This window comes from Pinus tabuliformis, chromosome 2_1 (genome assembly GCF_031772625.1).
Source record: "Pinus tabuliformis cultivar Carrire ecotype Pingquan chromosome 2_1, CPIR1, whole genome shotgun sequence".
Taxonomy (NCBI): domain Eukaryota; kingdom Viridiplantae; phylum Streptophyta; class Pinopsida; order Pinales; family Pinaceae; genus Pinus; species Pinus tabuliformis.
Genome location: NC_142299.1, coordinates 768860102 through 769004280, shown reverse-complemented (window position 1 = coordinate 769004280; position 144179 = coordinate 768860102).

Sequence of the window (144179 nt, the reverse complement as noted above, 5' to 3'; positions counted from 1 at the left end):
AACTAATCACACATCTTTTTCAGCAAAACCCTAGTTTATATATGCGCTTTCCTCAAAACGTTTCCGCGGATACGTGCTTTTCAAGAAAACAAACACACATACATATGTGAATATACATGTGACTTATCAGTATTAAACCTCGTGTGTATTCACATTTTAGGTTATCTAACCCGCGTATAGATCTGTAATCACTAGCGCAAACCTTCACTGCATCACATAACTTCAAACATACCTAGATCTCAACATACACAGAAAACAAATCACATGTCAAGACACTATAATCATTGATCAAATCAAACCAAAATCAAATCTGTCATCTTAGATCTATTGGATCTGATCCATCATCAAGTTCCTAGGTGCATACTTAGATTTAGATCAAACAAATTAGTAATACCCCATTACATACACACTTGCTTCATATCTAACTATTCATGAAATATTCATCACTTACACACATAAACACTTTATAGCTTAGCCCTTATCAAATACCATAGGTGAAAACCATACTAATGTCGATGGTATTCTTAGACTGAATCAAATATCTGTTGTTGGTCTCAATACCATGGGTCAATACTATGGTGAAGACCCTTCGTATTTATAATACCATGGTGCAGAATTTGTACGCGCCTCTCCTTCTTCATACCCACATGTGTACGCAACTTTACTTCACAAAACCCACGTATAGTTCTTCAAACTTCATCTTTATCATTCCTTTGTCTTTGAACTGCTATGCCTTTGAAGAAACTCTCTGTGACATGTGTACTAACTTGAATACTCATCATGTTTACATGTTTATTAAGTTAGTTTCCATAAAAAGACAAATCATTAAGTAGGTTTCCATCAAGGACAACACATTAGTCATAATGCCAACAAAGTCATTAACGTTAGTCATTTTTAGTTGTATTACTTATTATCTAGTCATACATTTTAATCTAGGATTAAGTTAGTCGTTTATCTTAGTTGTTTTTAGCTGCATCAATTAATATTTCTCATTTTTGGTATGATTTTACTTGCAAAAGTTGTGGTGACTAATGTTTTTAGTCACCTAGTCACTAATTTCTCATTTTGCACTAGTGTATAATATGGCTTTCTTGATTATGCAGATAAGGTTTTTGTTCATGGATTCATCAAACCATTTCCCTACGAATAATAATTAGAAGCATGATTTAATATAATATAATTTTACAATATGAATTCATAAATTTTTAACAATGAAAAATATGTCACATTATCAAAGAAAAGTAAAGTAGGAACACCAATCCTGGTTATAATATTATGTTGTCGAAAGTGGATGAATTCCTAATCATTTAATTCTCTAAGAGGAACTACTTCTAACCACTGAGTGAAGTACTTTGTTGATGTGAAAATATACCAGTGTTTCTTTGACGAATGAGGAAACATGTCTCCAATAACATCAAGTACCCACCATTGAAAAGGTTCTTCAACTATTACCGGTAGCAGTGGGCCAACTAGCCTCTAGTCACGACCGACGTATCTTTGACATGCTTGGCACTTGCAAACATAGGCGTGAGCATCCTTAAATAGAATTGGCCAATAATAACCAACCCTCATAACCTTATGTTCTGTAGTGTTGCCCGCATAGTGACTGCCTGTTGGTCCATTGTGTAAATATTGCAAGACCTTCTTTATATCCTAATTCTGAAAAACCACTCCATGAATTAATCAATACGATAGATATTTTTAAAAAAATTCCCTTGCATTCTTATTTGATAAGTGCGAGGGCATGCTCTATAAAATGTTGTATATCTGAAAGCCAAGGCATTGTAGACATGGACTTAGGAACATATTCAATATTATATATTTTGATCTCCTACTCCCACCTTTAAATATATTGTTCGAAAGAATCTCTTGCTTCAACAATTGGCTTACATAGATCATGAACCTTTATGGTATGAATTGGTTCAAACTCTAGATCATACTCTTGAAGGTAGGTCATCTAATTATTCCTCTTCTCACCCAGCTCTTGTTGCACTAGCAATGTTTTTACTGCTTGATGAGGTACACATACAATTATGTAAGCTTTCAATATGTAAGGACTGAAGTACTTATCTGCCTTCTATTAGACATGCATTTTTTGATCAATGATAGGATAAGTTAATTCGAGCCCTTATAGACTAGAGCTCATAAAAGAGATAGGTTGCTCATTTCTTTCATTATCTTGTTGAGTCAACATGACAACAATTGAAAAATCTGAAGCAAATGTATAGAGCAGGAAATCTTTTCCATAATTTGGACTGAAAAACATGGGTGTATCAAAAATAGCCTGCTTAATTTGAGAAAACATCTTATTTTATTGTTTATCCCATCTGTATATGACGTCTTTCTTGATCATTGCCTCTATGTGTTTGGCTATCTAAGTATAATGAGAGATGAATTTTCTTAGGAAATTATTTTTTCCTAAGAAAGATTACATGCCCTTTTTATTCACTGGGAACAAGATTTGCGTGATGGCTTTGACCCTCTCAGGATCATGCATGATTATGTTATGTTCTATGATGTTCCCTAGTAGAATGTGTTTGGACACACCAAAGACTCTCTTCTTCGGATTAATGGAAATTCCATACTTTCGACATTGCTTGAATATTTGTTTTAGATGATGTACACGGTCTAATATTTTCTTAGAGAAAACATTAATATCATCCAAATAAACAATAACGCTCTTACCTATCAGGCCATGAAATGCAATGTCCATTGCTCTTTGGAAAGGCACACCTTCATTTATAAGCCAAAATGACATCCTATTAAAAGTTAATGTGCCCCATTTGGTCTGAAAGTTAGTTTTTAGTGGGTCAGGCTTCGCTACTAGCACTTGATTATGACCTGAGAAACCATCTAGTAGCGAAAATTTTTTATACCTAGATACTATCTAGAGTATCTGCTCCATGGATGGCACTAGATAGTTATCTCTATCAGAAGCCCGATTAAGATTGCAAAAATATACACATAATCTTATCTCTCCAGACTTCTTTCTAAATGGGACTAGATTAGAAACCCTTGCGGAATGTGTGACTTTAAAGATGATCCGAGCAATGAACAACTTTCTCAACTCCTTTTGTTAAAGAGGTTTGAGTGTTGGATGAACTTTCTGTAGTTTCTGCTAGAATGATTTCGCCCCTTCTTTTATAGGGATGACGTGTTGGATAATAAGAGTGGCATAGGCCTTTAAATCATCATATGTGCATCCAAACACATCATGGTACATTTTGAATAAATGGATTAATGCCTATCGTTCCTGTAGGGAACAAGAAGTATGGAGGTTCACATACTTCATATCTTCAAGAATTCCCAAATTGACTTGTTCATATGCTAAATTTGAACTATGAGTCTTAGATTGGTTAGTCCTCTAAATCAGTTCTGCGGGCCATACAATTTATCTAGGGACACCACAACCTTAATTATAGTGATTCCTTTCACTAGATTAGATGCCTCTTGTAGATCTTGCTAGTGGTCATCCTCCTCTATGGAATCATCTTTGAATACATCAACGTTAGCCATAAAGTGTAGTATATGTTGGTCAGCATTGAAAACACATAAGTTAATGGCATTATATAAAACAAATGATTTATATACAATTTGAATAGAGAAACCATTTTTCAATGGCAACATCCTAGCAGCTACATTTTCTAATCCATGTATTGCGACATTTTTCACTCTTGGAACAAAAATAATATTGAAAGATTTGTAATGATTAATGAAACCTCATAGCTCCTGCTGGTATTTTTTAAGATGCGGTGAAACACAATTTATAGTATCTCATATCTAACGAGACATGACCTCTGAGTCACTAATTACCTTTATAATTTCCACCTTTAAGTCAATATATTTCTTTAATTCGAGTAGGGGTACTTCACATTCAGTAGTGTTATTGGTGCACTCGAACTGTAAATGACATGAGAGGATATGCTTCTTATTGCATGGGTTTGTAAGAACACAACTCACTCTGGAACTGTCCTGTGCCTTTGAACCATCAAAATATAAAGTCCAAATATTATGATCCACTAAGCTAATTCCTATACGATTATTACTATTATCACCATTATTGTGTACATTTGTATTACATGTTTCATTTGCACTAGTTAGACAACAAGGAAGGAGTTGCAATTGTGTATATGGTGGAATGGGTGATGATTGCACCTAATAACACTTGAGGTCAATTTCAAGAAAGAAATTCCAAAAAATCAAATCAATAAAAGAAAGAGGCTTGTTGTGCGCTTCAAGTAGTGTCATGGTGTATTTAATGTGCAACTCACTTTCCACTCGAATATGATTATTCTTACCCTTATATGGAATCCAAAATGCAACCAATATATTGTAAAATATCCTTGTGATTTTCTAGACTAGTCCCTGCTAAGCAGTACACCATAGGCTTCTAATATGTCGACAATTACAATATTTATATATTGATGAAGTCGAGCATGTTTTGATAATCTGATAAGAACATTCTTAACCTCACCAACAACCTAGACAAGAGATTTGTCTAGCTAAACAATTTGTGCATCATTTTTCTCCCATTTTGCATTTATTTTCTTTGCTATGGATAATGGCATGACATTCACATATGCAGTAGAGTCTCCTAAAAAATTATGGACATTACAATTAAAAATTTCAAATGTTAATAAAAATGGTGGGCAAAGAGTGTTAGATTCTAGTATTAAAGCATTTAGTACAGATTCAAGAGGACTAGAAGAGTTACCTGACACCTTTTGAGAGGAGGAATCTCTGTCACCTGTCAAAGGTTGTGAACAAGTATGGATAATGACTTCACGTTGGCCCGCGATATTTGTGAGCCCATAAATAGAAATATTAGCTCGCATCTTTTTCATATTTTCCACAATGTTATAATAAATTGTTTCACCTATTGCAGGAAATGTTGAAGTGTCTGGAGGAGTGGCTTTGTTTGATGATTCTGTAGTGCTAGAATTACACTTTTTAGTAGAGGAAGAATCATTGGACTTGGTTGCGTCTCCAAACATACTCTGTGTATTTTGAGCAAGATTGAAAGGTGGTGATATTCTTCCTAGCGATTGCTCTTTTAGTTTATATCTTGTCAATTCCTATTCAGAGATGGGTCCTTTACTCCTTAGACTGTATCAACCATTTTTATTATGAGGAGGTGGCCCATTCTGTGGTGGTTCTTTCACATCCTTCTTATCAACGTTGAAGATATAGTGATATGCATTCACTGCATGTACAATACATTTTCTTCCCTCAGCTGCCGCAGGTTCTTCTGATTCTCCTACCTATTTTATCTGCTCATCTTCTAATATAATATCTATAATGTGTGCATTTAGAGAGTTCATGTTGTGATTTCACTAAGGGAATGTTTTTTCAGAGTCATATTCCTGGTGGAATGAACAATAATTATGCATGTCAATTCTTTCTATGTTCATCACCACATTCGATCTATGTGAAAATTTGGTGGGATGATTGTTGTTGTTACTACTATTCCTTTAAAAATGGAAGGACTTGGTAGGATTGACGTTGGTGGAAGTCTCACTTGATATTTTCTTTAGTTCTGAAATATCATCGATGAGTGCCTTCACCATCCTGGTCAAGCTTTCGATCTCTGATGATTCCTTCTCTTTAGCCTTACTAGAAGAAGGTTGTGACTTCTTACTAATCTCTTTGGAGTCTTTTGATTCTTCATCATTCATAATGACCCCAATAGCATGCAATTCCTTCTTGGCGGTGATCAATTCTGCAAACTTTAATGCCAATATCGCCTTTGCTCCTCTCTTTATGAACTGATAAATAATTGTGGGCAATGCATCTGTGTAGTAATCGATAGTAATCAAATTGTGTGGTTTCATGTTTGGGGAAAATGTAATCAATATACAATTGAATTTTTCATTAAAATCTTTCAATTGATTCTTTTCCCCCATTTTCATGCTTCTGAGCTCTTTGAGAAGCATGGCGAGACATTTGTCATCAACAAACTTCTCAAGAAATAGATTTTTGAACTCCCTCAAGGTGTGGATTGAATTGATGGGCATACTATGGTACCATGATGTTACTCTACATTCTAGTTTGTAAGGGAAATGCTTGCAGGAAACATTGTCATTCCCCACCTCCATCATTCATAAATGTAGGTAAAAATCATCGAGTTAATCTTCTGCGTTCGTCTTTTTATCTGGAACATACTTTGAGAGAAAATTTTCCAAATGTCTCGACATCCTATGAAAGTTATCCAGAAGAGCAAGAAGCCGTTGGTCCATCCAATCCAAATCCTAGTCTGCCATGTTCTCGTCTCTATGTTTTTCCTCATAAAAATATGAGGAATATTCACCATCTAATCCATTGAGGAGGTCATTATAAAGAAAAATTGTATCATCTTCATATCCTTCGTTAAGAGGTGGAAGTTGTTCTTGATGTTTAATATTGTTTGTAGATTTTTCCAACCTTTCAAGAGTGGAAAAAACCAAATATTCCATTATAGACAGCAAGATACCAGTACCAATTCTCTCTTTCTTCTTCGGAAAATGTTGAATATTTTTCGCTCTAGGAATTAATCTGATAGCCTTTGTGAACTGACGAGTTATAGGTAAAATTTCATAGATCTTCTCATAAATAACTTCACAAGTTGTTTCCAGGGTAGGCTAAGATAAACCTCCTTATTCTTTCTCGGAATGTTGCTACCTTAACTGGAAGAAAAAATGATGAGGGTGTGTGGAGTGATCAACCATAAAACACGGGCGACCCTCCTTCTAGCGCCATAATGTTGACAGTACTGGATACGTCCAACATATAGGGGATCCCCCAAATATAAGGTACCAACTAGACTTCACAATGTTTAGTGTAGGAGTCCCATCCAGAATACAACCCAACTACCCTTTTCTTAAAGATATCCCTTGGATTTAGCTGTCAAAATGAGAGAGAAGAACAATTGTCATTGTGAATGAGAAAGCCAGTATGCCTTGTGAATGTTCAATTGTCGATATGTGAATGTTCTTCTCTCATAGTGAGGAAATTATGTGAGCATCTAAGAGAGAAGTAATAATACTATGCTAATGGAGACACATGTGTAAGAGAAAGGTTCTTCTAACAGTAAGAGAAATAGTTCCAAAGGATGTGACAATCATAAACATAACATGAACACATTTCCAACAAGAACCAATGGAATAACTGAAATAGTTCAATTAATCCAGTACTAATGAAAGAAAAACATGAACCATAAACATTCAAAGAATAGTCTTAGAAATATTCACAATCCATGTGTGAAAACATGTTGGCCTAGAAGGCTTCAATATTAAGCAAATGTCCCAAGGTACATAAATGTAATGAACACCACTAGCTCCGATAGTGGAGCGTTAGAGCCATTACTTTCTCCCAAAAAGTAATAACTTTGTCTCTGTAATTCCTTGTTGGAGAAGGCAAGGTTAAAAGTCCTTTACATGAGAAATGGGGATTTATTTATAACTTGAGGAGTGACCTTTCACATCCTCATGACTCTTGACTTTCTAACTTCTAGTGACCTTTGGAATTCCAGAACCTTTGGAATTCCAAATGACTTTCAGAATTACATATGAGTTTTGGTATTACATTCCTTTTAGAGTTTCATGACTCTTTTATTCATACTAGATTCTTAGTCTTCCACTTTGAAACCAAAATTTGTGTAAGTCTGCATGATAGGGCAAGGGGTGACCAGGATGATCTCAGACATAGAATCACGTGTGACACATATCAACTCATCAAGGAAACTTAGAAAAATTTGAACAATAGTGAATATACGTCAAAATGCCACTTTATACATACTCCCCAACTGCAACGAGTGTGGTGTGTGTGACTATGACCACAAAGTGTCATTTTATGATAACAAAGATGTTACGAGCATGAGATGCATCAAAATATATTCTCATCAATGTGATGACACTTGAGACCATTGAAAAACATTTGAAACACATAGAATAGTGTGAAACGACATTTAATGAACAAAGTGATTCTAGAGATGACAATGATAGTAATATTCGAAATTCAAATGTAGCAAAATTTTAAAGAGTATTATAGCACTGACAACACACTCCCAATGAAATATTTATTCCTTTACCAACGCTTCTTTGCAATCCAATTTGTATTAAAAAATATAATAAAATAACTTTCTAAATTATTGAAACATTGGAAAAATCTCATTAAGTTATGAATCTAATCCTTAATAGAATCAAGGAAATATATTTATATTTCTATGCTTCTAGTAAAAATAAATTTGGAATTAAATAAAAAGAGCACTTTTAATACTCACTTTGTTATCTAAGAAAAATATGGAGAAGAATATAATACTTTAAAAGCTTAAAATATAATAATTACAAAATTAGAAATAATTACTTTCAACAAAAGGTTATGATTCAAAATATAATGAATTAAGTTTTCATGACTGAAAACATTGCAAACTATTTAATATGATGCATTTTCGTTTATGTTGGGCATTGGAAAAGATGGCCCTCAAGAAGAAAAGATTCATTTGCATGAGTTTTTTTTTCTTCATATTTATAAATAGGGATTTTACCATGTTTATGATATGTGCGGGTATGCTATGTATATAACTTTAGGCGAATCTTCATTAGACGCGAAAATCCAATGTATAGAATCCTCATTACCTCCCTCTCTATTTGAGTGAATCCAATGTATAGAATCCTCATTTATGATTGGGCAATTTTTCCTTTGGCAATGCTTGTGACATGTTGAGGCGTACCGTATATAAGGGTTTAGGTGAGTGAATCCAGTGCATGAAATACTCATTCAAAATATATAAAAGATTCCTCATTTGGAAAATATTCGTATCCGTATTAAATATGGAATAATCTCCAATTAAATAATTAAATTGAAAATTTATTTATTATTATAAATAAATTTCTATTAAATTAATAAGATATGTAGTTTTTTTTCTCTAGAAAGCAATAGTTATGCAAAATACAAATAAAATAGAATATTTTAAAACAAATAAAATTTAAAACATTCTCTTACAATATTTATATAGTAATATTATTACTATATAAACATATATATTTTAAAAATAATTTAAATTATATTTTTATATCAATATGGTAAAAATTGTAAAGGCTGACCTTTATTCAGCTATGGACCATCTTATTACTCTTAACATAATTGCATAAGTGTTATCACCAAAAAATTGATCATCTAGCTTAATTTACTAGATGGATCGATGTACACCATGTAAAGCCAATTTTTCCACAATAAAATTGCTTTTACTATGAAAAATTACTTAATAAACCACCTTTGTTAAGTAATTTATAGTTAAACCCATGAAGAATAATTAAATAAATCATTATTTATTTGGTTTTCTTCTAAGAATAATTAATTAAACCATTGTTAAATTATTATTCCTTGTCATATTTGACCCAATCATGAAAAATAAACAAATAAATCATTAATTATCTTATTTTTCTCCAATAATAATTAATTAATCACTAATTAATTATTATTCTTTATCAAATTTGACTAAATCCCTTAGAAATAATTAAATAAATCCTTATTTATTTATTATTCCTTAACTAATTCTTTGAGATGATAAATAAATCATTTATTTATTTATTATTTCTAAATAAAAGTTTAAATATTTTCTCCCTCCTAAACAAATATAATAAAATATTCCAAGTGGTTATTCCAAGAATGGGATCAATAATATTTTATTATTGCTCATTATTCGAGGATAACTCAATATTTTGTTATAAATAGAAGGACTTTCCATTCATTATTCACTTTTGATTATTTTCATTGTTACAGTGACTGTTGTAACTCTGATTATTTTCATTGTCACACACCATATGTTTTCTAGGTTTACACATTATAAAGGAGAGAGACTCTATACAAGCTAAAGACGTTTAAGGATAGCCAAGAACCCATCCCATAAAGGGGGACTCGTAACATCTATTTGTTCCCTTCACAGGTGTTATAATAAAATTCTTCTTTGTATATTTGGCTTCCATTGGATGATTGGAGTTATTACTCTTTCTTTTTGCTGTTTAACTATGATTGTGGCATAGATCTGGACTCTGGCATGTTTTGTTTCTATCAGCTACTGCAGATCTACAATATTTAGCAACGATTTATATTGTTGAGATTGTTTGTCATCCACAATATTAAGTGGTTTATTTTCGTTCATCTTTGAGAATAAAACACTACAAAAAAGTTGGAGACTCCCCTTGGGATTTTCTGATTGTTGCCAATAAAGAATTGGCGACTCCACTCGGGATTTTTTGATTGTTTCCAATCATAAAATTCACAACTCCACTAGGTTTTATACTTCAGATCCGGAAGCCTGGGTGACCTTCGATTTTCAGCTTAGGGTTTCTTCTTTTTTCAATTCTCTTAGTTTTTCCTAGTTTTTCAACCCTAGATCTATTAAATTTCTGACTTCCACAAGATTTCTGGTCGTTTCCGCAGGTCATAGGAACCAACTGTGACAAAGGTGACACATTTTTCCTAGATTTGCCAACCGGGATACACGGAGTAGAAATCACACTTTTTGGCCCAAAAAGTGTGATCTGGAGGCCAAAGCGCACTTATCAGCCCAAAAAGTGTGATCCCTACAGGAAAATAGGTCACTACCTGCGATTTCTGGGTTTTAGGGTTTTTCTCAGATCTATTTCTGGGTTTTTCAGAGAGCTGTCTACTGGGTTGTCTAACCTTTGTCTCATCCTGCTTAGGGCTTCATCCACTCTGATTTACTCATCGCAATCGAATTTAGCCTCCTCTAGGGCTTCTAGCATGCTTCCACCTTTCTAGGAGGAGTTTAGCTCAGTGAGTAGTCTGCTTTTCTACAACACTTTCAACTACATTTTCCGAATCTGCAACCTTTTGTTTCATATATGTAAAGATAGGTTGTTACCCTCCATAGTTTCACATTTAAACTTGTTTGGTTATTGGCCTTAGGGTCCCATCGATTTCCCTAGGTGTTACGCCCATCCCCTTATCTTTTTGCGACGATATTCCCCTTTGGTTTTTTGTTGTGGTTGCACCACTTTCCAATAGCTTAGTGTCACTCAATCCCAGTCACACCGAAATTTAGATCTCTTAACCATTTTAGTGTATTTTCTGTCGATTTAGCCACCAACCAACACAGTGTTTGCAAACCCAGTTTGGGTGGGGTTTAGTTAATTGTTTTGTTGTTAATTTTCTGTTATTAATTTCAGTTCCTTTTCAACAATATTTTTTCTTTTTTACAAACATTATTTGGGCACATGCAAGAACACCTTAAGTGAAGGGCGCTTAGTTTAAACCACCAAGCCAAGACTTAAGATAAAACATTTATCTCCCCAATTCGAGACAAAGATATATATTTTTATCTCCCTTCACCATTTCCGTGTCACGTGTGTCCTACCACCATGGTACCACCAAGGCATTTGTCGGGAAGTCAATTAGGCCTTCACCCCAAGTTTCCACTTGGGCATATTACCCCTCCCTGCAGGATCCAAGTTCATAGCCCTCTGAGTCCCCACACTGACTCTTCTACTGGTTCACTCAATTCCTCATCTGAGTCCTAGCCTCCTTCACCATATATCGTCACCATGTCCAGACCCAAAACTAGTGCAAGAACCCAACCTGGTGTTGGTTCCTATTCTAGCTCGGTTGTCACATCAAGTGGAACAGTCTCGAGAAGCATTTTGACAGCCCCCATGCTCCCCTTTATGGTTGGGTTAAGTCTACCGGATTTTAACTGGTTAATAAACGACCCCATACACCATGATGTTGGTTGGCCTTCTATGCCAACTAAGCTTCCCTCAGACATCCCGAAGTTTGAGGATAATGCTGGAGAGGATCCTACTAACCATGTCTGATCCTTCCACATGTGGTGTTCGTCCAACTCCATAACTGATGAATCCATTCATCTTCGGCTATTCCAATGCACGCTCACTGGAGACGCTGCAAAATGGTATGTAGACCAGCCCTCTGCATCTCATTCCTATTTCGTGATGCTTGCTAAAGTGTTCCTTTCATACTTCCAGTTACCTCTCCTGTAAGACACTGGCACAAAGCTATTCACCTCATTCTGTCAGTCCTCTGCCACTCGCATATCTGAACATGTTCAAGAGTGGCATCAAAGGAGGAGCACATGTCGTGTCCTACCTTTCGAATACGTGTCTATCTAGATTGGTTTCTTAGGATCCTTTTAGCACCCATTGGAAAGGATGTCATGTCCCATTTTCCTCAGACTGAGGAAGAAGCTCTCCAAACCGCTTTGAGATTTGACCTGATTTAGCGCAATCTCGTTATGTTTATACCATCATTCTAGACCTCCCTCATCCTAGAAGTGTCAATGACCTAGGGGAATCTCACACCGCTGACGTTATTGTTGGAACCTTTTCACACCCTTCGTCATATACTCTTCAAAGTTATGGCTATCTGCAAGGGGGCACCATTTCCTCCAAAACTTATGCCCCTCCTTCTAGCAACATGTTTTCAGGACACCAACCTGCCAACCAAACTATTGCTCCTCCTTATGCACAACCTAGTGCTCCATCCCCTCAAGCATTAGCATCGCAGCCTTCCATGCATCCTCAACCCTAGTAGCCACCACCCCCTCAGGGCCAGGTGTTTGCACAGCAGAGTTCTACCAATCCCCAAAATTTCAAGAAAAATAATAAGGGGAAGGGTAACAAGGGTAATCAAGGTAATCAACCTAGGGAACCTTAGGGGAACCAACCTAACACTAACAACTAGCAACAGGGAAGCTAACCTAAGAAGAACAAGGATATTCATATGAACAAGCCTTGTGCATGTTGTGGTGTACATGGCCATTATACACATGAGTGTCCTCTCTTACCCCAGATGCATGAAATGTTGGAAGCTCAAGTAGCTTCTAGAGGTCAACAATCGCCTCAGAATCTTGCACCATCTCAACCGACGGTGCTAAAAAATCCTTTCCCTCAGCAAGGATATTTTGCTGCTCAACCTCATCCAGGTTAAGTGGCTCATCTCCTGCACCCTTCTAGTCATAGTGACTACTAGATCCTTATGATGAACTCTGATGAGATTAACCCCTCCAATATCAACCTGCAAACTTTTTCGCGTCAATATGGCAAGCCCTTGACTTCATCTGCCACTGAGTCAAAAACCAAAGCATTTGTTGAGCCTCTTACACCACCAAATGGTTCGTTACAGATCCGTCAACCTAACGTTGAGATCATTCCTAAGATTCCAAAGTGACCATTATGTCATAATGCGGCTTCTAACCTAGTTTCCCATACATACAGTAGAGTAGACGACTTGGTGCAATCACCTGGTCCCATGTCGACACTGGAAGTCCTCCAGTCATGCCCATCTCAAAATAAATCTCTACCAACTACCTTGGGCGCAGTAGATCCTTCTGACGATCGTCTAATTGTCTTCTTGGTTGATACATCAGAACATCCCCCATTTCCTTCATCCGTTGCTTTCCAGATACCAGTCCGAGTCCATAATTCCATCATCTCTCGATGCATTATTGACGAAGGGACATCCACCTGCGTGATGTCCGCTGTTTTTTGGAAACAACTTAAGTCACCTAAGTTCTCCCCCTCCACCATCACTTTACGTGCTTCAGATAGACACTCCTCCCAGCCCCTTGGCATGTACCACAACTGTCAAGTGACCCTTGCAAGAAAGACTGTCCATGTTCACATTGAAGTCATTGATGCCCCTTTGGATTACAACATTCTCTTAGGTTGTAGTTACACATATGCGATGTCAGCCATTGCATCTGCGGTGTTCCACAAGAGGTACTTTCCCCATGAAGGGAAGATTGTTTCCATCGATTAGTTGACTTACTACAAGCAGACATCCGTGACCTCCTCCGAGTCCATTATCTCGTTAATGTTAGATAAACAATCTTCAACTCCTCTCACCAATGTTTCACATGGAGTCTATAAATATTTCAATTTGTTGGGTACTTTCCCTAGTCCTCGCCCTCCCATCTCAGAGCCTAAATCTATGAGTGTTTTCATGTTACGAGCATCATGGACTAACCTCAAGTAGTCTGGTACACCTGATCAACAGACAACTCCTTAGCACCCTGCTATTTCCATCCCAGTCGATCCCTCTGGATCCACCTCCCTACGACCTCCTCCATTTGTGGGTGCCTCTCATATGTTTCCACTAGGAACTGTTCCTCCAGGTCTCAAACATCTAGGAGCTATTCCATCGGGACATTATCCTACAGACCAGATACCTTTCTTATTCCCCCCTTCGGGAGTATTTTTTGTCCCTATCATGGCTTTGTTGGTCCTCCCTAACATGGCTTTGGGGATCCCAGTATGGTACATCGATCCCCCTTCAAACATGATGCTTGGTTAGCTAAGACCTTATCATTCTTTGAACTCGGTTCAACCGGTCCCTATGGTCCCTGTCACTACTTCAATTCCATCACAACCTCAACACGGACCCACTCCTGTTGCAAAAGCATCGAGACAGGGGGGCAAAGCTAAGTGGAAAGAACCTAAGGACAAGGCTTTACAAGCTCCTCCATCCCGTAGGGCTCCATAGCCCTGTGCGCTTTCTGTAAAGTTATTGGACATGCCACGAATAATTGTCCCAAACTTTTTCAACTCAAACCTTTGGTTCATGAAGCGTTCCCTGAGTCAAACATCTAGGAAGTCCATGTTAACTTGTCGGTCCCACCCAAGAAACTCAAAACGTTGTGCACAAATTACCCTTGTGTCTTATGTGATCATCATGGTCATTATTCCTACTATTGCCCTTGTCTCGATGAATTTCGTGATTGCCTTTGGTCACCTCGCGAATACGAGGCCACTCACAGTGGATCAAATACTCGTCTACCTGTGGATTTTGGTACCACTAGTCAACCATAACAAGGGGACTCTGGTACCACCATTGTCATCCCTCCCCGTGATGTCAAGATGATGGACACCAGAGGCCACATCCTTTACGTGTCGTCATCCTTGAGTTCCTCATAGTCAAAACTTTCTGAGGTTTCTGCATGCACTTCTATTGAACATTTTTTGACAGATTCCTAAGTCTCAACATCCGTAGGTCCTCCATCTACTAGCTTGTCATCTACCATTCAAGATGACGCGTATGTGAACCTTATTTCTAAGGTTGATGAATTAGGTAACACCGCCGCATCATGTAGTCAATATTCTTCCTGTCTGCCCATCTCCCAGCCTGATGAGGACACCATGGAAGCTATGTCTACCCCTAATTACCCTTGCACTTAAGAAAGGGGGCATTTCTATGGAGGATTTTGAAGGCCATTTCCTTCCTAATTCTCCCCATGTGCTCTACCTCAAGAAATTTCACTCATAGCACATCCCTTTGATTTGCGTGTATTTATTTCTGCCATGAAGTTGGGTAGATTGCATCATCTCATTTGTTGCCTTTTGTACCTTTAAGATGGATCCATCATCCACACCGTATATCGGTCATGCCAACTGTGCGAGTCACTTCTCCTAGAATCTAGCCTTGGTAGCCTGGGCCATTTTTACCCCCTTGCATATGTTAGTCCTTTCAAATGTTGTATGCATTGGATTTTCCACCAATAATCAGGTTGAATATGATGTAGCGATAGGTTTATTAGTCGATTCCCTTGCTCATCGCATCCTTCGTCTTCATGTTCATTTAGATTCCTTGCTACATGTCATGCAATTGAATGGTGTGTATCATGTGCATAACCAAGTCTTATTTAAAAAATATCTACGAGTTAAGCTCTTGGTACGTGAATTTGAAACCATTACATTTAGTCATGTGCCTAGAGCCAAAAATCACTCTATAGATACCATTGCAAACAACATTTTAGATTGGCATTTATCACATGTATACCACAATAGATAACCATAAACAAACAAATGGCGAGCCATGATCGTCATATAAAATGCATAATTGTAAGAGCCCTATCCTAGGGTCTTCTAACAGATCTATTTTCTCTGGAAATTAAATACAATAAGAGGCAATAACTTACTTTCTTACAAGACATTTAAACAATGAAAATTTACCATTTACATTCTAATCCTTACAAATTATAATGAACATTTCATTTCAATAATTTACATGAGTAATCTAGGCATAGAGGAATACATGTACTTGTGGCTGGAGATGCCCTTGAGCTGTTTCTCCTATTGAAACACTGCTCTTGACTACCAACTAGATTTACCTCCCAGCCAACTCGGAAATAATTCCTAGCCCAGGAAACCTCCACAGGTTCCCTAGCCCTCCGAGCCCAAGTCCAAAAAGATGTAGTGTGTCCAAAATGAATAATCCAGACCAAGATAAACAATATTTCCCTGCTCTCAACTAACCCAAGAAACCTCCACAAGTTCCTTAGGCCTCAATAATCACAACAATCCTAAAATCACATCCAACCCCAAAGACCCAAGCAAGACCCAACATCCCCTTTTCTCTCTTACTCCTTCCCCTTTTATGCCCTTCCTCTTTTCTCCACCTTAACCACCTCTCATTAATGTCAATAATTTCCCCTTCATTCTTACAGTTGACTTCTCTTCTCCCAAGTAAATCTGAGGATACATTTGAAAATGTGATATGAATATAAAATTGGGTAATTAATGGGAGAGTACATTTGGTAATGTGAGATGAATATATATATATATATATATATATATATTGATAATTAGTTGGACAGGATCATGTCTTCTCCCAAATAAATGTGAAAGTACATGGGGGAATGTGAGATGAATATATATAAAATTTGGAATAATGGAAGGAGGCCATATCCTACAGAAGATTCAATCTGAGAAGATAAGTTGGGAATTTGAATAATAGAAATAATAAATTTTATACTAGAAAATAAATTCATAGTTTCCCAAATGAAGGTATTCACCAATATTCCTCAATATTTTCATGTAATGTAAACATTAATAAAATTTGCATGATAAGATTAAGTGGGGCATTACAATAATCACATTACGTATCATAAAATTGTTTGGAGCCATAGCTCTAAATACATCCGACATTCCCATAGCATTTTCCAAAAATCAAAATCAAAGGGACCCATATGTCCTTATATCTAGTCAATTTCTGGTGGATCTCTCACCAAAGGCTCTACTCCGCCTGCATGTAAATCATGTACTACCTGACCAGCCTTCGCCACGAGCCGCACAATGCCTCGTGACTCTGAGCGAAGACCGATGTACTCATCTCTGTACTGATCCTCTATGTCATGCCATCCACGCTCTGAAATTCCGGTCAAGAGTACATCAAACCTACGTCGAATATCAGTGAGCAGCATAGTATCCTCTGGACCCTAATGTGACGACAATGTACATTGATTTGTAGCCCTAACCCCTGTGGCTCGGCCTGCATATCCTGTTGGATTTACCAATGCTATGTATGCATATAACATATTTTACACTCAGTACCATATACATGTGATAAACATATGAAATTCACCATGAGAAATTAGTCAGTTACGACTACCTCTCATGGAAATGGTCATACGTTAATGACTTACTTAACGCAGTTGAATCCCAAAAACGATATCTAATATAATGCACTACGTAAACCCCTAATACTTAAACTTAACACTTACCATTTCATCTCCATATTCACCGAGGCAGAAGTGGCAAGTCAGGATCCCCCTGATAGTTCATCCTGCTATAAGGGTAATCATCAATGTAAAGGGAAATTTGATCCCAATGTGTCAAAAACTTGGGTCATAACACTATCTGACTCCCCCTCCTCCTCCTTTCCGCAATAGCTACCCCCAATAGCGCATTCGGTGCTCCTGTGGGCCCTCATCTTGGATCTGCAAATGAGGATGGATAGTGAGTATCTTCTCAAAGAAGAACGCACATAATACTATACCAAAAGGGAAGTCACAATTCAGCCCCCTCCTGCAAAGACTCAACTGCCATTTCATCGACAACAACATCATCTTGGCCCACCCATAGTAGGTCCTAGCCAAAACACTCTCAACCAACATCATCTACCCACCAATGATGTGGTGGAATGCTTGGCTGCCCAGGACCCGTAGCACAACGCAATAGCCTATTTCTTTTGCCTCTCTAGATCAACAAGTAGGATAGTCATTCCCTTGACAAGAACACCCCATCAATAATGGCACTCCAAAAAATCAGTAATGTTCCTCCCGTGAGGTAACACCAGATGAATACCACCGACCACTCTGAGGGGAGGCAGTCCGGTCAAGAAGTAAATATCCTATAATGTGAGCTCGATCTTCTATCCCTGCATGACAAATACCTCCTTGTGTGGATCCCAATAACTCACAATTCTCGATAGCAAGGGCTCACCTTCCCTCATCAATGGGTTCTCTACCAGCTTGAGAACCCCATAACGAGCCAATGCCCCTCAAACCACCTGATCCCCCTGGATCTCGGATCAAAAAGTATCCAAGTCTCATTCACGCTAGTTGATTTTCACCTCTTCCATGTTTGCAAAACACCACATGTCTTATTAGCTCAAAAAAGAAACCAATCGTCTACACTAGTCAGCCTACAACCCCCACTGGGCTAGCAAACCAACCCTCTTTCCAACCCCAAATTGCAGTTTTCAGCCCAGAAAGTGTGAGCTCATAGGTTTCCAATTGTTTCCTATGAGCCAGCTCGGAATTTTGGACCCAGAAAGTGTGATTCAATCATGAGCAAGACCAGGGGTTTCTCAGGGAGCTACTAGGTGCCAAAAATTAGGAAATAAACCACTGAAATTGAAGAAATGAGTAAGGCCACCTACCTAAAACTCGTAGATCTTGATTCTGATGGTCAATTTGTCTGCTATGATCTCCACAAGATTTAGGGCCTTTTCCTCCTCTCCAAATTCACCACAGCTCACTTAGCAAATGAATCCAAATTGGAGGGAAAACGTCCTTTCATAGAAAAATCCCCAATTTTTCTATTGCCCATTGCGACTAGACTGTAGCTCAGTTTGATGAACCGTCAGCACTGTTGGAAATCTCTCATTGAGCTCTATAACGGACCTTCCTTTTTTTTTAATGATTTTACACTTATCCATGAATCCATTTTTCCAAGAAAGGTCACTTCGTCGCCTTTCAATATTGAATTTCATCATAAAGCGACACTTGTACTTTGAGGTCCACCTCCTCTTAATACTTGTCATACCATATGTCAACTTTCGTCATGAGTAACCATCATTTACTCTTGTTTTGATGGTCCCCACTGGGCCTAGTCTGTGTGGCAACATCATCGAGTCACCCTTGTTCAGAGCATCCGCGATGAGTCACCCTTGCATTCTTGGAGTATATTTCATATCCCATTATATCATGTCACAACATTCCATCCATATTTTCATACCGTTCGTCCTGTGTTTCCCATTTTGGCTTCTAGTCATATTGTCCCCATCCCCTCCAAAGTTGATTCAGTGGCTTCCAAGTCAACCGTGCACTTTATGCTCTGACAAGGGTAGTCGTCTGTTTGTCCCTTAGTCCCACTTTTTCCCCATTATCGTTTGTGTGAGTCCATTAGTCACATTACTATTTTTCCTCGTGCTTTAGTTGAGGATTCTCATTGCCTCATCTATCGCGGTCCCTATTATGTTGACATTAGCTCATTTATTCCATAAGAATGGCCTAGAGGGTGATGTATCTTGGTTCCAGCTTCCATTTTTTTTCGGTGCCTTAGATAGAGTAGAGGGAATATTTATTGCCCTTTGACTTGGTTGTTTCATGTTCGTGATTCATACACTTGATGGTCTAGTGATGCAGCAAATTGTACTAGTGATTCCCGGGTGTGTATGAGATGTTTCATACCTCATGAGGAGTTGGCCCTTCAGGTAGCCCTCCACATGCCTGGATGCATCCCTACTATGCTACAGCCTCAGATGAATTTCTGCAGATTTGATGGGTTCAGTTCCTATCGATCGTAGTGTTCATAGTATGCATTTTTCCTTTAGATGATCCATTAAGTTTTGCAGAGCCCTTGCTTGTTCAGCAGGGCTTCTCCAGTTGTTCTACTCCTGGCTCATGTTTTTCTAGGTGCATTATGTACATGGGACACATTGTATAATTTTCTGGCTCTGTTATGCCATCATGTCATGTACCATTCAGCATGTACATCATTGCTCAATTTTGTATTTCTGGGCTAACCATTATTTTTGTACTAAGTTATCTCGGCGGGTATGGGTATGCCTCCCTCGCTTCATTGATGTCTGGTACCACAACATAATAGGAAACCTGCATTATTCCCGCCCTCTCTATCCATATCCTCTTTTAGTTTAGCTTCATTGGTCTCTCTCTCTCTCTCTCTCTCTCTCTCTTTGACTCCCCTGCGTTGTCTAGTGATTGTGTCTTTACAACGTACTTCGGTCATAGATTTTTCTCCTAACACTCATACATTGAGGAGAAATTTGTTATCACCAAAAAATTGATCATCTAGCCTAATTTACTAGATGGATCGAGGTACACCATGTAAAGCCAATTTTACCATAGTAAAATTGCTTTCACTGTGAAAAATTACTTAATAAACCACCTTTGTTAAGTAATTTATAGTTAAACCCATGAAAAATAATTAAATAAATCATTATTTATTTGGTTTTCTTCTAGGAATAATTAATTAAGCCATTGTTAAATTATTATTCCTTGTCATATTTGACCCAATCATGAAAAATAAACAGATAAATCATTAATTATCTTATTTTTCTCCAATAATAATTAATTAATAACTAATTAATTATTATTCTTTGTCAAATTTGACTAAATCCCTTAGAAGTAATTAAATAAATCCTTATTTATTTATTATTCCTTAACTAATTCCTTGAGATGATAAATAAATCATTTATTTATTTATTATTTCTAAATAAATGTTTAAATAGTTTTTCCTTGCTAAACAAATATAATAAAATACTCCAAGTGGTTATTCCAAGAATGGGATCCATAATATTTTATTACTGCTCATTATTGGATGATAACTCTATATTTTGTTATAAATAGAAGGGCTTTCCATTCATTATTCACTTTTGATTATTCTCATCGTTACAATCACTATTGCAACTGTGATTATTTTCATTGTTGCACACCATATTTTTCCTGGGTTTACACATTATAGAGGAGAGAGACTCTACACAAGCTGAAGACGTTTGAGGATGACGAAGAACCCATCCCATAAAGGGGGACTCGTAACATCTATTTGTTCCCTTCACAGGTGTTATAATAAAATTATTCTTTGTATATTTGGTTTCCATTGGATGATTGGAGTTATTACTCTTTCTTTTTGCTATTTGACTTTTGCAGGTTTTTTTTCTATGAGTTGCTGCAGATCTACAATGTTTAGAAGCCATGTATATTGTTGAGATTGTTTGTCATCCATAATCTTAAGTGGGTTCTTTTCGTACATCTTTGAGAAGAAAACAATACAACAATAAAAATGGCACAATAATAAAATTGATCTTGTTTCTCTTTTTTTTCATTGATTTTAGAAATGCCCTTAACATCATTCTTAGAAAAAGGCTATGGAAGGGGTTAGAAGATATGGTTCTTATTGACAGGTTTGTCTTGACAAGGTTGTATAAGAAAGTTATCGCCAACATTAGGACTATTAAAGGTTGGTCAAAGGAAATCAAATGAAATATTGGGTTGAAGTAATTATGTCCCTTATTCCCTACCCTTTTTGACATATACATTAATAAGTTATAACCATTGAAAGATATAAATATTGGGTTCAAGCAATCATGTCCCTTATCCCCTACCCTTTTGGACATATACATTGATAAGCTGCATTGGCCCCACACTCACCAATATGGTCAAAACTCTTCTCCTTTATGTTGACAATATTGTTCTTTTGGAAAGCAACCATTATGATCTTGGCAAGCAACTCATAAGCCTCCAAGATTTTTTCTCGAAGATGGATATCACCATATATACTAGCAAAACTAAAGTCACGATTATTAAATCCTAAAAGATCAACTATGAAACTTTTGTTTATGAATACAGTCCATTGGAGGATGTTCCTTCATACAAATATATGGGAATGAACATCCATCATAAGCTCATTAGAATTATAACATTGAATAAAGGACAAATGGAGGTTGGAAAGATTACTATGAGCTTGAAAATAATTTCAAATCAACATCTTTGGATTTTAGATAAAATAAAGGTCCTCCTTGAGACACTCATCACTCCTATTATTTTATAAGGATGTGAGGTTTGCAGTTGTAGTATATTTAGATAGTCATGGAGGAAGATTGAACAAATATAGAAAAATTTTATAACCTACAACCTCAATATTAAAGGAAATATTCCCTATCATATTCTCCTAATTGAAGCAAACCTTCACCCCATTGAAAGAATGGATATGAATATGTATGTATAAGAAGTTATACAACATGGATCCCAAAAGGTTTCCTAACGTTTCTTCTAACTCTGTGTAAACCATCACCCCCATCTCCTCCTCCCCTGCAACCCCATTTGTTTAGTCAAGTGAGAGTGACATAAGGATTCCCAATCATCGCTACAACATTGGGAAACAAAGAGCAGATCATTTTGCACAACTTAGATAATATTAAAATTATTAATACTTCCAAATTGAAGGAGAAATTGTGGGAAAATAAAGACCTAGTGAGGAATAGGATACTACAGTATTATAAGGAGGAGATCAACCCTATAACAAATCTTGATTGATTTAATATGTAAACAAAATAAGACTAAGGTCAAGCGACACATTCCAAGATGAATGTTGGGAAAAAAACTTTAGTTGGCATCACTTGTGATTAATTAATGGCTATGGAAATTGGAAAAGGCATTGGAAAATGCAAAGATGAAATTATTGATATTCAATAAAGGAATATAGGAGAAAAGGAAGGTGAAGAGACATAAATTTGCATGCTAAGGAAATTAGAGGAAAAATCAAGGAAAATAAAGAAAATAGAGACCTCAATGATAAAAAGGAGTCTCAGGATCAGTTCATAGATTTTGTCAGTTTGAGATTTTATCGGTTTTGTTTTGACTCTCTCATTCTTTCTCTCATTCTCCCATACTCTTTCACACTTAGAAAAATATTGGAGCATTCTTGGAGTACTTTGGAATTCACTTGGATTTAGAGAAAGAAGGAAAATGAGAGAAGGGAAGCGTAAGGAAACAATGGGATCAACAACTACATCTAGATTTATTTGTAATTAATAGATTGCATGTGTGATTTCCTTGCTGATTTCTGGATGCATGGTATAATCATGTAAGTCTTTGGTTATGTGTTGTCATTGACATGGATAATTTCCTAGATTGATAGTGGGATTTAGCCTTGCCTTGTTGTTTAGTGGATAGCGATGGTGTTGTGGCTTTCTTCCACTTGTTTTTCTTATTGGTGCTTAGGTTCCTTATGGTTTTGGTTTTGAAAAAATGCTCTGGAAGCCCTGGAACAACATGGGTTGAATTACTAGTCCCTGGAACCATAGGTTGGGACAAACACTCTAGAGCGCATAGCGGGTGGTGCTACTATTTCCTAGAGCCATGGCAGGAACAAACATTATGGATACTTGGAAGGTTGTGCATTGAGTTACTAGTTCCTGGAGCCCTAAACATCTTGGATAGAGACTGATCTAGTGGATGTTAGTGATTTCTATACCATAGATGTGTAGTCACTTTGGTTGAGGGTTGAGGCGGTTTTGCCTCTAGAAGACCTGGGTTGGTTATGTTTTGGTTTATCCCATGAGGTTCTACATTCATGCTTGAAATATGACATGGGGTTGATTGCCTGAAAGACAGATTTGGTTCAGCCCAATATATAGTGTGGTGGTACATGGAAATCTCTTACTTGGTTGGCATTTTCACATGTTAATATGGGATATTTTCCTATTGTGATCTATGGGCATTGTTTTGATTAGGAGGGTTATGTTATTGTTTATTTCCCATGGTTTCTATGGTGGTTATGTTTTGGTTATATGATGTATTCTACCTATAGCTCTTCACATGTTTTAATAAGTTATTTAATGGTTAATGAATGCATAAAATAACAAGTGTTATTACAGCTAGCTAGGGAGGGCTTAGAACCTTCTTGGTGATTCTAAGATGAAGACCATCAATTTATGATCAAATATGTATTCATGACTTATAACTTACATGTTTTCTATATGCTTGACGAAATGTCTAGCATGTTCTATGAAGACTGGGTCAATTTTATCATTCAAGTTTGAATGTTTAGCATTTCCATCATGTTAAGTATGATTTTGGAAAGTTAAAGGAAGTTTTGGGATGTGTTTTAGAGGCCAACGGAGAAAAGTGGCTTAGATCGCGGGACCAGAGGCACTAAACTGGGGGAACTAGGCTATAACCACATGGAAGTAGGCCTATGCGTGCGGTTCGAAGCCTATAGTTTCACCCTTTCGTAGTTGTGCATGCAGTTTTCGAGTTTTGGTGTTCACTCGGTGAAAAATTGTGTTAGCTGAGAGATTGATCACCTCCGGTGGTTGTTAAGCTCTTGAGTGGTCTATAGTCCCTGAAGGATGTTAGTATGTGTTGATTTTGTAGGCACCATTCCATAATTGGAATTTAGAGGTCGGGTCATGTCATAGTGACACTCATCTCATGCTTACCCTCGCAAGCTTGTGAATTTGGGTAAATATCTATCGGGTGGTTACAGATTGGTATCAAAGCTTCCAGGTTCAAATAGTTAGACTCGATGGGCAGGATGTGATTATTATGAGTGAATTTCATTCATATGCATGCATTGTAGTGGCTATGGTTGTCATGTATATAATCAGTGTTATAGTTTGTGGCATCATGCATGATGATTGAGATGATGTCGATAGGTTGATATGTTGGTGTCATTATGAGTCTATGTACATGTATATTGTGCTAATCTAGACTTCTTTATCAAAATGAGATAACCTTCCCTAAACTTCACTAGCGTATGTTTGATTATGTTTATATTTGGTGTATGTATCATGGTATGTTTGTAGGAAGAATAAGATTAGAGATAAACAGAAGAATGGTGGACTAGAGTTCACATGACTCTCCTTACAAATAAACTAAGTAATATGGGGAAGAGTACTCTCCTAACATAGTATATACCTTGAGATGTTTGAAGGTAGAAATCATAAGTTGAAAGGAATATAATGATAAGATAATTTAGTCATGAGAAAGGCTTTCGAGAGCCTAAGAAGAGAAAGAAAAGGTCAATGCAGTTATTCTTCATAGATTATCATATTTATAAAGACATGGATAACCAGGAATCAGTTATGGAAAAGAGGAAAGGACAAGTGGGGCACATGGTAGTAGGTTTCATGGAGGACAAAACTTAGACAAAGATGACATGGTTAGAGGTGGCAGATGGATGGATACACCTAACAAGGGAGGTAGTGGTTATGTGTTATAATATAGTTCTAGTTAAGATTGATATCATGGTCATCACTGCTATCATACTTATAGGAGGAGTGAGAAGAAGTACTTATCGGACGAGTTCAAGAAAGCCAAGAATCATACATTTGATGGAGAGCTAAAGAAATTGGAAAATTCAAAAGTGTGGCTACGTGGGATGAATAATTTCTTTGAGATATGTGATTATTCAGAGAATATGAAATCTAGGATAGTTATTTTCAGTCTCAAGGGAAAAGCATATATTTTCTGGGAAGATGTGAAGCATTTCATAGGCATTAGGATAGAGGAATTGAGCTGGAATGAGCTCAAAAGACTCTTTAGGAAGAAGTATTTGCCAAAAAGATATTATGTTGGAAAGGCCAAGGAGTTCTATGAGCTGAATATGAGATCTATAAAAAATGAAGAGTATACGACTAAGTTTCTGGAGATTTTGAGGTATGTGCCATATCTTAAGGATAAGAAGATGATGGTTAAAACATTAATTAGTGGGTTTCCTTTAGCATTCATGGATCAGATTAATTATGATGAGCCTCGTTCATTGGAGGATTCATTAGGAAATTGAAGAATCTTTATGAGTAGTCTAAGTGTAAGTCTGAGCATATGTGTTATTGGAAAGGGAATGACAAGACTAAAGGAAAGTGGGATAAGAAGTGAGAAATACCTCAAGATGGAGATAGAAAGGAGAATGAAATTTCGTACAAGAAGCTCAATGTAGTTGACAGAGGACATTGGTCTCAGCCTAAGGAGCAGAATAAAGGCGATGATAGGAAGCATTTGTGGTGTTGGACTTGTGGTCGAGAACATCGTAGGAAAGACTATCCATAACATCATGATGGAAGAACTCAGATTTATAGTGCTCAAGAGGCATAGATAGTTGGGGATTTTTATTAAATCATTCCTCAAATTTATGCAATTGTGGATCATAGGCAGGCTAATCATCAAGCATCTATTATCAATATGGAAGGTAAGATTTATGATCAAGTTGTTTCTATTTTGATTGATCTTGGATATAATTATAGCTATATCAGTCCTGACCTAGTGGATAATTGTGGATTGAATAAATAAGTGCATGCATAATCATGGTTGGTGCAGTTGGCTATAAGGAGAAAGAAATGAGTTCATCATTGGGTAAGAGATTGTGCATTTGAGCTGAATGGTATGTCAACTTCATTACATTTAAATTTTATTCCTTTGGGTTCATACAACATGCTTTTGGGCATGGATTGGTTGTACATTCACAAGTCTAAGGTAGATTGATATGAAAAGGCTATTGAGTCCCTGGATGAATATGGAGAGAGGATAATATTACAGGGAAAGAAGAATCCTACATCAATGAGAATGGTTACAACTAAGTAGGAAAATCGCAATTGTAGGAAAGGATGTTTATTAAACTTGCAGTTCATATTTTAAGTGACAAAGGAAAGGATTTTGAGGATGTTGAAGTCATGAAGAAGTATCTGATTTTGTAGAAGTTTCAAGATGTGTTTCCAATAAAAAGTTTAGAGTTACCAGCTCATAGGGAAGTCGATTTCTCTATTGAATTGATACCAAGATGAACACCAACATCAAAGGAACCTTAGAAAATGGGTACGTCAGACATGGTGGAACTGAAGCTGGAGCTTAAGGAAATGCTTGATAAGGGATACATTAGGACAAGTGTGTCACCCTGGGGTGAACTAATGTTATTTGTGAAGAAGAAGGATGGTATGCTCAGGTTATGCATTTATTATAGGAATTTGAACAAGGTGATGATAAAAGATAGGTACCCTTTGTCAATGATTGATGACTTGTTTGATCAGTTGAAGGGAGCAACAATGTTCCCAAAGATTGATTTAAGATCAAGATATCATTAGGTATGCATAAAAATAGAGGACATAATAGAGATCACATTCTTTACCAAGTATGGGAATTATGATTTTGTGGTGGTTCATTATGGTCTTACTAATGCCTCAACTACTTTCATGTGTTTGATGAATAGTGTGTTACATCATTATTTGAACAAATTTGTGACAATGTTCATTGATGGCATATTGATACATTATAAGAATGAGTAAGAGCATGTAAAGCACCTAGCAAGAATGTTATATTATTGAGAGAGCATCAATTGTATGCCAAGCTTAGCAAGTGCAGGTTATTTCATACTAAAGTTCATTACCTGGGGCATGTTGTCTCCAAGGAAGGTATAGCAATGGACCTGAAAAAGGTTAGAGTCATCATGGAGTTTCCAATTGTTAAGAATGTGGATGAGGTCAGATCATTCATGGGACTAGTAGGTTACTACGGGAGGTTCATTTGGAAATTCTCATGAATTCCCTATCCTATTACAGCCTTGCAGGGAAAAGGAACTAATTTTGAATGGAATGATGAGTATGCAGCTAGCTTTGAGCAGTTCAAGAAATTAGATACAAATCCTCTAGCTTTGAAGATTGAAAATCTAAGAAAAGAGTTATGGTATGTACATATGCTTGCAAGAGAGGAATTGGTGGGGTCCTAATGCATGATAGATAGGTGGTATTCTATGATTCAAGGAAGTTGAATGAGCACGAGTAGAACTATGTGACTCATGATCTTAAGTTTGAAACTATCATTCATGCCTTGATGATGTGGGGGCATTAACTTCTTAGAAGGTGGTTTGTCTTAATGAGTGATCATAGTGGAATGAGGTACTTATTTGACCAACCCAGTCTGAATGCCAGACAAGGTAGATGGTTGGCTACTCTCGGCGAGTTTTAATTTGAGATAAGATAAATCAAGGGTAAGGAGAACATGTTTTATATGCTCTCAGTGAGAGAGACCATGGGAATCACATTGAAGTACAGAGTCCTTATGGGACAAATTTGCAAGAGAAAATATTATGTCTAGTGTTATGCGGAATTTATGATTGTAGGCAAAGTACAATTCCCGAGACCTAGTAGACTGGTCTAGAACAACAAAAGAAAAAATGCAGAGAGTTTTCCTTAGAGAAAGCAAAAGAGGCCTACCTCGAATCTATAGAAATATTTATTTTCCTCCTTACTTGTAAGCTCGAATTGTAGCTCCAAGTGCTATAATTAAAACCTTCACACACGACTAAAACAAGAAAAATATCCACACCATCTATGTAGCATAATATAACATATCTATTCAATGAATTAACATGGAATTGAAATATATGAGTGAAAACATTGCACAAAAAATATAGGAAAACAAGATACTCTTTGTATTAATAGAAATAGGAGAGAGTTTCCATACATAGCAGTTTATATTTTATATGTCTCCCCAAGTTCACTTATACTTCCTTATCACAATGCACACGTCAATATCAACCATAATGCATAAAGATGATGACTCCTTTAGGCTCAAGGAAAAAACATAAGGGAAGAATCAATATCCAAAAGCCAACCTTGATGGTATGGATGGCAGTGAATTTATAGGAGAATGATGGGAGTTTAGGCTTTACCATTATGGGTTTGAGAGCCATAGTTGATGGGAGGATGAGCTCAAGGGATAAGAGGTGAGGTCTCCAAGGTAGGATCAAATAGGATTCAAGCTTATTATTCATGGTAAATAGTTAACAACCCTTAGAAGATACTAGAAGAGGAAGATTTGGACTTATTTTTAATTTTCCCAAGTTTCTAGAATCAACGAACCTACAGAAGGGAGTAATAAGTGCTAACCATTACTAGTGCAAAAGGGAGAAACCAACGATGAACTTAGGTGGCTAAAGGAGCAGGGTGCGTTGGGGCTAAAACATTGATTTTGAGCAATTAATCCTAGAAACTCAGACTTTTTGGAAAGTTCATCCTTAGGGCTTTGTGAAGTGATGACAACAATATGTTTATAGATGTTGATTGATCCAGTTTGTATGCCTATTGACCATATGTGACAAAATGGCCTATAACAGATTCCCCCTAAAGTACAAACTCTGAAATAAAAACTTTTGACTGAAGTGCTTTACCTTGTGACAAGTCTGAATAAAAAACAATTGGTCGATATCACCATCTATTACAATACATTTTCATCATGATATCAGTGTTGAGAGAGGCATACCCATGCTAAACCCATAAGCTAACATTACATGTACAATGATCAAGAAGTCTCATCCACTAATGACAAAGAGTGGACACCTTCTTGGATAACTATCTATATGATCATGCCCATCATGATTTGTAATCTTACATTAATCCTAAAAGAGAAACTGAATGGATGAAACTGGATTCAATGTCTTTCTATCTCGTTCACTCGATCGTCCAAAGTATGACTCTAGCCATGCGAATAAATGAGTTGGAGTCAAACATGTTAGATGCCATCTAATTACTAGCTAATGATGTAAGTCGTTAACATACGCGAGAGAAACCACCAATGATCTTATTGGAATTCAAGGTACTATAGTACAATCTATATGGTGTGAATGAATTGTTGAAGTTGAACACCACACATAATCTTTCAGTTGAAGGCCAATGATGGATACCTGTCACCGAGAGAGAGGAAACTTGTCGTTGATGTATGCAAGCCCCAAGGTACAGAAGGGGGTTTCTAATTCAACTTCCTAGATAATGATATGGTATCGATAGGAAGTAACCCATCACAAGAGGGCCTTGATGTATCCCCCATCAAGGACATGAAATTGGTATCATGATTTGAGATAGAATGATTTTTATGTGGAACTAATTTAGGAATGATAGACATGAAAAAAGGTTTATGAGTATCATAACATATATCAACTTAAGGAATTCTCTTGAACATATTAGCGTCACTTCATGCAAATTCAAAGGCTTTGATATGGTGTGATGAACCAAAAAGACAAGTAGATTTCCCAACCTACGAGTGACGGAGATGAAGTGAAAGAGTTTCATAATCAAGAGTGAGTCATTTCCAATAATATGTAAAGTATCCCACTTCCCCATTTCCCAGTCATTTATGATGAGAACCTATTTATTTTTTAACAAGCTTGATGATGATAACATATGCTTGATTTGTAAGTTCATCATTCAAATGAATCCCTCTAAGTTTTTAATGAACCTGTTACAACCGCCCTTTTTCGACATGCTGTTTTAACAATAAATGCATATCCTTCATTTATTGAATCCCTTCTTTACTATCATTTTGTGAATTATGACTTTTTTTATCTTTGTTGCTTGGCTCGGGGGGTTTCGATCATGTTGGTTCTGATCATAGTTTTGCACACCCTTGGTTTTGGCCATTACTATTGATGCTTTTAAATTGTTGTCACCTCTTCACTATCTTTTGTGTTCATGGAAAAATTTTCATATTAGTCACAAGAAGGAGATGTGACACCTTTTCTTGCCACATCACCTCATTTTTGGCATTTGATTTAACTAGTTGGCATTCCTTCCTAATAACTTAGTACATCATACACATGATTTGAAACACTGATTACTTTTATTGTTGTGGCACCTTGATTCAATACCTCCCTCCTTTGAGTTGGTTGATGAGTTGTGGTTTACTCTTAAACTTATGTGGCATTTCTATTAGCTAAAGACATGTGAAATAATTTGTAAATATTATGTATAAATATATACCAATAATTATAAAAAAAATAAAAAATATATTTCCCCATATATTATATATGTCATTTTATTATAAAATATATAAAAGATAACAAAAACAATTTTGTACATATTATATATATATATATATATATATATATATATATATTCATTTATCTTTGTAAACATAATACCATTATCACCCACCATTTTGTATCTTACCTCACCCTTTCAAAATAATGAATAAAACTCATATATGAAACATAGGTATATATATATATATATATATATAAACTGAAATGTGACCACCGTTTTCTTGAATGACACAAATTACAAAAAACGGTGGAAGCTATTCATTTATTAAGGATATGAAATATGGGTGATTCTTTATGAAAATTTGAGGAGAGTATTAATACATAGAAACAGAAACATAAAATATATAATATAATCATGCAATCATGATGTTCATTAATGCCATGAGCATTTAGAAACTGCAACATTATACACATTCCTCCATTACATTCTACAGTAATACTTGTGATATAAACCACAAATAATCTTAAAAAAAAAAAATCATTCTCAGAATGTCTTCGCGTTACCCAAATCCTCGATTTTTAAAATTTATTATTGCAGTGTTATGAAGCTTTTATGATACAAAGAAATATTTTTATTGTCGGTTGTTGTTTATTGTTGATAGGAAGTTCATGGCTCTCTTTAGGCAGTTGTTTAGACTCCGAGAATATCCACTTGGCGGTTATCCATAACAAATGTTTATTCCAAACTCATATTTCAAAAAACAAAGTCCATGCCGTGATCAAATCACATAAACTTAGAGTTATACACATCTATCGAAACATAGTATGAGTGAGAAGCTTGAAATTAGTAACAAAATAGAAAATATTCTAAATTTGGATCAAATTGTATACTCATTCTGGATTATGTTGGCGCCCTTTGCATTACAATATCAGTTTTGAACAAAATATTTGAGAGAGAATAGGACCCTCAGACGCTCTTTAAATTATAAAAAGAAAGATGTTTAATACTAGAAGGAATGGGGGTAGGGGGACCACATCATTTTGGTGTAGAGGTTTAGAATTCCGGGGGCTGGGGGGAGAGGGGCAGATAGGAGCTACACTAATGTGACTCTCTATTTTCTTATTTGAATACTTGACAATCAATTCAATTCCTGGTGAATGGGAGCAAGTTTTCCTCTGATATGGTTATCCTATTCATTAGTATTTTAAGAAATCGATTTTGTTTCTTCATACTATGCTGCAAGTAATTGTTTACCAGTTGTTATCAATGAGTTTTGAATGTTATTTGTAACCTGGTGTGCAAGAATGTATGTTAGGTTATGAATATGAAACTAGTGAATGATGAATAGTTTTTGACAACTTTTTGCAGTTACAGATTTTGTCATTTATAATTATATTTTTTTTAAATGAATCGTTGTTGGAGATAACTCTACATATTTTCATTTACTTATATATATATATATATTTGCTAACGTGTTTGTGAAAGCTACAAGTTTATGCGAATATTTTAATTATTTGACTTATTTTTCATTAACTCTAGAATGTGTTTATAATGATTATTTGATGGATCTTTATCTTCAAATTCTCATTTACCTTTCCTATTTTATGCACATGTTCAATTTTACAATAGATCCTTTAGCTTGCATTTAGATCCTTTGAGTTTTAGAGTTGTTTTCAATTATTTGAATAACTTCTTTTTAGTAACTCATAGTTTTGGGTTCATAGTATGCTTTTGTTTAATCTATATTGGCAAGAGTTTATTTACCTCTCTTTATCCAAATACACGGAAATATGATGCTTATTATTGTTAATTAGTTAAGGTAGTTATAATTACATTTGTTTTAGTTTTAAAGAATTGTGTTCATCTCTTTTAGTAGTTGTAGTTCCCTTTTAATTTGTTAAAGTCTCCTTTCATAGGAGCATGTTACGTTGTGGCTAGACTGTGCCTTTGTTTCAGTCACATCATAAAGGATTATCTCTCCTAAAAAGATATCATACTGATGAATCATTTTCCCCTTTAGTTTGTTAATCTTGATAATCACCACTCATAAACAAATTGAAGGTTATCGTTGTGCATATTGAGCATATTAGGATAGTGTAAGTTATATTAACTTTAGGCTAGTCGTAAGGTAACTGGAAACCCATTTTAACCAGTCAGGGTTGCCATCAAAACGAGAAGGATTCTAATAAGGACTTTAATTGGGAAATTCCTCACGTCTTGAGCCAAGACATTTCTAGGCATCAACATAATTGGCGCTAGAAGGAGGGCCACATATATCTATCTGTGTGGAATTTCATATTTTTATTATGGCTCATCCTTTGGGTCATGTATTTAGTACACCTGAGCCTACCATATGATTTCTCAAGAAACCTATCTGGTTGTTAATAAGACCAATATATGACTGTGAGAATGGTGTTACTATTGTAGATCATGCTTCACATTTTTGGTCAGATGCATATAATTTAATATCACTAGTGATAATGAGATCTACAAGTTATTTTCTTTCACATTTAAAGGATGGATTAGAGGACAATATACCAAACTTCCAGACAAATCTATACATTCTTGGAAACACTTTGTTGAAACTTTTCTTTCAGCACATCAGTTTTATGAATATGACAAGTTATGTTTAGATATAGGAACTCTTACGATGCAATAAAATGAATCAATTACTGAATTTTATGATAGATATAAATCAATTTTCTTTAGATTTCCCCTCAAAGACCTTCCTTCTGAAGATGACTTACTACAATGTTATCAATTTCTTATTTCTTCCAGTAAATATACTAGAAGTAAAACAAAATAACAAGACGCTCTTGATTTTTTGTTTAATCATGTTGAACATTCTGATCCATGTCATAGAGTTTCAATAGGAATTATGACACCTCAAGAACTAAATAATCAACATTGTAATAATCTTCCTTTCAAGACATACTTAATTTTAACAAAAGATATAACTTCACTCCACACTTCTCACCACAACCATGATAAGGAAAATCATATGGATGTACATAATATTATATACTCTGGAGTTCATTATTTTTTGTACCTAAACATTTTCACAGATCAGAGTACACACCATAGTGATATTAAAGATGCTTCTAACGAAAAGTTGTCGTCAACGGGTTCAATTTTCTTTGAGGACCATAATTCTTCTAAGGACTCTTTATCCATCCTTGATAATTTTAAATCACCTTTCTTTCCTTATGTTGATTATTCTTCATCACAAAATGACTCAAATTTAGATCTGTTAATAGATTTATCTTCTGATTTTTCAGCTTCTCCTATAGATAAAAACAACATTATATCTTCTGATGTACTTGGTCATGAAGTTTCCAATGATTTTCATATTAATAATCCAATGGAATCTTGGGATGATAAAATATCTTTTTCTTGTCTTTCTAGTGTTAGGTATTCTAGTTCTCCTTCTAATTTTAGTGACATTAGACTAGATAATCATGTATATACTACTCACATCTGTCAACAAGATTCAACATCTAAAGCTATACCAATAGAAATAAGCTTGTCGGTTTCTTCTCCTTGGAATGATCTTCAAGAGGTATCAAGTATTAACCCTTACTTTTATGATCATTTTGAAATTTTCTTAGTGGAATTGTTTCGAGGGAAGACTATTATACATAAACCATTTTTTTGTAAGTTCTTAAGGTTAGATGCACATAGTTATGTTTTTATTTCTTATAGTTTTTTTCTACTACCTACACTAATGCATGTCATATCCCTTATTATAGGAACAAAATTTATGTAATGGCTACATTGGAAATATAAGTATGCTTGATCGGTTTTACTCATGCAAATTTATATATAGGGTATATATATATAATAAGAATAAAATTAGTTTAGATTGGTCTAGATTAATTTTATTTTTCAAAGCAGTTATATTTTTCTTACTAAGCAATCATAATGGAAACAATTTCTTGCTTATGTTGGTTATCAATACACACCCGTAAGCCTTTTTCATTACTTGTCTATAAACTTGTAATCTTACGAATAATTTACACTATCAATCCCTTAGGCAAGGATACTCATCTTGATAAAAATTCTTAAACATAGCTTCCTTAGTTTTTTTTTCAATAATAATCCAAATCAATTAATATTCCATAGGACAAATAGAATTTGATCCTAACATAAACATTATTTCCCATAAAATCTCTTAATCTCTTATTTCATCTTGTCTTATGATAATTTTAAATTCTTTTTGCTCATTATTTTGCTTTATTTGTCTTTTTGTTTGGTGTGGTTTGATTGCCTCATTTTACTTTGCGTAGGGATATTTTCATTTTCAAACCCTTTATAGGAAAAGTTGGTTTAGTTCTAACTCAATGAATTCCACCCATCCCACCACTTCAAAGTGCACAAGCTATGTACATTAATTGATGCCTTGGTTGTTTCAGTTACAATATGGGTGATATGCTGATCTTTTATATCTCGTTTATATTGATAATAGAGAATATTTAAAACTTGTAGATAGGTTGAAGGATTTAACTCATTTTTATCATGACAAACTAGTTTTGATTCATTCGCCATTAACAATAAGAGGCTTCTTCAACATTCCTTTTTAGTCTTTCATTTTCTGGAATTGTAGTGTTAAAATATAGAAAGATAAATAAATAAGGCAAATAATAAGATGAAAAACAAACTAAATCTATGATATGTAGTGTTTTCTACATAAATTTCTGTATCAACTGACTCTCTTCACTTAATTGCAAAATTATATGCTAAAAGAATTCATCTATGTTGATAATCAAAAGGGTGGTAAAGGAGAGTTGTGGGAAGGGTATGTAAACCTGCCGGGGCTATAGATGCTCGCTAACAACAGGTCAATTCATGCATGACACTGAGGCAATTTCATTGGGGCTATGGATGCTCATTGGCAGCGAAGCGATGTCGGGTTAAGGAAGTCAAATATTAATGAAGCATGCATTTGATTGGTATTTGATGTTGCTAAGTAGTGAAACCTTAAATCCTTCTCCTCACTTATTTTGTTTTATTTCGGATGAAGGTATATTGTAAAGTATTCTTAAAGATATATTTTCCAATCATTTAATGATAATAATTTGTTTTGACTTGAAAATTTTTAAGTTATAAGTTTCTCTTATTTACAAGCTAATCACTAATCTCTTCCTTTTGATATGAACATAGATAACTAGTTCACCCAGTTTGTCTCCAGTTGTTGTAACTACATCAACCCCCCATTTTTGACTTGGTATTTTAACAATAAATGGGGACCCTTCATTTATTGACTCCCTTCTTTACTGGCATTTTGGTGAATTATGAATTTTATGATCCTTATTGCTTGGCTCGGGGGATTTCAATCATGTTTTTTTTATCATATTTTTGCACACTCTTGGTTTTGGCCATTATGATTGATGCTTTGGAATTGTTGTCACCTCTTCGCTACCTTTTGTGTTCATGGAAACATTTTCATATTAGTCACGAGAAGGTGATGTGGAACCTTTGGTTGCCACATCGCCTCACTTTTGGCATTTTATTTCACTATTTGGCAATCCTTCCTAATAACTGACCACATTATACTTGCAATTTGAAATATTGATTACTTTTATCATTGTGGGACCTTCATTCCATACCTCCCTCCTTTGAGTTGGTTGATGAGTTTTGGTTTTGTCTAGACGTCATGTACCATTTCCATAAGCTAAAGACATGTGAAATAATTTGTAAATATTATGTATAAATATAATATCAATAAATATAAATAAAATAATAAATATTTCGTCATGTATTATATATCTCATTTTATTGTAAAATATATAAAATATAACAAAAAAAATTGTGTGCATAATTAATATATATAATATATTCATTTATGTTGGTAAAACATCATACCATTATAACACACCATTATGTTTCTTACCTCACCTTTTCAAAATTATGAATAAAGCTCATAGATGGAACATATTATATATATGAAATAAAATGTCACCACCATTTTCATGAATGACATAAATTAAAAAAATGGTGGAAGCTGTTCATTTATGAAGGATATGAAATATGGGTCATGCATTATGAAAAATTAAGGAGAGTGTTAATACATAGAGACAAAAACATAAAATCTATAATATAACAAGGATGGCTGCGAAGCAGCTAGTCCCTGCACATAGTTCTATGTAGCCGCCTTTGAATTCGTATACTATGTTTTGACGTTCAGAGATTGACCAGCAGCACTATATGCCGACAGTTTCCCAACTAGATCAGGAGATTCAGAGTTGATGTTTGAACGCAAATAAGCAGCTTGGCTTTCAATCAGGTTTTCTTCCCGGAAATCTCAAGCCTAACATTTCTTTAGGCTTCTATAACACTCTACTTATCAGATATTTTCTCATATCATACAAAATCATGGTTTTGTTATTGCCAATTTCATGTTGTTCAAGGAAGCATGTGGAACCATGAGTAGCTTAATTTCTCTGCCTTATTTGAAGAACATAATGTAATGGAGTTTGACTTATCAAGTTTCACTTTCAGAAAACATAATGAATAATAAATACGTTGATAAATGTTTACAAAACCAAGTACATGGGCTGTCGTAGGCTTCAATTTTTAAGAAGTGCTAGCAAGAGCTAAGAGCAAAATGCAGCTTCTGTATACCAGAAGTTTTAAACAGGAAAGAAAAGACAATCTGAGGATAAAAAGGCATGTTTGCAAGGCAGAAGAAATGTATTCCTGCAAATAGGCTCGTTTCAATTTAATTTAAACTTGCTAACATTTCACAATTAGAAATCATAATAAGACAATTCATTAGCCTGGACAGCTACAGGAAACTAATTTCACTATTTACAAGATTTCTCCCCAGTAAGAAACTCTTCATGCTATAGGAGGAGATATAGTGGAGTAAGTTACTCCCCGCAGATTTGAAGTAGTTCTCAGAAAAAGAGAGTAGACTAGTTCACCAGTTTCAGTAATACATAAATCACACAATTGCAATATATATAGTCACATGAACAAGTTTCAGTAATACATAAATCACGATTCAAGATACACCAGTTTATGTTGCTAGCCCAAAATGACACAACTGCAATAGAAATAGTGACATGAGTATACAAGACAAGCACGAATGCTAACAATTAGGACATTAGTGCCGCAGTCGAGCAGAGACGATAGAAGCATAAAAAATGCGAGTTGCAGCACCATGGCGGACCCAAATGCATATTTGAAGCATCCGTCGTACACCTGTAACAGAGAAGGAAGCGGGGAAATAAGACATGTGAAGAATACAAGACAAGCACGAATGCTAACAATTAGGACATTAGTGCCGCAGTCGAGCAGAGACGATAGAAGCATAAAAAATGCGAGTTGCAGCACGATGGCGGACCCAAATGCATATTTGAAGCATCCGTCATACACCTGTAACAGAGAAGGAAGCGGGGAAATAAGACAATGCGTAAGATGATGCAAAAGAGATGTTATTGTTTTTTTGGTTTCTTTTTTCTTTGTCTTTCGACTTTTACGATGTCAATAATCAGAAGAGTCATGAGAATAAGTGCTAAGAGAAACAATGCTGTGAGTTCAGTAAGTTGGCTTATGCTAATGGATTCCATGTTATGTGAAGCGGGGAGGTGTATGTGAATATCCAGGTGCAGAAGAGGCCAATTTATACAAAAGTTCAACGTGTTTGTAAGGTGGTTTTAAGTGTGAATGGAGCTAAAATACTTGAGGCTCGGATGGAGCAGGGCAGAATTTAATGGTCGGCATAAAATGAAAAGCTTACGTTAAGTGAGCAATCGGTGCAATTAAGTAGTCGATATGACATGGGGAGCAAATGGCATATGGAATGATGTATGTGGCGGCAGAAGTAAATGCGAAATTAGGTGATGTATCTGACGTCGGGCAATCTTGGTGATAGATCGGGTCCGACAGGAAATCTATGTCAATATCTAGGTGTAGAAATCTTGAAGATCAGATTGGAGCAGGCCAGTATTTAATGATGGGCATAAAACGAAGACCTTACGTTAAGTGAGCGATCGGTGCAATTAGGTGATCGATCTGACATGGGGAGCAAATGGCATATGGAATGATGGATGTGGCGACAGTAGTAAATGCAAAATTAGGTGCCCCTTTGAGTCTGTGAAGACAAGAGCCAAGATTACAAAACAAAGGCAGAGTACATCAGCTGAACTTAGGGATACAAACTGTCAGAAACCTAGTCTTTATCATACCTGTATAGCTCGTATGTTAAGTATGCGTATGCTATCCACCCACCTTCAGATCAGGTTTTGATCATGCAAGTTGAAAGTATGAGTATGGCATGCCCTTAACAGGATTGGGGAAGCTGCAACTACACATTGCAAGAGCACCTGAAGATGGAGATGGGCCTTACAATTGGGAAAAGAAGTGTGTCATGTGAAGAGGCATCGATCTAATGACCCTTCTTACAAAAGTTTGTCAAGCCACTATGTCAAATTCAACTCAACACAGAAAGCAACCTGAACTGATTCATTCACACGTGAAACTCCTACCAGTCAGTAAGTTTGAATACCCAACAAGTTTGACTTGCCACTACTCATTGGCAGTACAACACATGTAATAGAGATTCACAATATGGATTAAGGATAATGCTAATGTTTACAGTTCAACAGCCTAAACGATTTTATAGGGTGGCTTAAAATCAGTTTATATTGAGAATTAAATGAAAATTTAATTATATAACCAGTGGGGTAGTGGTTCAATATGGTGGGAGGTGTGCCTTCTCAAGCTTCCCACCATGGATCCAATCTGCCTACAGGCATGTGCTTTGTGTCAACCCCCATGCATGTAAGGCCATGGAAACCTGAACTGATTCATTCACACGTGAAACTCCTACCAGTCAGTAAGTTTGAATACCCAACAAGTTTGACTTGCCACTACTCATTGGCAGTACAACACATGTAATAGAGATTCACAATATGGATAAAGGATAATGCTAATGTTTACAGTTCAACAGCCTAAACGATCTTATAGGGTGGCTTAAAATCAGTTTATATTGAGAATTAAATGAAAATTTAATTATATAACCAGTGGGGTAGTGGTTCAATATGGTGGGAGGTGTGCCTTCTCAAGCTTCCCACCATGGATCCGATCTGCCTACAGGCATGTGCTTTGTGTCAACCCCCATGCATGTAAGGCCATGGAAACTCTTCCACAATCGAACTTGTTGAGGGATCATTCTCAAGCGAAAAATGCAAGTATGTTGTTGCCTCTTGGTCCAATTGACTATTTTTGTTCATGTGAGGAGATTAATAAAGTTTTGATTTCAATTTCAAAGGATTACAACAATCCATGTACAACAGAGCTTACAAAAATTCTATGATAAAGTGTTAAAAGAAGATTTACAAACACTATTTTGTCCCTAGCTACAGATCTCATCTATGGATAATGAACTCAGAATATAAGATATATTGCAAGTTTGAACTCCTAAGATGGTGGTTTCACTTAAAAAGTCTACCCTGTCCCCATAGGTGTACAACATGCTGTGGTATATATAGAAGAAATAAAGAACGCAACGAATAGGCATATGCTTATGCACAAAGAAGAATACATACATCCATTTGCGTATATACCAATCAGCATACAAAGATACACACAAACACAACAAACACTATTTTGTCCCTAGCTACAGATCTCATCTATGGATAATGAACTCAGAATATAAGATATTTTGGAAGTTTGAAGGACATTTCCCAGCCTACGCTTGCATTGACACTTCTTAAGACTTCGCCAAAGAGAGAAACCATATCATTAGAAATCACTTAGAAATTAAAACCACAGTTTCACACACTAAGGTACATCCTGTATGGCAGTGGGCCTTATGAACTCGCATGTGCAAGGAATGTGACTATGTTTATTGAAGCTATGGATAACAATAAAGCTGCTCATAACCACTCAACCAAGGGCTTTGGGCAATGAAGAAAACAAGGCAGCTCTTTCGATTCGAAGATATATTCTGAACTCTCCAAACTGATTGATTTTGACATCCACCTTAATCTGTAATATAGAGATCTGTAGCTATATGCCCACAATTTATGACTTGATTTGCAGGCAGGCAATCGGAACATCAAATTCCAGGCTCAAATTAACATAGTAAATCTACCTCACTATGAAATTGAGAACTCGTTTCAGGGAACTGAGTTCATATGCCTATAATGCAGAACGAAAGCAATGTTTATCAACAAATAACAACCTGATTGCAAAAACCGAGATGGTGGTTTCACTTAAAAGGTCTACCCTGTCCCCATAGGTGTACAGCATGCAACCACTTTCTTCAAAAAAGTTGAGATTAGAGCATCCATTTACTGTACATTCAGGGATTTTAGATTGACATGACCCCCATCAGGCTATTGAATGTGCACACAGCCAGTTGCACTGATCACATATCTACGAACTGGGTTCGAATCCAGCTATGGATAAAAAAGCAGTCATGCCTGCAGGGTGATGCGTTCCATACACCAAAGGAGGTATGTCAAGCCACTGTGTCAAATTCAACTCAACACAGAAAACTGAAAACTGAAAACACTTTCTATTTCGCTCAATAGGAAAGTTTGAAGTTACAGCTGCACATCTTCCTAGTTTAAATTTAAAAGTATCTTTCCATACCATAAATAGCAAGATTAAGAGTATAACCATGCCCAAAATGCTTAGTGACAACAGTATTTATAGTAAAGCCATTGTGGATGAAATTCTGGATAGATAATACATCTAGATATGGATACATTTTCCTATCATAAATAGGAGTGTCTGATGCAAAGGAGAAGAAAAAGTGAGGATCTATAGTTAAGAAGAAATTCTTCGAGATTTTCTCTAACAAACAAGAACAGGCACAATATAGATAGGGTAACACTTATCAGTAATGTGGAAAAGCATTAATTTTCATACACCATGCCAGCTCTGATTCTCAATGTATGAGATACATAGTTTTCCTAAAAGCATTTGAAATATGTGTACACAGCAACTATAAGCATTTGAAATATGTGATGTACACAGTTTGTCTCTGGCTTATATAATGTAATGGTAAATATAATGCAACACAGAGAAAATAACAATATAGGTTCTGAACCAGATAAAAAAACAAAGATATCTCACGAACTTATGATATGCATCACAACACGGCTTAATAAAAATAGATAAACGGAACATAGATCTCACCACAACAGCTAAGAGCAAAAGGTAGGCAAAGCCTTAATGACAAAACTAAGACGGACAGGAAACAAATACAGCCTTCCTCCATCAAATTGAAAACTGAAAACACACCAAAATGGAGCATCACAACACGGCTTAATAAAAACAGATAATTCTCAAGCAATGATCCATTGCTGCAAACTATGTAAAGGAGTGCCCTAGCCTCACATAAAAGCAGCAAAAACATTCCATAATGGATTGTTAAGCAAGCTAATGGTTAAAATTAAATTCATTGAAGAAAAGCATAATGGCTAACCCTGGTAAAGATAGGGGAGTTGCTGCTGCTCATGGAGAGCCACAGGCATTCAAGGATGAGTACAGATGGGCAAGTCTGTTCTTATCTAACTTATAAAGTTATTAAATTCATTGAAGAAAAGTGTAATTATTCATCTGTGCGAAAGAAGGCACTGAAGTTGGGGGAAACGGTGGAGGCTTTGCATAGTTATTAGTACTCTGGGAATTCGACCTGTAAAGAGGCCGGGATTGAGCATTATTACCTCCTGTCTGAGAATTACTCATCTGCTGCTGCTGCTTGATTCGATGACTGACCTCCGCCCTGCAATAACAGATCCGTAAAGCTGCTACTGTTATCGCCGACTCCTTCCATTCTGTTCCGTGGATCAGCAGAGAAACAAGCGCACCATTCTACATGGACCCTGTAAACCTTCGGCAACTTTTGTAAAATGCTCAAACAAAGGGTGTCGAGGCTCTGAGAGAAAACCCTTCAACGAAAAAACATTTAAAAAATGGAGAGCCCTGCAATCCATCTAACGCCCGAGCACGCGTGGTCTCCCGGATTGTAATACAGTAAAGACATACCAGCGGAAAAAACGATTGGGACACTTGAGACTAAACAATCTGGATAGTGACCGAACTGTCGCCTCTCCAATGTAGTCCATTGTAGTTCCCAAACAGCAAAATGATTTTCAGACTAGCTGAACTCATCGAGCCCGCCGATAGAACCTCATTACCCACCCGTCAATGCCAGCCGAGAGACAGCGATGCAGCTGTTAATACCCTGCAACAACACCTGGACAACACCTGTTAATACCCTGCAACCTTAGCATATACTTTACGAAATAACGAAACCTGTTTACCAAATAACGAATTAATGCTAGCATTAACGCTAACGGTTGACGGTCAGGGATAATGAAACTGGCCATAATTTCCAACTTAACCTATGTTCGGGCCTCTTCCGCCTCGGGAAGAGGCCAAATAAGATGAGAAAGGTTAAGGCCGAATCCGACTTTGGTTATGTGCACAGAACACCTCACACGACTTTAGTATAAGCGCCGTATAACAGACGGGGAAAGCACTCAACTAATGCTAAGTCGGCATTGAACGATTACAATAGTCCCTGCCGGATGCCAGATGGCAGGGACTAATAACACAATCATGATGTTCATTAACGCCACAAGCATTTAGAAACTGCAATATTATAAACACTCCTCCATTACATTCTCTAGTAATACTTATGATATAAACCACAAATAATTTAAAACAAAAAAACTTTCTTAGATTGTCTTCGTATTAGCCAAATCCTTCATTTTCAAATTTTATTATTGCAATTTTTTTAAGTTTGTATGATACAAAGAAATATTTTTAATGTCGGTTATTGTTTATTGTGGATAGGCGGTTCATGGCTCTCTTCAAGTAGTTGTTTAGACTCTAAGAATTTCGACTTGGCGGTTATTCATAACAAATGTTTACTCCAAACTCATCTTTGAAAAAAGTAAGATCATGACGTGATCGGCTCAAACCAACTTAGAGTTATACACACCTATCAAACAATGTATCAGTTAGAAGCTTGAAATTAGTAACAAAACTCAAAATTCTCTAAATTTGTCTCCAACTATATACTTATTCTGGATTATGTTGGTGTGACTTCCATAAAAATATCAGTTTTGAACATAAGCTTTGAGAGAAAATAGGACCCTCATGCGTTCCGTAAATTATAAAAGAAAATATGTTTAATGCCAGAGGGAAATGGGGAGGAGCAATGGATCCTTTTAGTGCAGAGGTTCAGAATTCGCGGGGGGCGGACAGGAGGTGAACTATTGTAACTCTGTTTTCCTATTTGAATACTGGACATTCAATTTAATTTCTAGTGAATTGGAGCAAGTTTTCCTCTATTATGAGTATCTTGTTCCTTACTATTTTAAGAAATCGATTTCGTTTCTTCATACTATGCTGCCAGCAATTATCTACCAGTTGTTATTGATGAGTTTTGAATGTTATTTTTAACATGGTATGCAAGAATGTATGTTAGGTTAGGAGTATGAAGCTATTGAATGATGAAAAATCTTTGACAACTTTTTGCCAAAAAAAGAAAAAGATGTTTAAGGCCAAAGGGAATGGGGGAGCGGATCCTTTTGGTGCATAGGTTCAGAATTAGAGGGGGCACAAGAGCTACACGATTGTAACTCTATTTTCCTATTTGAATACTCGACATTCAATTCGATTTCTGGTGAATGGGAGCACATTTTTCTCTATTATGGGTGTCATGTTCCTTATTATTTTAAGAAATCGATTGTGTTTCTCTATAATTTGCTGCAAGTAATTGTCTACCAGTCGTTATCGATGAGTTTTGAATGTTATTTGTAATGTGGTGTGTAGGAATGTATGTTAGGTTATGAATATAAAGCTAGCGAGTGATGAACAGATTTTATAACTTTTTGCAATTACACATTTTGTTATTCATAATTATGTTTTTTTTTTTAAACGATTTGTTGTTGGAGATAACTCTGCATCTTTTCATTTACTTTTTTCTCTCTATATATATCTAGTTTTTCTAACCTGTGTGTGAATGCTATACGTTTATGAGAATATTTTAATTATTTGATTTATTTTTCATTAAGTGTAGAATGTGTTTATAATGATTATTTGATAGATCTTTATCTTATAATTCTTATTTGTCTTTCCTATTTTATACACATGTTTAGTCTTACAATAGATCCTTTAGCTTGTATTTGGATTCTTTGAGTTTTAGAGTTGTTTTTAACTATTTGAATATCTTCTCTTTACTCATAGTGTGGGGTTCGTAGTAGGATTTTGTTTAATATATATTGGCAAGAGTTTATTTATCCCTCTTTATCCAAATACACTCAAATATGATGTGTAGGCTTGTTAATTAGATAAGGCAGTTATAACTAGATTAATTTAATTTTTAAATATTTGTTTTCACCTCTTTCAATGGTTGTGGTTCTATTTTAAGTTATTAAAGTCTTGTTTCATAGGATCATGTTCCGTTGTGGATAGACTGAGCATTGGTTTTAGTCCCATCATAAAAGATCATCTCACATAAAACGATATTATACAGATGACTCCTTTACCCCTTCAGTTTGTTAATCTCGGTAATCACCACTCATAAACATATTGAAGGCCATCATTGTGCATATTGTACATATTAGGATAACGTAGGTTATATTAACTTTAGGCTAGTATTAGGGTAATTGAAAACCAAATTGAACCAGTCAGGGTTGCCATCATAATGAAAAGGAGTCTAATCGGGACTCTTACTGGGAAATTTCTCATGTGTTGAGCAAGGACATTTCCAGGGATCAACAGAACCCTTAGAAGGAGTTGTTTGGTCCCATCATGTTCAAAAAGTCCATCGTTTTTTGATTATTTTAAGAGTCCAACGATGGTGTAACTCAACTTATTTTTCATGTTTAGAGCGTTTGAAAAGGAGGTGAAAAAGAAAAATCCAAAGGTTCCTTTTCGTACGTAGTCTCTTGTGTTCAAAAAGGCAAAAAATGATATTTAGGAGAACCTGTTAGCTATGTTTGACTAAGGTATTCCTTTTTCGTAAGAAGTCTATCTCAATTTAGAAAATGGTTAAACTTATACTGAGTAGACATTTTTTCATTTACTTTAACAAGTTCAAAAGTACAAGTGCCTGATGATCTTTTCATGCTTAGGAAGTCTAAAAAGAGTTTCAATGTAACTCTACCTAGAGGAATGAGTGGTATAAAGGGTAGCAATTGGTTCAATAGGTTGTCTAATAGGACTACTCATCACAGTGGTTCCTCAGGAAAGGGTGAAACAACCAATTGAAAGTGTATGATCAACCAAGAAGATGGTGACAATGGAAAGAGGAAACCAAGGCTAATATGCCATAAATAGGATGATGAAAATGGAATTCATGCGGGATAAAATGACAATGGTTTCATTTTTACACAATTTTGAAACATGGGAAACTATGCTTGAAATTGGTTTCATTTTTACACAATCTTGAAACAAAGGAAAACTATGCTTGATATAAGTTTTCACACCCTAAACATAATGGCACAATTATAGGAAAATGCCCCCCAAGCTTCATTTCATTGACCAGAGTAGACTATTTGTTACTAACAGGTGGATGGAATGAAGGTTCATTTACGAGATCAACTGATATACTTAACTAGGAATTTTAAAGATCCAATGAAAGATTCAAATTGGAAGGGGATGTGTTTCATTTTTTAATAAGCTTGACACAAGAAAAGAACTATGCTCATAGACCTTGTTTTATTTTTTAACAAGCTTGACCCAAGGAAATGAACTCTTCTCTGGGAACATTTTTTCATATTTTAAGGATCTTGACACAAGAAAATGATTTTTTCTCTGGGAACCTTGATCATGGCCACCTAGAAGAAATGGTTTCCAAGAGCTTCTCATAAAATAGAAGAACAATTCTCTAGGTGGTTTACATATAAAAGGATCCAATGGAAAGACCAAGTTCCAATGCCCATAGTAAATGATTCACCATATCACCAACAAGGTCATCAGTAGACGCGGACATGGAATAGGTTGCCACATAATTAATATGTGGTGGGGGAGATACCACTTGCATATATGTATCATTTATGGGAAATGGTTTATTAGGATTCTAACAAGGACCAACAAATGAAATCTAATCAACGGTTATGACTTTTCCTTCATGCGGGAAACACATCACATGAAAGAGTGAAGAGACAAGAGGTCCCATGTCATAAACACATTCACGCCCAAGGAGTAAATTAATATCCAAACGGCCTTGAACTACCATCAAATTGATATAGACAGTCCTTCCTCGTAAATTACTAGGAAACTGAGGAATGATCCCTAACGGTTGACTGTTTCCTCTATTAAAAGGAAACAAATTATGCATAATAGGCACAAGTTCTAGAGAACCAAAAGCTTTTAAAGTAGTTGAGGACAAAATACTAATAGACACATCTTCGTTTATAACTGTGCTAGGTACTGTTAGCACTATGTAATTTTATGAGGCTGCAAAAGACAACCACAAAGGTAACCACAAAACCTCTTTGGAGCTTCGGATATAGCCTTCTTAAGATCAGAGAGGGATCTTTCTATCAGATTTAACTTTGTTGTATTTAGATATTAGGCTAGTTATGAGAGTTTGGAGTTTTATTTTAAAATTGATTTGGTTGATCAAATTCCTGAAACTTCCATTGGTCTATGGAGTCTACAAACTTAACATGCATATATCTCAAATTTTCAAAGGAGTTTCAGAGCAAAAGGTAGATGAACTAACGTGATCTTTTAGAATTAAATTAAATGTAATGAACGAAAAGATATAGGTTCAATTGAAGTTAAATAGAAGTTAAGAATTCTTTAACGTGATATCAAAATAAAACATTTAAATTATCGACATCCAGAATCAGAGTGTATTTCTCAACAAATTTTGTTCATTAACTTTCCGTAAAATAATTCAGATTTGAGAAAACATAAGCATGGAAACAAAGAAATAAACACATAGACAGTGAGAGAAGAACTTCACCAAATAGTCCAACACATGAATCCTTTGAAGAATCTTCTTTTTATTGCTGATCATCCCATTAAATGGAAATAGTACAATAGCATTATGGAATGCAAAAATCAACACTTCATACTTCAAAATGAGAAGTATTTATAAGTTATTTACAAAATATCCAGTAAAAACCAACTAGGATATATTTTAGGAATTCCTAAACAGAACCTATCTAACTGTTATAATAATTTATGAAAATTGAAACTGCTTGAGTTGGTGGTTCTAGATTTGTGGGGTTGTTGAATATTTGGCCCTTCGAGTCCTATCGTGTTGTACAACCAAGTCATCTGCTTACTCTAGTAACTTGCACAATTAATACCAATGTTGTTCACTGGGGATAGATCTCTTGAGTAACTTCCTGTAGACCTCATCCACTTTAGTATATTTAGAAAAAGTTGGTTTGAAAATGAAGATGTACTTGATCTCATACTAGATTTCTAAATCTTATGTCAATGCTTCCAAAAATGCTTTCCCTGTTATGTTTCCTTTCACTCCTTCAAACTTAGAACCATCTTTAGAAATGATCATTACTTTCTGATTGTAATCTAACCATGTGTTGAGCTTGTCATTTATCACTAATAAAATGCAAGGCACTTTTTGTAGAGGACTTCCAATTTGCTGAAGAACCTTTGTACACCTATGTCCAGAACTTGACCTTTTTCTTCCAACTCGCTGATCAAATTCCTTTTGGTCAGCACCTTTTTTACCTCCAGTATGGTCTCAATTTTGTTCTCAATTTCCAGTTCTTCTAGTTCCTACTTGTTTTTGGAATTGAGGAACTTAATGAGTTCTATAGCCTCACTAGGTTTATCACCCAACTAATCTCTAATTTCTTGAATCGCTTCATTAGATTTCTCAATTAGTTCCTTCTGCTCAAATATGATATGTATAGATGGCCAAATTTCTATCATGGCTTCATCTATTCTTTTCGAAATGTTCTCTTTAACCTTGGCTAGGGTATTACCCATGGCATTTTCATTTTCTATTTGTTTCATTCTCTAGGTAAGCCTCTAAAATTTATGTAGCTCTCTTAGGAGAGAATTCTCATATCTGGTGTTCTTCTCCTGTAGGATCTTTACATTCCCTCACAACCTTTTTATCTCTCCTCCTTGTATCGATATATTGTCCATTGATTGGGCTAGTTTGATTGAATCATGTGTAGTTGAAGTTGATCTTTTTTTTATGATTAGTTTTTTTCTGCTAATAAAAATTACAGATTTATAAATATGTGCATGCTTATTTCTCCTCGTGTTGAGGTTTCATTAGCTATTTGTGCATACAATCAGGTAAATTTCTTTAAGTTTTAAAAGAAATTCATGAGGAAAATAGCTTCAGAAACAAATACTAGACATCAAACATATACAGTGCAATAAACCATCAAAGAGACACATTAACACAATGTTTTGATGAAGGAGTTCACCCCTCCTAGGCTACATCTCCTTGGTCCAACTTCCATGGCTTGGGCCTCTGTATTAGCTCAATGTGGAAAAAATGTTGTTTACAAAGCTATATGGCTCCTGATACCCACACCAATGTGTTCAAAATGTTCAAATTATCCAAGAACACCTCTTTCTCAGCTAAATTTCGTAAAACATTTCTCAAGAGATGCTTCATTCAATGTTTCCTGAGGAAACTCCGCTAAAACTGGAGAAGAATCAAGTTAGCACCACCAAAATTGGCATTTTCACCGAATTTGGCGCACCTCCAAAAATGTTGCCAACCTTAAAAATGGATTAATTAAATTTAAACCTAGATTAGTGGCACTAAGGATGCTTATCCATTAGCGTTAGCCCTTGGGTATGTTGAGTGGTCGTATGGTGAGGGAGCTAGCCCGTGGGGTTGGCTTCCTCTACTCCATTGTCGATCATTCTTGTAGGAATAAATAACGTATGGAGAGCACTGTTTAATAAGTTCACGATTGGTTCATTGGTAATACAATTGATTTTGGGAGGGGAAGGTCACAGGTTCAACCCACCCTTCGCCCATTCCTTCATATATTTTTCCACCTATTAAAACATTACCATATGATTTAAATGCGCCATTTAAATATTTTTTATTATGCAGATTTGTATAAAGTTTGAAGTTATGATATATATATATATATATATATATTTCAACATAATATTCACCATGAACCCATAATTCCACCTTGGAGGACATTGGGCAATTTCACCTTCACACAACCAAACTGGTGAATCCTGAAGTGACACTTGTCATAGCCTCATTGGGAAAAAACTGAAGAAGATTCCCATAATGCTGATTGTATGACCAAGTCATCTTTCTCTCTTGTTCTGCAATTTTTTTTAGTTGTTTAAGAAAACGAACAACATGCCTTTTCTCCTTCATCTGGACTTGGTTTTCAGTGAAATGAATCACGTTGTGATCATCTTGATGAGACAGACGTGGTGGTATAGGTTTTGAGCCAATCTCTTAACTTTTATTTTTGAGCTAAATAATGAGCACTTGATTGTTCCTCCCTACTAGAAACCTTTTGGACCCCAAAAGATACTATCATTTGACAATTAGATGAGGGTAAAACCTCCCTACCCTTTCCAAGCTCAATCTAATTGGATTTTGATGAATTTGTTACCTTGAGCTCCTCTCTAAGGAAATCAATATTGACTTGCCTTGAGGAGACCCCGTTCTTCTGTCATGGATGGTGTCTTGTTGAAACTGGTTCATAAATTCTGTAAGAATGAATTTAGAACGTGAAATCTAAACATTCTCTCCTTGTTGAACAGCTTGAAGCCTATTTTTGCAAAACTGATACCAGCTTGCACCGTGTTACCGGGAAAAGTGTTTATTTAGAACTGCTCTATCCCACTAAGGTGTGACAGCTGCCTTAGAAACAAACAGAGAAAAACTAGTTTTGTATTTCCTTTATGAACTATAAATAGAGAGGAATAGAAAGAACCAACCTGTGTCTTGGGCTAATCCTTTGATTAAATCCCTCTCTTCTTTGACAGCTTCCAGCTACCTGCTCCCTTACTTGCCCAGCTTCACCAAGTACCTGTAAGATCATAGAAGAAGAAAACTATACAAAGACATGGATCTATATTCATAAACAACTTAGGATCAGATTTAAGTTAACCATACAAATGTAACAAGCATCAATGATACAAAAGCATGGAGGAGAAACTCAAATAGTTTTTATTGATAAACAAGAAGATCCAGGAGGAGTTACAACCGATGATTCCTGACCCAGCATCAACCTCCCAGCAAAGAAGCCCCTCTTCACCTCCAACAAAGCATAGATCACCCAATTCTCTAATGTTTGTCTCAAAACCAACAGCAATTCCTTACAATGTGCAAAATTCCAGCCTCTCGATCTCTGGGATGAGGGATCCATATATAGATGTGTGTAAGGAGGATGAGTCAGCTTGTGATTTTATTTATGTCTTCTCTCTGTCAGTTCTTGTTTCCACTTGGAGACCGAAGGCCTCTTACTCATCCTTGGTCGAATTCAGTGAGGCAAGTGTCATAGGAGAAGGTTCTGGAAGCTTCCATTGTCTCTCCACCTCGCGGAATGACACTGCCATTTGTCATTTCTCGCCCAACGCACCCTCATAGTGCATTTAGGTGCGTTGCAACGCACATAGCCAGTGGATTTCGGTGCTATGCAACGCACTTAGCTAGTAGAGCAGCTGAAATGATCCTGTTTTGACTTATTCTGAGCAGTTTCTGGTGGAGAACTTCTGGGAGAAGCTGTAATTTGTTGACCTTGTTCCTTTAGGGGTTAGAACAACACTTTTAGGGACTTAGGAGCCCTTGGTTTATGGACATTTCATGCTTGGAGCTGTAAGGCACAAAAATGTCTATAACAGTTGCCCCCTAAAGTATGAGGTCGTTAATCAGGTGAAATGCTTTATTATGAGGATCTGAAGTTCTTTCAATGCTGGGAGGAGACCTGTAATAGGATACAATACAATACATTATCTTCATATTGTTTTCATGATCTAGCTGAGGCGGGCGTTCCCATGTTCAGCTTTATAAATTCATTTTCATGTACATAGGACAGACAATCGTCTAATTGTAGACTGATGACTCTAATAGAGCCATCATCCTTTTGGTAGGATGATTATCTGTGCTGCAATGCTGTACATTTTAATGTCTTTATTTCCCTGAATATATATCGCAGTCCGGATGGATGAAACTAGATCCGGGGTCTTCAATCTCATTCGATCTTCACTCAAGTACAAGTCGATCCATGTGAGAAATGTTTTGAAGTCGAACATGGAAAGACATCGCTTGATTACCAGTCAATGATGTAAACTGTTAACAAGCGTGAGAGGAATCACCGATAATGATAATGATCCTCAAGGTACTGCAGTACAATTCACGTTGTGTGAATAAAGGACTTGGCGTCGAACACCACGCAAAATTTTTCGGTCAAAGGTCATTGATGTAAACCTGTCGCCGGAAGTGAGAAACTTGCCATTGAGGCATGCAAGCTTCAAAGCACTGAATGGGGTGTTCCTAGGCCAACTTCTTGGATAATGAGCTGATGTCAACAAGAAGTGATCTGTTACAGGAGGGCCTTAATGAATCCCATATCAATGACACGGAACGGAGCAAATGATTTTGATGGAGGTGAAAACGATCTGATGATATACGGTTCAGGGTGGCGGTCATGAAAGTATGGAGTATAATGTATGGTAGTGGGTGGGACACGGGTGGCCTCTCTGGATGACTTCTCTTGAACATGTCGGCGACACTGATGTGATGGATTGGTAGCATTAACCCCAAATTTGGATGGTATGGTGTGACCATGGCGATGTGGCCGGTGAATGAAACAACCCAACCCAACTCGGGCACGGAGTGGAAGTGTCATGTTCAAGAGCGACTTCCTACCAATAAAGATTCTTTGAGTTTTCTTCCCAATTTTTCCCCAGTCATTGCTGACCAGTACCTCTTTATTTTTGTCAAGCTTGAGGAGGATAACATATGCTTGTTCTATAATTTGCCCTTTGGGCAAACCCATCGCTATGTTTTAACAAGCCTAGTGATAGTGAAACTCGTTCTCGTCTAAAGACAAGTTTGTCGCTATTAATCTTTTTAATGAGTTTAATGACAAAGATAACTCGGTCCTTTTCATTTTTAGAGAGTCTGAAAAGGTACGTAAAGGTAACTCCAAAATTCCTTTTTCGTCATCTAATCCCTTAAGTCCGAAAAAGTATAAAACAATACAGAAGGGATGAATTTTCGATAGTTTTAATGAGCCGAACAAAAACAAGCGCTCGATCTTTTTGTGCAATAATCCCTCAGGTCCAAAAATATTAAAATCTAGATGAGGGATAGCACTTCCTGTCCCTTTAACGAGCTGGAAGGCCAAGGACTCGGCAATCTTTTCATATTTTACGAGTCAGTTGAAAAGAGCTTAAAGAAGACTCGTCTTTTAAGGAATGAGTGATAAAATGGGTAGCAGCTGATTCCAGGTAAGGTTTGGAATTTTCCAATCACGGCAGTGTCACAAGGATGGCTAGTGAAATCACTCTTCGCAGCTGTTCCTCAAAATGGGTAAACAATCAAATGGAGGTCAATGATCGGCCAATGAAAAAGTGGAGGTGACGGTGCAAACATGACCAAGGCTTTAATGGCTGAAGTACTACATTCACGGTGGTTATTTACCAGGGAATAGTTCATTTTTTAACGAGCTTAAATGCGGATGGAAACATTTGCTTGGTGCGGGTTTATTTTTTAACAAGCTTGAACCTTGCGGTAACACTGCTCGATTAGATGGTCTTGTTTTGATTTTACCATGAATAGCTTTGTCCTTCCAAAGATCGTACTGTATTTTCAACTGCTTCATCAAACTAGTCAGAAATGAACAATATTTGCTTGAAAACAAGTTTAAAATGCTAATATTTTACTTTGAACTACGTAAAAGTAATTAAAAAGTGTTTTTTACCTCTCATTTTACCATTTCATTTGAACTTGGTTTGTTGGAGCTTTGGAGGTGCTTTTCCCCCTCGATTTTCATCAGTTGATTTTGAGAGATTCTGTGGACGATTCTCGGCGCCGTCTGGACTAGGTAGGAGCTAAACCTGAGCTCTTTCATTTCATGGTTTCCATTTTGCATTTTGAGCTTGATTCCTAGCTTTTCTGAGCCCCTGGGGTTTAAGGAACTCTGATCAATGAAAAAGTGGAGGTGACGGTGCAAACACGACCAAGGCTTTAATGGCTGAAGTACTACATTCACGGTGGTTATTGACCAGGGAATAGTTCATTTTTTAACGAGCTTAAACATGGGTGGAAACATTTGCTCGGTGCGGGTTTATTTTTTAACGAGCTTGAACCTTGTGGTAACACTGCTCGATTAGATGGTCTTGTTTTGATTTTACCATGAATAGCTTTGTCCTTCCAAAGATCGTACTGTATTTTCAACTGCTTCATCAAACTAGTCAGAAATGAACAATATTTGCTTGAAAACGAGTTTAAAACGCTAATATTTTACTTTGAACTACGTAAAAGTAATTAAAAAGTGTTTTTTACCTCTCATTTTACCATTTCATTTGAACTTGGTTTGTTGGAGCTTTGGAGGTGCTTTTCCCCCTCGATTTTCATCAGTTGATTTTGGGAGATTCTGTGGATGATTCTCGGCGCCGTCTGGACCAGGTAGGAGCTAAACCTAAGCTCTTTCATTTCATGGTTTCCATTTTTCATTTTGAGCTTGATTCCTAGCTTTTCTAAGCCCCTGGGGTTTAAGGAACTCGTTCTGCCATCAACGCACCCTCAGTGTATCGAAACCTGCGTTGAATGCTGGCTTGTCTAAAGGCTATCTGACATTCAACGCACCTAGAACACTGCTGCAGGTGCGTTGGGCGCAAAAATGGAATTTGATGCACAATTTTTTATGGAATTTTTGCCTGTTTCTTACCAAAATCAGGATCTAACTCCTCTCTTGTTTGTTTTTCAGAGATATTTGGGGTAATATGACCCTTACATGGCGAGAATGTGAGCATGAAGAAGAGGACATGCTTGCCCTACATGATCCAGTTACAGTGAACGTGCTGCGGAATTGTGGCTTGCTGAGGTTCTTCCGCATTTCTAGCATGAGACAACAGATCAACTTACTGCAGTATTTGCTCGATGCTTGGGATCCTACCAATAAGGTTTTCCAGATTAGGGGCAAATCTATCCCCTTGACTGCAGTAGACATCTATTTCTTGACCGGCTTGTCGAGGCAGGGTGCCCCCATCTCTTTGTCAGGTTCGGCCCGAGGAGGCGATTCTGTGAGAGATTATGTCTGCCGGTATTGCAGAGAAGGATCTGAGCCAAGTAAAGATGGCAAGATCATCATCCGTGATGTCACTGATAGGTCCCTTAGGACTATTCTGTTTACTTTTGGTAGGATGGCTGGTAGTGCGTCTCTTCATGTAGCCAATCGATCTTATATGCAGCATGCCTTGGAATGCCTCCAACCGAAGGTGTTCAACTGGTGCGACGTAGTACTTCTTGTAATGAAAGAACAGTTGACCAAGATAAAGAACGGGAGGTTGAAGAACTTTGGGTACGGTTCTATTTTGACCGCCTTTGCCTTGGAGAAGATACCACTGATGCAGCCGCAGTACATTGCACTCGATTTACCTTCTCCTACTGAACCACGTATGCAGAGATGGGTTGACCATATGTCTAGGCATGCTGGCCAGTCTCAGATTTCATTTTCTGATACCTTCTTCAGGTGGTTTGATCGTCAGGAGATGGTTTATTCTGAGTATCCATACGCTGGCATGGACTTCCGGGGTGATCCATATTTAGTACTGCCGGATGGCGAGCAGTGGGGCGCCATTGGTAAAATCTCTGACCATATTGTTGTTTACCGTTTTTGTTTATAATGTCCTTGTGCTTTATTCTATCAAGACTTTAATCAAACTCATGTGTACATGCAGATGTTGGTCCCGTTCGTCCAGTAGTTAGCCTGAGAGCACCAGCTATTGCCCCAGCAGGAGAGGCCATCGGAAGGGCTATTCTTCGTGACCTCGATGTGGCCGAGACTCTCACAGATTTGCAGGAGCAGGTTGAGGGCCTCACTCTCGGTATTCCAGATGTGAGGACCGATGAGCTACCTTTGCGGTTATAGCGACATACTACTGGTGTGCCCAGACGATGGACTCGTCTCCTACGCATGATCGCACAGGCCGTGACTTGCTATCACGAGCATCATTAGACTAGGGTGCCCCCTAGCATTTTGAGTTTTTGGGTCATTTGACCGATTTTGTCTTGGTTACAGAACATTATGTGTAAACCATAAACAGTTATATATATTTTTGATTTTCGGAGTTTTATTTTGGTTGAGCTACATGATCCACATGCAAAACATTGATGATGTGTTTCTTCTTATAAATGTTGCAAATGTCTATCTAACACATAGTTTGCTAATGAGTCAGTTAATGTGTTTAAGTTTCTGGAAATATGTTGATATTGAATAAGATTAAATTGTCTTTCCAAAATCTTAACCTTTAGGAACATGCGATAAATAGCTGGGTTTCGGACGGAATATATACCATTGAGTTGTAGTATTACGAGTTGTGAGTCTAGCCTGACAATTATTCAGCGTATACCTTGAGTGATGGCATCAGAGAGAAGCTCTATCAACGCGCTATACTCAACGATGTTATTCGTTGATCGACCAATACATACACCTCTGAAACTTACTAACTCGCCGCTTGGATAAAAAATGGCCCAGGCTGCGGAGGATAGGTTCCGCGAACTACGACTCGCTCCGTCAGCATATCCAACACATGGCTCCAATAGGTTTGACATCTGCAATAAATGTAAAAAGTGGATTACTCGACCAAAACAAACACTTTAGCGAAAACAAAAATATAACAAAAGCATACTGGTTACCATTACGCATAGTAACGCTTGAGGTACAACCCATTACGAGGTTGCGCCAGTGGAATTCCGTCATAATCCATTAACTCGTAGGCTCCCTTTGCTAACACTCGTTTAACAATATAGGGGCCCATCCATAAAGACTTAAATTTACCTGCTCCCAATTTATCGGATTCTTGGTCATAAAGCAAGACCAAGTCACCTTCTGAGAAGACACGGGGTTTGACATTTTTGTCGAACTGCGCCTTGACTCATTTCTTATGGGCTTCATTAGCCAAAGCGGCGTCACGACGGGTTTCATCCAATTGGATTAATTCCAAGAAACGAGCCTCTTCTTCTGAAGTTCCGGGGAGGAGATCAATTGCGAGTTTGAGAGACGAGATTTCACACTGGATTGGTAAGACTGCTTCCAGGCCATATACCAGTTGGAAGGGTGTGAACCCAGTTGCATTCCTTACCGATGTTTGGTAAGCCCACAAAGCTGAGTACAGGATTAGGTGCCATCTTCTTTTGTGAACTCCGATCATCCTTTGCAGCATGCGTTTCAGGACCTTGTTGATCGCTTAAACTTGTCCGTTGGCTTGCGGATAATATGGAGTAGAGCTATCGTGAGACAACCCTAGTTTGGCAGCTAATTCAACCATCATGTGATTGCGAAAATGTGATCCATGATCTGTGACTATAGCCCATGGTACGCCGAATCTGGCGACTACATGATTGAAAAAGAAGAGGGCAGCTGTTTCACCAGTATTATCTAATGTAGGCATTGCCTCGGCCCATTTGGTAAAATAGTCAACTGCGACTATGATATACCCATGCCCCCCGGTCGAGGTGGGGTTACATGTCATGAAATCGATGCCCCATTTGGCGAATGGCCCAACAACAACTATTGGCTATAGAGGTGCGGGTGGTCTTCTGGTTTTGCTATTAAAAGTTTGACAAGCATGGCAAATTCTGACTGCGGTTATGCAATCTTTGAACATTGTTGGCCAGAAGTATCCTGCTCGTAAATTTTTTTGTGCTGTAGCATATCCAGATTGATGCCCCCCACACGCACCTGAATGACACTCATTCAGGACTTTTTCGGCCTCCTCAATGGTGAGACACCTTCTTAGAACTGTATCGATACCATGACGGTAAAGTGTATCATCGACGATCATGTAGTCTTTTGCTTGGTATCGAATACGTTTTTGTTCAAAGTGGGAGGTGTTTGGCCTAAATTTTTGGGTTTGGAGATAAATGATTATATCCCCATACCACTCATTGCTTGTAGATATCAGAAACAAGCTTTCATCCACGATTGATTCTTCGGATGTTTCATTGTTGGACGACGATGGGAGATCGCATAATAATTCTGTGAAAACTAGAGCTTTCTTTGACTTGGATTTTACAAATTCCAGATCAAACGCTTGTAGGATTGCTATCCATTTCGAATATTTTCCCCCCAGTAACTGTTGCGACAATATATAAGTCATGGGGTTGCAATCTGACAGAATGGTAGTTTTCCGAAAGAGGACATAGTGTCGAAATCTTTGTATCGCTTGAACAGCCGCAAGTGCTAGTTTTTCAACGTAAGAGTATTTGCTTTTTGTATCATTTAAGTTTTTACTTAAATAATATATAGGATGCTCAATTCCATCGACTTCTTGAACTAAAACCATTGCGATGGTCGTATCTGCTGTAGCCAGATACAGGTTAAAATCCCTTTGATAATCAGGGGCGTACATTAATGATTCTTTCATTAGGGAATCTTTTAAAGCATCAAAGGAAGCTTGCGCAACCTGATCCTAGACAAAGGGTACCTCCTTTTTCAAGAGACGTGTATAACCTTTAGCAAGTTCAGCGTAATTTGGAATGAATCTCCTCAGAAAGTTTGCTTTCCCTTGGAGTTTCTGAATCTGAAGCAAATTCGAAGGTGGAGGCAAATTTATGATTGCTTGGACCTTACACGGGTCGAGACGAATCCCATCCTTGGAGACTACAAAGCCAAGTAAATGACCAGAACTGACGCAAAATACACGTTTGTGCGGATTGAGTCGTATCTTGTAGTGTCGGCAACGTAGAAATATCACTCTTAAATGCTCTGGATGATCAGTCCGCATTCGCGAATGAGCCAGAAGGTCGTCGAGGTATGGTTGAACGATGTTTTTGATGTCATGGAAGGCATAATTCATTGCCCCTGCGTTCTTTAAACCAAAGGGTTGTTTTCGATATGCGAATGTGCCCCACGAACAAATAAATGCAGTCTTTGACTGGTCCTGTGGGCGGATATTTATTTGATTATACCCGGAGAATCCATCCATGAATGAAAAGATTTCGCATCCGGGGCATTCATCAATTATCTGGTCAATGAAGGGTGTAGGGTAGTTATCTTTTGGACAAGCTTGATTTACATCCCTATAATCGACGCACACTCTAATTGTTCGATACACAATCGGTTAGAGGAACTGGGTAGATGAAACCAACATGGAGAAGTTTTTCAACTTCTGCCTTAATGGCAGCGGCTTTCTTGGGGTGCACCTGCCGTAGCCGTTGTCTTACTGGTTTGACATCTGGATACATCTTAATTTCGTGTTCAACGATACTCGAGTCAATGCCTGGCATTTCACTGTATGACCAAGCAAAGACATCTCTGAATTCGCAAAAAAGAGCGTTATATATTTCTGGTTCTGATAGAGAACAACATTTGCCAACATAAATATTCTCTACAACATCTGTTTTGGTCGAGATATTTATGGCTATAGTCTCTTCAATGTTGGACAAGTTTAACACAGAATCCACTGTGTTTACAGTATTTGACAGAAAGTCAAAGACTGAAGGATGATAAAGGTCGTTTTGAGTATCTTCTCCACAATCCGGAAGAAGAGAACGATGGTGGGAATCATTCCATGGTGCTCCTTCAATTACCATACATTGGATAATTCCTTCGTTGGTGACATGCACTCGCGACCAAGGATCTGAAGGAGTACCATATTCTCTAGACCTATCTATCCAAACGCTTGATGAGCGTTGATTTGGGTTTGCCTCCCATGCTAGGAACATTGATTGCTATAATATTTCCATTGGGCTTGGGGGCAAAACCACTGCATGATCCATGTTTATATCGTTTTCTGAGATCTTTATAGAAGATATCATGTTGCAGGTTCCTATTGACGCTACTTCCGCCAGATTGATTGGAGGTGGAAGAGCGAAAGTTCCCATTAGTATAGGATCTTTTAGTAGGCCTACTCCGATATTCTGAAGCAAATGGGGGCTTCCATGGATCATGGGAATGCTTCCAGTAACTTGAGAACCATTGGGGAGGAAGTTTTGTTGATCGACGATTGTAATCCCTCCTTGAAAGGGAAATGCAATCTTTCTAAAATAGGTCGACACAACAGCTGCCATGGCATATATCCATGGTCGTCCTAGTAGGATGTTGTAATCAAGATTCCCATCGATGACTTCAACATCTATTTCTACCATTTTCCCTCCTAGTTCAACTTTCAAGTTATTTAGGATACCATATGGGGTATATGTCCTTCCGTCGAATGCTTTTAATGTCATCGAAGATTGTGACAAGGTTGGAGATCCTAAAGTTTTCCAGCAACTCATCGACATAATGCATGTAGATGCCCCCTCAGCAATAATTGTTCGATGAACAGTTTTGTTGAGGGCTTTCACTTGAGCAAGGAAAGCTAGTTGAGCTGGTAACTAAGGATTGTATCCTTTATGATCGAAGGGTACAAGATTGGAATCCTTTGGGTCAATCCCACCAATGGCTGATAATAAAGCCTGCCTTTGGGATGGGCAATTTTGTAGTACTTCAAGAGTCGACATAGCGGATGGTGATTGGGCCAAATCTTCCACTATGTTATAATGTTGTGCCACTCTCGCGCGGGGATTAAATGTCGACTTGTGTACTACTCCCTTTGGTGCTTTTATCGTCAATTCAGGGACGGTGGGTGGCACAACTTCTGTCGAAGTTGTTGTCGACCTACTTGGTTGATCTTTATCCTTGTTTTTCGACAGCTACGGATTCCCATAATCTTTGTTCCTTGTCGATATCAAAGCATCATTTTGCTGTTTTGAAACCGACAACATTAGCACTTGAGACGGGGAAGCATTTCCACTTTCAACCAGATTTGTTCCTGGATTTGGAAACGGATTACTTAACACTGCGGAGGTTTTTGAATTCTTGAAGAATTTCTTAAGCTCAGCTCTGTGTGGACAATCTGCGATCCAATGATCCTCATCACATATAAAGCATGGATTTTTTGGTTTCCTATTTCCAGGAGGGTTTGAAGAAGATTTTTCAGGCGATGATTCTTCCTGTTTCTTCTTCTTCCCTTTGCCTTTCTTCTTGCTTCCTGGTTGTTTGGTTTCTTTGCCTTTGTCTGTTGATACGGCATTTACTTCCGAAGCAAGAAGCTCATCTTTTGCATTTTGACCTGAAATCTTACGGGCCTTTTTGGATGTAGCCTTTGTCGATTTCGTGTCTGTCGTGCCAATCACGCCATCGCTGGCATGAGAGTCATTGTTTGATTTAGGAGGAGGAGGAATTGAGAATTCCGGTCTAGGGGCGTCAGGTATTTTGTCGTAGAGCGTACCAGACTGAGTGTAAATCAAGTCCAGATATTGTGCACGAGTGATAACTTGCTCTTCTGTTACGACTCCCCCCTTTGCCACATCTTCCATGATGGAAGGCAGTAATGACTTGATAAACCATTTAGCTAAGAGCTGATCGGGGACGTACATTTTTACCATCCTACGACGACGTCGCCACTCATGTATATGATCAGATATGTGAGTGGCCGTTTTCTGTTTGAAGTTGGTAAGAAGTTCTGTTCCCGTTTCGTACCTTATTGGTAATTGAAAATGGGTTAAAAAGGTTGTGGCTAAGGTACTGAAGTTGTCGAACGAAACTCTAGGCAATTCAATGTACCATTTTGCCGCTGGACCCGTTAACGTCCCCTGAAAGAGGCGAAGTCTTATCGAATCATCATTTAGGGCGTTTGATGAACACCATAGATGAAAGGTCATCACGTGATTCGATGGATCTTCACCCAGATTTCCATTAAATTTAGGAATATCTGATGGAAGTTTATGTGGAATCGCTGGCCACCAAGGGGCGTAAGCAATTGGATCGTTTGTTAACCGGTTTAAATCAGGTAACTCTAAGGTTGCCACGAAGGGTAACTGTTGATTCAGGTTAGGTGAAGCATACCCAGGATAAGATGGAATTGCCTGAGCAGTTGGTCTTTGCATACCGGCATAATGCATTTGATGCTGGTATGTTTGGTAAGGTTGGTGGACTTGACCATTGTAAAATGGTTGATTTTGACCGTTTTGAATGTACGGCTATCCACTGTTCACAAAGATTTGCTGCTCAGAACCTTGGTATACTTGTTGGAATTGCAGTTGTTGGTATTGCACCAGCCATGGTTGTGAAGCCATGTGCTGTTGCGCGATACTAACCATTTGACCAAGGTGAGGGGTAATTGTACCCGTCTGGACCTGTGTCGCCCCACTAGTCGGCGATTGTGGTTGAGTCGCAGGGTCAAGGGGCTGTTGCATTACAACCTGAGAAACTTGAGGTTGGCATACAACAGACAGCATTTGAACTTGCGACACCGTCACAATAGCTGGCATAGTCGGGATGTTCGACATAGGTACGAATTGTTGCATCGAATACACAACTCTTGGTTGTTGAGGTAGTATAGGTACCCAACCACTTGAGGTAATTCCAGTATAACCTGAATGTTGTTGTGAACTCCCGTATGGATATCCTCCCAGAGGGGATAATGAAAGGGTATACTGCCCCCCATACGGTGGTAATCCAGAACTCAAGGGAATTGTTTGCCCTTGGGGACCGGACTGCCCAAATTGACCTCCAAATCGATCAATTTTTTGAGACTCAACATAAGAGTTTCTGGATATTATTCCGGATGAACAAACAGGAATGGACCATACTGTCGAAGTAGCCCCTGAGTGAGCTCCTTCTAGCGGTTGAGAGCTAGTCGGGACAGATGGTATGCCGACGAACATTATCAGAGTGATAGCAGGGAGTTCTGTCGTCGCTGTGTCAGATGACACAGTCCTAGATGTTGACGGATGTTCAGACATTTGTAGTCTATCCAAAAGATTACCTAGCGATTCTATAGCAGCTTCCACTGGTGGTAGACTAACTTCTGATGAAGAAGGATATAGAGTGATCCCGACTCCAAAGTGCGTTGGAGTACTTGTTTAAGGATCTTCTACAATTTCTTCTATTGCAATCAGACCAGGTGGAAGGGGAAGATCGTCAGGTCCGTAAAATATTTCTGGTGTCGAAGAAGGTGTGAAATCGGCAGCGACAGATGTTTGAAGAGTAAGACTCTCCGAACCGGTTGTAGATGGAACTGGTTCGGTAACACAAGTGTTTATTCTCAAACTAGGATCAGTATCACTGTCCTTCTGTGGCCGTTGAACTTCTTCTGTAGAGGTAGGGATTCCAGAAATGTTTGGAGTAACCGGAGTCTCTGATGTCGTTGGAACACTTGTTCTAACTTTGATAGGAGATTTCGAACCGGTTAAACGAGTTTGCTTTGTCCATACTGGCTTCGATTCCGGAGAAAAAGACGGTTGACTCGTAAGCCTCCACGAACGACGGGGTTTCAATTGACTTTCTTCCACAATTGCGGATTACTCGATCAACTAAAATAAAGGGAAGGTATGTTTCCAAATTAAATGAATTTTAGACGCTTTTGACACAACTTGTTTTTTCAGTTTTTAAGAGTCGAGAAAAAACAAAAGATGACTCTAGTCTCCTTCGATTTTTAATGAGCCTGAAGTGACAAGTGCTCAGATGGACCTTTTCCGTTAAGGAGTCTGAAAAGGAATGAAAGGGACTGCTCTGGAAATCTAGGTAGAGGGAGTACCAAACCAATCGCAAAACTGCGGAATACTTTTTACGGTACGGCAGTCAATCTTCCCGAATGTTGTGTTCAGTGCATTGCGATCGATAGGGCGTCCGACACGGCTTCCTATGGATAAAGGATTTAAGCCTATAGGGGTCTCCCAATATATACTCGACGATACGTGGGAGCACAAGTCCGTACTGGCACTTATCGTCTCAAATTGGAGGAATCACCCAACCATCAGTGAGGACAATAGTTACCAGGCTTTACGACGCCGGAATACATCTCTAGCCTAGACCTCTAAATGTTGTGCGTTAAGTTCCAAAGCGTTGTTAGATTCATTGAATTTATTTTAAGTTGATCTTGCTTATGAAGTTTGCCTTTTGGGTTCACCACGAGATGTAGATGTAATTCCTAAAATGCAATCCAAAGATGATAAACAAACTTTTATCTCTTTTCTACAATGAAAATCCTAGCTACTAGGGGAAAAGAAAGACACAATCTTTTCACAAAGAGCAAAGAGCACACTGTAAATGCACTTTCCTAAATTGAGCCAAACAGACTGCCTATATGCAAATGCACATGCATGTATTTGTTTTTCACTTTCTTACTATTGATGCTAAAAAGAAAGTTGATGTACAAATCTAAATTTGCTTTCAAGTGACAAACACAAACAAGCTTCTTTTCGAAATCAAAAGATAGAGATGATTACGACACTTTACGATTTTGAAATGAACACTCGTTTTTTATACTAGAAAATCACAGATTCAGACCAAAGACAATAGTAAAAGTATAATCGACCATCTATAGCAATTAAACTTTCTCCTATGATCAAAATCGACACTTGTGACAAATCTAAATCAAAGGACGACAGTACGACTATTGTACTTTTGCAATGGAAAACTGTAAACGACTCAACAAACACACAAAAACATCTACAGTTCTTTTGTACAAATGAGGCGGAATATCAGTAAGGAAAAGGGGTTTTAAACAGTCATATACTGATCACAGGCTGCAAAATTCAGAGACAAAACTGGAAAGAATGAAGCATAAGAACCTCAGTTGTACAGGGCTAGGCTGATCAGTGCACCTGTAACACAGAGAAACTGCATTGCAGCACAGGTTGCCCTTTCGGGAAGTGCATTGAAATGCAGGATCTCTTCACAGTACCCGCGCTGGGCCAGAAACGACAATCTGTCTGGGTTCTGGGTCAGAGTTTGAAGTTTAGTCTTTGGTTTTTGGCCGAGTAAAAGCAATCAGTAATGCACAATCAGGGGTAGATCTAAGGAGGGTCTAAGAGCTATCACAAGGGCAATCAGATAGTCTGTGAATCAGTTGTTCAAATCATAAACAGATCCAGTGAATGGATTGAAGCAGCAGATGTCTACTTTGCATTTGTTATTGAAAATGCAGTTCGAATGCTACTTATAAGTTTATGAAACAAACAACAAGAGATACACAAACAAACTAATTAGACATTCTCCCCAGTGGAGTGTTGTGGTCTACAACAACCCCCCATTTCATATCATTTTTATTCACAAAAATATCATATGAAATGGGTCCCTTTATATTTTGATTGATATCAATATTGTATTATTTAAAAAGGTCCGAAAATCAAATGAAAACATTATAAAAAACCTTTTGAAAAACCTATTTTGATCATAATTATGCAAATAAATCAATCTTTTATCATTGCGATAAAGCGATCGCAAGATCGCATATCGCAATGACATAAGGAACATAAGAAAATGGCACATTGGTTTCCACTGACGCGATATCGCTATCGGCAATGTTCCATGCACATTCTTAAAGCGCCCCCAGGCCATTCACCCCGATGCGATGCGATATCGCTATCGGAAATCGGCGATATACTATCCATGTCTCATATAATGGCAATACTCCCGATGCGATGCGATATCGCTATCAGCGATCGGGGTTTCAAAAGGTGTCAATATAAGAGGTTAAGCTTTCCCCGATGGGCGATTGCGATAAAGCGCAGATTTCAAAAAAGCCATTAAAATGAAGGGATATTACGATCAATTCATATTAAAAGCTTGATCTGTCCAACAATGATTCACCTGCGCTCAACCGCCAAAACATCTACAGCACGCTTAAACGAATCATTCGGCCACTTAATGATATAATGGGCATTTAAGGATTGGCGGGTTTTAAACGGTCATTTAATGTAATTGTAAGTCCTAAAATCTTCCCATGGATTGTATCCACGGCCATTTTAAAAGTTAATCTCTCACCATGCATTGATCAATATATCTTCCCATATTGGAGTTTTCATTGCCAATTCTCTGTGTTACGTTTATTTTCACTTCTGTGCAGAATTCATCCAAAGAAGAAAACTAAAGCAAAATGGGGAAGAAATCTAAGAAAACCACAGTCGCTTCTGTTGCGTCAGCCACAGGACAAGCTGTCGCTGATCCCTCAAACGAAAAGAAAGGATTGATTTCGGATACTACATGTTCTGGTCTCGGCAAAACTACTTGGCAAAGTACCTACCTACAACTTGATTAAAGCCGAAGAACCTGAAGTGACAATAGTACAAGCTCCTGTAGATTCAACTCGGAAATCTGATGGTACTCTAAAGGACTTAGCTGACTCCTTCGTTCATCGGATAGCATCTAGGGAACAAATTCTCCCATATACAAATGTAGTGAGGTGGGCAATTGAGGAAATCCCAATCATGGATAGAACCTTCAGCACCAGAGACAGGAGAATTTTTGGGTCATTCAAGGCTGATGATTTAAGGCAAATGTATCATTTGCCTGAGCCAGAGAAGAAATACAATAAGGCATTCCTAGAGAAATTCCGAAAAGAGAATGAAGTTGAATCCGAACCCATCCAGGATTGGAGACAAAATCCGGCAAAGCACAAACATGAATCTTCCGGTAAGTACTCGGTTGATTCCCCGGCTTCTCCTTATTGCTACGCTGGAATAATGATGTGTAGATTGTGGGGATTGCACGACTCTTCTAATTTCACTATAGAAATGGTTCCCTTAATGGAAGCGGCATGCAACAGTATAATAATGGATTGGGCCACTATTCTCTCAGATAAACTAGCCACAGCTGTTCTTGAGTTTAGGAATAAGACCCGCATTACTGAAAGTCTAATTCCCCCATTCTATTACAGTGCCTATATTTTAGATACCTTGTGTTTTAATTCTGAATTTCCCATGCTCGGCTGGAGGTGGATGCCACAAGACCCCATGCCTATTCACATATACCATCAGAAATTATGGAAATCCTCTTATAAGCACCATTTGTACAAAGTCTGCAATGGCTTTATGTTGCCTATTTATTATTCTATTTTTGATAAACCTGTTCCCAAGATTTCCTACCAAGCTGGGATTGATTTAACAGCAGTAGGGAGATGGTTCGGGGAGGAGAAGTTCACTTATATCAGAATTTTCGGTAGCCAAGCCGAACCTCATGTCCTCCCGTTATACATACCTGATAAACTGCTGGCAAGGGAAATCGCTTACTAGATCATTGCTGAGAGTGTTACACAGCCTCTCAAGAAAAATAAGAAGCAGGGCTGGCCCTCTTTTCCTTTGAGATGCGGTGTCTATACCTTGCATGATCTCAAACATGCAGAAAAAGAAGCTACAAAGATTAAATCATTAACTCTAGCAACTCTCCCTAATAGGCAATTTGATCCAAGCAAAGTTGCCTATAATGCACTAGAACAGGCCAAATTGTCAAAATTTGATCATAAAGAAGATATGTTTGATGACCTGTTCTCTTCAGCTGAGTCAATAATGCAGGTTAAAGCATTTTCCAGAATGAAATATCAAGATGAAGGGTTGATTGAATTTAACAGACTTAGAGAACAGAGGTTGCAAACTCTGCCTCTAGATCTATTAGCAACAACCCCAGCAACGTTGTCAAGCGAGCCTGAACGGCAAAAGTCAAAGGAACCTCCAGTTACAACAAAAGAACAAGAGAAGCCACAGGAGGAAAATCAGAAGAAAGATCATGAGAATCAGCAGAAGAAAGAGCAGGAAAAAGTGCGGGAGGAGACCCAGACTGAAGAGAAAAAACAGACCAACATTGAAATAAATGTGGATACTCATATCAATCCTAAATTTCTCCAGGAATGGCAGAAATTTGATTCTATTATCAGTGGTCTGAAGTGTTCCAAGAACACTGAAACTTCAAAAACGGCAGATACACAAGAAACCACTTCACAACAGGTTCAAAGTGGAACCAGCGGCCCACCCATTTCAAAAGAAGTAGAAGTAATACCAAAGGATCCCTCCGATCAAATCATTTTCTAGGTAGAAGAGATTCCTACCTTGGATGTCTTCTATAGTCCAAGACATAAAGCTGTAGTAAAACGACAGAGGAAGAGAAGAAGGACCGATCAACCTTCCCTTTTCCCAGAACAGACGGTCACGGGCAATGTGGTTTGGAAGGACGAATTTGACCCCTCCGATGACCTGACAAAACTGTCACAATATGCTGGAGCCTATTTGGCAGCAACAATAGATAAGGCATCGAAGGTGAGTCTTTTACTGAAAACAAAGGATCAGGAAATTTTCTTGTTACAGGCACAGCTGACTGAAGCAAAGCAGAAAGCGGAGCAGGCAGAGTAGTAATTGTTGACGCAACAGCAATTAAACAGTCAACTAACTCAACAATTGCAGGCAGAAAAACAAAGGATTGACCACAGCGCAATCCAAAAGCAGAAAGAATTGTCAGAGGCCTTGGCGCAATTGAAGGCAACGAATGAGAAAACACTGAAATCAAAAGATGAGCAAATCGCTCAACTATCATCACAGATTGAAAAGACAAAGGGCGTTCCACAAGTAGCTGAATTTAGAGTAGAAGCACTACAGATAAATACTGCATTGATAGCCCAAATTAAGCTTCTATGTCAACAAATCGCCCAGGCAGAGCCACTATGTGAATTAACGGCATCCATAAGTAATAAAGTAGACAAGGCTAGGACTGAATTAGATCAAGCTAAAGAAACGATAGCTGCATTTCTCGACTGACAAGATACTGATCAAGGACAAGCAGCGAATTTACCAAGAATCTTAGAGTCACATAAAGATATACTCTTTACAGAATGGAAGTGTCAGTTAATGAAAGCAGAGAGGGCAGTTTCAAGATGCAAATCAACTTCAAGAAATTTAGTTGAATTAATCAATAACACTCTCTACTTATCAAACATGATTTCCCAATGCACACCAGGAAAATTGACAACGATGAAAACATTGGGGCAATCATGTTATCCAGATCTAGAGGAAAAGGGGAGATTAATTGCTCGGATTAACAGTTTAACCTGGGACACCTATTGGTTCTTCTTGGTAAAACCACACACACACAGAGCCGCCCTCAAGTGCCTTACGGATGCAATCGGGTATATTATCCCCGATATTCAGGATGCCACCTATGCCGCCCAGCTCAGCTCTCGCCTCAACAGACCACCCGAAGTGGAGCCGATGCTTACGATAAGTCAGCTCAGATTTAAAGGCAAATAGCCTACTTGATGATTCATGCCGCCGACTGCCAGATTTCTGAAGAAAATAGGATCAAAATCAATTGATACCAATTAAGTAGGATTTCAGTTTCGTAGATAGTTAGATTAATTAAGTATTTATAGACCCTTTCATTGTTTTGGAAAGGGTCGTAAAGTTTTGTACTTGACTGAAAGACTGAAGTTGCACTATTGTGCTTCAGCCATATTCTTTTATAAAACTGGACCAGTTATTCTAATTTCAACAAGGCGGCTTTTATGCAAATGTGCATTATTGTCTTTGTTTGAAAGCATTTCTGCGTTGAAGGAAGAATCAAAGATAGTGATTGATATTGGGAGTGTTTATCAGCTCATATGGTACTATTATCTATGTCTGAATCCATTCTTTTCATATGAATTGTTATTTGATTTCCTTTGCTATTATCGAATATATGTATGTATTTTAATAGCAGTTCTGTATTCCTTCCACTATTGGATGTTTATGGTATGCTTTTCTTTTAATCGTATATGTGTCGATGATATAAATGATAAGTGTAGTAATATTGATTTAATCGCTTTTTTTAACTATTTAAGAAAATTAATCCTTGAATGAATTAATGTCCATGTCTATTAGATGGAGTCATCTATATGCCTGTCCATAGACATAGATCATCAAGCGCTACACTTCAAAGTACAATAGTTCCCGGGATAAGTCATAGCTCTTTGATTTTGCTGATAGATTTAGTTATTCGCCTATCATTAGGTTAGTCAATAAATTATCCATTCATCCCGTTTATTCATTGCTGGGAAATTGGTCCCATTATCCCCAGTCGGAGCCACCATTCCAAATGGAAAAGGAGCTGTACTAAGGTCCCGACCAGGTAGTTATCCCCCAATGTTGCTGCAGCGATTTTCGAGGCATCAACATTTTTGGCGCTAGAAGGAGGGCCAACTGTGAATGGCAAGCAAACCCAAATCTGCAAGCCATTCTAAGAGTAATTCTCCCTCCATATCCCCTCGTACTTCTCAATTGCATGCTGGTTCTCCAGTATCCAAACAAGAAGAAGAGGAATCAACTACCACTGCTCAAATCCATCATACTCCAGAACAATTAAGTCTTGAATCCCCTGAAGTTCAGTCCCTTATCCACAAACTTCAGAGCTTCTCGATTTCACCACAGAAGTCTGAGGTATCACAAAGCAGTGCGACTTCGCAGTTTGATCTACCTCATCCCCTCACCAGACTTCAGAGCGAAAAGCTCGGTATTGAACCTACTGAGTTCCCTTTACCCAAAAGGAAAAAGGCGAAGAAATATACTGAAGGATCTGATAGTGAGGAGCTATCATCGACGTCCTCCATCCCACCTTCCCCTGTGCGAAGTCAACCATCCACTCCCCCATTACATATTGTTGTCCATCAGGGATTAGGAGCTTTAACATCCCAACCTGCTCACTCCTCAACATTATTTCCTTCCCAGACATTTCGAATTCCAACAGTAGTATCATCTACTACTGCTGTTATAATGGCAGATCCATGGACCAGGCCTAGTGCAGTCAACATGCCTGCACCATTGCATGCATTACCAGATGCTCCTGAAAAATGGCTACCCAAGTTTAACCCAGATGATGGGACCCAGGCTGAGGAACATATTAATAATTTCATGTTGGCAGTCAACTTGAAAGGAGTAACAGAACAAGATGTTGTTGTTAGACTTTTCCCTTACACCTTGCAAGGACCAGTAGGGTCCTGGTATTTTTCTTTACCCTCTGGTTCCATTACCAGTTGGAACACTTGCCAAGAGCAGTTTCTTACCAAATATGGAGATGATAGGTCTTTGGCTACGCTAATAAACGATCTCTCCAATCTTAGGATAGAGCATAGGGAACCAATTAAGGAATTTAATGCTCGATTCAATAAACTCCTGAATAAAATCCCGACGGCCTCCAAACCAAGTGAACAAATTCGAAGCGAATGGTATATAACCACCCTACCTACCAATATAGCCATTTTTGTAGATAGGGCTAGGAAACCTACCTTAGCCGAAAACATGAAAGAAGCACTTGCTGTGGAGAAACGTATTAATGCTCTAGAAAAGAAAGCTGCTCTGGAAGACAGAAAAGCCAAAAAAGTCTCTTTTAAAGATGACTCAAGGAAGAAAACCCCAAAAGACCCATATGACATGGAGGGTTTGCAAAAAGTCCTAAAAACTTTGTCAAATGAAATGGTTGAAATAAAAAAACAGGTAGCCGAAACCTCAACCAAAAGACCCTTTAGGACTTATAAGAAAACCGAATCAAAGCCACCGAATGTCATATCTAATGCAGATTCAGAGCAAGAAGAAGAGGAAGAGGAAACAATCTCACCAACTGATGCTGAAGAAGAAGTAGTTGAATGTCATGGAATGTGGGATTTTATACTCCCCAACTCCGATACCAATAATGAAGAAGAAGCGTTCTCGGTCACTACTAGGAGTAAAAGTACTTCTGAACCTGTTCAGGCAATGTCAAAGAAAAGGAGTGCAGGTGCTGCTACAAGAAAGGAAAAAATACCTGCAAAGAAATCACCTGCAGCAGTTCCCCAAGACCAACCTTCAACTTCTAATACTCCTTCAACATATAAAACGTTAGTGGTATCCGATTCAATGGATTACAATATTGTTGATGACATGAAGAAAACTAAAGCAAACATTACTATGTTTGAACTTAGTAAATTAAAACATCAGCAGAAATTTCTTCTCAAAGAATTGAATGTTGTTCCTTCTTCACCTCTTCCCAGTGCTAAAGCTGTTAATGATTCAGGGCAACCTCCTCCTATTATGGTTGAAGCTACTGATGCGGTTCTGATTGGAGATAGATCAAACTCTCATACTCCACCTTTCCTTATAACCTATGAGATCTACAACAGAAACCTGCACAACTATTTGATTGATTCAGGGGCATCTTCTAACATAATGCCAGCTTCAGTTTGTTCCAAACTGAACATTGAACCCTAGAAGTCTGCTATTCATATTGTACAGTTGGACAGGACCAAAGTACATGTTGTGGGAGAGATTAATTCCGTAACTATCAGGTTATCTACTAATCCCAGAGTAGTACAAAGGATTGATATCCTAATAGCCAATATACATGAATTTTATGGTTTAATCTTGAGTAGGGATTGGTCTGAAAAACTACATGGGTATATTTCTACTGATTGGTCACATATGTGGCTTCCCTATAAGGGTAAGCCAAATCAAATAAGGATTGATCGAGAAAAACATATGACCCATACAGTTACTGAGTTTGAGCAAGAAAACCAACCTGTAGCATTTAATAACAACATTTTGGGGAATTATTCATTCAAGTCATTCTTTGGCAACTTTACTGCCCAGCGATCCCCTTTCTCAGTGAACCATTTTACATCTCAGATTGAGAATTTTTCACAAACAGATAGGTCTAGATGTTTCAATGATACTGAGAAAACTGTAAATAAAATTGTTAATACTTCTTTATTTTGGTCGTTATATTTCGATGGGTCCAAATCTAGTGAGGGCTCAGGAGCAGGATGTATTTTGGTTAATCCACAAGGAGAAAAAACAATGCTGTCCTGTAGGCTAGAATTTGAATGCACTAACAATACAGCCGAGTACGAAGCCTTAGTCCAAGGACTGTATAAAGCAATCGGTCTTAAAGTGCAATATTTAAAAGTATTCGGCGATTCTGAAATTATTATCAAACAGGTGAGAAATACAATTCATTGTCTTTCAAACCATCTTAAACATTATCAGTCGCTAGTACAAGAACTCACCTCACACTTTTCAGCATTCAATATTTCCTCCTTCCCTAGGTCTCAAAACTCAGCAGCCGATCTGCTAGCCAATGTAGCTTCCAAGCTCCTACCTTCTGAAGACTATAGCCCAGATAGATTTTCAGTAGAATTGCATTTTAGGCCATCAATTCCTGACAATGTCACTAATTGGAGAGTATTCAACCATGATGAGGATATTTTACAATTCTTAACTTCTGAAAAGTCCTATGATAATCAAATTATTGAGGAAAATGAGCATGACTTTCAAATGAGAGAAACACCTTAGGAAAATTTAATCCCTAAGGCTATGGTAAAGCTGGAGGATCTTTATGATATTAAAGACAAGTTTAAACCTATGACTAATACAAAGCAAACTCCTCAAAACATTAATTTAGGATTAGGACTTTCCTTGGAAGAGAAAGAGGCATTCATTAAACAGTTAAGGAAAAATAAACAGGTTTTTGCTTGGAAATATGATGATTTGAAGACATATGATACATCCATTATCCAGCATACCATTCCAGTGCTTCCCGATCAGAAACCAATTCAGCAAAAGTTAAGAAAAATACATCCGAGCCTAGAGGGTCAGATAAAAACTGAACTTAACAAACTCTTGAAAGCCAAGATTATTTTTCCAGTCCGACACTCAAACTGGGTCTCCAATATGGTGCCAGCCAAAAAGAAAAATGGCGACATTCGAATTTGTATTGATTTCAGAAATTTGAACAAAGCGAGCTTAAAAGACAATTTCCCGTTACCTACCATGGAGCAAATACTCCAATCAGTAGCAGGCTCTGAATTAATGTCCTTTCTAGACGGTTTCTCAGGATATAACCAAGTTTTGGTCCATCCTGATGACCAGCTTAAAACCACATTCAGAACAAAATGGGGAACATATGCATATCAGAAAATGCCTTTCGGACTTATTAACGCAGGAGCAACATTCCAAAGAGCGATGGATATAGCTTTTAAAGGGATGATTAATAGAACAGTAGTCGTCTATCTAGATGATATTACTGTATTCTCTAAAGAGAGGTCCAATCATTTGCATGATCTAAATCAAATCTTTCAACGCTGCAAAAGATATGGTATTTCTCTTAACCCTAAAAAATATTTCTTTGCTCTTGACCAAGGAAAGCTCTTAGGCTTTATTGTGTCTAAAGATGGCATTTATATTGATCCTGATCGGATCAAAGAAATCTCTGAAATCCCTTTCCCACATAATAAGAAATCCATGTAGTCATTTTTAGGCCAAATCAATTTTGTTAAAAGATTTGTTCCAGATTTTTCTCAAATTATTTTGCCACTTCAAACTATGATCAAGAAAAATTTAGTCTTTAAGTGGGGATCAGCAGAAAAAGAAGCATTTGATTTAATCAAGCAATCAATAATCAATGCCCCAGCCTTCTAATCATTTTACATTATACACTATCACATCCACCTCTTCTTATGCAGCAGTACTCGCGCAGCTCAACGATCACAATTTGGAAGCACCCATTTGATTTTTTAGTTCAAATCTTCAGGGTGATGAATTGAATTACTACGAAGTAGATAAACAAGCCTTTGCTGTATTTAAAGTGGTCAAACATTATAGACCCTTCCTTTTGAAAACCCACACAAAAGTTATAGTTCCTTTCCTTGCAGTTAGGCAACTATTAATCCAAAGAGAACTGGGTGAAAAAAGGGCAAACTAGGTCACAGTGCTTCAAGAATATGACTTAGAAATTAAGCCAGCAAAGATTGTCAGGGGCCAAGGTTTTTGCAGGTTATTGGCAGGAGCATCCAATATTCCAGAACCAGGAGATACAGATCAAACCAAAGAAATCAACCAGATAAGTATTACTGATTCCGAATTAGAATATACAGATTTAATATTTTATTTGAAAAATGGTTATGCACCTCCTAACCTGTCTTACAAAAACAAAAGGGCCATTAGGTTAAAAGCGAAAAATTTTACGATTATTGATGATGTGCTTTTTAGGCAGAATTATGATTCAATCTTATTAAGATGCCTTGAGAAACCTGAAGCACAAAAGGTTTTGCAGGAGTTACATGATGGACCAACAGGAGGACATTTTGGAGCTGACACAACAACTCACAAAATTATTCATGCTGGATACTATTGGCTCACTCTGTTTAGAGATGCCCACGAGTATGTAAGGAAATGCCGCAATTGTCAAACTTCTAGTGGAAGACAACGAAAACCAGCTTTCCCTCTGCAACCAGTCAACATTAAACAACCATTTGAGCAATGGGGATTGGACATCATTGGGGAAATTACTCCACCTTCTTCCAAACATCATAAGTATATCCTTACTGCTACCGATTATTTTACTAAGTGGGTTGAGGCAATTCCTTTGAAGACAACAAATTCTGAAACAATCATTGAACTCATAGATCAATTCATCATTACCAGGTTTGGTGTCCCAAATGCTCTTGTTTTTGATAATGCATCTTACTTCTCAGCCAATGCTATGTTTGATTTCGCCATTAAAAGAGGATTTATATTGAAATATTCTGCTAATTACTATCCCCAGGGTAATGGTTTAGCAGAGTCTACCAATAAAAATCTGATCAAAATCATTAAGCGAACTATCGAACAGAATCATAAAAACTAGCACAAATCCTTAATGTTTGCATTATGGGCTAATAGGATAACACAGAAAGCTTCTATAGGATCTTCTCCGTTCAACCTTGTGTATGGAAAAGAAGCAGTACTACCCACAAATCTTGTTCTTCCTTCTCTAGCCCTAGTTCAGTTCATTGAGGAAAGTCCTTATTCTTCTATTCAACTTAGACATGATCAAATTCTAAAACTAGAAGAGGAAAGAGAAAAAGTCAGGGTTATTCATGCCAAACATCAGCAAATCATCAAGGCAGCTTTTGATTCAGTCTCATCCGGTTCAAAACAATTTCAAGTCGGTGATTTAGTTCTGAAATGGGACAAAGCCCATGAGGACAAGGGAAAACACACCAAGTTCCAGAAGATGTGGCTTGGACCATTTCAGATCTATGAGAAGATAAGCCATTCAACCTTCATATTGCAAGATTTATCAGGTTTGAGAGATTCTCTCCCTGTTAATGGCCTTATCTTGAAGAAATTCTTTAATTGAGGAGGTAACCCCTTCTCCTTTTTAGTTTAATAGAGTTTTGTAGTTTGTAGGATATTTAGAAAATAAAGTTGTAAGGTATCCTCCATTGACCTTTGCTGTTTTTAAAAACTTGATCCACAGAAGTAGTATGATATTTGCTTTTAAAATAATAGAAGTCTTAACCAAAAGGGATAATTCCTAGGAAACTAGGTATCATTGTATTCTGAAACCACACTTCAAGTTTTGTGAACTCCTCTCAAAGTTCAGAAGTATTGTAAATCATTTTCTGTTTTCAAATTGGTCACAAAAGGTTATCAATATCAAGATAGAAGCTAATCCAACTTCAGCATCTTCAACTCTTACCCTGTCATCCATCTACTCTTCAGGAGAAAATTGTCCATCCCATTCACCAAAGTTTATGATTACTCAAAGTGTAATTCCAAAAAATTTGGTATAAAAGATAAGAGGTCTTATTACAAGCCTTCTTACCATGATCATAGGGAAATAGTTTAACCGACATTACCAATACTGCATACCATAACAGGGTAATGGCTTAAGAATTATAAGACAAGGGGTCTCATCACGAGCCAGCTTGTTTGGTTAGATTACTACCAGTGAATGGCATTGTCAATAGCTGGCTACCAAACCAGGACAATGGCTTTTTATCTTATCAATAACAGAAAAAGGAAAAGAAATACAAAATATGAAAACATGTTTTGAATTCATTCTGTTAATCACACTCTTAATTGGATGGGACAATGGACAATAACATGGTTAAAAGGTATCCCTATTGAAACTATGAACGTTTGCTGGCAACAGAGGCTCTACCTATGACAGACGAGTTCACTATAAAAGCTGATTTGGAAAGGTTTTCTGTTTTATCATTATAAACCAATAGAGGCCTATTTAAAACTTAGAATGTATCTATTTTCTTAAAAAGAGAGGAAATTAGCAAAAATAGTTTCATTTTACTCGGAATGCATATATACCTAGTTATATTAGAATTTTCCCCTTTGATTAGAACTCTATTTTGAAAAAGTTTAAGTATTTCTATACTTTTCAGAGATAACTGTTTCTTCCAGCGAATCGCCAATTGTTGTGCTCTACAACAACCCCCCATTTCATATCATTTTTATTCACAAAAATATCATATGAAATGGGTCCCTTTAGATTTTGATTGATATCAATATTGTATTATTTAAAAAGGTTCGAAAATCAAATGAAAACATTATAAAAAACCTTTTGAAAAACCCATTTTGATCATAATTATGCAAATAAATCAATCGTTTATCATTGCGATAAAGCGATCGCAAGATCGCATATCGCAATGACATAAGGAACATAACAAAATGGCACATTGGTTTCCGCCGATGCAATATCGCTATTGGCTATTGGCAATGTTCCATGCACATTCTTAAAGCGCCCCCAGGCCATTCACCCCAATGCGATGCGATATCGATATCGGCAATCGGCGATATACTATCCATGTCTCATATAATGTCAATACTCCCGATGCGATGCGATATCACTATCGGCGATCGAGGTTTCAGAAGGTGTCAATATAAGAGGTTAAGCTTTCCCCGATGGCCGATTGCAATAAAGCGCAGATTTCAAAAAAGCCGTTAAAATGAAGGGATATTACGATCAATTCATATTAAAAGCTTGATCTGTCCAACAATGATTCACCTCCGCTCAACCGCCAAAACATCTACAACACACTTAAACGAATCATTCAGCCGATTAATGATATAATGGGCATTTAAGGATTGGCGGGTTTTAAACGGCCATTTAATGTAAATGTAAGTCCTAAAATCTTCCCATGGATTGTATCCGCGGCCATTTTAAAAGTTAATCTCTCACCACGCATTGATCAATATATCTCATATTGGAGTTTTCATTGCCAATTCTCTGTGTTACGTTTATTTTCACTTCTGTGCAGAATTCATCCAAAGAAGAAAACTCAAGCAAAATGGGGAAGAAATCTAAGAAAACCACAGCCGCTTCCGTTGCGTCAGCCACAGGACAAGCTGTCGCTGATCCCACAAACAAAAAGAAAGGATTGATTTTGGATACTACATGTTCTGGTCTCGGCAAAACTACTTGGCAAAGTACCTACAACTTGATTGAAGCCGAAGAACATGAAGTGACAACAGTACAAGCTACTGCAGATTCAACTCGGAAATCTGATGGTACTCTAATGGACTTAGCTGACTCCTTCCTTCATCGGATAGCAGCTAGGGAACAAATTCTCCCATATACAGATGTAGTGAGGTGGGCAATTGAGGAAATCCCAATCATGGATAGAACCTTCAGCACCAGAGACGGGAGAATTTTCGGGTCATTCAAGGCTGATGATTTAAGGCAAATGTATCATTTGCCTGAGCTGGAGAAGAAATACAATAAGGCATTCCTGGAGAGATTTTGAAAAGAGAACGAAGTTGAATCCGAACCCATCCAGGATTGGAGACAAAATCCGGCAAAGCACAAACATGAATCTTCCGGTAAGTACTCGGTTGATTCCCTAGCTTCTCCTTATTGCTACGCTAGAATAATGATGTGTAGATTGTGGGGATTGCACGACTCTTCTAATTTCACTATGGAAATGGTTCCCTTAATGGAAGCGGCATGCAACAGTATAATAATGGATTGGGCCACTATTCTCTCAGATAAACTAGCGACAACTGTTCTTGAGTTTAGGAATAAGACCCGCATTACTGAAAGGCTAATTCCCCCATTCTATTACAGTGCCTATATTTTAGATACCTTGTGTTTTAATTCTGAATTTCCCGTGCTTGGCTGGAGGTGGACACCACAAGACCCCATGCCTATTCACATATACCATCAGAAATTATGGAAATCCTCTTATAAGCACCATTTGTACCAAGTCGGCGATGGCTTTATGTTGCCTATTTATTATTCTATTTTTGATAAACCTGTTCCCAAGATTTCCTACCAAGCTGGGATTGATTTAACAACAGTAGGGAGATGGTTCGGGGAGGAGAAGTTCACTTATATCAGAATTTTCGGTAGCCAAGCCGAACCTCATGTCCTCCCGTTATACATACCTGATAAACTGCTGGTAAGGGAAATGGCTTACCAGATCATTGCTGAGAGTGTTACACAGACTCTCAAGAAAAATAAGAAGCAGGGCTGGCCCTCTTTTCCTTTGAGATGCGGTGTCTATACCTTGCATGATCTCAAACATGCAGAAAAAGAAGCTACAAAGATTAAATCATTAACTCTAGCAACTCTCCCTAATAGGCAATTTGATCCAAGCAAAGTTGCCTATAATGCACTAGAACAGGCCAAATTGTCAAAATTTGATCATAAAGAAGATATGTTTGATGACCTGTTCTCTTCAGCTAAGTCAATAATGCAGGTTAAAGCATTTGCTAGAATGAAATATCAAGATGAAGGGTTGATTGAATTTAACAGACTTAAAGAACAGAGGTTGCAAACTCTGCCTCTAGATCTATTAGCAACAACCCCAGCAACATCGTCAAGCAAGCCTGAACAGCAACAGTCAAAGGAACCTCCAGTTACAACAAAAGAACAAGAGAAGCCACAGGAGGAAAATCAGAAGAAAGAGCATGAGAATTAGCAGAAGAAAGAGCAGGAAAAAGTGCGGGAGGAGACCTAGACTGAAGAGAAAAAACAGACCAACATTGAAATAAATGTGGATACTCATATCGATTCTAAATTGCTCCAGGAATGGCAGCAATTTGATTCTATTATCAGTGGTCTGAAGTGTTCCAAGAACACTGAAACTTCAAAAATGGCAGATACACAGGAAACCACTTCACAATAGGTTCAAAGTGGAACCAGCTACCCACCCATTTCAAAAGAAGTAGAAGTAATACCAAAGGATCCCTCTGATCAAATCATTTTGCAGGTAGAAGAGATTCCTCCCTTGGATGTCTTCTACAACCCAAGACATAAAGCTGTAGTAAAATGACAGAGGAAGAGAAGAAGGACAGATCAACCTTCCCTTTTCCCAGAACAGGCGGTCACGGGCAATGTGGTTTGGAAGGAGGAATTTGACCCCTCCGATGACCTGACAAAACTGTCACAATATGCTGGAGCCTATTCGGCAGCAACAATAGATAAGGCATCGGAGGTGAGTCTTTTACTGAAAACAAAGGATCAGGAAATTTTCTTGTTACAGGCACAGCTGACTGAAGCAAAGCAGAAAGCGGAGCAGGCAGAGCAGCAACTTTTGACGCAACAGCAATTAAACAGTCAACTAACTCAACAATTGCAGGCAAAAAAACAAAGAATTGACCACAGCGCAATCCAAAAGTAGAAAGAATTGTCAGAGGCCTTGGCGCAATTGAAGGCAGCGAATGAGAAAATGCTGAAATCAAAAGATGAGCAAATCGCTCAACTATCAGCACAGATTGAAAAGACAAAGGGCGTTCCACAAGTAGCTGAATTCAGAGTAGAAGCACTACAAATAAATATTGCATTGATAGCCCAAATTAAGCTTCTATGTCAACAAATTGCCCAGGCAGAGCCACTATGCGAATTAACGGCATCCATAAGTAATAAAGTAGACAAGGCTAGGACTGAATTGGATCAAGCTGAAGAAACGATAGCTGCATTTCTCGACTGGCAAGATACTGATCAAGGACAAGCGGTGAATTTACCAAGAATCTTAGAGTCTCATAAAGATATACTCTTTACAGAATGGCAGTCCCAATTAATGAAAGCAGAGAGGGCAGTTTCAAGATGCAAATCAACTTCAAGCAATTTAGTTGAATTAGTCAATAACACTCTCTACTTATCAAACATGATTTCCCAATGCATACCAGGAAAATTGGCAACGATGAAAACATTGGAGCAATCATGTTATCCAGATCTAGAGGAAAAGGGGAGATTAATTGCTAGGATTAACAGTTTAACCTAGGACACCTATTGGTTCTTCTTGGTAAAACCACACACACAGAGAGCCACCCTCAAGTGCCTTACGGATGCAATCGGGTATATTATCCCCAATATTCAGGATGCCACCTATGCCGCCCAGCTCAGCTCTCGCCTCAACAGACCACCCGAAGTGGAGCTGATGCTTGCGATAAGTCAGATCAGATTTAAAGGCAAACAACCTGCTTGATGATTCATGCCACCGACTGCTAGATTGCTGAAGAAAATAGGATCAAAATCAATTGATACCAATTAAGTAGGATTTCAGTTTCGTAGATAGTTAGATTAATTAAGTATTTATAGACCCTTTCATTGTTTTGGAAAGGGTCGTAAAGTTTTGTACTTGACTGAAAGACTGAAGTTGCACTATTGTGCTTCAGCCATATTCTTTTATAAAACTGGACCAGTTATTCTAATTTCAACAAGGCGGCTTTTATGCAAATGTGCACTATTGTCTTTGTTTGAAAGCATTTCTGCGTTGAAGGAAGAATCACAGATAGCGATTGATATTGGGCGTGTTTATCAGCTCATATGGTACTAGTATCTATGTCTGAATCCATTCTTTTCATATGAATTGTTATTTGATTTCCTTTGCTATTATCGAATATATGTATGTATTTTAATAGCAGTTCTGTATTCCTTCCACTATTGGATGTTTATGGTATGCTTTTTTTTTAATCGTATATGTGTCGATGATATAAATGATAAGTTTAGTAATATTGCTTTAATCGCTTTGTTTAACTATTTAAGCAAAGTAATCCTTGAATGAATTAATGTCCATGTCTATTAGATGGAGTCATCTATATGCCTATCCATAGACATAGATCATCAAGCGCTACACTTCAAAGTACAATAGTTCCCGGGATAAGTCATAGCTCTTTGATTTTGCTGATAGATTTAGTTATTCGCCTATCATTAGGTTAGTCAATAAATTATCCATTCATCCCGTTTATTCATTGCTGGGAAACTGGTCCCATTATCCCCAGTCGGAGCCACCATTCCAAACGGAAAAGGAGCTGTACTAAGGTCCGGACTGGGTGGTTATCCCCCAATGTTGCTGCAGCGATTTTCGAGGCATCAACATGGAGTCACCATTTTGTTACTGGGAAAAGTGTCTATTTAGAACTGCTCTATCCCACTAAGGTGTGACAACTACCTTAGAAACAAACAGAGAAAAACTACTTTTGTATTTCCTTTATTAACTATAAATAGAGAGGAATAAAAAGAACCAACCTGTGTCTTGCGCTAATCCTTTGATTAAATCGCTCTCTTCTTTGACAGCTTCCAGCTACCTGCTCCCTTACTTGTCCAGCTTCACCAAGTACCTGTAAGATCACAGAAGAAGAAAACTATACAAAGACATGGATCTATATTCATAAACAACTTAGGATCAGATTTAAGTTAACCATACAAATGTAACAAGCATCAATCATACAAAAGCATGGAGGAGAAACTCAAATAGTTTTTATTGATAAACAAGAAGATCCAGGAGGAGTTACAACCGATGATTCCTGACCCAGCATCAACCTCCCAGCAAAGAAGCCCCTCTTCACCTCCAACAAAGCATAGATCACCCAATTCTCTGATGTTTGTCTCAAAACCAACAGTAATTCCTTACAATGTGCAAAATTCTAGCCTCTGGATCTCTGGGATGAGGGATCCATATATAGATGTGTGTAAGGAGGATGAGTCAGCTTGTGATTTGATTAGTGTCTTCTCTCTGTCAGTTCTTGCTTCCACTTGGAGACCGAAGGCCTCTTACTCATCCTTGGTCGAATTCAGTGAGGCAAGTGTCATAGGAGAAGATTCTGGAAGCTTCCATTGTCTCTCCACCTCGCGGAATGACACTGCCATTTATCATTTCTCACCCAACGCACCCTCATAGTGCATTTAGGTGCATTGCAATGCACCTAGCCAGTGGATTTAGGTGCTATGCAACGCACTTAGCTAGTAGAGCAGCTGAAATGATCCTGTTTTGACTTATTCTGAGCAGTTTTTGGTGGAGAACTTCTGGGAGAAGCTGTAATTTGTTGACCTTGTTCCTTTAGGGGTTAGAACAACACTTTTAGGGACTTAGGAGCCCTTGGTTTATGGACATTTCATGCTTGGAGCTGTAAGGCACAAAAATGTCTATAACACACCGTCGACTTGAAATCTATGATTAACATAATACCTGTACTTGTCTTTGCCCTTTTCAAGCTAATCTTGTACTGTTTGTTGCACCATTTTCAGTCGTTCATAGAAACTCATGGTTTTGTCCATATCGCCATCCAAAGAAACATCCTTCTTACCAATATGGCATAACAAAACACTGCATTTTACTCATTCAAGTAAGCTTTCATCGACTTGAGCTAAATTTGGTCTTCTTCATGTTTTCTTCATGAGTTTTGCTTCTTGATATCAAACCCTAGCTTGTCTTCATATATGTTCATCTCATTGCAAAAAATCTCACTACATTACAAAACCAACATCTTTTTCCCCTTTTCCACACTTCGTTGCCCTAAATCTACCCATTAATTCCATTTCCCCTTTCCCATTACCCTAAGAAAACTAACTCCCTTTTGAGTTTTGTGAAATGGTTGAGAGGGTGAAATATCACCATGAGTTGGCAAGGCAGTTTGTCATAAACATGGAAAATAATGTGGTACGTCGTGTTGGGTCCAATTTCACTCTTTCACCAGCTGTCATTGTAGAAGCTACAAGAATGCCAGATGTAGGGGAAAAGTGGAACAAAAAGAAGAATATTTCTAGCAACATTATGAACCTTATATCAAGGCCAAATACCATGGTAAACTTAACAGTGTGTTTCCTTTCAAATTCTTGGAGGACTGGTATGTTCCACTCATGAAGCCTATCATCGAATACTTTACATGTGAGGGTAGGTTCTCCAGACTTTATGCCTACCACATTAGATTACTTATGCACTTCACCAGGGTCAGAATGATGAGCATTCCTTATTTCATATGTAAAAACATAGAGAGGATGATAGTGATTGCAAAAAGAAAACCATTTCCATAGCAGCTCAATAGTATTTATCATTTTTCTGTCATTAAAATTGTGGTTTTGCATCAGCTCACTCAGTTGGGACTGTCATGGGAAACTTTCATTGCCCATGAATGCTTCAAGGGGCCTCAAATATTTTCAGATCCTCAAGAGGAAGGTGAACCTTCCGGGCAACAAAAAGAGCCTGAAAGTAAAATAGAAGAGGCTCATGTTCCTGTGTTTGTTACTTATGAAAGAGGCACTAGGATGCTTTTTGCAGCTGCCAAACGAGTACTATCTCCACCAAGGGTGGAAGGGGTCTCGTTTTCTTCACCGGATCACAGGAAAATGCTATCTTCACCAGGGGTGAAAGGGGCTTTGCCTTCTTCTCCAGCTAAACAGGTATAGGGCAGAGACAAAGGAAAGCAACAGATTCATGAAGAGGGCCCTACTGAAGGGCAAGATAGGGATTTTGTTTTGGTTGAGGAGGATGTCACTGATTTGGGCTCTCAAAGCTCAAGACTCAAGGATATGATTATCAAGGAGAAGGAGGCTAAAATAAAAGCCTTATCACTTGACCTTGAGAGGGCCAAATGGATCATCAAATTTCTTGAGTAGGAGAACAAGAAACTGGAAGATAAGCAAGCTATTATGGAGCTGCAAACAATTAGAGAAAATAGGCAAGTGGCAAAGAGAAGAAAAGTCAAGATGACATCCCTTGAGCAAGAAATTGAGGCTGATCGAGAATCATGGTTGGAAAGGGTGAACATCTACCTTGAGAAGGTGCTTGAGAAAGCTAACAAAGAAAAGAAAATGTTGCACCATATGGCTTATCATTACTTAGCTCGGAATAAAATTTGCAAGACAAGGATAAACAACCTAAAAGCTAAATTAAAGAGAGCCTTGAGGGCCAAAAAGGAACAAGATAAACTTAAAATTTTGGCTGAAGCTTCATTAGCTTAGCAAAGTAGTTAGTAAGCTTGCCTCTTGCCAAATTTGGAGAAATTTTGGGAAATTTTTGTCATTTCACAATTTTGTAATTAAAAACACAGGAATTTTCAACTAATGCGCAGCGCCGCCGGCATTGCGCATTGATTTGGCTCAATATTTTGCAAATTGTCTTGCATTTTTGGATTCCTCATGGAAAAACAATGAAACCTAGAAAGTTTCATAAAATTTGGAGGAGATTTGTGTCACCGAAAGGGAAAAAACACCTAAAAAATGCCCTCTCTGCCACATTTTGGACCCACAGGAACCAGTCTTGGGAAAAATGATTTTTGGAGGGTCAAATCAACTCAAAATCAGAAAATTAAAAGTGTTATAGAAACTAGACAAGTAGAGCTTTCCAACAAGCTATCTTGGGCCTGATTTGGTGAAGTGGAAGGCCTCCAAAAGTAGCCTTGAAGTGGCACTGCGCATCAAGCTCAAGGCGCTGCACATCAGGCAAATTTTTGCCAATTTTGCATAAAAACTCAGAATTTCACCCAGTTTGACTAGCAGTGGACTTTTTTTCTTCTTCTTAGTAAATTTGTAATGCTTAATGATGTAATATGATGTAAATATTATGAAAAATGACTTGAAGGGGTAGATACATCAGTTAGAGGTGGTTTGAGGTTGAATGAATCAGTTTCCATAGTTTTAGAGGCAAGTTGTTCCACTTCCTATTTTCTAGTTCCTAGTTTAGATGTTGTTGAAATAGCTCCTTGACGCGTGGATTTGACCCTTGATGGCTAGCATAGGTGGTTTGATGCCTATATTATGTACTTTCTTAGTCATTTGTCAAGGTTGGACTCTTGTGGATGCTTTGAGCTTTATTGTAAATCACTTCTGCAGTTTCACAAGGAAATGAACTAGGGTTTTGCAGCATTTTGTGGGATTCTTGTGGTAATGTGTCTTGGCATTGTTTCTTCCTCTATTATTTAGTTTCTCTTATGTGTATATGTTCTGGCATATGTTTCTTTCTTCATAACTAAATGAATCAAGATAAATAGGTGGAATCTATTGATATTTAGTGCTCTGCCTTGAGGATACATTTAGTTTTTAATGTTTTCTACTATTTGAAGAGGACTCATGAACCTTCCATGCCCTCTCCAACTCCTCACTGGTCTTAGACTTACCATCACATCCAATTCAATGTGCCAAAACATTTACCTACCTCGCCCCACAGAACCTCCTGCAAATGTGAGTTGATTTCCTGGACCCAAAGCTACCTTCTTCATTTGATCCAGCAACCAATCATCAAAATGAAATAGAATCCTCAGACCTAATATACCTAACCCAAAATCAACATTTATTTTCAGTCATCTCAAGCCCTAGTTGCCATATTTTAATTGAGATTGACAAAGAGAGAGCCCTCTCCCAACTTGGTAGGGCTAGCTACCAAGTTAAGTGTGGTTTGATGTTACCCTAGACCTACCTTCTTTCAGCCTGAGGTAGATTTAGGCACTAACATAGTGGCGACCATACTGGGGAAGAGGTGACAGATCTTCTCCAGGAAAGATCATTCAAGTTGCAGATCTGATTGCTGATGGTGGACAACAGTCAAACACATATTAAGGCTGAAATCATCTACCTGATGACTCCAATGTTCAAGATCCTGAGCTTCGACTTCACTGCCAAAGAATCTAGTTTTCAGAACGTTGATGGTAATCACCGATGACAGGGTATGTGGAAAATCCATTATCTAGTGAAATGTTATTGATTTTAAGGGATGAGATAGCAAAATTTTAGATTGATCAGAGTTTTTTAACATCATTGTTTCTTAGCTTGAAATCCAGCTGACTCACACCTGAGAATAAATATTGTTTTCTTGGCTTAGTGGTTGAAAGATTGGAAAATGAAATTGAATTATTAGATGTTAAAATTAAATCACATGAATTCGAAGACCCTAAAAAATTCTTGGAAACTCTCCCTCCTCCCAAAGAAGAAAAGATAAGGCTGCCCTTGGATGGTTAGATTGAAGGATGTTATGATTTACAGCGAGGATGCGACAATCTCCAGCCAAAATCATATGTTATTGAGCCGGGGCAGCAGATAGAATTTGGTTTCTATGATCCCATAACAGCATATATGGAATATATTTTTATGTTGAAAGAAAAGCCGAGTTGCCTTTTACAGAGCCAGAAGTACTATGGGTATATATTGCTGGTAGAATTTCCAGTTGTGTCCTGGTTCAAGCATTTCCAAGCAACATCTTTGTCACGGTTACTTGAATGCTTGATATGGCATTATAACATCACTTGATCCATTGATTTTGTAGCAAAGTAGGGTAGGTTTGTCTAAATAAGTAAGCTGTCAAAGGCAGCATTTCAGTTTCCGGTATTTGTTATGTACAGGTTGGAGTGTGTGTATGTTTGTATTGGTGTGAGTTGTTTTGAGTTTGCAGTTGTTTGTCTCCATATCTCCCAATGGATGAAGGCACTTATCTGCTTTTCCAAAGATTCGTGGTTCTTGGCACCTCCCACGAGCTACCATCCCCATTGGAGCCAATGTTAGTGTTAGTGTCTTCACATTTCCATCAGTGATCAAATTGTTCTTTTGCATGCATATTAGGTGTCTCATCCTATCAGCTGCATTCCATTAGGTCATGGATCAATTGATGGTAGTGGCTTCATGTCAATTTCCCTCATGACATTCACCTGTTGACCTGTTTTCACATTTTTTAGGTCATTTACTGTTATCCTGTTTCATTTCATTTACAAAAATCAGTTCTAGGGTTTTAGTCCCACTAGGTCTAGGGTTTGTCATCATGGTCATCCAAAACTGAATAAAAGGTCAGCAGGCACATGAGGAGGATTAATAAGTTCATAGAATCATAAATTTACTGTTGATATGCTCAATAAATCTTTTTTACCTCAAAACTCTATTTTGAGGTGAAAACAGAGTTTTTTTCATTTTATGTACAAATTTCATGTAATTTAAGTGTTTCTATATATAATAAGTTCAGCAGCTAATTTTTATCACCTTTCCAACTCCAGCCACTGCAAAAACAAAAGCACCAATGCATCAGTCCATCAAATGGTCAAGAAAAAGTCAAACTTCAAATGAAAAACAAAGTTTTTGAGAAAAAGTGACTAAGACTTTATAAAAGTGGGTTTGCAATGAGGAAAAATTAAAGTGCATCCATTTATAAAGTGAATTCATGCTAGCCATCCATTTCATTGTGCAAAACATCAAGTGAAGAAGCAAAATCATGATTTGGAGGGAAATCAAGCAAATGAGGAAGAAAACCCTATTTTTGCAGCAAGTTTGCCTAGCGCTGCACATCAGACTAGCACTGTGCATCAGACAGTTTCTGTCAGAGTAAAATTACACAGGCATTGTGCATCAGGCAGGTGTTGCGCATTGAGCCCAGTGCGTTGCGCATTGAGCCCAGTGCATTGCGCATTGAGCCCAGTGTGCTGTGCATTGGCCAGGGACGTTCCAAAATCACTCAACTTCATCCTAAACTCTCACAAATGCTGCATTTTACTCATTCAAGTAATTTTTCGTCGATCTTGAGCTAAATTTAGTCGATCGATCTCACTGCAAAAACCCTCACTACATTACAAAACCAACCTCTTTTTCCCCTTTTCCACACTTCATTGCCCCAAATCTACCCATTAATTCCATTTTCCCGTTTCCATTCCCCTAAGAAATATAACTCCCTTCATCAAACCCTAAGTCCCTCATAAGTCAAAACCCTAATTTCCTAAATCTCTCTCTCCATTCCCCTACTCCACTTTAGATTTGTAAAATCTCTTCATACTCATCTTCTTTGCCCCACCCATTGTCATTATTCACCATACCATCACCACATCACATCCCTAAGACAAGCATCGTGGCAAGAAGCAGTGAATCAAGTTTTGAAGAAGAAACACTTAGTGATAGCTCAAGGGGAAGAAATGTGCAGCCCAAGAGATCTCACAAGGGTGGAAAAATTATTAGAGAGGAACCTATTAGCATGACTGAACTCCTTGCTTGCCCTCTAGCCACCACATGTTTCAGATATCAATCCTGCTTTGAGTTTTGTAAAATGGTTGAGAGGGTCAAATATCACCATGAGTTGGCAAGGAAGTTTGTCATAAACATGGAAAATAATGTGGTACATCTTGCTGGGGTTGATTTCACTCTTTCACCAGCTATCGTTGCAGAAGCTACAAGAATGCCAGATGTAGGGGAAATGTGGAACAGAAGGCAGAATATTAGTAAGCAGCATTATGAACCTTATAACAAGGCCAAATACCATGGTAAACTTAGCAGGGTGTTTCCTTTCAAATTCTTGGAGGACCGGTATGTTCCACTCATCAATCTTATCATCAAATACTTTATATGTGAGGGTAGGTTCTCCAGACTTTATGCCTACCACATCAGATTTCTTGTGCACCTCAATAGGGTCAGAATGATGAGCATTCCTTATTTCATATGTAAAAACATAGAGAGGATGACAGTGATTGCAAAAAGAAAACCATTTCCACAGCAGCTCAATAGTATTTATCATTTTTCTACCATTAAAATTGTGGTTTTGCATCATCTCACTAATTTGGGACTGTCATGGGAAACTTTCATTGCCCATGAGTGCTTCAAGGGGCCTCAAATATTTTCAAATCCTCAAGAGGAAGGTGAACCTTCCGGGCAACAAAAAGAGCCTGAAAGTAAAACAGCAGAGGCTCATGTTCCTGTGTTTATTACTTATGAAAGAGGCACTAGGATGCTTTTTGCAGCTGGCAAACGAGTACTATCTCTATCAAGGGTGGAAGGGGTCTCATTTTCTTCACTAGATAATAGGCAAATGCTATCTTCACGAGGGCTGAAAGGGGCTTTTCCTTCTTCTCCAACTAAACAGGTACAGGGCAGAGACAAAAAAAAGCAATAGATGCATGAAGAGAGCCCTACTGAAGGGCAAGACAGGGATTTTGTTTTGGTTGAGGAGGATTTCACTGGTTTGGGCTCTCAAAGCTCAAGACTCAAGGTTATGATTATCAAGGAGAAGGAGGCTGAAATACAAGCCTGATCACTTAACCTTGAGAGGGCAAAATGGATCATCAACTTTCTTGAGTAGGAGAACAAGCAACTCGAAGATAATCAAGCTATTATGGAGCTGCAAACAATTAGAGAAAATAAGCAAGTGGCAAAGAGAAGAAAAGTCAAGATGACATCCCTTGAGCAAGAAATTGAGGCTGACCAAGAATCATGGTTGGAAAGGGTGAACATCCACCTTGAGAGGGTGCTTGAGAAAGCATAACAAAGAAAACAGCCTAAAAGCTAAATTAAAGAGAGCCTTGAGGGCTAGAAAGGAACAAGATAAACTTAAAGTTTTGGCTGAATATTTATTAGCTCAGAAAAGTAGTTAGTAAGCTTGCCTCTTGCCAAATTTGCAGAAATTTTGGGAAATTTTTTTCATTTCACAATTTTGTTATTAAAAACACAGGAATTTTCAGTTGATACGAACTGCACATTGAGTTGGCTTAATATTTTGCAAAATTCTTTTCATTTTTGCATTCCTCATGGAAAAGCAATGAAACCTAGAAAGTTTCATAAAATTTGGAGGAGATCTGGGTCACCTAAAGGGCAAAAAACACCTAAAAAATGCCCTCTCTGCCACTTTTTGGATCCACAGGAACCAGTCTTGGGAAAATTGATTTTCGGAGGGTCACATCAACTCCAAATCAAAAAATTCAAAGTGTTCTAGAAACTAGACAGGTAGAGATTTCCAACAAGCTACCTTGGGCCTTATTTGGTGAAGTGGAAGGACTCCAAAGGTAGCCTTGAAGTGGCGCTGCGCATCAGGCTCAAGGCACTGCGCATCAGGAAATTTTTTGCCAATTTTGCATAAAAACTCAGAATTTCATCTAGTTTGACTAGCAGTTGAATTTTTCTCTTCTTCTTAGTAAATTTGTAATGGTTAATGATATAATATGTTGTAAATATGATGAAAAATTACTTGAGGGGGTAAATACATCAGTTAGAGGTGTTTTGAGCTTGAATGAATCAGTTTCCATAAATTTAGAGGCAAGCTGTTCCACTGCCTATTTTCTAGTTCCTAGTTTAGATGTTGTTGAAACAGCTCCTTCACTCATGGATTCGACCGCTGATGGCTATAATATGTGGTTTTATGCCTATATTATGTACTTTCTTAGTCATTTGTCAAGGTTGGACTCTTGTGGATGTTTTGAGCTTTATTGTAAATCACTTCTACAGTTTGGCAAGGAAATTAACCAAGGTTTTGTAGCATTTTGTGGGATTCTTATGGTAATGTGTCTTGGCATTGTTTCTTCCTCTGTTATTTAGTTTCTCTTATGTGTATATGTGCTAGCATCTATTTCTTTCTTCATAACTAAATGAATCAAGATAAATAGGTGGAATCCATCGATATTCAGTGCTCTGCCTTGAGGATACATTTAGTTTTTAATGTCTTTTGATGTTTGAAGAGGAGTCATGAAACTTACATGCCCACTCCATCTCCTCACTAGTCTTAGACTTATCATAAAATCCAATTCAAAGTGCCAAAACACTTACCTACCTCGCCCCACAGAACCTCCTACAAATCTGAGTTGATTTCCCGGACCCAAAGCTGCCTTCTTCATTTGATCCAGCAACCAATCTTCAAAATCAAACAAAATCCTCAGACATAATATACCTAGCCTAAAATTAGCGTTTATTTTTAGCCATCTCAAGCCCTAGTTGCCATATTTTAATTGAGATTGACAAGGAGAGAGCCCTCTCCTGACCTAGTAGGGCTAGCTACCAGGTTAAGCGTGGTTTGATGTTACCCTAGACCTGCCTTCTTTCAGCCTGAGGTAGATTTAGGCACTAACATGTCGAATCCAATTATCCAACTTTTCTACATTCAGCTCTCCATTGTACATGCAAAGTTCGAATTTTATGTCCAATTTGAGTAATGGAGTTTTTTCATTTGGGGTTTTAGAATGAGCACGGACATCTTTAGTGGTGGTAGTGGAAGATGATGTTGTGTGAGATGATGGAGATGATGAGGAAGATGATTAGGATGGTGGAGATGGAGGTGGCTTTCCACCATTCCCTTTGGAATCCTTCTTCTCATCTTTTTTGTCCTCTAAGCTTCCTTATCCATGTGGAGGTTTAGAACTCTCCCCAACCATTTCTAGTGTTACTCTCTTCATAGAGGACTGTAACCATCTCACTCAAAGTATAGAAAGATTTCTTGATTTATTCCTCTTCTGAAGAGGGACCTTCAGGCTCTCTTTCTCTAGACATAATGGCTACGGATTCAGGCTCAGGAATTGGTATTGCTTATGCCTCTTCAATCTCAGTTGAAGTCAAAACTTGAGGGGTTTCAAGTGCAGCTGGAATTGGAACCTTGGGTGGTGGAGATTGTGGCCTTCTGGTTCTCCTTCTTCTGGGCATTACCTAAGGAGTTGAAACCAATAGGTTCCCTTCTCCTTTCTAGAACTTCAACATTGTAAGCATCACAACTTTGCAAACATTAAAACCCAAATTGTACAAACTCAAGCAATCAAGCAATTCATCCTTTGCTCCAATACCGACTTGATATGTTTTTATTTTTTTGTGCTAATAACAATTACAGATTTATAAATATGTGCATGCTTATTGCTCCTTGTGCTGAGGTTTCATTCGCTGTTTGTGCATACAACCAGGTAAATTTCGTTAAGTTTTAAAAGAAATTCATGAGAAAAATAACTTCAGAAACAAATATTGAAGAACAAACATATACAGTGCAACAAACCATCAAAGAGACACATCAACACAGTGCTTTGATCAAGGAGTTTAGCCCTCCTAGACTACATCTCCTTGGTCAAGCTTCCATGGATTGGGCCTCTATATTAGCTCAATGTGGCAAAAATTTTGTTTACAAAGCTCTCTGGCTCCTGATACCTACACCAATGTGTTCAGAATGTCCAAATTAGCCAAGAACAACTCTTTCTCAACTCAATTTGGTAAACAATTGTTCAAGATATGCTTCATTCAATGATTCACTAGGAAACTCTACTAAAACTGGAGAAGACTCCAGTTAGCACCGCAAAAATTGGCAATTCCTCAGAATTTGGCACGCCTCAAAACTATTGAGAACCTTAAAAACAAATTAATTATTTGTTAGTGCTGGCCCTAGGGTATGTTGAGTGGTTCTATGGTGAGGGAGTTGGCCCGTGGGGTTGGCTCCTTCCGCCCCATCGTTGATCATTCTTGTAGGCATAAACAACTTATGGAGAGGACCGTTTAACAAGTTCGTGCTTGGTTCATTGGTAATACAATGGAGTTTGGGGGAGGGGCTCACAGGTTCAACCCGCCCTCTGCCCATCCCTTCATATATTTTTCTGTCTATTAAAACATTACCATATGATTTAAATGTGCCTTTGAAATATCTCATATTATGCGGATTTGTATAAAGTTTGAAGCTATAAAATATTTATATATAATATCATATATATATATATATATATATATATATATATATATTATATTAATAATTATAATATAATATCTGATATTTAAATCATATAAAATAAAATAAAATTGTATATATATATATATATATATATATATATATATATATAGTTCAAAAAAAATAAAAAATTCACAAAATATTCATCATGAACCCATAATTTGATCTTGGAGGACATTGGGCAATTTCACCTTTACACGACCAAACTGGCGAATCCTAAAGTGACACTTGTCACAGCCTCATTGGGCAAAAAATGAAGAAGATTCCCATCATGCTGACTGTACTGCCATGTCATCACTCTATCATGTTTTGCAATTTCTTTTAGCTGTTTAGGAAATCAAACAACATGCCTCTTTTCCTTCATCCAGACTTGGTTTTTAGTGAAACAAATTGCGTTATGATCGTATTGATGAGACTAATGCAATTGTACAGGTTTTGAGCCAATAGGAGAAATTGATTTTTGATCTAAATACAGAGCACCTGATCAGAAGTTGTGGGTGTTATAGAGGAGGATGCTCCTACTGTTGTAGCTAGTGTAGGAATGCCTATTTGAGGTAGTGATGCAATACGCACTCCATCAATAGGAACCATAAGAAGTTGAGAATTTTGTTCTTTCTCTTTGATCAATTTACCCATCTCTGCCTCCATTTCCTTAATCTGTGCACTCTGTTCCACCAGTAACTTCAGCATTTCCACTTTGTGTATATATGTTTCTCCTAATTACTTTGCTCGAGGATCCTCAGTAGCTGGCAATTTTCATTGCTTCCTTAGGGATGCTATATCATCATTATTCTTCTTAATAATCTCTTCCATGGCCTTTGAATTAATTGTATCAAAGCATGCTTTAATCACCATCTCCACTAAATATTTAATTCTATTGTCTTTGGCTAGAGAGGAAATTTTCTCCAGTTTGAGTTGTGATTGAACATTTTTCAAAGATAGTTGTAGCTTGGAAGCAGTAATAGTAGTTTGTGCAAAAGTTGAATAGACCGTCTCTCATATTTTCCTGTGCATGTCCATTTGGTCCAAAGGATGGACATCTTTTGCCTCAAACTCAAATGTAGTCTGCTTGAAATCAATTGTTGATTTAGGTTGAGGTACTTGGGCCTGCAAGAATTCCATATGCATTCTTTCTTTCTTTGTATCATAGGCTGAAATGAGCTTGTGTTGAATTGAGGAAGATTGTTTCCTAAATTGAGTGTAAATATTGTCATGGAGGGCTTCATTCCTCTGTTTGATTTCCTTGTACCTTTGAAATATGTCCAATTGCCTCTATTCTATAAATGACTCTAGTGTATGAGGTGTTGTGGCTAGATTCTCTTTAGTGGTTGAGGATGATGGAGAATCAGTTGTGCTGCTACCAAAATTTAAAGTATGAAGGCTAGAGAGTACAATAGTACCTTGTGTTTCCTCCACTGGTGGGAAATCTACCTTAGAGCTTGTTTTTGTTTTCTTGGAATAAATCTTGAATTCCTTGGCTGAGACTTCTGTAACGGAAGGTGAGTCCTCTTCTCTCAGTCTTTTCTCAGTTTTCTCTCTAGGGGTAGGAGTCTTTGAAGTGGTTTTGGACAACACCTGCTCCTCGGCCTCCTGCAATGTGTTCTCTACCCAATCCTGTTGATTCATATATTTCTCAATATCTGGTATTTAGGTATGTACATAAGGAGTTGTCTTCTGTTCCATCCTCAACTTAGAAATTACCCCAAAGGGGTCATAAGACCATGTGAAGCTGAGGGGAAAATTCATCTATTTTAGAAGGAGGTATGCTTCCTCTGCTGCTCCTCTTGTATTACATATAAATTGCCTTATTTGCGTTTTTATTCTAAACTGGGACTTCTTCTTGGCTCCCACAAAGTGAATGTTATCTGATTGGATTATTTTCCTAATGTATTTTAAGGAAAATATAGTCATAGGAAGATATCTCAGAAGTTTATAAGGTGGTACCTCGGAGCCATAAACCCTAATCTCTATATAGTTTAGGTATAAACATTGATCTCCTGTCTTCACCTGTTTACTGAGATGAGACACCTTTTGAATATCCTCACTGATCTTGGGAATTTCTTGGCCACTTAGCAAATAATTTACTGTATATATGAACTGATCTATAAAATATTTGAACCTGTACTCCTGTGAATGTTTTCTAATAATTGAGGTCCAAAAGATTATGGACTGAGGCTCTTCCTTTTGATTTAGTTTCTAAACTGCAAAAGGAAACCTGTCTATCTGGAATAAAATAAACATATCTATGAGAATAGAAGATTATATGAACATTCCTTCAATTAGAAATTTTCTATGCATTACTTCTTCAAGAAAGTGACCATAGTAAAAAATGACTAAATGTCCTTCTGTTGAAAGGGTGGATATAAATCCTAAAATAGGCTCATCTACCCATTCATCCAAGAAATACCCAAGTATGCAAGACAAGATAGAGATTATCTATTTGGTTCTTTAGGGGACAATAAAAGAGGGATAACAAAGGTTTTTCTTGGGCAATTTAGAATCCTCTCGAAGGAAGACTTCAAAAATCTTGGCTCTCTGGGGAAAAGTGAGTTTTTGGTAAATTTATTTGAGAGCATCAATTGAGAAGGGAGTCAGGGATTCACTCTATGGGATCTGCAACATCTTGTTTATATTCTCATGGGTAATGGTGAAAAGGTTTTCACCATTAAGGCATATGGTAAATCATAACTGTTTTTCTGTAGAGATAGGAGGCCTGGAATTTGAGGAAAAATTCTGGGAGATAATAGGATTGAGGGAAAATGAATAGGGGTAGTCTCGATTGCCACAGTCCAATTTCATCTAATTGGTCCAGATAAGTGTCTTGAAACCAACAATGTAATTCAAAGAGGTCAAATTCACACTGTGTTTCAGCAATTTTGTAGTCTCTGTCAGCTAAGGGAATGTGGTCTAAATACACAGAGGGAAAAAGCATTGGGTTTACCACAGTGGCATCAGTTTTGGTTTTGGGGACCATTGTGATAACATGGTAGAATTGGAGAGGATGAAAATTCTCATTGCATGAGAAAAGAATTCATAGGTAATTCCTCTATCAGCAATTGATGATAGACAAGGAAAATAGAGATCGCATTGATACCGCAGTGAGAGTATGAGGGTGAGGAAAGAAATTGATCGAGGTGAGTATATGGATTTATAATTTCACAATAGAGTGGGACCATTGGCTAAAATGGTTATTAAGGGGAGCATTTACTCTACAACAAGAAAATCGTAATGGGAAGAAGTGGCATCGGATGTGTGTAATGGTCAGTTGATGTGGCGATGAATGATAGGAAGAAAAAGGTGTGGGATCATTGGTGGGAATAGGCGTGGGCTTAACGGTTTTTGGAGGGGGTATGAGTAAGTACGGGGGGTGTGAAATGGTGTGAGAGGGACATGTAGCAGTGGGGTCAAGTAGGGAAACCACTTTTCTAGACCCCCCCACCAGCCAATAAAGGGAAACATGGCAGGGAGGCCGAAAAGCCCTAGGAGTCGTCGGATGAAAAGGGGATCGTGATCTGGAGTGGGGAGATGTGTGCAGTTTAAGCACCAATGATAAATTATCCCATCCCACATGTATTTTTATAATAAGGTCCAGACTTTGGACTAATAATATCAAATTTTAACATTTTTTATAATAAGTTCAATTTTCCCCTAAACTAACTCAACTAAAAGTGATTAGGGTGCCTTTAGGAGTGAAAACCCTTATTTATTTTGCAATTTAAAGGACTAAACACCTATTCAAAAACTAATCTAACAATTGCATTAATCCAGATTACATTGTTGGATTAATTTATTCACCTAATCTACTTAATATAATCTTAGCCAAGATTACACTGTTAAATTCTAATCTAATTGACATAAATTGAAAATTTCTTAAACATGATTAAACAATATGTTTCAAACAAGAAAAAGGATTGTGGCATGTTGAAAAAACTGGACATAACCTTATGAATTTATTCTTCAAAAAATATTGTACTATGAGTGGAAATTCAAGTGGCATCACTTTCACATTTTTTCCTTTCCTGTGGAGTTCTTTTATCATTTTTTTTATTTTTCTATTCCATTTTTTATATACATACACTCTTTTAATTTTTTTATTTTTATTTATATATGTTTTTGGAAATCATTTCCAATATACAATATTATTTACAATTGGAAATACTGAAAGAAAACATTCAATCATCATTTGATTGTATGAATCATAGGACACTAGTAGTGGCTCCAGCTTGAGACGACACTCTCCTTGTGAGGTGTCAAGAATAGTAGACTATTAGCCTTGAATCCTTCTCTTCAGTGTTTTCCTACATATGACATTTTTACAGTTGTTGTAATTATGGTAGCAAATATGACTAAAAGCTCAGGGTCTTCTCCACGGGCTTCAACTTTCAGACATAAACTACCCCAATCATAACAGTACAAATAAAATGGTATCTACAATGAATGTGATGAGAAATGCTTATATTCCTTAAAAACATAATGTTTCAACATCTTGTCGTTGGTAGGTCCTCTAGGTAGCTCTATCCAATCCATGTCCTTAAGAAAAAATACATTATTTCCCTTGCAAGCATGGATTATGTAAGGTCCCTGATCCAGGTGGCTCTAAACACATGTAGAAGTCCAAGAGGGCTTAGAAATGGTCAAAAATAAAAGTGTTCAAATTTCAAAAAACTCAACATGAGATCGAATTTCTCATCATCTTGATTCCAACGGTGTGAACGACACTCGAATTTGAGCTTGTATGGAGGAGATATGGTCAGTCAAATTTCAAGCTTGACTTAGCTGAGTTGTAGGGTTAATGGACATACAAATTGTACCAATAGCGGTCATCGGAAACCGGCCACTAGGCAGTGGCAAAATTGTGGCCTTCTTTATTTTTCTAATTACCCTTAGTTTAGACAAATTCGAAAATATTTATATGGTCTTTAAAAACTGAAAAAATATTAAAAAAAATGGGGGTGAGTTTTGACCTTGGCCACCCCCGCATATTGTTATAACAAAGTAGTAAAAAGTGGTGGTATGCAGTGAAATATCAACACCCTGCAACCATTATACACCATGTATGGGTCGGCAAGAATTGAACTCGCCTGGCCACGCGGCTGACCTACTCCATGGGCAGCCCAACCAACCATACCATATTTATACACAAAAAAAAGGAACCACACACACACCAATTTTGGAAGGGGCGTGATTTGATCCTCCAACCCCATCATTGTTATTGCCAATGTTTGTCACTAGGCCAAACTACCTTCTTGTTAAATCCACCCTAAGATATTGCTTATAAACCTTCACACTCATTCGACCGAGGGGGAGGCAGATGAAAGGAGCGAGAATGTGGGTAGCAGATTGAAGGAGAATGCCAAGCAAGTAGAGGGTGGAACCATGCATTACAGTAATGATGGAACCTTGATGTAGTGACGGAGGTGGAACCTTTCTTGGCACAAATTTCAAGACAAAATATTACCTGATGCAAAAGGAAATCTAAAAGATTCCTTACGAGGTAAAAATTTACTTTGTCAGAATGATATCAAGTTTATAGTCATTTTAACCAAAATTTTGTAGGGAACGTGATGGTGAAATCAGAATAACCATCTGAGTAGTAGATTTGCATATTTCTAGTGCATCAGAACCTTTGAAGAATCTTGAGGGAATATTCTAGATTCCTTGGAGGCTGAAATTCGCCAGAGTCAGAATGCAGCCAGTGTTATACTCAAAAGTCTCAGAATCTCACAAGGATCATGATAGCGAGATCAGATTTGTAATCTGATTTTTCGATCTCCAGTCAGTCCAGAGGACAAAATCTTTGGAGAATCACGGGGAATCTAAAAGATTCCTACAGGCCCAGTTTTTGATAGTGTCGGAATTCGACAAATGGATTGTCGATTTTACATCTCTCGACAATAGGAATTCAGTGGTGTAGTCAGATTTTTCCTCTGAGCCATCCATTTTTCCACCAACTTCAGAGGTGAAGGTACATGAATAAGTGATGTCATGTTTTCCTTCATAATTGTTGAGATGATGTATTATGTTTTGAGATCCCTATTTGATGTGATGTTGTGGGATCAATTTTTCCACATTATGAGAGATGTATTTCGCTTGTATTCATATGTATTATTGTTGAGATCCTTGTGTAACTATTTTGAAGGGATACTTATTGCCACATTGTGTGAGATTATGTTAAGTTGTCATGCTAAGAGGAAGCCTTCTTGAGTGAGAATTCCTGTAAGTGAAATGTCTCATAGAGATAAAAACCACTCTTGTTTGAGGGCATATGAACTTGCTATGACAAAGTGTTGTCCATGTACATCATCATCATTTCCAGCATTATATGAAGCGGCAACACCACCTTGACACTAGGCCCAGAGACGTAGTCCTCAATGGACGAACTCTATTATCAAATGTCTCATGTTTTGATTTTCTGATCATTGTCATGATTCCTCTTGTTTAAGCATGCACATATGTTCTATTATGCTCTTTAAAATGCAATTCTAACAACATCAAGAATTCAAAGCTCTTCGATAATTCCAGTAACTGAAGAAACCCGGATCAAGTTTGGTATTAGAGTGGTCTTCTCTCTGATGTGAATTGTGAACGTGACCAATTGAACATTCAACAATAGAGGATGACAAAGACATGTATAAGGCCATTCTTAGGATGTCCAAAATGGTGGACATGTTGTATGAAGCTTATGAGAGACATGATAAAGAAGAAGCATAAAGCAATGCTTCCTCCACATCTTCCAGTGTACACTCATTGCCTTCATTGTCTTCTTATCATTCAAATGAGAAGATCAACTAGAGTCTTCAATCAGATAACGCTGAATTGAAGATGCTTCTACAAGAAGAGAGAGAGGAGAAGCCGTGGAGGAATCCTTGGAATAATTGAAAAGAAATGACTAAACCCTTCAAGCAAAGGATGTTGAATTAAGGAGGCTTCTACAAGAAAAGAAAGAGGAGAAGTAGAGACTACAACTTCAGCTACAAGCCATGAAAAATACCTTGGAGGAGTTTAGGTGTGACAAAGGCTTAGAAAATCCCTCATCACCTATTTGGAAATCGATATATGACGTAGACAGTTGTGATCATTCTTCAGTTTCATACTCACATGATATTACTTCTTTTGAAAATATGGAGATAACCATTACAGGAACTAGAATGAGACTCCTTACCAAGATGGGGTACAAATAAGGAGGACCTGGTGTTAATGGCCAAGCCATGATTCAACCATTGGAGGTTTTGCAGAGACCTCGATTTGCAAGCTTGGGATACAGTGAAGGAGAATTCTCAAAGGTGTCAGATGCTTTCGAGACATTGTTAAAATTGTCGAGGAAAGAGAATGATGGGAACACATCACCATCATCCCATGGTAGTACACATTACAGAGAAAGAGCTGAGGCAAGATCTCATCGCCATAATTGCACTAGAGATAGCAAGGAGAGGTATACACAGTCTAAATATTCCAAAGTTAATTTTGATTACAATCATGTTAATGATGAACATAAATCATGGCATCCAAAAACATGTACTTTTTGTTATTTACATAACCATGTATTTTCTAAGTGCTAGAAGAGAATGGAAGCACGAAAGAGGATGAGGCGTGAAAGGCCTTCTCCATAGCAAGAGAAGAAACATGTTAAGCGGATCTTGAGGAAGAAGAGTTGTGGTAGTCATTGCAACAAAGGTGGCCATCAATGAGCCACATGTTGGAGGCTCCATCTAGAGCAATGCCTTAAGGACAAAGCACCCGTGCAGAAACTAGTCAATGAAAATGTTCAACAATCAAATCACCACATTCATCATCATTAACTTTGTTGAGTAAGAAATGGTTTTATATATTGTGATTAGCTTGTCATAGCCATATTTTTGTAAACCATATGTTGCAGTTTAAATTGTAAAGTTGATGATGTGTTTTCCATCATTTGTTGAAGCAAGAATGACATTTGACCTTATTTTGATAGTTGGGGTATTATTTCCATTTTGATGTAAACTTGACCACAAATTATGTGTTACAAACTCATGTCAAGTATGGGATGCTTGGGTCATTGGTTGGTCATGTTTATAAGCATGTAATTTGAAAAAAATGTACTACAGGTTTGTAGGGGATGTAGATGTCGACTCGTCGCTTATAGCTCCAATTGGAAAAGGTGAAGGTGAAGTAAGGGTAACCTATCATCACACCTATGGTGTAGATGATGTACAAAGTTGCAGATTAGTATCATGCTTTTGGAGGACCAAAAGCTCCTCAATGGGGAGGATTGATCTAGGTGGCTCTAGACACATGCAAAAGTCCAAGAGGACTAAAAAATGGTCAAAATTAAAAGTGTTCAAATTTCAACAAACTCAACATCAGATCGAAGTTAACATTGTCTTGACTCCAATGGTGTGAATGACACTCAAATTTGAGCTCGTATGGAGGAGATAGGGCCAGTCAAAGTTTAGGGTTGACTTGGCCAAGTAGCAGGGTTAATGGAACTGCAAATTGCATCAGCAGTTGTCACCAGAATCCAGCCAGCAAGTGGTGACAAAATTGTGGCCTTATTTATTTGTCTAATAACCCTTAGTTTAGAGAAATTCAAAAATATCTGTATGGTCTTTAAAAACTGGAAAAAGTAAATATAAAAAAAAGGGGGAAGGGTTTTCAGCCCCGCCACCCATGCATATTATTATAACAAAGTAGTAAAAAGGGGTGATAGGTGGTCAAACCCCACCACCCCTAACCATTATACACCATTTATGGACCGGCAGGAATCGAACATGCCCGACCACATTGCTGGCCCGCTCCACAGGTGGCCCAACCAACCATACCATACTTAAACAAAAAACAAAACAAAAAATAACTTTGCACACAACAATCTTAGAAGCGGAAGGATCTGATCCCCCAACCCCATCACTATTATTGTCAATCTTTGTTTCTAGGCCAAACTACCTTCTTGTTAAATCCGCCCTAAGATATTTCTTATAAACCTTCACACTCATTCACCCGAGGGGAAGGCGGATGGGAGGACCAAGAACATGCATAGCGGATTGAAGGAGAATGTCAAGCCAGCATAGGGAGGAACCATGTGTTGCAGAAATGGAGGAACCTTGATGTAGTGACCGACATGGAACATTTCATGGCATGAATTTCCAGACAAAATATTCCTTGGTGCAGAGAGGAATTTAAAAGATTCCATAGGAGGTAAAATTTCACTTTGTCAAAACGATATGAAGTTTACAATCATTTTAACCAAATTTTCATAGGGAATGCGATGGTGAAATAAGAATCACCATCTGACCAGCAGATTTTCATATTCCTAGCAAATCATAATCCTTGAAGAATTTTGAGGGAATCTTCCAGATTCCTTAGAGGCTGAAATTCACCAGAGTCAAAATGCAGCCAACTTTATACTAAAAAGTCTCAAAACCTCACAAGGATCATCATGACAAGATAAGTTTTATGATCTGAGTTGTAAATCTCCAGTCAGCCCAGAGGACATAATCTTTGGAGCATCACAGAGAATCTAAAATATTCCTCTAGGCCCAGATGTTGGTGGTGTCAAAATTAGACAAATGGATAGTCGATATTACACCTCTCGACGACAAAAATTCAGTGGTGCAGTCATATTTTGTAGCTGAGCCTTCCATTTTTTGGCCAACTTCATAGGTGAAGGTACATGAATCAGTCATGTCATGTTTTCCTTCATAATTGATGAGATGATGTATTATGTTTTGAGATCCCTGTTTGATGTTATGTTGTGAGATCAATTTTGCAACATTATGTGAGATTTATTTTTCTTGTATTGCTATGTATTTTTGTTGAGATCCCTATGTAACTATGTTGAAGGGATACTCATTACCACATTGTGTGAGATAATGTTAAGTTGTCATGCTGAGAGGAAGCCTCCTTGAGTGAGAATTCCTGTAAGAGAAACGTCTTGTGGAGAGACAAGCCACTCTTTTTTGAGGGCATATGAAATTTCTATGACAAATTGTTATCCATGTACATCATCATCATTTCCAGCATTATATGAAGTGGTGAACACCACCTTGACATCGGGACTAGAGATGTAGTCCACACTGGATGAACTCCATTATCAAATGTCTTGTGTTTTGATTTGTTGATCATTGTCATGTTTCCTCTTTTTACACATGCACATATGTTCTTAAATGTTCTTTAGAATGCAATTATAACAACATCACAGAAGTATAATATCTTGGATGATTCTGGTAGCTGAAGGAACCAAATTAGTCTCATTCGTAGATTATCAAACTTACCATGCTTGACCTTTTCTTCTTTTCTTGAATCTGATTTCAAAACATGATTTCCTATATGAAAATCATCAGCCTTAGTTATTTTATCATATATCTTCTTAATAATTTCCTGGATCAATTGAATTCTATTGTGAACTTCCTCTCTTGACTATTGCAGGTGAATTGTTTAGCTTATTCTTCTCGATAGGTCATTTGGTTCAACCATCAGTTCTTGCAGCATTTTCAAAATAGGAATTCCCAAGGAAGTTTGAAAAACAACATCCATCCCATAAGATAATTGGTATGGAGACATGACAATTGACTTCTTTTTAGTAAATATGTCTGCCCATAATGCATTTACAAGCATATTGTGCCATGATTTCTTGTCATCCTGCAACAATTTTTTGATGATATTAACCAGAATTTTGTTGGAAGATTCTTCGAGTTGATTTTCTTGAGGGTAATAGGCTGTAGAATGTCCCAAAGTTATCTAATATTGTTGCAAAATTCCACCATCCTCTTTGATATAAATGATGCAGCATTATCTGTAATTATTTTCCTATGGCATCCAAATCTTGAAATATTATTATTCTCTAGGAATTTAATGATTACTGCATTAGAGGCTTGTCGAGTAGGTATATCTTCAATCCATTTGGTAAAATAATTGGTGGCTATAATAGTCCAATTATGGTGGGAAGAAGAGGAAGGGTGTTTTTCTCCTATGAAATACAGACCCCATTGCTGAAAAGGATTTTCAGCTAATATGGGCTTGAAGGGTAAAGGCAGTAGTTTCCTTTTACCATCAAATTTTCCATTTATGACATGAGGTGGCTTTCTTTTGGATATCAACAAATAAGTTTGGGCAATAAAAACTGGCTCTTAGGATATTGTTAGCGACGATATTCCAGTAGAGGTGTCCACCATGATCTCCTTCATGAAATTCTTGCATCACCTTATCTGCGTCATCATTCAAAAAGAAATTTAATAAAACTCCACTGGTATCTTTCTAATACAAATTATTATCTAAAAAAAAAAATTCATGGCTTTCAGTTTAAGAAATATAGCTTTCATTTTGGTCAAACCAGGAGGAGCTTGTAAATGATGTAGGACAAAAATAAGGTCTGCATACTAGGGAGAGGTAGAAAAAGCCTCTGCTACTTGTGGAGTTTCCATCTCTTCTGGTTCATTGAGTATCACTAGAAAATTTATATCCAAAGCATGTAAATTAGATTCAACCATCAATTTACCTAACCCCTGACCTTTAATGAGTTTGGTAGGTTTGACTGCAATGTCATATTCTAAGATAATGGCAATCCACTTACCTCTCTTCCCATCAGGATCATTTTGAGTTAGCATGTCTTTTACCACAACATTTGGAACAAAGGAAATTATATGTGAATGGAGGATATAAAATCTAAAATCTTTTATTGATTTTACTAAGGCAAAAGCTTGTTTTTCCATAATATCATATTTTAATGTAGCATCTCTCAAGGATTTACTAAAGAAAGCAATAGGTTTTTCATGTCCTTTATTATTTTTCTGTAAGAGAATTGCAACAATAGTATGCTCAGAAGAAAATGAGAAAATGAGAAAATGAGAAAATATTTTGTAAAATCAGGGCTATTCAACACAAGAGCTTGGGTAAACGCTTGTTTTACTTTATAAAATGATTGTTTAGCCTCAATGTTCCACTTTACCTCTGTTTCTTTTCTTAACACGTTTGTTATATTTTTTCAGAAGCTCTTCTATATTAGGAATAAATCTCCTCAGAAAATTGATTTGGCAAATGAAAGATTGAACTTCCTTTACATTTCTAGGGGGATTTATTTTTAACATAACTTCAATTCTGCTAGGATCAATTTTGATTCCTTCCTTTGAAATGATATGTCCCAAAAATTTTCCTTCTTGTAAACCAAACATTATTTTCCTTGGGTTCAAGGAAATACCAAATCTCCTACATTGTTCGAAGACCCTCCCTAGATGAAGTAAATGTTCCTCATCTATTTTCAAAAAACAGTGTTATGATCAAGATATATGACTATAAATCGATCCGTTTCATCTGCAAAGTTAAAGCCCATTTCTCTTTGGAAAGTGGCACCAACACTCATCAGATGAAAAGACATCTTCACATACATGAAAGTGCCCCATGGTGTAGTAAATGTTGTCTTTTCTTGGTCTTCAAGATGTAATGGGACTTGATTGTAACCAAAAAAGCCATCTAAAAGAGAAATTCTACTAGATCCAACCACCTTCTGCAAAATTTGATCCATCTTAGGCAAAGGGTATTTATCTTTGAAAGAGGCTTTATTAAGATCTATGAAATCAATACAAAGTCTGATTTCTCCAATGTTTTTCCTAGTTGGAACTAAATTAGATACCCATTTAGAATATCTTAATGGCACTATGATCTTAGCATCATACATTCTTTTGACCTCTTTTCTAATTAGAGGCATAAGCATTGGGTTGATTATCCTTAATTTCTTCTTAAAAGGGTTGTGGCCTTCTTTTAAGGGAATCTTATGTTGTATAATGCTAGTGTCATACAATTTCAAATTCTCATAACTCCATGCAAACACATCTATGAATTCTTTGAACAAGTCTATGTACTTTTTCTTTTCTGTTGGGGGTATATATTTGGATAATTTAATCATCTTAGGTTCTTATTCAGTTCCAATGTTACATTATTCAACTTCATCTCCAGTAGGTTCGATTTTACTCTTTTTGGTTACGTTATTAAAGTCAAACAAATATTATAAGGGGGCTAGTCCACTTAGCAAAACATTGTCTTTCAACTGTAAATTTTTTATTCTTCTTTTTCTTGATCTATTTCTTTCAAATCTAATTTAGTCACACCATTATGCACAGTATCTTCTAGGTCAACTTCTGTGTCTATATTAGCATACTCAAACTCATATTTTCACTGTAAAAAACTTTCAATCTGTGCATCATTTCCAAAAACTTTCCAGTATCTAATATTGTCTGGTACAGTAGATCTGTTCTTTGCTTTAACAGTATATTGGTGACTAGGATGATATTACAGTTTACAGGTACTAGCTGAAGTATCAAGGCCATCAACCAGGATGTTTTGACCTCTAGGGACCACAGACAGGCTATACTTAATGAAAGACTCTAAAAAATCAAAAACAACATTCCTATATGCCCTCATCCTTTGGTTCTTAACAGAATATTTCCCTTTAATTTTTTGTATTATCGGTTCAAAATGTCCATAAATTAAAATTCGCTTAGCACCTAGATTATTTAGAAGTTGTAACCCTAAAATTAAGGCTTCATTTTCAGCTACATTGTTAGAACATTGGAAATTTAATTTATATGACTGGCCTTCTGAGTGATGAGTGTGTGAATTTGTAACCCATACTCCTACCCTTGGTCCTTATTTACTAATAACTCCATCAAAACCTAAATTCCATAAAGGTTCATATGGTTTATCATGTTCCTTGATATCTGTTTGGCATTCCTCAGTCTGCGATAACTCAAGGTTTTCATCGGGATCTTGTTCCTGTAAATTTCGATCATTATACAAATTATAAGAATGAAGGTCTGAATGGACTGAATATAAGGGATAATTATGAGGTCTATCTTGAGTAGTAACCATAAATTTCATGAGTTCTCTTATTCTAACCAAACACTGGAATTGTAGCATACGTCATATCCATTTGGAGGGTGCCCTAGATTTTAGCTCTCCATGAACGAGATAGTAGAATGCCATATTTAGGGGGGCATGTCAACAACAAATATGTCCATTAAAATTCTCTTGGCTGGTATTTACACTAAGTTGACACACAAATCCTTAATAAGTCCAAGGAATTTTACTTTACTTGAATCAAACAAATACAAATATTTATATCATCTAGTGATATCTACACTCAATTTTTCCATGATAATCCTAGGCATGAGATTGTGAGAGGCCCCTGATTCAAGCATTGTGTTATGTAAAATTTTATCAAGAATGTTTAACCTAATGTAAAAAGGAGGTACATCTCCATCTTGGAGTTTACCATCGACTTTAGGTCCAAACAATATTTCTAGTTGATCATAAGATATATTGAATGTATCTGTATCTTCTCCTATACGTAAGGCTTTCATTACTTATGATCTATTCGTAGTTTTGTTTATCAATTATTTTAAAGGAATGGATATTTTAAGCTTTGCCAATTCATGTTCTATATTGAATGATGTTTGATTTTTTTTTAAATTGATAACCTCTTTTGTTTCAACCAAGTCCTTTTGGGAGATATCTCTTTACTGGCTGGTGGACGGATTATGAGTTTGAGATGGTTTGATTACAATATCGGGTCTTTTCTGGGTTGGAACCTCAGTATTATTTCTAGCAACAATCTCAAGGTTTTTCTTAGCAAGTGTGTCAGCTGTCTTTTTATTTTCAGTATCAAGTGTTTTCCTACTCCTAAGATTATATTGCTTGTGGACTTCTATAATTTCATTTTAAAAACCTTTCTTATAACATTCCTTGATATCTACTTCATCCTAGGATAGTAAAAAAAGGTCTTGTTCTTCTTGAGTAAGAAATGTAGAATCCTTATCATTTACTCCCATTAAATTGATTTGAGAATAATTCATGTCTTCAGCAATTTCTCCCTCCTCATCGGTGTAGTTCTCTTGAGAAGGAGGTCTCACTTGCTAATCTGGATGTTTTGGGTCCCTTTGTTTGATTTGGGGTTGGTTTCTTCTCAAATTGGGATTTCTGATTTAGGGAGAACTTAGGTTTTATCTGAGAGGAATCCCATTAGTTATTCTTATCCTATCAATGATTTTCTCCATGGTTATAAGTAGACTATTTATTTTATAATCAGATGGAGAAGAAGAGGAAGGCTCCTCTTTGATAGTAACCCTTCTGTCAGTTTTTAATTTTTCTTTTTTGGCTAATAAACTAGCCTTGACTTTAAGGGAATTAGCTTGAATTTCCTCTAACGTAACAGGGTCTCTTTCTCTTAGCTGATATGCCATATCGACATCAAATACTTTAGGGAAATGTATAAGGGCCAAGCCTGGGGGAGGTTTAAAAGGGGGAATTACATTATAAAATTTATTAAACCTATCAAAATATTCTTCCACAGTCTCATTAGGTCCTCCCTTTAGGTTTTTATATTAATTGAAGATCTAAAGAGGATTCTTTTTTATTTCTCACCTATTTAGGAAAGACTGATGAAAGGTGGCAAGGTCAGCTATACTAGCTGTTGCTAAATTTTTAAACCATTTTCTTACCTCTCCACCCAAACTCTGGGAAAAAAGTCTCATATTTACACCACTTTCATCCACTTCTTGACTATCAAAGAAATTGTTCATTTTATCTATATGTTGTTGTGCATTGATGGCACCAATGGAATCAAATTGAAGAATTTTGGTTTGATAATCTTGGGGCATATGATGCAACTAGGCAGGTATAACCAAGGGAGCATAATGAGTAGCAATGTTCGGTTGAATAATATGTGATCTTATGGGAGGTATAAATATAGTATTTGTTGGGATATGTTGGGTTACTGTTTGTGATACTACTGGAGAAGTAGTAGAGATTACATAAGGGGTGGGGTAATTGATGTAGGATGAACTGATTGCGAAGAATGAGATGATGATGCAATAGTGGGGGCAGAAAGTTCAACAGATTGTTGGATCAAGTATTGATACAAGATTCTGTAATTTGTAAAAGTTTTGGAGGGCTTGCTGATCAAATCAAGTTCAATACATGGTCCTACAAATTTATAACGCTGGAGAACAGATATATTAGTTACTTTTTGATGGAAAAAACTTCCATATTTGGTCCTAAATAGACTGTGCTCAAATGCTAAGTTGAACTGAATATCTTGTATGGTAATGAACTTTTCTGGAAGAGAATTTTCCCTAGAATGGAGATTATTACATCCTTGACTTTCCACTAAACTTATTTTCCTTACTAACTTTTTAGGATCATCTAAAATTTTGGGAGGTTCTAGATCAGGATAAGATCTAGTGTAAATTCTTTTCGGAGTGAGATCTTAAATTCGAGAGACACTGTTTACAACCTCTAATCCTTTATTTCTAAAATTTGGATCATTACTCTTCCTGAAACAAACTTTTATGAACTAGGGAAGTTAATTTTGTAAAAATGAAATGAAGGATTGTTCGTCTCCAGTATGGTCGCTAGAATGTTAGCACTCTGTAATTTTCCAAGGTTGCAAAAGAGAACAACAGAGGTAACAACACAACCACTTTGGAGCTTAGGACGCAGCCTTCCTAAACTCAAAGAGGGATCTCTCTAACAGATTTAACTTTGTTGTATTTAGATATTAAGCTAGTTATGAGAGTTCAGAGTTTTATTTTAAAATTGATTTGGTTGATTAAATTCCTAAAACTTCCACTGAGCTATGTAGCCTACAAACTTATCGTGGATTTGTCTTAAATTTTCAAAGGAGTTTCAAAGGGAAAGGTAGTTGAACTAACTAGATCTTTTAGATTTAAATGAAATGTAATGGAAGAAAAGATATAGGTTCAATTGAAGCTAAAGAGAAGTTAAGAATTATTTAACTTGATATCAAAAGAAAACATTTAAAAAATCCACATCCAAAATCGGAGTGTATTTCTCAACAAATTATGTTCATCAAATTTCTGTAAAATAATTCAGATTTAAGAAAATATAAGCATGGAAACAAATAAATAAACACATATATAGTGAGAGAACTACTTCACCAAATATTCTAACACATGAATCTTGTGAAGAATGTCCTTTTTATTATTGATCAACCCATCAAATGGAAATTGTACAATAATGTTCTGGAATGCAAAAATCAACCCTTCATACTTCAAAATGAGAACTATTTATAAGTTATTTACAAAATATCGTATCAAAACCAACTAGGATATATTTTAGGAATTCCTAAACAAAATCTATCTAACTGTTACAATAATTTCAAAAAATTGAAACTGCTTGATTTGGTGGCACTAGATTTGTAGGACTGGTGAATATCATGCCCTTCAAATCCTGCTGTGTTGTTGATGCTAAGATGTAAAACCAAGTCATCTGCTTACTCCAGTAACTCACATAATTGATCCCAATGTTGTTCATTGGGGATAGAAGTCTTGATTATCTTCATGTGGACCTCGTGCACTTAAGTATATTTAGCAAAATTTAGTTTGGAAATGAAGATGTGCTAGATTTCGTAGTGGATTTCTAAATCATATGTCAATGCTTCCAAAAATGATTTCACTGTTATCCTTCCTTTCACTCCTGAAAACTTAGAACCATCTTTAGCAATGGTCATTAATTTATGGCTATAATCTGACCATGTGCTCAGCTTGTCATTTATCACTAATAAACTGGGAAGTCCCCTTTTGTAGAGGACTTCCAAGTTGGTAAAGAACCTCTGTACACCTATGTCTAGAACTTGACATTTTTCTTCCAAATGCCTGATCAAATTCCTTTTGGTCAACACCTCTTTTACCTCTAGTATGGTCTCAGTCATGTCCTCAATCTACAGTTCTTCTATCTCCTGCTTGTTTTTGGAATTGAGGAACTTAATGAGGTATGTAGCTTCACTAGGTTTATCACCCAACTTCTTCTCCTAAAATATGATCTGTATAGATGGCCAAATTTCTATCATGGCTTCATCTATTCCTTTCCAAATGTTCTCTTTAACCTGGGCTAGGGTATAACCCATGGCAGTTTCCTGTTCTATCTATTTCACTCTCTAGGTAAGGTTCTGGGATTTCTACAACTTTATTAGGAGAGAATTCTCATATCTGGTGCTCTGCTCGTATAGGATCTTTACAGTCTCTCACATATTTTTTTATCTCTTCTCGTTGTATCGGAATATTTTACATTGATTGGGCAAGTTTGAGTGAATCATCTGTTGTTGAAGTTGTGGGTGCCATAGGGGAGAATGCCCCTACTGTTGTAATTGTTGTAGGAATGCTTGTTTGATGTAGTGGTGCAATAAGCATTGCATCAAGAGGAACCATAGCAAGTTGAGAATTATGTTCTTTCTCTTTGATCAATTTATCCATCTCTTCCTCCATTTCCTTAATCTGTGCACTCTGTTCCACCAGTAACTTCAGCATTTCATCTTTTTGTATCTCTGTTTCTCGTAATTCCTTTGCATGAGGATCCTCAGTAGCTCACAATTTTAATTGCTTCCTAAGGGATTCTATATCAACATTCTTATTCTTAATAATCACTTCCATGGCCTTTGAATTAGTTGGATCAAATCCTTCTTTAATCACCATCTCCTCTAAATATTTAATTCTATTATCTTTGGCTAGAGAAGAAATTTTCTCTAGTCTAAGATGTGATTGAACATTGTTCAAAGAAAGCTATGACTTGGAATCTGTAATAGGAGTCTATGTGAAAGTTGTATACACCATCTCTCCTAATTGCTTGTGCATGTCCATCTGGTCCAAAGGATGGACATAATTTTCTTCAAACTCAAATGCAGTCTGCGTGAAATCAACTATTAATTTAGGTTGAGGTACTGGGACATACAAGAATTCCATATGCATTCTTCCTTTCTCTATATCATACGATGAAATGAGCCTATGTTGAATTGACGAACACTGTTTCCTGAATTGAGTGTAAATATTGACATGTAGGGCTTCAATCCTCTGTTTGATTTCCTTGTACCTTTGAAATATGTCCGACTGCCTTTGTTCTATAAATGACTCTAGTGTATGAGGTGTTGTGGCTAGATCTATTTAGTGTTTGAGGACGAGGGATAATTAGTTCTGCTGCTACCAAACTTTAAACTATGAAGGCCAGAGAGTACAATAGTACCCTATGTTTCCTCCACTTGTGGGAAATCTACCTTAGATCTTGTTTTTGTTTTCTTGGAATAAATATTGAATTCCTTGGTTGAGACTTCTATAACGAAAGGTGATTCCAATTCGCTTGGTCTTTTATCAGTTTTCTCTCTAGGGATAGGAGTCTCCGAAGTGGTTCTAGAAAACACATGCTCCTTAGTCTCCTGCAATGTGTTCTCTACCCATTCCTGTTGATTCATATATTTCTCAATCTCTGGTCTTTGGGTATGTACATAAGGGGTTATTTTTTATTCCATCCTCAACTTATAAATTACCCCAAAGGGGTCACAAGACCATGAGAAGATGAGGGGAAAATTCATCTATTTTAGAGGGAGGTCTGCTTCCTCATCTACTGATCTTCTATGACAGATAAATGACCCTATCTGTGTTTTTATTCTGAACTGAGACTTCTTCTTGGTTGAAACAAAGTGAATGTTATCTAAAAGGATTATTTTCCTGATGTATTATAAGGAAAATATCCTCATAGTAAGGTATTTTGGCAGTTTATAGGGTGGCAACTAAACCCTGATCTCTGTATAGTTTTGGTATAAATACCAATCTCCCATCTTCATCAGCTCAGTGAGGTGGAACACCTTTTGAATGTCCTCACGTATCCTGGTAACCTATTGGCCACTCAACAAACAAGTTGTTGGATATATGAACCAATCTATAAAATCTTTGAACATGTACTCGTGTGAATGTTTTCTGATAATTGAGGTCAAAAAGATTATGGAATGAGGATCTCCCTGCTGATTTAGTTTATGAACTACAAAAGGAAACATGTCTGTCTAGAATAAAATAAACATATGCATGAGAATAGAAGAGTATCTGAACATTCCTTTAGTTAGAAACTGAAGGAATTTTTCATGTATTACATCTGCAAGAAAGTTACCATAGTAAAAAATCGTTGAAATTCCTTCTTCTGTGGAAATGGTGGATAGAAAGCCTAAAATAGGCTCATCTACACATTCATCTAAGAAATGCCCAAGTATGCAAGACAAGACAGAGATGATCTATCTAGTTCTTTGGGGGAAAAAACAGGGATAAGGGTGGTTTTTCTTTGGAAATTGAGAGTCCTCTCGTAGGAAAACTTCAAAAATCCTGGCTCTTTGGGGAAGAGTGAGTTTATGGTAAATTTATTTGAGAGCATGAACTGAGAATGGAGTCAGAGATTCACTATTTGGGATCTGCAACATCTGGTTTATATTATCAAGGGTAATGGTGAAAAGGATTTCACCATTAGGGGGTATGATAGCTCTTTTTCTTGAGAGATAGGAGGTCTGACATTCGAGGAAGAACTCTAGGAAATAATAGGATTGAGGGAAAATGAATAGGGGTAGTCAGGATTACCACAGTCCAACTTCATCTAATTGGTCTAGATAGGTGTCTCGAAATGAATAGTGTAATTCAAAGAGGTCGAATTCACACTATGTTTCGACAATTGTTTAGCCTTTTTCAGATAAGGGAATGTGGTCTAAATCCACAGAGGGAAATAACATTGGGTTTACCATAGTGGCATCAGTTTTGGCTTTGGGGGCCATTATGATAACTGGGTAGAATTGCAGAGGATGACAATTCTTGTTGCGCGGGAAAAGAATTCACAGGTAATTACTCTGTCAACAATGGATGATAGATGAGGAAAACAAAGATCGGATTGATACCACTATGAGAGTATGAGGGTGAGGAAAGAAAGTGATCGAGGTGGTTACAAGGCTTTATAAGTTCACAACAGAGTGGGACCATTGGCTGAAACAGTTGTTTAGGGAGCATTTACTATGAAACGAGAAAATTGCAACGGGAGGAAGTGGCAATGGAAGGGTGTAATGGTCAGTTGATGTGGCGACGAGCGATAGGAGGAAAAAGGCGCGGGATCCTTGGTAGGAATGGGTGTGGGCTGAACGGTTTTTGGAGGGGGGTATGAGCGATAAGTGTTAAGTGAGGGGGTGGTGTGAAATGTTGTGAGAGGGACATGTAGCCATGGGGTAGGCAGGGACACTGTTTTTTCAGACCCATCCCTCGCCGATAAAGGGAAACATGACGGGGGGGGTGAAAAGTGCTAAGAGTCTTCCGAAGAAAAGGGGATCATGATCGAGAGTGGGGAGATGTGTGTGGTTTAAGCGCCAACAATAAATTGTCCCATCACATATATATTTTTACAATAAGGTCCAAACTTTGGACAAATAATATCAATTGTTAACATCTTCCATAATAAGTTCAATTTTCCCTAAACTAACTCAACTAAAAGTGATTAGGGAGCCTTTAGGAGTGAAAACCCTTATTTATTTTGCAATTAAAAGGACTAATCACCTATTCAAAAACTAATCTAATAGTTGCATTAATCTAGATTGCATGGTTGGGTTAATTTATTCACCCAATCTACCTAATCTAATCTTAGCCAAGATTACACTCTTTGGCTAACTTATTCGTTCTAATCTAATTGACATAAATTGAAAATTGGCTGAATATGATTAAACAATATGTTTTAAACAAGAAAAAGGATTGTGACATTTTGAACAAGTTGCACACAACCTTATGAATTTATTCATAAAAAATTATTGTAATATGAGTGGCACTTCAACTGGAATAAATTTCACATTTTTTTCCTTTTCTATGGGGTTCTTTTATCATTTCTTTTTTCTTCTTCTATTCCATTTCTAATATATATACCCTCCTTTCAATTTTTATTTTTATTTGAATATATATTTTTTGGAAATCATTTGCAATATACAATATCATTTACAATTGGAAATCCTGAAAGAAAACATTCAATCATCATTTGATCTGATGAATCATAGGACCCTAACAGGTACAACCACATTATAAATATGTACTATGGTCTGGAAGGGCACATTAGGAGGAAGATGATATCCTACTAGTCGAATCCAATCAAAGGATGTAACCACACTACTTGGAGGGGGTGCCATGGGAATGGGAGAACTGCTCCATTGTGTTATGGGAATTAGAGAAATACATCCCTTTGCTATGGGAATCGGAGGATTTCCACCTTGTGCCATGGGAACAAGAGGATTGTCCGCCTATTCCATTAGAACTCAAGGATTTCCTCCCAATTCATTAGAACCTAAAGAAATGAGAAGAATGTGAGCAATATGAATTTCACTCTCTATGGGAAAGGTATGATCAAATGAAGGTGGAATTGAGTCAACCATTTTCTCAACCGATGGTTGGCCAGGAGTGGACTCATGGGATTTGAGTTCAGAGAGAGTGGGATTGACTGGATTCATATTATGATCAATCACTCATTAATTGTTGGAGGATTGGGGAAAACTTTCGATAACTAGTTGGAAGTGGCAGTTTAGAAACAACAAGATTTCCCAATAATTTAAATGTTTCATTCATATAAGGGAAAATGTGAATTGGATGATTCCCTTCACATAAATTATAGGTAAAATTAAACTTTACCCTTCTTCTCATGAACCTTATGATCACTAGTCGAAGGTTTATCACCAGCATGATCTCCAGAGGATGATGACAAAGGTTGATGTGAGCCTGTGCATGACACTTATAATATCTTGGGAATACCAGGACAAACTCTAAGAAGGTTGTCACACTTACATATCTTACAAGGGAATTTAACTTTGTGGGAATAATTGGAAGGTTTCTCCATACTAGTTGCATTTGTAGCAATGGTTGCTTGGTTGCCCCCTACTTATTTTGCTTCTTGTTATGTGTTACTTTTTGCTTCTTCTTACTTGGTTACTAGAATCAAGGCTTTCACCAAGCGATGAGGAATAAATGTAGGTTTTAACCCTGTACAAAAATTACCTTCATACGAATTCTAAAACACAGAAAATAAACAATGCGAGAGCATAACACATAAAACACATATACATAGAGATTCTCCCCTGGATCCCAAAACTGAGACTACCAGCTTGATTTTTCATTAGGTTCCTTTCAATGTTATAATACATATTTATACATGCCAAAGCATCCAATACCATGGACCGAAAACCATCGTGTCCAATACCATGGACTGAAAACCATCACGTCCAAAAAAAACATGTGCAAAAATCATGCACAAAACCATAGGTGGGTCCGCCCAACCTAACATAGGGTCCAAAACCAAAATTTTCTCGGGCGCTGCCCCAGACCCCATAAAGTGGGGTTACGAGTGTCCCCCAAACCCCTTATTAACTACATGGAAACAATATAACACAACCCAACATTCTTCCACTTGTTGTTTTCTTTCCACAGGGGGCCACAAGAGAGCTTAGTCATTGTTCCAGCCCTGAAATGCCCATTGTCTCTCTACACCAAGAGAACTTCTCAGAGCTCACAGATTTTTTCAATGCATCTGCAATATTATTCAAAGTGTCCACCTTTACTAGCAACACCTTTTTGTCTTCTATCATATCCCTCACAAAGCGATACTGAACATCAATGTGCTTTGTCTTTGAATCATATGCGAGGTTCTTTGCCAAGAAAATTGTACTTTGGTTGTCACAGTCTATCCTTATAGCTCCATGTACTAACCCCATAATTGAACACAATCTTTGCAACCAAAATGCTTCCTTGCTTGCATGAGTGGCTGTCATGTATTCTGCCTCTATAGTTGATAGTGCCACCACAGATTGTTTCTTACTCATCTAACTGACTGCACCTCCAAATAGCTTAAACACATACCCACTTGTAGATCTTCTCTTATCCAGATCTCCAGCCCAGTCTGCATCAATGAAGCCATGAATATCCAACACTCTGTCCAATCCTGGTCTTCCTTGGTAGCACAAACCATAATCACTAGTGCCACACAAATACCTCAAAACCCGCTTCATTGTTGTCCAATGCTCCTTCGCTGGTTTTGACATAAACCTACACAATACTCCCATTGCATGTGCAATGTCTGGTCTAGTACATACCATTGCATAGATCAAGCTACTGACTGCACTTGCATATGGAACACGGGACATGTCCTCTTCCTCTTCTTATGTCTTGGGACATTGTTCAGCAGATAACCTCACATCTGCAGGAATAGGAACCTTCACCGGTTTACTATCCTACATATTAAACCTCTGCAGTATTGTCTTGAGATACTTCCTCTGGTTTAACTAGAGCTTCCTCTTTGCCCAATCTCTTTTAATTTCCATGCCCAAAATATAGTTTGCAGCACCAAGATCTTTCATGTCGAATTTGGAGGACAATTGGGTCTTCAAATCCTAGATAAGTTCTTTGTCATTTCCAAATAGCAACATATCATCCACATACAAGACTAGATGAATAACATGGTCACCAATTAATTTAAAATACACACAGTGATCTGCTTTGCTTCTAGTGAAGCCAAGTCCCCATATAAATGAATCAAATTTCTGATACCACATCCTTGGTGACTATTTTAACCCATACAGAGACTTCTTTAATGTGCATACCAATTCTTTCTTACCCTTTGTTGCAAAGCCTTTAGGTTGCCTCATGTAGATTTCCTCTTCCAGATCCCCGTGAAGAAATGTTGTATTCACATCTATCTGTTCTACCTCAAAATAAAAAGTAGTAGCAATAGATAAAAATAATATAATAGAAGTTACCTTGGCAACAGGAGAAAAAATATCACCAAAATCAATTCCCGGCACTCGGGAATAACCTTTTGCTACCAATCGAGATTTATATTTTTCCACTTTTCCTTCTGCATTTGTCTTCTTCTTGAAAACCCATTTGCTACCAATGGGTTTCCTTCTAGCTGGAAACTCCACCAAATCCCAAGCCTCATTTTTGTGCAAAGATTCCATTTCATCAACCATGGCCTCTTTCCAGAGTTTTCCATCCTTTGAATCTACTGCTTCCTTCACAGTTCTAGGATCATCATCAGTAACAGACAAAGCAAAATTTGAACAGAAAGGAGATGGACTATACCTTTCTAGTTGTCTTCTCTCTCGAACTGATCTTCTCACAGTTGGAGTTTGTGGCTCTTCATCTTCTGATTCCTCCTCTACTGTAGAGTCTGATTCTTCCTCCTTTAGCTCAAACTCTATCTTCTCAGGTTCCTTTGGTTGGAATTCATGTTTAATAACATCTTTTACCTCTCTGAACACCACATCTCGGTTGTACACAACCTTCCATGTGACTAGGTTCCAAAGCTTATAACCCTTTAAACCATCCTTATACCCAATAAAGATGCACTTTTCAGATTTACTATCCAACTTGGTTCGTTTCTCCTTTGGAACATGTACATATGCATCACATCCAAATACCCTCAGATGTGAAAGAGAGTGTTTCTTACCAGTCCATAGCTCTTGTGGAGTCTTATCCTCCAACGCTAATGAAGGTGACCTGTTGACCAGGTAACATGCAGTATCCACCACCTCTGCCCAGAATTCCTATCCTAACCCAGCACCACTGAGCATTATTCTTGCCCTTTCCATCAATGTCTTGTTCATTCTTTCTGCAACTCCATTTTGTTGAGGTGTATATGGAGTAGTCTTCTGTCGTGCTATACCACACTTCTTACAGAATTCTTCAAATTCCTTGCTGCAAAACTCTCCACCATGATCTGTCCTCAGTACTTTATCTGCTTTTCTGTTTGATTTTCCATGAGAGCCTCAAATTCTTTAAACCTATCAAAGACTTCAGATTTCTTCTTAAGGAAATATATACATGTATTCCTTGAGAAGTGATCTATAAATGATATATAGTACATAGACTTACCCAGTGATGGAACCTTCAAGGTCCAAACACATCACTGTGCACAAGTTCTAATATCTGTTTCGCCCGCTTACTACCAGAGGGGAAACTCACCCAATTCTACTTCCCATATATACAATCCAGAGAGCTATTACACATACCTTCTACCATACCTTTACCATGAAGTATCTGAAGGCCCTTTTCTCCAATATGTCCAAGCCTTTGATGCCACATCATGGTCTTCTCTCCAGAGACCACTAGATTTTCTACTCCACTTTCAGGAACTAGAGAACTATTGCACCCATCAATAACAGTGCTACCTTGCAACTTGTACAGAGTTCCAATCCGAACTCCTTGCATCAATACCAGTGCTCCCCGAACCATCTTGCAGGTGTCCTTCTCGAACACTGTTTTTACACCTGCATCATCCAGCTTACTACTAGAAATCAGATTTCTGGCTAATGTAGGAATATACAAAACACCCTAAAGTGTTCTAACCCTTCCACCTTGCAGTTTCAACTTTACTTTTCCACGACCAACGATTCTAGCCTTCTTATCATCCCCCAAGAAGACATCACCACCCTTATATTTCTGATACTCGCAGAACCACTCTCTATGGGGAGTGAAGTGAAAAGATGCACCTGAGTCAATCAACCATGCCTCATGATCTACATGTGTACTTGAAGAAGCCAAGTACACATCTCCACCTTCATCTGAGGTGGTTTTCGCCTCTACAGAAGGAGCCTCATCAGATCCCTTTCATTTGTTAGGAGCTTTAGATTTACAGTCGCTTTTGAAGTGGCTTTCCTTTTTGCATTTCTAGCACACCACCTTTACAGGTTTTCCTGGAGATTTAGATCTCCCACTCGATGACTTATTTTTGTTTCTGTTCTGGGACCATCCTCGTACAGACAAGGCATCACCATTCTGGCTCTCCATATTTTTTCGTCTCATCTCCTCCGTCAGCAAGGATGAGACTATTTCATCAAAATGCAAGGTAGTTGTATTGCTACCTATTGCAATAACCATACTATCCCACAAATCTGGTAGAGAACACAACAAACTGATGCACTTATCTTCATCTGAAATTTTAATATCAACAGATGCTAAGTGACTTACCACAGTATTAAATGCATTCAGATGCTCTGTCACCGAGTCTCCATCTTTCATCCTCAGGTTATACAGCTTTTTCCATAGGAACAGTTTATTCACCAAAGACTTAGATTGGTACAAAGTCCCTAACTTGTCCCACAAAGCCTTCACCGTAGCTTCCCTTGATACATTCAGCAATATTGAATTGGAGACACACAATCATATTGTGCCCTTTGCCTTTCGATCCAAATTCTTCCATTCTTCATTGGACACTCCCATTGGTTTAGTACTTGGATCTACCGTGATCCACTGATATTTATCCACCAACAGATCCTCCATCTTGAGTTTCCACAAATCAAAACTCTGACCATTAAATTTCTTGATCTCTATCTTTCCACTGCTCGCCATCTTCTTTCAGCACTAGAATTGATCTCGCAGATCTCCCACTGAATAGGGTTTACCACAGGCCTGAGCGAAACCTCTCAGCAACAAAGGTGTCCCCTTGAAGCCAAATCTGCTCTGATACCAAATGTAGGTTTTAAGCCTGTACAGAAATTACCTACATACGAATTCTAAAACATAGAAAATAAACAATGCGAGAGCATAACACATAAAACACATATACACAGAGATTCTCCCCTGGATCCCAAAACCGAGACTACCAGCTTGATTTTTCATTATGTTCCTTTCAATGTTATAATACATATTTATACATGCCAAAGCATCCAATACCATGGACCGAAAACCATCATGTCGAGTACCATGGACCGAAAACCATCGCGTCCAATACCATGGACTGAAAACCATCGTCCAAAAAAAACATGTGCGAAAATCATGCACAAAACCATAGGTGGGTCCGCCCAACCTAACATAGGGTCCAAAACCAAAATTTTCCGGGGCGCTATCCCGGACCCCATAAAGTGGGGTTACAGGTGCCCCTCACACCCCCTGTTAACTACATGGAAAGAATATAGCACAACCCAACAATAAAGGGATGAAGAAACAACAGGTTAAGAATAAAAAGCGTCGAATTTAGGATCAACTTGAAATTCATGTTGTTCAGCTAGAGGAGGACATGGTTGAGGAGAATTTTGGACATTTATAACCATAGGGATTGAAAGCAACCAAACTAGCAAACCAATGGTAAATCCATGAAGGGAAAATGTTTCCATATAAGGAGCACCAATATCTCCAAAAGAAGGAAACAAACTAGGATTCCCATCAAAGGGGTTTCCTTGATTAGTAGACTCACGAACTGTTGCCATTAGTCTCAACCGAAGATCCACTAAGGAGTTATTCCACGGTGAGGATGTTGTTCCGTGATAAATTAATTTTTTAAACTAACAACAAAAGTAAATAAAAAAGGGGCAACTAGGCATAAATTTTTACCAAGGAACTCTGAACTACAATATACCACCTTGAAGAACCAAGGATCTACGTACAGGCAGGAAATTTCCCTAAATGTCGTGTTCGGTGTATCATAGTGTACAATGCAGCCAAATCAGTTACCTAAGATGAGGATAGAAACCTAGTGTGAACTTCAAAAATATACCTGAAGTGACGTCAAAGTGCAGTCTACGTTAGTTTTGTCTAATGCATAACCATACGATGAGAGTGTTCACATATATCTATCATGCGTGGAGCAACATATGATATACCTAAAGGTACATGGAGAACGATACGATACACTTACATACATGGAACGAGATATCATCCCAGAATACAATGCTGTCAAAAAATGATAACTATTACGCTTAAAGACACTAGAACATGTCTCTAGCCTAGTCCTCTATGTGTTTTGTTAATTGAGTGAATTTTATAATTCATCTTGAATTATGTTTCAATTTCAAGGCTCAAAACTCGATGTCACATGAGCACGCCTATAATGCACCTAATATGAAAATAACAACTCTTTTAATTTTCCTCTTAACCATAAAAGGCCTAACTAAGTAAGGGAAGAAGAAATCAATCAACAATGCAATAAACAAGTGATGCAACAATCGATCTCTTGAAATTCACTATTCCAATCAAAATCAAAGCCCTATATGTAATTCAAATAATTGTTTTTATTTTTTTCTTTTAATGTTTCAAACACAATGAAAACTAAGATGTATGCTAAATCACCGATGAGAGAAACTGCACATAGTGATGGGTGTAATATAAAATTCTTCAAGCAATCAATGATCAAGAAAAAGTTGGTCAATGACCTAAATGACAAGAACAAGGCAAAATCAAAATCAAATTCTTATTAAAGGCTACCAAAACCAAAAGAAAACTAAGTGAAAGATTTTTACAGACAAGGACACACTCAGAGACAATAAGAAAACAAGTCGAGCCAAAGAAAATAAGAGAGAAAGGGAGGAAAATCAATTTTTTGCATCTTACAAGGATCAACGCAAGTGCAGAACAAGAATCAGTGCTATGAAGCGTCGGTACAAAGAAGGTGAGAGTACACTAAAGCTCTCTGTCTCTATACTAGGGGGTGGGCTGAGGCAGACTCGGCCAAAATGTGACACAAAAAATCATATCAAGCTTAGATAAGGGTTTTTCTAGGGTCAATCAAGGTCTAAGCGAATCAATCAAGGTCAGTTTAAGAGGTGAAAATGGTGCTAAGGTCAAGGAAACTAGTAAAAGAAGAAATTGGTCCCTAGCAGAGTTGCCAATTTGTTATGTGGAATTTACAACTGCGGACAAAGGTGAATTCCCTAGACATAGTGGACTAGACTAGAACATCTGAAGACAAAAATGATAGGTTTTTCCTTAGAGAAGTTAGAGAATGGAAAATATACATACCTTGAATCTGTATCAATCTTTCTTTTCATCCTCACTTGTAAGCCTCAATTATAGCTTCAAGTGCTATAATTAGAACTTGCATACATGAATAAAATAAGCAAAATATCCACAACATCCATGTAGCATAACCTAACATCTTTATTCAATGAATCAACATGGAATTGAAATATATGAGTGAAAACATAACACAATAAATGTAGGAAAATGAGATACTCCTTGTATTAATAGAAATAGGAGAGAGTTTACAACCATAAATAGTAGTTGAACTTGTAAATGTCTCTGCAAGTTGACTTATCCTTCCTTGTCGCAAAGCACACCCCAATATCAACCCTAATCCATGAATATGATGACTCTTTTAGGCTCAATGCAACAACATGATGGCATAAAAATCTCCAAAAGCCAACCCTAATACTATGGATGGCAGTAAATTTATAAGAGAAGGATGGTAGTTTAGTATTTACCATTATGGGCTTGAAATCCACATATGATGGCAGGATGAGCTCAAGGGACAAGAGGTGAAGTCTTCAAGGTACGATCAGATAGGATTCGAGCTTCTTATCCATGGTAAATAGTTAGATCAACCCTTGGAAGCTTCTAAAAGAGGAAGATTCATAATTATTTTTAATTTTCCTAAATTCCTAGAATTAATGTACCTGCAGAAGGGAGCAACAAGCACTGACTAGTGCTGGTGCAGAAGGGAGCAACCAACACTGAATGCAGGTGGCTAAAGGGGTAAGGTGCACTGGGGCTAAAAAAATTAATTCTAAGAAATTAATCCTAGAAACTCAGACTTTCTGGAAAGGTCATGCTTAGGGATTTGTGAAGGGATGATGATAACATGTTCACAAATGTCGATTAGTCTAGTTTGTAGGCTTATTGACTAGATGTGATAAAATGGAATATAACATGTAGGAAAACATGATGACAAATATTAGTAGTTGAAGCACATGTTACAGTAGCAGGGTGAAGATGATGGGGATGAGGAGTATCATATCACAACAGATGGCTTGGTGAGATTCAAGAACATGATTTATGTGTCAAATGATAGTAAGCTCAAGAATCTTATCTTGAGGGAGTTTCTTCTCAAGCCATATTCAAGTCACCCAAGATATTAGAAGACATTGGCAACAGTTAAGAAGGTCTACCACTAGCTGAACCTAAAGAAAGAGGTAGTTGATTTTATTGTGATATGTTTGTACTATCAGTAGGCACAAGTAAAATGTAAGCATATACTGGTTAATTACAGCCCATTTTAAGTCCAGAATGGAAGTGGGAGGTCATTTCCATGGAATTTATTATAGGTTTCCTAAGGATAATGAAACAACATAATTCCATCATTATTGTGTTTGATAAGTTGAGCAAGGTAGCTCACTTCATTGTAGTGAATTATATGAATTGAGCTAGTGGGGTAGCTCAAATATTCATTAAGGAGATAGTGAGATTGCATGGTGTTCCCAAAAAAGTTATATGAGATCGATATGCTAAGTTCACTTCTATGTTTTCGAAGGATTTATTTGCAGGTTTGGGGAAGCAGTTGCATTTCAGTACAACTTATCATCTGCAAATAGATGGACTGATAGAGAGGATTAACATGATTCTGAAGGACATGCTGAGGATGTCTATCATGCATCAAGAGTGAAAGTGGGAAGAGTATCTTCCACTAGTGGAGTTTTCATATAACAATGGGTATCAACGATCCTTAAATATGAGTCCATTTGAGGTTCTATATGGGAAAAGTTCTAGTACTCCTATTAACTGGAGTCATCTAGTGAATAAGCTATTGATTGGACTGAACATGTTACAAGATATGGAATAGGAAATGAAAGTTATTAAGAGGTATTTGAAAGTATCATAGCACAAGCATAAGAGTTATGCAGATCAACACAAGGCATTTAAGGAGTTTCAGGTTAGGGAGGATGTGTACTTACGCATCAAGCCCAAGAGGAGCTCCTTGAGGATTGGATCATGTGCCAAGTTGGCACCTAGGTATTACATGCCTCTTATGATCCTTTGGAGGATTGAACTAGTGACCTCTCGATTTGCATTGCTTCCAACAATGAAAGTCCATGATATTTTCCATGTTTCATTAGTTAAGAGATATGTTTGGGATGCTTATCATGTGATTGACTAGTTTATATTTGAAGTGGAACTATAGGGAGTATTCTAGCCAAGACCACAATGCATATTGCAACGTTAACAACTCATGCTTCGAAATAGAGCAATCGCATAGGTTAACGTGCATTGGAAGCACTTTGGGCCTGATGAAGCTACATGGGAGATGGTTGATCAGATGCAGGATTTATATCCTTCAGTATTTGTTGGTTGAAGAAAATGCTTTTTTGGTATAGGTATATGTATAAGGATGTTGTAGTAAATACTGCAATGATTTGTGTTATAAAACTTCAATAAGCGATATGCTTGTTTGGTTTTTCTAGTAGGATGTCATTATAAATATTGCATTGAGCTATGTTATAAATTTCCATGAGTAGTATGTTTTGTTTCTCAATGGTTTGTTGGTCATAGGTGTCAAAGAACATTGAGGACAATGTTCCCCAAAGGGGGATGGGTTTGTAACAACCCCTAGTTGATTTTCTATGTTAATAAAATAAGACAAAGGTTATGAGATACATATTCCAAGTTCAATGTCGGGAAAAACACGTTAGTGGGTATCACTTGTGATTAATTAATAGCTATGAAAATTGGAAAAGACATTGGCAAATGAAAAGAAGCAATAATTAACATTTATTTATGAAAATAATGGAAAATAGGAGAAAAGGAAGGTGAAGAGACACATATTAGTATGCTAAGGAAATTAGAGGAAAATGAAGGAAAATGAAGAAATAGAGGCCTCAATGGTAAAAAGGCTTATGAGGATAATTTCATAGCTTTTTTGCGTTTGATATTTTGTGAGTTCATCTTTGACTCTCTCATTCTCTCATACTCTTCCACACATAGAGAAATCTTGGAGCACTTTGGAATTCACTTGGATTTGGATAAAGAAGGAAAAGGAAAGCAAGGAAGTGAAAGGAAACAACAGGATCAATAGTTACAACTATATTGCTTTGCAAGTAACAAGTTCTATGTGTGATTTCCTTGCTAATTTTTAGATGCATGGTATATGTATGTGATTCTATGGTTATGTGTTATCATTGGCAAGGATATTTTCCTAGACTAACAATGGGTTTTAGCCTTTCCTTTCCATTTCTTGGATAGCCATGGTATTGTGGGTTTCTTCCACTTGATTTTCCGATTGGTGCTAAAGTTCCTTATGGTTGTGGGTTGGAACAAATGCTATAGAATTCCTGGAAAAACTTGGGTTGAGTTACTAATTCCTAGAGTCGTAGGTTGTCAAAAATGCCCTTGAGCCCTTGGTGGGTTGAGTTACTAGTTCATGCAGCCCCGATTGGAACAAATTCTCTATAACCCTGAAAGGTTGTGGGTTGACTTACTCATTATTTCAGCCTCAGAAAACTTGGGTAGAGACCAATCTAGTTGATGTTAGTGATTTCTAGACCATGGAGGTGGAATCACTATGGTTGAGGGTTGAGGTGGTTTGGTCTCTGGAAGCCATAGTTTGGTTTTGTTTTGGTTTATTCCATGAGCTCCCACATTCATGCTTGGAATATGGCATGTGCATGATTGGATGAAAGAGAGACTTGGTTCATCCCAATCTGTGGTCGGGTGGTACGTCAAAGTCCTTGACTTGGTTGGAATTTTCACATGTTAATATGAGATATTGATCTATAATATTTGTATTGAATATGATGGTGATGTTATGGTTGATTTTCCATGGTTTCTATGCAGGTTAGTTTATGGTTATATGTCTTTTATACTATGTATTCTATCTATGGATCTTAACATATTTTGATAAGATATTAAATGGTCGATGACTGCATGGAATGACAAGTGTTATTTCAACTAGCTAGAGAGGGCCTAGAGCCTTCTTAGTTATTCTTAGACAAAGACCATCAATTTATGATCAAATATGCATTCATGAGCTTTAGGTTACATGTTTTACATATGTTTGATGAAATGTCTAGCATGTTTTAGGAAGTCTGTGTCAAGTTTATGATTCATGTTTGAATGTTTAGCATTACCATCATGTTAAATATGATTCTAGAAAATTACAGGAATTTTTCAGTAGTAGTCTAGAGGTTAGCCTGGAAAAGCGGCTTGGATCTCAAGCCCTCAAATACTGAACTCAGGAAATTAGGCCATAACCACATGGAAGCAGGCTTATTCATGTGATTGGAGGCCTATAATTAGACCATTTCCTTGTTTTGTGTGTGGTTGGGGTGTTGGCTCGGTGAAAGGGGTTTTTAGCTCAGGGATTGATCACCCGAGGTGGTTGTTCAACTCCTGAGTGATTTGTAGTCCTTGAAGTATTTCAGTATGTAAGCCCCGCTCCCATAACTGGAATTTGGAGGTTGGGTCATGTCATAGTGACACTCATCTCATGTTTACCCTAATGAGCTTGTGAATTTGGGTAAATATGGGAGGAGTGGTTACAAACCCCAATTTTGAAATCCAAATCTCTCTATCTCTATCTCTTGACTTGTGCTAAGAAGAGCATGAACATGATCAAGATTCAAATTAATTCTAATGAGCTTCACAATGAAGCTGCGCATTATAAAATTCCCAATGTGTTATTGGATGAAAGAGTGTCACTTATGTCATCCTAAGAAGGTTGAATATGAAAAGCATTTTCTATTAAATTCTCTATCTTATACTCACATTAGATCTAATTTTTAAAATAGTTGTCACACTACGAACATTTTTCACCTTTTAAGTCAGCATAACTATGGTGATTTCTCTCATTTTTTTGAGCATAGAAATAAAATGTTAAAACATTCTAATTAATCTCTTAACTTCTTAAGACCAAATAAACTATTATTATCATTATATATTTTAAAATTAACTTAAAATATAAGTAATTCAAATTTATTTTAATAAACAAAAAATTTACAATTTTAATCAACTTACTAAGTAAAACTAATACTAGAAATTTCCCCTAAAGGCGGAAAGATACATTGAATAAATTGAACATGCCTATGAGGTTACTGAAAAAATGTTGCAGCAAAGGAAAGATAACAACCTAAAGCGTGGAGGATGGAGAGAAGGAAATGTGTGCAGGCTTGCAATAGTCTCACACTTGTGCCGATGCCTAACATATGTTGTTCGAGCCACCTAGATAAAACATTTTTTCCAATCATACCACTATTTCAAAATATTATATACACATCATATCCAAGCTATAACATGCAAGGTAATGGGGAGAAGCATTACCATAGGTCCTCATGGGCACTGGCTCACCAAAAATGTAATTGCACACAAGAAATGACTAAAGTCAGTGTGTGTTGATAATGAGATTAAATAGAGATCATATTTCACTGGACTGACCTTCAGATTCCATGATATCAATCAACATAACGAATGGGGTTTGTTTTTGAAATTTAGCTATCTCCTTTTAAATTTTTTAAATTAATTTGGAGCCATTAATTCTTGTTTTAAATTTAAATTCAAAGTCCAAGTAAACTTTTAAGGCATTGTATCCATTCATGCATTTAAAAATAAAATTTAAAAAATGAAATGTTACACATGCTATATGCATATATAGAACCAATATAGATCCATTTTGAAGAGGATTCAATATCTTGAGGTGCATAATTTTTCTCAAGTTTTTCACTCTAAAATAGGTCCCACAATCTATCTTTAGCCTTGTGGATGTTAAAATTTCATTTCTTTCTTTCTCATCTTTCCAAAAGTAATTACTGTTGCCTTTGCGCAGCTCATGCGCATCCCAGAATAACAAGTGACCATGTAAGTTAATCTTAGTTAAGAAGTCTTTATGTCAAGGATGTGCATTCCTAAACAAACAAAAAAATACCCAATCATGTGTGAGTTTGAACATGATTTAAGGTGGGAATTTATCATAATTAGTTAAAGCAATTCTCTCTCTGAGTTATCCTAAGAATCCCCAATATGAACTTGACCAAAAAATTAGACATTTTCTTTTATATAAAAATTTTTGTGAGGTTATGATCTTGTTGTAAATTGGTTGAAAAAAATCAAAATTAAGCCCATTTAATTTTCAATTAAACATTTTGTATCATTCAACCTAAAACAATCCCTTAAACACCTAACAAAAATATTAAAAATACATAATTGAATGTAAATTTTATCATATTTATTAGTATGTTAGCATCAAGGATAGTGGAAAATATCATGTTGAAAATGGATTCTTTAAATCAAATTTAATTTAAGGTGTCTGTGTTTCCTAGTACATCATATGTATCATGGATTTTGAACATGAAGCTCCATAGCCACATCCTAAACATGAATATATTTAGCTTTTATTTATGATATATAAATAAATATTCAACCTATGTAAAACCCTTGCACATTTCCAAGTTCCAAGATGAAGATAATTCATTATATTTGAATAAAATAAGAACTCTTTTTTTGAAATTTATGAATTTGGTAATTGATCTGTAATGTGATATTTTTTTTAAATAATTCTAATTAAAAGTGAATTTGATTAACTGGAAACTGTTTATAAATAACTTAAAAAGCAATTATATTTAAAAAATAAAATAATTATAATATATTTTTTTAAATGTAAATATTTAGTTTAAATGAAAGTGGGTTATTTAAGTGATGTGATAATTTTTCCGTCATTTCAATGTTAACATTGTTAGTAATTTTGTTATTATGCTTTAGTTTTCTTTAATAATGAATGAGTAAAGATTTTGGGAATATTAAATTCGAAACAGTAATAAAGACTCCTCAATCTTGATTTGAAGGAGTACCTACTAAGTATATGATATGCATTTATAGTTTGGAAAATTTTCACGTTATTGAATTGTTTATTTTACATATATTCACTTTGTACGTGAAATGGAGAAATTATTAATCTCAATTTCATATTAACTATATATATATATATATATATATATATATATATATATATATATAACAACGATTAAGAGTATGCGTTTCTTTGATAAAATGCTATAGATTCAAATTCAAAGAGGATTAAAATATATATACCTCTATAATCTTTAAACAAAAAAATCTTATATATCAATTTAATATCTAATTCACCATAACATTAAAATTAAATTATTATTATTATTCTTTTTCAAAAACATTAAAAATAAATAAATAAAAAATTTAATATTAATTTAGATATTAAAAATTAATTAAATATATTTATCTCTAATTTATTGTGGAGATTATTATTTTGTAAATAGACTGTTTTATAATATTATGGACCATTACTATGGCTTATCAATACTACATCCCCAAAAAACCATAACTCATTTCATATGACACATTTCATATAACCATTTTTTTAATTAATTAATTTAATTAAAAAGTTAAAAAAGAAATAACTACTTTAGAGATAGATCCCATTGATTTGTGTATACTATTATGACAATTCTAGAATATTTCATGGAGGTAAAATCCTTACCATCCACCCAATAATTATTGATAAGAATTCATAGTTGGTTAATGTGCACCTCCAAGCCACTCACTGTGAGAACATGGGTCCCTTGACCTTTGTGATAGAATATTAAAACCAAGAAATATCCAACTATTCCATTTATGAATTTGGGGTGATTTCTTCTTATGTTTTATTTTGTTTTTATTTCACTTTTATGTGGGTGTGTGTATCTTGTATGTTGATTGGTGTTTAGATCTTAAGTGTTATTTATCTCATATATGCAAATAGATATATGTATTCTTCTTTGTGCATAAGCATATATATATATATATATATATATATATATATATATATATATATATATATATATGCACTTATTTATCTATGTAAACTTATGCTTTCATTAGTGATGGGGTGAAATGTTTATGAATTGTTGTAATATATTACAAAGTTTGTTAGGTTGCATTGACATTTAATAAGTTAAAAAAATTAGATTCATGTCACTTGGCTCCTCGCCCACCAATTTCCTAGGGGTTTGAGATTATTCCAATTCTAATAAGTTCCTGCATGATAAGTTCCTCATCATTATTTATAACATCCATTTATAAGAAAATTTTATTTAGCAAAATGGTTCATTACTTTTAATAAATTTAAAAAATCAGATTGGTGCCAAGTGGCTCCCTACCCACTAATTCTTAGGGATTTGAGATTATTCCAATTCTAATAAATTTTTATCATATTCCTCATTATTATTTATAACATTCATTTATATATAAGAAAAATTCATTTAACAAAATAGTCCATAATAAAATGTATAATTTTTTTTTCTTAAATTAAAGTTAACCCGTGTCAAAACAGCAAATAGACGAATGTCAAATAAAAATAAAAGAAATTTACAACCATTTAAAAAAAACACGTTCATTATAACAAATAATCTAAATAAACAGTAAAAAAAAAATTAATAGTGAATAATCATACTTATTTTCAAAAGACATTTCTTACTTTGGTCTTTTTAACAACCCCATCATCTTCACAGCCTAGTAAACTCAACACATGCACAGCCTATGCCGAAAAAAAGCTTATTTACATGGCTTTCATCGTAGGATGACCATGTGGTTGAGTAAAGCCGATGAAGAGATGAAAAAATATTTATCCTTGGTCTCATTCATATATATATATATATATTCCCGACTTTTCTGCTTCTCTTTATCCTGTTAGTTTCCATTCTTAAATTTTATACAAATCTAGATTATTTTGGGACCAGAGCTGTTTACATCCTCGGATAGGATGAACCTCCGTTTTAAAGTAATGCCGATTAAGACTATGAATAACATATATTCCTGAAACGTTATGTCATATATATTATATCTAATTTTTCCAAATTTGAAAGGTACTGGTGTCCCAACTTGGTCACCTAATAAACAAGATATTTAGCAATCAGAAATCGACTAATTAAACTATCCGTTGGCACTGTACTATTTATATTATATGTAAATGTTTTTGTTTTATATTTTGTTAAAATTTTTATGTTATGTATAATTACTTTTAATATATTTTATGATTTTAATTTTTCAGATATTTTCGCGGTAGTTTAATTAGTCGCAGGAGTTGCCCGAAAAATTATGGAAATTTTGATTATATTTAAAGAAATCTCGTAAGGATTTTTGTAAATCTAAATTATAGTTGTTAAACTTAAAAAAATTTAGGTGACCTAGAAGTTTTTGATGGTGTTGAATCCATGTCCACCATCAAAACACCATTCAAACACTACCTCTACAAGTTATATATATTTAAAATATACTAAAATAATTATATTAATAACCAAACTTACACGCAAATATATATTCATATATAATACATAAAGTTAAAAACTAAATATTAAATAAAATATAAAAAAATAGTCATAAAATTTTCGCTTCGCTGAGAGTCCGAAACGGAAAATACAAAAGACCTGTCAAATTTGTACGTTGACGGGATCCCTCTTAATCAAACTCACGTTGATTGGATCCCTTATCTAAACTGAGCTATTGAAATCATGAAGCGTAATGGGTAACCGATGACAAGTTGAGTATATCCTTGTGCGCAATTCTGCTGGATGATTTTTCGTACACATCGAAAACTTGCCGGGTCAGATTGGAAAGAACCCATCCGGTGTAGCTGTAGAAAGCTAGTGCCTGAACCAAATAGGCATTATGTAAGGGTTATATGTTTTGGAGTTTTTGGTGGGGATTTGGTAAATTTGATTATTAGGTTAAATTTTAATATTTATAATTTAATTTTTTTTTTATTATATATGATTTATTATTTGAAAAATATGCAGTACATATAAAAGTTGTATTTGAAAAATTTATATTATTTCACTTTATTCTGGAAAATTCACAACTCAAACTTATAATTAAAATTATACCCACAAAAAATTGTGGTTACCAAGTTCAACAACCAGAAAATGAATATGATAAGTTAGTTTAATAATTTGTTAACTTTAATAAGTATCAAATCTTTAATTAATTAAAAGTTTTATATTGGAAAAAATAAAATCAATAATTTCTAATTAAAAAATTCCATCACAATTTTATATTAAAAAAATAGCATTTAAAAATAATAAGTTTTTTAGTATAACCGTGTATACAACGTATCATTTTTAAAATAAATATTTGGTTAAGAAGAGTAAGTTTTATATTTAAAAAGTTTTATAGCCGTTTTTAGTGAAACCTAGCTTTTGGAAGATCTACCATCTCTATTTAACATGTAGCCATGATCTGATTTTTTCAACTTTTAGTGACGATGAACCACACTCATTCACAAAGATTTTCTAATGTGATTTTTCTGAAAATATTTCTAAAAACTCAGTTGCAAAAATGTTAAAATACTTTTCTCTTACTTTTATAGTTTTTTTGGATGATAATGGTTACAATATCATATGACAATGTAAAATGAGGATTATTGTCGTGAAATTTTATTTGGGGAGTTCATTTCTTGTGGTCCATCATCACACAATGATTAATCTGCATGTATTCATTGTTAAATAAACTTCTTGGTATATTGACATCAATTGAAACTTATTATTAATATTAATATCTTATTCTTTGCATTGGACTTTAGCTTTGAGTTTTCTTTACTTATATTATTAGATTTTACTTGTATCTTTTCCCAATTTATAATACAAATAAATTTGATGCATTTTGTTTGTTATTGTTTCTAGATCATCTTAAATAGATAAGGTTAATATTGGACATAAGTAAGTAGAAATTGCTAGAAAATTTTTAATAAAATTTCTTTAAACATTTGAATATAATTTTAGTTTATTTTAATTTTTTTTTAATTTTGGAAAAAGAATAATAATATTTTTAAGATGTATATTTTTTATTTTATTTATATTAGATTTTATAATGCTACATCTTAGTTTTTTGTGATCCATAATAGTAATAAAATTGTCTTTCGGATTAATCACATCATTAAAATTTTAGTTTATTTTAATTTTTTTTTAATTTTGGAAAAAGAATAATAATATTTTTAAGATGTATATTTTTTATTTTATTTATATTAGATTTTATAATGCCACATCTTAGTTTTTTGTGATCCATAATAGTAATAAAATTGTCTTTCGAATTAATCACATCATTAAAATATAATCGATATAACTAACCATCTAATATGGATTTTATAAGACCATTTTTTTCCATGCATCAAATAAAAAAGGAATTCAAATTCGAATTTTGAATTTGATAACTATGCTCCAAAAATATAATGGATAAACTAAGGCAATTATAAAATGTGAACACATATTTAACCAGCCACGTTCTTTCTGTTCTCCTTTGAATTGACATGAAAGTTGCTTCGATCGAGATGGGACATGTCATTAACGAATTGGGCTGTGACTAGGAATCGATTCCTCTCACTACCTTACCCTATGCGACATTCCAACCGACATTATCATTAACGCTGACCTTGTAAAATATGCAGAATATATTATTAGTGAAACGTCTCTCTCGTTTGTGACTTGTCGGGCGCAATATGAAGCTATGGACCGCTTACTGAACACAACCCGGATAGCCCCTGGATTTGGATAAGTGACTGAAAGGATTTATAGCCATAGGATTATGGCGTTCGTCGACCTTGACCCTCGTGAGGATGACACGTTTCTTGCGTCCCACCCTCATTATTTTCTATATTCAGCACGCAGATTGTCTTCAACCCACGGAATTGTTGAGCAAGCGAAAATCTACCCTTCTCCTGCAAATGTAAATTTCTTTACTCTGCTTGCATAGCAATTCTGAATCTGGTTATCTTATAAAGCGGAAATGGGATTGTTCTCGTTTTATTATTATTGCGAGATTCATGGCGGAGCAGCGTTAGGGTTAGGGTTTGCGTTCATCTGTGCGCTTCCATGTAGCGGCAGAGCTATTTACTTAGCCAAGGATGACTTGCCTACACCTTGTTATGAGTATCTTCTACTTGTTAAGCAAATATTGATTTAAGGGCCTGGGCAAGTTGTCCTCGACTAAATATTTTTCTCTGCGTCTTATGCCAGCACTCAGATGAGGAAAAGTTCCGATCGGCAAGAATCTGTGTGTCATCTCTATTATTATATTGTTGAATTTGAGGACGCAGGTTTGTTTTTCGCATTTCAACCGAGGAAATGCGAGACAGTTTTGAGTGTATGGAGTGGCTTTGTGTTCGAATGCCATGCCATTTTTTAAAATTTCCTTGGGGATTCTGAGGCAAATTCCATAGGTCTATATTGAAACAAGTGTTTCCGAGTTTTGATTTTCTTAATATTTTGGACTAAGGAGTGAAATAAAATATAAAATATATATTTATATTATTTTTTATTTATTAAATAGATTGATTAAAAAAATGTTATATTAATTAGTTTAATGATTTATCGACTTTTTGTTTTTGGCCTTGATAAGTCATAATATTATAATAAAAAAGATTTATAAATTAAGAATTTTTTAGTCAATTAAAGTGAATTTTTATAATTAAATATTTTATTATATATTTTCCTTAAATATATATTTAAGTTATATTAATTTTTACAATTAATAATAATAATATAAAATAAATATTTTGGATTAAGGAGTGAAAAAAATATTAAATATATATTTATATTATTTATTATTTATTAAATAGATTGATTAAACAATGTTATTTAATTAGTTTAATGATTTATTGACTTTTTCTTTGACATCTAATATTGATAAGTCATAATATTATAATAAAAGATATTTATAAATTAAGAATTTTTTAGTCAATTAAAGTGAATTTCTATAATTAAATATTTTGTTTTATATTTTTCTTAAATGTGTATTTAAGTTATATTAATTTTTTACAATTAATAAAATAATATAAAATAAATTATAATTTAGTTATTTTTTATGGTTTTTAAATCAAATTAATTTAAAAAAAAAAAATAATAAATTATATATATATATAGATAGATAGATAGATAGATAGATAGATAGATAGATAGATAGATAGATAGATGTTTCTTTATTAATTAACAATATACTTTTAAATTTTATTTTTTAATATTATTACTAACTTTTTTATTAATATTAAAAAGAATATTTTTATTTTATAAAAATTTAAAATATTTTTTATATTTTATTTTATATTTTTCATAATAAATATTTATTTTAATTATTAATTTTATTTATAAAATAATTCATAATTATATATATATATATCATTTTGAAATTCAGATATCCATGAGTTTTTCCACTGCCGTATAACATCTAACAAAATAAAGCTGTAACTTACGGTAGCATAGCATTGATATAAAGTAGTGACCTCCACTAAAAAAATCCACCTCTCAAAAGTGGCTTCCACTAAACAATAACATCTAACAAAATAAAACTGGAACATAGCATTGATACAAATGAGCCACCTCCACTAATAAATCCACCTCTTAAAGTGGCATCCCAAAAGGGATACGATTTCTTACATTATCTTTGAGTTGACAACCCAAAAAGGATGTTGGCATGACTTAAACCCTCATGACCCTTTGAAGAATTCTTATTAAAGTGGCATCCCAAAAGGGATAGGATTTCTTACATGACCTTTGAGTTGACAACCCAAAAAAGATGTTGGCATGACTTAAACCCTCATGACCCTTCGAAGAACTCTTATTACATAAGTTGTGATTAAAAGAGATGGAAAATATTAACCAAATTAAGTATGTTTATGTGCTATTTAGAGTATAAGTTAGATATTATATATATTAAATTTATATCTGTTTTCAAATTTGACTATTTTCATTTTTCATTGAATTGATATAAAAGAGGGATATTATAGGTTAACCAAAATTTTAAAATGGTTTAATATAATTAATGTTATTTTAAAGTAATATTTTGTATTATTTAGTATATGAATTTGTGTTTTAAATTTTAACGACTAATCGGATAAATAGGATATAATATAAATAATCTCTTTTAAGAGAATTATATATAACATTTTTGGTCTAAGAAAAATATATATAATAATTTAATATTTTATTAGCTACACATTAGTCTAGTAAATAAAAAAATAAAAATATTTAAGTGTATAATTTAATTTTTTATTAGCTACAGACTAGTAAATAAGAAAATAAAAATATTGGAGTGTGTCTCTATTATCAATAAATTTAAATTTTAGAACATGAACAATAGTGTTTTAGGAGTACTAATATATATTTTTAAAGTATGGTCATTTAGATGGAAGATGTAAAGATTAATATCTTTGAATTACCACCTTTATTGACCAACAGATTCAAATTTTAGAAAAAAAAAAAATGTTTTAGGAGCAATAATATATTCTCTAAGGTATGACCACTTAGGTGGAAGATGTGAAGATTAACACCTATGTACTACCACCCCTTTTTGGTTTATACTTACATCCCAAGATCACATTACATTAGTTTACGTGGTTACAAGAAGGAAAATAACTGTATGTTTCATTCAAGGTGACTTATTTGAAAGACAAATATAATATACTATAATGGGATAACATTAACTTAGTTGCATATATCCTCAAATACTTAACTTTCTAATGATAGGAAAATGTTCAACACATGTGGATTAAAGATTCCTTTTTTTACTCTGGAAATTAATGAGTTAGTTCAACTTATTTCTCATGCCATTATGACTTGGGAGACATTTTTCACTTCTCTTGATGATCGCTTATATCAAAATTCTCCAACCTCACACCCTTTCCTAACTATAGTAAAAACCTTTAGTCTAAATGGCTTATATTCTTCAAAAACATTCTATCCAATATGGTATATAGAAATACACTAAAGTGTTCTAAGATATATAGGTGTGATTCTCCATTTTTGGACTATTATAAACAATTATCATTAAGTCTAACTTAGTTTTTTATAGATAAAGAGATCCGGATCAAGTTTGGTATCAGAGCGGTCTTCTTGCTAATGTGAATTATGAGTGTGAATGATTGAATGTGCAACTAGAAATAAAATGGAGGATGACATATATCTCTATGAGGCCTTCTACAAGATGTAAAAAAATGGTAGATTTAATGTATGTATATTATGAGAAGAAGATGGCAAGAGAGGAATAGGAGAAAGAAAGAGAAGAGGATGATGCTCCATCTCCATCTCCATCTCCTAGTGATTATTCATCTTCTTCATCATCTTTTCATCATTTAGATGAGGATATCAATCAGAGCCCTTAATAAGAGAATGTTGAATTGACGAGACTTCAACAAGAAGAAAAAGAGGAGAAGCAGAGATTTCAGCTTCAGTTACGAGCCACAGAAGAGGCCTTGGAAAAGTTGAAGCACAACGAAGGTTTAGAGAAGCCATCATCATCTGTTTCAGAACTGACAACTGAGATAAACAATGTTGATCATTCTTCAGTTTCATTTTAACGTGATGCTATTTCTTTTGGAAACCTTGAGGTACTATTTCAGGAAGTGACATGAGATTCCTCACCAATATGGCGTACATTCAAGGACAATGCTCAAAGGTAGACAAAGCTTCCAAGGAATTGTCAAAGCCATAGGAGAAAGAGGATGATTAGAACATATCAAAATCATCCCATGACAATGCACATTGCCTAGGAAAGAGCTAAGGCAAGATCTCATCGCTAGGATTGCGCGAGAGATAGTCAAGATAGATAAAAAAATTCTCAGTATTCTAAAGCCCATTTTGATTACAAGCAGATTGTTAATGATAAGCATAAATCATGGTGTAGGAAACCATGTAGTTTATGTTGTTTGTATAACGATGTGGTTGTTGAGTGTTGGAAGAGAATGGCAACAAGAAAGAGGATGGGGCATGAAAGGCCTTCTCCAAATCAGGGAAGGAAGAAGGTTAAGCAGGATTAGAGGAAGAAGAATTTTTGCAATCATTGCAAAAAAGGTGTACATAAAAGAGCAACCTATTGGAGGATCGATCAAGAGCAACGTTTCAAGAACAAAGTGCTCATATAGGAAGTAGTTGAAAAATTATTCAACAAGCGAATCAACTCTAGGAAGATGACCCATTCACTTTGATGTGTGAGATATGGTTTTACTAGATATAGTAGTTTGTCATGGCTGCATTTTGTAAATAATATTTTGCAACATAATTGTAAAAGTGATGATCTGTTTTCCATCACTTATTAAAGCAACAGTGATGGTTTGTCATTTTATTGATAGATGGGGTATTGGTTTCTGTTATGATGTACACTTGACCAAAGAGAGTGTGTTATAAACTCTTGGCAAGTATGAGGATGCTTGGATCATGATTTGTCATGTAGTTGAACATGTAGTTTGCAAAGAATGTACTACAGGTTTGCAGATGATGTAGGTTTCACATCATCACTTATGGCTCTAAAGGACAAGGGTGAAGGAGAAGGAAGTGTGGCCTGTCAAGACACTTGTTGTCCAAAAAATGTAGCACAATAGTTTCATATTATGTTCGTGCTTTTGGTGGATCAAAAGCTTCTCATTTGGGAGGAATGATGCAGGTGGATCGAGAAATGATCAGAATTCAAAAGTGGCTTTGGAAAATCTCAAAAATAAAAGTTTATGCATTTAACTGGATTAAGGACCATATTGTAGTGCTCGTCGCCTTGATTCCAACGAAATGAACGACACTTAAATCCAAGTTTATATGCTCAATATATCCGTGGTCAAAGTTTTGGTCAAACAAGGCCCAATGGTAACCACTAATGAGGCAACATTTTATAATTTTTCGGTGCACAGATTTCAGCCATCAAAATGGGAGAATTTTTTGCCTCCTTAAATTTTCCAGTAACCCAAAAATCTAGTGGAAAAATTTTGTCTAATTTTCTTTCTAGAAAACAAAAGAAATATTATGGAAGGGGCGGTGGGCCACCACCCCTTCCCACCGACATATGTTAAATATGTATATATTAGATGTGGCCTGCGGGTTTGACTCGGGACCCCACCCACCATACAAAGATAGACACCAAAGTTGAAGCCAGAATTGCTCGAACCCGCTTCAGCTGGATGGCCAGCCTGCCTGTTGTGCCGACTCCACAAAACCACCACACGTTTTTAATAAGAAAATGCGGCCAAGTTAAAATGACCTGCTACGGGCGTGGGGAGGAGAAAACTTGCAGAGTTAGGGTTTAAGGAAAGAGATAAGAGTTGGGTACCATGGAGAGGCGAGAGGGGGGGGTTCCACTCCCTCCTATAGTCAGGTAGTCTCTAATCAATTCAAGAAACCACTGGGAGCTGAATCCAGGGAGTTAGGGAAAGGAAAATAGGAAAACAGAAGCTCACAAGGGGGAATATATGCAAGAAGGAGTAAGACGAGAGAAGCGAATAGAAGGAGATAATCTGAATGCCAATACGAGAGATCAGACTAGACCATGTAAGCCTAAGACAACCATCACACCCTGAGTGGTGTTAAGTGATCCAGTGCTACAGGCGCATAGGAAACATATGGTGGCTTATGCAGTTATTTGTAAATTCATGGGGTTATGGCCAACAAAGAAGGCCTTAAATGCATGGATAAAGAATCATTGGAAACCAAAGGGGGATATAGATCTACACCTTGGATCCAAGGGTTTCTTTACTGTAGTTTTTATGAACATAGAGGATAAGCGTAGGGTGTTTGAAGGAGGGCCTTACTTCTATGCTGCTGCAAGCCTCTATATGTGGCCTTGGGTGATGAATTTCGTACCAGAGCATGAGACATTCACTTTGGTCCCAATCTGGGTAAGGCTCTATTCCATACCTCTCGATTATTGGCAGCCAGAATCATTAAAAGCCATAGGAAACAAGTTAGGGCATTTTTAAAAAATATCAGAGGCCACAATGTGAGGAAAATACACCTCCTCTGCCCATATCTGCTTAGAGATGGACCTCTCAGGAGCTCTACTGAATGAAATAATTCTAGAGGTTTTTGATGAAGACTGGGTTCAAGCGGTGGATTATGAGTATGATTCTTTCAAATGCTGCAAATGCCATGAACACAGGCATCTATTCAGAGACTGTCCCTTAAACAAAATGGAAAGTAGAACTAAAGCAACCTCAGGGAAAGAAACCAAAAGCTTTAACAAAGTGAAGATTAGAGGTAAAGGAGGGAGAAGGAACTAGAATAAAGTCAGTGAGGAAAAGCAGTTTAGTCAGAATAGGTTCAAGATATTAGAATAAGAAGAGAAGCATGATAAAACGAACCAAATACTGGAGAAAAACACTACAGAGAAGGAAAAGGAAGATAGCGTGGAGTATTTACCCAAAAACAACCAAAAAATTGAGTATCTACTGAATACTATGGAACTTGATAAGGACCAAGAAATGACCCTAAGTGAGGTGGGAACAAAGGATCATGAACTGCAGGATATCCTGGATAGGGAGCATCTAGATCTGGAAAAGTTCCTAGAGCAGGGAACTACTAAAGGAATGAATTCACTACCTCAAGAGGAGTTTAATAGGGTGCAACAACTATTTCGATGGAGAACTCAGACAAAAGGTATGGGGGTCAAAAGAAACGATGACAGTTAGGTCAACGAAGGGGTTAAAACAATGAAAGAAACATCCAGACTATCTCCTAGGAACCTAGACATGAAAAGGGTTAGGAAAAAATAGAATGAGCTACTGATAGAGTGTGGAAAACTCATGATCAATTCAGGTAAGATGGAAGACCTAACAAGTTACTCATTTACAAATATTTCTTAATGAAGCTCACAACATGGAACATTAAGGGTCTAGAAAGTAAAAGAAAACAAAGAAATATTAGCAATAGAATGAAAGAAGAAAGACCAAACATGATTTTCATCAAGAAAAAAAAATGTTCAGTAGACAAAATAAGAGCGATACACAGAAAATGACTAATCAAATATGAATATCTAGAAGTTAAAGCAGACAGAGCAGCTGGAGCAATTCTCACACTCTGGAACCCTCAGAAACTTGGTATCCTAGATGATGAAGCATCCAAGAACTCTTTATTAGTGGTCATCCAACCTTTGGGAGATAAGGAAGTTTATTTTCTCACAAATGTGTATCGTCCACAAAAGCCAAAAGAAAAACTCAAACTTCTAACCTCATTGGAGGAGTTAAGAGGAAGACATCCGGTTATCCCATGGATTTTCGGAGGAGACTTCAATATGATCAGGTCTCTATCGGAAAAAAGGGGCGGACCAGATTACTAGGCAGAGAGTCTATAGCATTTCAAAGTTTCATAAACAATATGAAGCTTGTAGATACAGAGACAAGTAATGGCATCTTTACCTGGAATAATAAGAGAGGAGGAGAGTCTCAAGTGTCCTCTAAACTTGACATATTCATTATTTTGGAGGAACTTATCCTTAGAGGCCATAACCTGGTAGCAATGATACTTCCTTTCAGAGGCTTAGACCACTGGCCTATTCAACTTGAAGCGTCCTTTATAGGATCTCCAAGAAATAGACCTTTCAGGTTTGAAAACATTTGGCTTAGCCATCCTGACTTCATCAGCAACATTGAAAGATGGTGGACAGAAGATATGCAAGCTCAGGGCACTAAAATGTTCCTTCTACATCAGAGATTGAAACCTGTCAAACAAAGGCTTAAAGTTTGGAACAAGAATGAATTTGGCAATATATTTGAACCAAAAAGGTAGTAGTATGGAAACTACATGAAATTAACCAAACCCTAATTTCAGAGGGCTTCACCGAGGACAATAAGGATCAAGCGGGTTATGTTCAAAAAGAATGGGAAGACTTATGCAAGCAAGAGGAGATTTTATAGAAGCAAAAATTAAGGGTTCAATAGCTAAAAGAAGGAGAAAGGAATACAAGGTTTTTTCACAAATCTACCATGGATCATAGGTTGCATAACATGATTCCAAAAATCAAAGATACTTAAGGACGCGAGTTCACTACACATGAAGAAATAGAAATTGTTCTAGTTTAGCATCTCCAAGGCATAGCCAAGGAGCCTCTCATAGACAGATCTCAATTCATCAAGGAATTCACAAAACACATTCCAAAGCTAGTGACAAGAGAAGCCAACTATAATCTTAACAGGCCAGTGAATGAAGAGGAAATCAGCAAAGTCATCAAAGAAATGCATAATGGGAAAGCTCCAGGGCCAGATGGTTTCAATCTAAACTTCATCAAAGCATGTTGGGAAATAGTCAAGCAAGATATCCTTGATGTGGTGGAGGACTCAAGGAAAAACAAAACTGTTCTAAAGGCGCTCAACACCTCTTCCATAGCCCTAGTTCCAAAGCAGGAGAATGACATCAAACTAGACAGATTCAGACCCATATCATTATGTAACATGGTGTATAAAAACATTTCAAAAGTAATTGCGAACAGACTTAAGCCCCTACTCCCAACTCTAGTATCTGAGGGGCAAACTGGATATGTGGAAAGCAGGCAAATTATTAATAACATGATTCAAGCTCATGAGGTAGTTCACTCTCTTAAGAGCAATAAGCAGGCAAGTATGATCATCCAACTTGACCTAGAAAAGGCTTATGATAAGCTGAGTTGGGCTTACATCAAGAAAGTACTGATAACATATGGCTTTGACCATAACTGGATTAAATGGGTAATGGCCCTTGTAACCACCCCAAGTTTTTCAATCCTGCTAAATGGCTCACCATCCAATACTTTTAAGCCCTCGAGAGGACTCAGGCAAGGAGATCCTCTCTTACCCTTCCTCTTTATTCTCATGATGGAAGGGCTAGGCAATGTGATTAAATATGCTAAAGAAGAAGGCAAAATCCAGGGTCTCAAACTCACTAGAATTCTAGGCTTCCAAAGGGATATGCTACCCTTCAAATATTTGGGAGTACCTCTAACAGACAAACCTTTAAGCAAGGCAGTTTGGGATCTGGTTATTAATAAACTTCAAGACAAAATCCGGAAATGGACAAGAAGATCTTTAAATTTAGAAGGAAGGCTAGTGCTTACAAAATCTATCCTTCAAACTATCCCCATGTTTATGCTTTCAGCCCTTCCAACTCCTAAAGAAGTAATGTAAAGCATCAGAAATATCCAAAGGGACTTTCTTTGGGGCAAGGCGAAATATAAAAATAAATGGGCTTTGGTAGCCTGGGATAAGATATGTAAACCAAAGATACATGGAAGTTTGGGACTTGATGACCACGAAACACTAAACAAAGTCTTGGGGGCAAAACTCTAGTGGAGATGGCTAAAAGAATCAGTTCCCCCTTGGGCCAAAGTATGGAAACAGAAATATGCAAACAATTGGCAAGAAAGGGACTACATCAGGATGTCTGGGCTCCTCAAAGGCTCCCATATTTGGAACAAAGCTTGGGAAAATAGGGCCTTAGTTTAGGAACACCATTTCTGGGAGATCAGAGATGGAGACCTTGCTTGGTTCTGGGAAGATAATTGGCAACAAGAACCTAAACTATTAAAAGAAGAATTTTCCAATATCAAGTATGATATTGATGATAAAGGGTTACTAAAAGTAAAGGACTTTTGGGATCAGGATAGAAGCAATGGAAAATGGAGAATATGGAAGACCCTTATAGATAGTGACGATTCTCCATTGAAAGCCCAGGCAGAAGCTCTTACAGTCATCTTGGAATAGAGAAATATTCTTAAATCAACATCTTCAGACTAACTAAGATGGGG